We start from the raw sequence: 123,598 nt of genomic DNA, 5'->3' as shown, positions 1-123,598 counted from the left end.
TTTTTAGCATATTGCTCAGTTACAGCAGGATAAACGTTAACTGAATGGTCACGTGGATCCAAAACTCGGAAAATGTAACACATAAATGGAATATATAATTTACGCTGGTATGCAGATCCATAAAAGAGGGAGAAAAAATAAGAAAATCAGTAAACATGAAAAAAATAAGCAATAGAATACAGAATTTCATGTTGTGTTATTGCATTCCAGTTAGATTTTTTTCTTTTTACGGTGCCGTGGTGTATTAGGCATGGTCGCCTTCAAATAGCCTATGTGTAGATGTGGTGACCTTGAAGATGCTGCTCGTTCCCATCAACAGGCACATAGCCCGAATATAGTGTGTACTGTGCTGTTGAGCCTCCCCTGGACACACAGCTGGTAAGTGTCAAACAATACAGTACTTATGACATTTGAAAGTTGCACGAGTTTTTTCTTTTTTTAATGAAGTTTTATAGTCCACACAAAGCATAAAAGTTATCAACATATAAAGGAACCAACGTGACAGTTTCAAAATAAATTGCAGCTTCTTCTGCCTCAATCTACCCACCAAGACCAATGTCATGTTTTTGCAGTTTTAAAGAGCGTGATCCGAATCTGCGCCTAAGGAGCAGGGGCTCTTCCTTTGGTTACGCTACATTCCATCAGCACGTTTCGTGAAAATCTGCTTAGTAGCCAGCCAGGCAAACACACAAATATCAACTAAAATCACTATTACAAAATCTCTGCGCCATGATTATTTTGAATATATCTATGTTATGTATAATCTTTTTTGTTGTTGTTCAAATTGAATGCAACCAGAAAATATTCATATTTATGAAGGAGTTAAACATTCCTTCATATGAAATTGATCCAGCACATGTATAATGTCAGTAAAATTACTTTTTGTGTCACTCTTTGACATTTTGTACTGGATGTTCGTTGATATTACTCCGCCACCGCTAAGAAAATAGTGCGAGCATGAACGAGCTGCCAAATAAAACACGACAGAAGCAACTTTTCGCCACGAAATTTAATATGGATTACCAGTGCACACCAGTAACCACTCCGGTAAGTTGATTATTTTGAAAACGGACGTTTATTGTGCTTTTACGGACCTTTGTAGACATGCGCATGACTTGCCGTTCTGAAGCAGGTTGAGAAGAATCAAAATTAGGCAAATACCGGAGACAGCAGTAAATATCAAAAAAGCGGTGAGGGGGGTTCTAAAACATTGCAGACGACTCAGAAAAGAGGCTTAATGTTAAATACCGGAGTTCTCCTTTAAGGCCAAAATACTAACATCAGAAACTGAGAATTACCTCTGCATTTCAGACTTTCTTTCTAGGTTTTTGTTCTACATGCGTGTTTTCTTTTATTTTCATGTTTCACCACTAAAATTTTCATTTAACCAATTTTAAAACCAGATATTTGAATGTTAATATATCCCCAGTATCCTCGAGTCCCCTTACATTTGTAAATATGTTAATTTTATTGGGGGTTTGAGCCACACTGTGTGTGATGATTCATGTGCAGAAATTCTCTGCATGGTCACCTTGAATCACACAAACAGGATCTTGTGGGATTGATTTGGAAGCCAATCTTGGACCAATGGGCATCGTGCACAATCTGGAAATATGAAGCCTTTAATGTACTCACACTAAGTTAATTTACACGGCATGTGAAATAAATATGTTACACTGTGTTCATCCAACAATCAGACTTTAAAATACATGTAACACTAAGTGTGTTTGTCCAACCAGAATCACATGAAATCCAGCTTCTCAAAACCAGACTAATGCAGCTGGACATCTAATCCAGACTTTTTATAAGTGTAGCATTATCATCAACAAAATCGCCCTCCAAGTAACATGAATATGTGTATGCAGTGAATTTGGGTGTACTTACATGTACGATGATCTCTCACAGAGAAAGTTCAAACTTTTCAGTGAAAACTTTGCAAGAATAAATTGATCTGCACTGACGTGGAGCTACACATACATTCTGTTGTATATGTTCAACATAGTTTTTGCAGGAAAAAACACAGTTGAAATACTTAGTCTGACAAATACGCCTTTGTCCTTATTAAAAATGATAGACTAAAAGGTGTTTTATGAGTTGCTGTAATTAGTGTCTGTGAATTGGAGGCTCCGGGATTCCATATTTCCTGTGTGCTGCCTACTTGACAAAAACTTTTTGTTAGGTCACAAATCAGGCTTTTCGGCCCCTTAAATTCCAATTACCTGTGAATTCAGACAAGTTTACACTTTGATCATTGAATGTGAAGACAGGTTACTAGTGTCAAAATATATGCATTTAAAATTCAGGTAGGCTAAGGAAGCTCCGACAGTTTGCAAAGGAGGACAAAAAACTACTTTCACATTTGATTGTAACAGATTAGAGGTCAATTCTGCAGCTGTAGTCAACTTTAACTAAACAATGACCAAGAATGTGACACTTAAAGACTTGCCACATATATCACATCAAACGTGATGCAGCAAGAGGTGAGTTTGTTGTGAGTGTGTCCTTCTTTCCCAGTGACTTCTTCGCCACGTTCTTCGCCTTCGCTACTTAGATAAGCCTGACTTTGCAAAAGTAGAAAGGTTAATTGAACTACTTGCCATCAGACGTAAGTGTTGGGGCATTGTATTCATAATTGTGTGATGCGTAGCAATTTTTCAAAGACCAAAGACAGCATTGCCCGCAGATAGCCTAAAGTGGGGGCGGGCTGAGTCAACCTGCCACTCCCCGCTCAGGCCTTCACGGGAGCGCGCTTCTACTCCAGTGCGCCGTCACAGTTTTACTACCAACAGTCCATGGGAGGAAGTCACTGAGATTGGGAAACGTACAACTCCATACGGTGCCGGGAAAAAAAAAGGGGAAAAAAAGAACTTAAACTGGGGAGGAGAGGAAATCAAAACACAGCTTTTCCTCGCAGGGAACAATAAAAAACAACCAAGTTTGGAATATGGACTAAAGGCGCTGGGCTCGATCAGATGGAGGCGGCGAGAAGTTTGGTGTTTGTCGGGGCCGTTCTGCTCGGAGTGACGGACGCTTTGGGCAGAGAAGGTGGGTAACTTTATCTCGTCGTAAATGCCCCCCCCCCCCCTCCCCTTTTTTTTTTTTGTCAAAACAGAGTCCTCACACGTCCGAATTATGGCAGCAGTCTGGCGGTCTTTATTTCGTTTAGACTCGAGGTTCTTTCTGGGCAGGACGACATTCCTCCGTGACTCCTCAGCCGAGTCCCCTCGGTCTCTGCAAAGGGCTCGTGGGATTTACGAAGCGCTGATGAGGAGCAAAAAAAAAAATCACACCTGTCACACAGTGGGCTCGCACGAGACTTTCTGCTTAGACTAAAAACTCCTACCCAGAAACACGAAGCGCCTTAAGTTGCAAAGAACAAGCCCCGCTGATAGATTGTAGCAACTGTGTGACAGGTAAGGGATATAAACACAACCGCGCAGGCGAACTTGTTTTTTTTTTGTTTATTTTTTTCTGTTTTCGCAAACAAAGACAAACCAACAACAACAACAAAACAGGCAGTGCATTGTGTGCCAAGGATCATGACGATGTCAATTATTCACTTCTGACTCTAAAGGGACATTGTCTGATAGAGGGCCACTTGTCACACTCGGAGCTTGAGTGCCTGCCAGTAAAACAAGAGCTAACTGAAAGCACAGCTTTGCAAAAATACAAGTCACGTTGGTCCAGCAACGTTTACTACACATTTGTTAGATTTGCAGCTAAAGAAAGTTGCATTGCATTTTGCCTTTTTGATTGGACTCGAAACATCATCGCTTTTGCCGCGAGGACATTTTATAGATCAGCCATTCAGGATATAATGCGCGAAAAACATAGTTTGGTGCAACGTTAGTTCATATCAATGTTAGTGTACGGGCCGGGGGACACGATCTATTTTTAAATGGAATCAGAAACATCAATAAGCCTGGTGAGATGCCTTTTAAAAGCTTTTGCATGGACGCAAGCTTAAGGCACAAACACTAACACCAATAACTGAGAATTATCTCTGCAGTTCAGACTTTATTGACTTGTATTGGTCGATTTTTTTTTTTATTGACGTGCAGGGTTAAAAATTAAAAGCCTACTGGAAAAGGTATCCTGTCATAGCTTTTACAAATGAGTCATGATGTTGAGCAACACTGTGTTGTTGCTTTGGATTCAATATTTCAAAGGGAATCGTTTGTTAAAGTCCCATCTCTTCACTGCCAAAGCACCTCATGAAAGCAGATACATCTTGGTTTTACAAGCTGCTCCAACCTCCACCACTATTACTACACACACAAACAAAGCCGATAGTCACAGGTGAAGTCATTTTTCAAATACAACGGCATTGTTGGTGGGAACAGGTTGGTGCACTTCGGCCTACAGTGTTGATCTCTGGAGCATCAGATCAGCGCGAGTGCTCTGACTGGTTCCCAGAGTTAAGCAATGCATCATGCTCAAGTGGGTGAATCTCAATGGTTCTACTCTCAGTTAAGTATTGTCATGTCACACACACACACACACACACACACACACACACACACATGCCGTAGCCTCCCGTGTGTGTGCTGATGTCTTTAGAGTTCATGTTCCTGTCACACTCCAGTGCACCCACTGAACTGAACTCTGTAAGAGCTGATTAATTCCCACTGAATCGGCCTCCGTTGCTGGTTAACTCAGCCAGCCGTGACTCACCAGTCTAGACTGCGTGTTAGCGATCTAACTCACTCTGAGCTCAGGAAGGGACCACCAGCGGACCTCATTACCATCCTCAGAGGGGAACTTTCAGCAGTCTCGTCTTTACTTTCCTTTAGTGTGAGCTGCACACCTTTAACTGGCATGTACAGTGTGCTGGAACACATCTCCATTAGAAGGAAATCACAGTACGGAAATGATAATAATTAACCCTTCAAAAATTGTAAACGATCAACTATTTACTGATTAAAATGAGTGTGGCGGTGGTCTTAATCATCCTCGAAAGAGATCGACTCTTCTTATGATCCTTGCTTTAGTAGATGAGCTTGTTTACATCCTTGAGTAACAGACAGTAATTCCTAAATTGAGATTAAATGATCATTTCAGTGTCACCCTGGTTTCCTTTGGCTTTAAAGGGCTGACGAAGTGATGACAGCGCATGCCTTTCTTTTCCATTGTTGCATGCCATCTTTTCAACACCTCTCCTCGTAGTCTGCCACCGATGGCCTTAATGTTAACATTAAAAAGTCATTAAAGTTAAGTAAAGTCCTTTTTTTGTATTAGGGTGCCACTCACAAACCACCTATTTTGAAACTTGAACTTGCTGTTTTGTCTGCTCAGCTGTCTAAAACCAAAGATTATTATCACTCAAGAAGTCACAGGAAATGTTAACACTTGAGAAGCTGGAAACAGGAGTATTGACAGTTCTTGCTTTAGAAGAGTGAGAGTCACTCCCAAAAGATATTCAAACCCTTCTGAACTTAAAGGCCATCACAAGCTTATTTAGCCTAACCACTCTGTACTGTACTGTTGTAAGTCTCTTTGGATAGAATTGTCTGCCAAGTCACTGTCAATGTATTAAACATGTAGAGGTTGTGTGTCTGTGCCACGGACTTCAGCCGGCAGGGCTGAGAGAGATGAGGGATGGTCGCACTTACAATAATATGACATTGTACTAGTAGTTGGTAACTTAATGTTAAACCTTTTATAGCTTGCAGCTAAGCTGCTGCAGTTTCTCTCACGAGACACTTAACTTTTTTGGGTTGTCTTCACAAATTCATAAAAAATTGCCCGACTTGAGCCTGTGTCCAGATACGTAGCTTTTTCAATAGTTTGCTTGGGAAGTTTAAGCCTGTAAGTCCACCTATCTGTGTTCACGTGCCACCGTCCTGTTCTCAGTGATGGGGACTTTTAGAACAAAGTTGTGACACTTGGAAAAATAAATCTCCTTGTATGATTATAACTAACTGTATGTCTTCGCATTGTCATGCACTGATTTGAGTCCATTTGTCCCTTAATAAGGACTCAGACCCTGCAAAAACACCACTGAGTTGTTCTGAGTGATTGCCTTTAGCCAGTGAAACATTTTGATTCAGATGGAAGTGGTTTCTTCCTGGATGCCACGATGCCCACATCTATAGTGTTCAAAGGCAAAATGATTCGATTGGATGAAAACAATGTGTTTTATACACTTATTAGCCATAGCATTGTGACAGCTGAGAGGTAAAGTGAGTAAGACAAGTAATCTTATTATATTGCAATGTTCTGCTGGGAGAACCTGCATCCTGACATTCACACGGATGTTACTTAGACACTTACCATATACCACGTCATATCCCCATATGGGGCAACAGCATTTCCCCACTGTATAACCCTTTCCCAGGCAGAACAGGAATGGATCCTGCAAAAACTACTCAAGGAAGGGCTGAGCGAACTTGACGGAGAGCCTGCGGTGTTCACCCGCTTCCCAAACTCCCTCGTTACCAATCTGATGTGATGCGATGGCATCTATTGGAAGCAAGCCCAATCCACAGAAATCCCACCCGACTACCCACAGCGCCCAAAGGATCTATTTCTAATGTCCTAAATCCAGACACTCCAGGACGTCCTCAAATGTACTTTGTCTGCATCCTGACTGGTTGGAGCTCTTTTGGCTGCATGAGGAGGACCAAGGCTATATTAGACAGGTGGCTGAATGGTGTATGCTGTGGCCTTCCCACTCATCACTTCCTAACTCGAAGGAACAGCAATGGAAAATTTTGGACTAACGTGTTTGACAGCTATGTCCTTCCCTAGTTTAGAGTTCCACAGACGTTGGCAATCAATACCAAGGTGCGCTGAGGCTACACTAAAACATTTTCTGTTGGGTTTTCCTTGAATCTCCCAGTCATGTAACATATCCTGGAAAGGTTTCTTTCGGTTACCTGAATCGTGACACGACTCTGGCTAACACAGTCGACGACGACAGTCAGATGTCTCCAAGAGAAAATGTTTAACGTTTAGGTTTGAAAGAAGACATTATTTTTCTCCTATTGTAGTCTTTTATTTGCTGTATTCTCAGTTTACAGTGATTCCCCTTTTTTTTTTTTTTTTTTTTTTTAATAAAACAACAAAATCCACCCGTGGCTCCACCTGCAGATCCATCAGACTGCGGATACTAGCAGGGTTTTTCTCATGATGTGGTGTTATATGTCTGAGTATGTTGTTGTGATTGCAGTTTGTGCAAGACAGCCTGAATGAGTGAGGAGTTCATATCAGTGTTTCTCTACAAAGTAAGGTACAGATCCTGTTCTGCTTGTCTGTTGAGCAATACCTGTTTTTTCTTCCTTGGCTGCAGAGTGAAGAGGAAAGAAAGAATGTATTCAGAGAGGTTGGGAGAAATGTATGCAGGACACGTTGCAGTGATCCGACTGCAGCAGAATCAGGACTTCCATGTTAAACTGAGAGCTGTTAAACTGACAGAGAAAGTTCGGTTGGATCAGGTTTTTTTTTTTTCCTTTGTTGTTGTTTTTTTTGTGTTGAGCTTTGAAGGTATGTCATCCATTAGAGCAGACTGGAGGTCGGAAGATCTGCTTGATTGTTCTGGTGTGTTGCACAGCAGGCTCTTCCACCATACCGACTCCTGCAGAAGCATCGTGTCTGTGTGACACGTCTGTGTTTACCGCGCACACGCTTGTAAACACAGACGTGCACTCCCTGCGCGCACTGGAACTCTTCCACACACAGGTGTGGCTTCAAGTCTTTGGTTCTCAAGCAGCTCAACACAGCTAGTACAAAGTCGTCCTACAGGCGCCACGTTCATTCTTGAATTCATATCAGTCGCTTTAACAAAAAAATTGTATTTTGCAAAAAAAAAAAAAAATCTAGAATTGTAGACAAGAATGTTTGTTTCCATTATAGCTACACTATATTTTACTCACTGGATCAACATTGACAGAATTTTAAACTTTTCTTTGTAATTTAATGTTTAAACACTGTGACTTTCTTAGTTGTGATGATTTCCTCCTTTGCTTTATTTAAATCTCTGTATATTAACTCTCAATTGTCATCTTTTCATAACAGTTTGAGTATAGGATTGCAATTCAGAACAAAATTCAAATTATATTGCCCTTTACAAAGTTCCAATAGAAGTTGTTCATGCAATAGCAGACAGTAAAACTGCTTCAAACAGCCACAAAAAGTCGATGTGAAAGGCTGAATGGTGAGTGGCACGAATTTGTTTCCACACACAAGATAACAGAACACATGAAACAAATTTTCGCCAGAGGAATCAGTAGTGTTAATTTAAGCTCAGCTAACTATAACACCCCCTCCTCACTTAACGCCTTTAATTAGAACCAAATATTGAATTATATGCGGTTGGATTCCTCAGCGCATTTGCCATTAAAGTTGCTGAGACTGATTGGGTGTGCTTTGCTTTGACGGTCTTGTGGCTTCAGCAGTCACAGTGAGTGTCCAGGTGTGCAAAGCTGACAAGGTGTGCAGCCACAGTTCTGTCAGCTATCACTTTTTTCCCCCCTACACATTTGTTTTCATCACTTATTGCTTAAAACGAGGAGTGCAGCCCAGTCAATCTCAGGACAGACGTGTGTCAGACCCTACAACCAATTGATGCCTCACTTCCAATGAGCAAAGTTCAGTTGCGGACAATTTCAACTGGGACCCGGGCCGGCTATGTCCTTTGCAAAGAGAATATATGAGAATATCGTGTTCATCTGACGAACGCCAGAATTTTAAAACGCATGTGAACTTCATATGAAATCGAGCTTCTCAAAACTGTATTCTGCGTGTATAAGCTCAACTATCATCAAATTGGCCTTGTAAAAACAATAAAGCTTAAGTGTATATTAATACAACCAAGTGCCCAATAAATCTGTTTATTTTCACAGATTTTTCTTTCTTTTGTGAGACGGCTAAACACGACAGTTAAACGTGCATTCGCTTGAAGCATTCTGCATCTAAAACAAATCCCCATTCAAGTAACCTAAAGAGAGCACCTTTGCAGTGAATTTAGCTATACTTACATGTACAATGATCTTTCTTAGAATAGGTTAGAAGCAGCAGAATGCCTCGAACGTTTTCTCACACAGTTCACAGCTTCATGGTATTGGAACAAACAAATTCTCAATTCCCCAAAGCTGGTAAGCAGAGAATAACCACAACAGATGTTGTGCATTTCACATGTGGGATAGAACAGTAATTTTACAAAGTAATTTGTAACAGTAATTTTTAAAAATGACCAATTCACACCTTGGCCAGTTGTTTAGGTGCTTAATGTAATAAGTCAACAGGAAATACTTCAGTTCTAACAATATAAAAGGGGGCATACCCTCACCTTCACTATAGTGAGGGCAGATTTACTTCAGTCAATGAATCATTAACGTCTTGTGCTTGTACTTAGGCAAGGAAAGTATTCCAGTAAAATGGCATAGATGAACTAGTCAAACTGTAGTTGGATTAAACAGTGCACGGAAACCTACTAAGTTCTCTCTGATTTATAAAAAAAAAAAGTTTGAATTTTAAAAGCTCAAAAAAAACAGAACAATCAAAGTATGAAGAACAAACTCTTGTTAGGCACATAAGCACTCGAACGGTGGAAGTGTCAAAAGCAAAGATGCTATCTGTGCAGAGGGCAGCATTAATACGTTTAACAGTGCGTGTGTGTGTGCATGAGGATGCCTCATAGATGATCTGTCTGACATAGCAATCATCTCATAAACTGGAAGGTCACAGGTCAGAGATGCATCTTTGAACAAGACACTGACCCACCGCCTAGTTTGTGCTCCCCTGGTAGCATGAATGCAAGTGTGTCATCTTTTAGATATGCAGGGACCCACATTTCAATGAGATGACACAATTCAGAGTTGGGCAACAGCTCACAGACTGAAATGAACCAAGGGGTTGACAGGGGAACGTTTTAAATTACTCTCATTTTAAGCACAACAGTAGCATGTAAAAATGGTAGATTAACATATGGGTAGTGAGGTGACAGTGGGCAGACAGAGCCGAGTGAGTGATAAAAGAGGGAGTATTTTAAGCTTCAGCGATAGAGGGGTGGGCTGCTCCTCACAAGGCCACGCATACACACAGGCGTTGCTGAGGGACTTTTGGAGAGCAAACAATGAGGGGATAAAAGGAGGGGAAGCTGAGAACGGGAGTAACGCACACTATTAGAAACGGAAATTCTGCTCTGTTGTGCTTTTTGTAACGGCACGTTTACCTAATCCCAGGAGCTGGAGGGGACTGCGTTGTCTGTATGTGTGTGGTAGTTTGGGCAACTTTCAAGGGATCCGCTTCTATTGGCGTTTTATTAAAAATGATAAAAAGCTGGAAAGTAAAAGCAGCGCTTTATTTCTTGGCAGGACATGTAAGCCTGTTTTCCATGACGACATCATTGAAAGAGGCAGTGAACAGTCATTTAATTTGTTATTTGACACAGGCTGCAACTACTGGGTGTGTATTTTTGGCAGCCGCACTGTTAATCATAGACCATTTCCTGCAGGAGCCCTCTGGCAGAGTTGAATGCAGGTCTTAAATATGCTTTAATACCCATTACTTTGCTTATTTGTAGTAGATTTGATATACTCTCAATATCCTGCTATCATAAGGGAGCTTTACATAATGGTAGATGCTCATATTTGGTAAGTACATCTGAAATCCACCCTCTTACTGCTTGTCAGGACTTCCTGTTCCTCCAGTGATGTCAGTCCATCCAGCCGTCTTCTTCAAAAGGACGGACAGAGATGGCACAGCAGTGTGGGGTGAGGGGCTCAATCAAGAAAAGTGGGTTGTCTTTTGAAGGGCTGTTGGAAGGAAGCCAGAGGAAGTCATTTATATCCTCCAAAGAGGAGGGACTGTCCACTGTGTGACTGCCTGCTAAGGCATGGGAGCTATGTGTCTGCAAAAGCCCTCGTGAATTGTAATGCTGTATGACCCTGAATGTAACGCTGTGTGTGACCTGCTGTGGGGAATCTGGGCTCTCTGCTGCCAGAGCAAAATATATATGCTAAGAGCCTCAGAGAGAGGCAGTGTATGTGGGTTGTATTTCAGAGTATCCATTCAAGGATGCACGCAAACGATGCAGAGCCCAAATCTGTACATTCATCATCGCGTGTGTTTGGACAAAGAGTTTTTCTGCCTGTGATGCCATTTAAAAGGGATAATTCAATGAACAGGATTTTTTTATTTGTAAATTTCTATATTTGTATCTTTTCGAGGTTCTATTCATACAGATTCTATTCTATTCACTCGTATATAGGTTTTCTATAGAGCCCATCTGTCCGTCAATTATTAGGCTACTGGTGAGATACACTTCTGTGTCACGATGTACATAAAACATTTATTAAAAATGCACTCAGATGAAGTTGGGGTGATTTATCTGTGTTGCAGTCTGCTTGGGTACAGACATGAAGCTGGCCCTGCCCTCCAGCCTGGAAAATCACTATGAGACCCTGAGGCTGCTGTACACCGGCTGCCAGGTTGTCCACGGCAACCTGGAAATTACACACCTCCATGGAAACCCTGACCTCTCCTTTTTACAGGTATAGTTTGACTGGAACTCTTTAAACATAAGAAGCATAATATTTATACGATTAAAAAATGGAAAAGAATGAAAAGCTTTTAGCTAATTAGCTTGGTTAGTTCCAGTATTTTAGCCACTCCTGTTTCTTAGACTTTTTTCCCCCTAATTCTTCATTTCTTCCTTTCCAGGGTATTGTTGAGGTGCAGGGTTATGTATTAGTTGCACATGTCTCAGTGAGCCTTGTGCCTTTGGACAACCTTCGGATCATAAGAGGTAGCCAGCTGTATAACTCCAACTATTCACTGGTTGTGTTGGATAACACTCGGGCCGATCAGGGGCTGAGGACCCTCAGGCTTCGTAGCCTCACAGGTTAGTTAGTAGATTAGGGGAATTTCCTGGGTTTGCAACTGTATGCGTGAGGTGTTTTTGCTCATCCACGTTCTCACTGTGAGCTACTAGAGCGACATGTTTATATTCACCGTAAGACTTATATGCGCAAGTTTTGTAGCTCCTTTCATTTACCATTTCTCCTGCAGAGATCCTGTTGGGTGGGGTGTATTTTTGGGGGAACCCCCAGCTGTGCTTCCCGGACCCCCAGAGCATCATTTGGAGAGACACCCTGGACGAGCAGAACATCCACTCCAGGCTGCACCGACTGCAGTCTCGGGCCCCTAAATGTGAGCAGCTAAATGAGTGATTGAAATACTGATCCTCCCAAAGGGTAGTACAGAAAAAGAAATGTCAGACAGATAGAGAAAGCACTGCACCATGTGTATTAAAAGATTACCGACATAGACATCTGGGAAACCCCTTAGGGAAACTTAGAAACATTTTTAGGTATATTTATACCACTGGCCAGTTTTAATTTGAATGAGTGGTGCACCACCTTTTAACCAGATATCCAGCTCTGTTAGATGAATCAAAGTTTTGTTTTGTCTCCCCCAAAAAGGTTTCTAAACTACCCCCATTGACTCAAATACATGTCAATCAAACCAGTCAAACCCCGAAACATACATCTCTTTCAGGCTCAATGTCTACTTGAGCCAGCAGATAACATCATTAGGACTTTTGGGAATATATTGAGTTGGTAATTCATGACTGAAGCTGACACTTTTTGAATGCGAGTCAGAGATGTTCTGCAGTCACTGAATTGTAACTCTTGCTGTTATTGCCTTTAACGGCACTTCCTCATTGGCTTCACTTGTCAGACTTGGTGGCTATGTCCACCTTTTGTACAGTCTATGGTCTGATCTTGCCTTTTTGACCATGATATTCTTTCTAAGCACACATGAGTGCCTAGAGGGAATTTCAAAATTGTCTTGATTTCTTATATTTGTGCATCTCACTACATAAAGTTGCTATACTTAACAGGTCTGATGATGTCTAGTGGTGCCTTATAGAACCACAGATCTACCAGATTAAAGTAGACCCTTCAGCTTTGTTTTTTTTACTGGTTAATAAACTGTGAGAATTCTATGCTCAGATCCGTCTTTCCATCATTGCATTGTTTTATTATGGTCCAGGTCCGAATTGTTCCTCCACATGTCAGAAAAGCTGTTGGGGAGAAACTGCACAGGACTGCCAGATATGTAAGTTTCAATCTTCTAATATGATATTAATGTGATTTGGTTTTACTGGATCTGTTAAAACGTCACTGAAACTGTTGTCTTTTGACATTTTTTTTTTTTTTAATTTTTTTTTAAGTGACCAGAATTAACTGTGCGTCTGGCTGTCAGCGATGTAAAGGTCTTCTTCCCAATGACTGCTGTCACAGGCAGTGTGCTGCCGGATGCACCGGACCCAAAGACTCAGACTGTCTGGTAAATGACCCACACACTGGTATCAACACTGTTTTTTCTTCATGTTGTCAGACAGACTTCTGTCGTTACTGTCTCCTCCTTCTTCCTCTCCAGGCATGTCGTCACTTCAACAACAGTGGTGTGTGTAAGGAGAACTGTCCTCCTCCCACCATCTATTGCCCTCTCACCTTTCAGACCAAACCCAACCCGGACAGAAAGTTTAACTTTGGAGCCACCTGCGTTAAGACGTGTCCTTGTAAGAACTTGGCTAAAAACATCCACTTACCTAAAAAGCTATAACAATATTTAGTCAGTGGACCATGTGCCGTGTTCAGATTAAGTTTCTTTCATTGCTGTGAATGCACAGAGATTTCAGTATTCATTTATTTGCTATTTACTGACTCTTGGATGCCCTTTGAACACTTTGTCCTTCTCTGTAGATAACTATCTGGCCATGGAGGTGGCTTGTACTTTGGTTTGCCCCCGAGCCAACCAGGAAGTTGTCATCACCCAACCTGACGGAACTGAGACGCAGAAATGTGAAAAGTGTGAAGGAGATTGTCCTAAAGGTGAGGCTTGTGCTACGTTGTTTACATACACTCTGTGGCAGCTCTATTGTGTGTAGCTGTACACCTGCTCATTAATGCTAATACTCAAACATTGCTCTGGCAGAAAGTCATCGCCAGTAAAGTGGCCAGACATGGCCAAGAGGCTTTATAGTTGTTTTTTTTTTTACCAAAAAAACAGAAAGGATGGCAGAAATGTATCTAAAAGATATGGAAATGGATCCAGCGATATCCATTTCTTTTTTTAGAAAACGGAGATGAGAACAAATGAACTGTTTCAAGCTGACAGGAACACAAATTAATGCTGACTTGGGTTAAGTACAGCAGTATAAGTTGATAGGATTGGCTCTACAGATTCTTTGTTGGCTTTGCAGTTTGATAAAATAACAGTTCGAGTCCATACGTCATGTTTTGGCTACACAGCTGGCTTTAATTACTCAGTATTTTACTTTTGCTTTAATTGATCTGTTTCTGTTTCTGTAAAGTAAAGTTTTTAATTGGCTGTCATACAGCGGCTCCAAGGTCTTCAACAGCTGGTGAAACCCGCATTTTTTTCTATGACCAATTAATAACCCTTATAACTGCAGCAGATTTGATGCTGCTTTTTACTCCATAGTTGGATGACAAAGTTGGCAAAGTTGAACTTCATTAATTCTTTGCTGTTGACTCCGACTGACTGTAAGTCAAGGACAAAATGGCTGTAGTGGTTCCTCATATTAGTTATGGTGCCGCCAGATTTTACTGACAGATGTGATCGCATGCATTTTGTTTATATCCTGCTTTACCTTAAGTTAAAGCAGTTTTTTTTTTAGTTTTGCTGCTGGTTTCCATTGAAAACAATGCTGACTGTATACCTTTATTTTTCCACTTACACTCAAAAATCACCAATTAACAATTGTGTACTATCATTTTGTTGAAGCTGAAAATGGATTATTATGTTCTGTCACTACACTGATTGCTGAATTATTTGCTTTCGCATCACAATGCATTTTGAATTGAGGCATTTTTGCACCTCTTGTTAGGTTAATAGCATGCATGCATGCATCCTGTTTTGTGTCAGTCACAAAGCACTCGACCTTTGAGTACTCTGTCACCTGTCAACTGATCTCAAATCCCACCGTTAAAGCATGTTGTCAATGTAATGATCAGGAAAGAACTTTGCAGAATCTGTATGATGCCCTCATGTCATTATGGACGAGAACATCTCCTTGCAGCTTGTTGAATCAATTTTTGTAAGACTTTAGCCAGTGCTGGGTGACAAAGAGAGTCCTAATTATAACCTCTGAGTAGCTCTGCAAAAGTCCAGACATGGATAAGCACTCTCAATATATACAGCTCAATAGTAATGTATCATTACTACTGTAATGTTGTAGTCTGCTTGAAAAAGTCTTCACATGAATGATTTGGTGTCAGAACACAGTTTTGGCTGCATGTACTGATGTTTTGATGCAAAGTGTGGTAGGTAAACCTGTTTCTGCTGTAGCTTGTTGTTGTTTTTATTGGCATTTGTCCCAGGAGTTAAGAATTAGTAAAAGTTAGAATTTATCATTTGTGAAAGAAAAAATAAATAAATAATCCTTTTTATGTTTTTTATATTATCTCGAGATTGCAGTTGGGTCTGAAGTTTACTTTGAGGAGTTAGATTCAGTAATATAGTGTAAAAGTTAAGTTTAGTGTCTAGATTTGATACAAAGTATGAATCTCAATTTTCCCTGTTTTCTCTGTTTTCCATAGTTTGTTATGGTCTGGGTATGGACAACCTCGGTGCCATGGACAACCATGGTGTCACAATGGTAACGTCCTCTAATGTGGAGCAGTTCAACAAGTGTAAGAAAATCTTTGGAAGTCTCGCTTTCCGCCCTCAGAGCTTTGCAAGGTAGGAGACACACAGGTCAAACACAGAACCCACATCTACTTATGACATTTTTCAAATTAAAATAATGTAGCTTTAGATTTAAAGATGATGCTTATGTTTGTGAACTGTGGGCTCTTGTTCTGACTTGCTGCAGAAAGCTGTCATTATTTTGGTGAGCACTGCTCTCTCCTCAAGTCAGCTGAAAATCCAAATCAAAAACACAACATCTCAACATCACAACAGCTCTGGAAAAGCCAGTGCAGACTATATAACAGCCTTTATTGGTGCTAGCACAGGACACACCTCTACTGAACAGATCATCATTGTTCTGTTAACTAAATTTTAACAATCATCATAAATAAAGAGTATTAAATGTTATAAATTAGAAATGATTAAAGAAAGTAGTTTACTCATTTTAAACTTAGCAATCACTTCGGGAAGCACAAGGAGCAGCTTGATGCAAGGACTTCAATTTGTCACAGAGCCACATCCCTCCCATTTCAAATATTTGAGTTTGCAGCAACACTTGTGCGCGTTTCTTTGTGCAAGTAGAGCAAAAAGCTGACACCCAAGCCAAACCCTGTTTATGGACATATTTATGCTTTAAACCCAGACAATTTAGGCCTTTTTTTAAATCTGTCCGATGTTCTTGCCATAATGAAGATGGCGTTAAAGTAAAATGTAACTGAAATGATATAAGAAAATGTTTATACATACTGGGTCTGAGTGCAGAAACAATATAGAGTTTGTTACTGTCGGTTTATGTTGTCTGTGGAGTTTTAATATGAAATCAGTGGAGCTACCTACATGACGTCCATTGAAACAGGTGGGCAAAATGTTGATAAACCATCTCCTAAAGCTTGTGCTAACTAGTCTTTATGAAAGTATATGATTCCCCCAGTATTGCGAAGTGGATCAAAATAAATTTGGGCTAAACTACATCCCCTGAGAGTTTATCAGTGAGTGCGTGGTAACAACAATGGTGTATGGGGTACATGTCCCATGCAATTGACTGTGTTTTGTTTCCAGACACAGCCTTCTCAGACAGGCTTGCAAATATTATTGGGCGTTGAGCTAGAATATATTTGTGCAGTAATTCACCACAGTGCAAAGTAGCTATCATCGTGACACAAGATTATACCAAAACAGTGTGTAATTTCATGGGTTGATGAGGAATTGTTTTCCTCATCAACCCATGATGGAAGCTGTTCTTACAACATCTGAAATATCAAAAGGACTCTTGGTGCCTGTTGTCATTGTTCAGGGACCCTGCGACCAACACGTCTGGCCTGACTTTTGAGCAGCTGAGCGCCTTCAACAAACTGGAGGAGATTACAGGTATTGATATGTTTGTTAAAGCTTCTGTGAGCTTTTATCAAAAAGGAGAAGCTACTAAATAGATGATACAAACTTTTAATGTAACACCATACAGAAATCTCAGTATCCTTGTCTGAATTTCATTTTTTTTTTTTATTTTACTGAAAGGTTATTTGTACATTGATGCCTGGCCAGCGGAGTGGACTAACCTTCTGGTGTTTGAGAACCTGAAGGTGATCAGAGGCAGGATGCTTTACATGTAAGTCTTTCAAACTGCCTGCATGTACAGAGTGCACACAAACCCTCCAGTCTTCTATCATCATTTTCAGCAACACAAGTCAAGTGTAGTCAGACTTGCAAGTCAAATTTATTTGTATAGCACATTTCATGTACAAAACAATTCTAAGTGCTTTACATAAAATAAAAGCATTGCAGCGGGAAGTGGTAGAAGCATTAAAAATACATGAAAGAACATAAAGAGAAACAAATTAAATAATTAAAATGAATTAAAATGATTAAAAACAAGCAACAGTCTAGATAAGTTAAAACATATTGTGCAGATATCATGCAGATAAATGTTTTTAACCTGGATTTAAAAATGTCTACATTTGGTGAAAGTTTAATCTCCACTGGCAGTTTGTTCCACTTGTTTGCAGCATGACAGCTAAATGCTGCTTCTCCATGTTTAGTCTGGACTCTGGACTGGACCAGCTGACTTAGGATGCTCTACACACACTGCACCATTCTGCGGTGGTTTTGTCCTGTGCTGTGATTTTCACCATCGACTTCACTAATAAAACTATAAAAAAAAACTCTGCAAACTAGCTGAAAAAAAATCCCATTAAATCTAGAAAAGGGCAAATGTGTAAATAACTGCTCAGAGATGGAGAACATGTTAAATAGCTGTTGAAAAGCACCAAAAACATACTCCAAATATGGGGTCATTTTCTTTCTCTGTTGTGCGTCACTGCATGCCACAGTGTTGATGTCCATCCACTTACACTGTGTCTTTGTTAGTACTCTTTTTTTTTTTCTTTCTTTTTTCTTTCGTCTGTTGCAGCACTCTGCTCACTTTCACGGTAATAAATGCTAATTATTATTAAGCGCTGCTGCTCAGACGGGGAGCACATGCCAGCCAGAGTCTGCCTGATTAGTGCAGCATGCTCAAACTAGGTCAAATTTGACACTTTTTCAACAAAGTGCAGCATAACAGATTATCATAGCAGTCTCTGTTTTTTGTTGTAATCAAGGTCTCTCATTTACAGTCTCGCTTTCATTCATGCTTCTTTGTGTTTCTTTTTAGAGCCTCATGTGTCGCTTGATATTTTCTTGATCATCGCTATAACAAAAAAACAAACAAACAAATATTCTCCTTTTTTTTTTTTTTTTTTAGGGGTGTGTTTTCACTTGCCATTCAAAATCTACACATCCAGTCTCTTGGGTTGCGGTCTCTACGCAGTGTCAGCGGAGGCTTGGTCTTGTTATACAACAATTCACAGTTGTGCTACACTAATTCACTGCCGTGGGGGAGTCTCCTTCATCCCACCCAAGGGCCCCACCGCATTGTAAGCAGGAATCAAGACCCCCAAGTCTGTGGTAGGTTAACACAAGCATCATGCAAACAGGGGACAGTCTTTAGTCTTGCACTTGTCAGTTGGAGGCTGACTATTAGCTAAAGATACAAATTCAGGTTGATTTATTATATTGAAATCCAACTGTGCTGAAAAACTGATTTATCAAATGCATTTTGAGCAAGAATCGTGGATGCTGTTTGATTTAGAATACTTCTTTTTTTTATGATGTACTGTCTGCAGGGCTCACTTGTGCTTTTGATATTTCTTTATAAGATTGACTCAAACCAAAACTGATGTGTAAAATTATGCAGTAATTCACTCACCTGTAACATGGTGATCTAGTTTGAAGAGGAGAAAATATCAAAATGTTCAGTGTGCATCATGCTCTGCTGTCTCCGTATGTTTTTTTCAGAGAGGGAGGAGCGTGTGTGTCACCCTCTGTGTGAGGGGGGATGTTGGGGTCCGGGCCCCAGCCAGTGTGCGTCCTGCACGTCTTTTCAGCGTGGCACTGAGTGTGTGGAACAGTGTGACGTCTATCAGGGGTAAGAGCGTTTGCGTGAGTACTAAATCAATAAAACACCAGCTGATAATCTTCTAAATCATACAGTACACTTTATGTGATAACCCCAAAAGATGAAGCAGGTGGACGAACAGTGCGTGAGGCTTACAGTAGATTGACTGCTGCTGTCAAATTGGTCACGGAAAGCAGTAAAATCTTCTAACTTTACGTGTGCCATTAAGCAATGGCAGAGCAGTGACACCATTTAATATAATGTGCATTTGTACAAGAGGCATCTTTACAGGATGACAAATCAATAGAGATCTGTTTGTCTTTTCACTCCGTGAATATACAAAAGGCCTGAACCAACACTGTTAATGTCAAGCTTGAACTCATAAGCACATTATTCTGTGCTAATTTTAGTTAATTTCTTGCTTGGTTGGGTGAGAGATATAATTAATTGTCGAATTTGTACCAAAACAAGAGTGTAAAAATGATCATTCTGGTTTTGTAGTGGGGTGATATTCTCATCTAACATTCCGCAAGCATAAACGTATTTTCTAAACAATCACCCAGTAACTAAAGGATATCATGGTGACATATCTTTACAATCCTCACTCATATTTCCTAGTGTGTTTTTCCCTCCCTGCGTTGTGTAGACTCAAAGTCCACCTGCATCAGGTTATTTGCAACTGGGGCCCCCTTTCTAAAAGCATTTGTCCTTGGGTCATTGTCAGGTGCTTCAGATAAAAGTATCCAACAAATAGTAGGCCGTGTTACCGGAGGACATGTTAAATGGGCTGTGTCCTTTTGTTGCAGGTCTGTACGAGAATACATAGATGGATCTTTGTGCGTTGCCTGTAATGCCGAGTGTCGACCAATTAATGGCTCTGCGTCCTGCCACAGCCCGGTAAGATATGTGGACGGATTGAGTATGAGCATCAGTAGTTGGTGAACTTAGTTTCAAGAAAATTCTCAGGAGAAATGCCTCCACCTATCAGTTGCATGTTAGAAGGGATAGCTGCACTTCATGTCAAAAGAGGCGAACTATCCCTTTAACACCAAATGACTTTACCCAGAATCATTGGCTAAATGTTAATCAAAGTATTTGAACTTCACGTGTACACTCACTGTAGGAAATCGTGATTGGCATTTTTGGCATTAACCAAAGTAGACAATAACACGCTGTTTGATTAAAAAAAAAAAAAGACCAAATTACCGAAAATAACGATGAATTTTCCAACCTGAAAAAAGGCATCTGCTGTTTTTTCTGCAATTGAAAGACAGAAAGGATGAGCCATGGATGTTCCTTTTGCTGAGGGGAATTTTGTGGGATGTGACATCAAGCCACCGAACAGAGCAATCTGAGAACATGTGTTTCAGTTGGCTGAATGTATCGGGCCTCCATCCTATTTAAACAGATTTCCATCTCATATCTCCCACGCCAGGTCAATCTCCACCGTTTATTTAATATGGAGCAAGTTTGAAATATTTAGACTCTAGGTCTGCTCAGTGGAGGCATTTCACTCAGCGCTAAATCAAATGTTTTGTTGCTCTTGGGTATGTCAGCTGTGTCCACAGACATTTTGGTCTGTGCCCAACTATTTTAGTTTCAGATTGATTTATATTTGCATTTGCCTGGTAATGGAAATATTTTTGTAATGCTAGACAAATGCCACCCCAAAAAGATAATATTTTCTGCCAGTTTAGTTTCAAGAACTATTAACCCCATTTTCAAAAAGATTGCATGCTGTGTGAAATGTAAATAAAGACGGAGTGCACTCATTTTCAAATCTCAAAAACCAAAATCTTTTTACAATAGAACATAGAAAACATATCAAATGTTGAAAAGGGAGACCTTTTACTATTGATGGCAACACTTCTGAAAAAAGTTGGAACAGGGTTTTGTTTACCACTGTGTAGCATCCCCTCTTCTTTTACCAGTGTAAACATCTGGGAACTTAGGACACGAGTTCCTGGACCTTTGGGAGAAGAATGTTGTCCTATTCTTGCCTGATATAGGATTCTAGCTGCTCAACAGTCCTGGGTCTTATTTGTCATATTTTGTATGTCATATTACACCAAATGTTTTCAGTTAGTCAAAGGTTTGGACTGCCAGCTGGCCAGTCGAGCAGCTAGACTCCTCTACTAAAAAGCCGTGTTGTCGTATGCAGTTTAACATTGTCTTGCTAAAATATGCAAAAAGTCCTGAAAAAGACATCATCCAAGCAGTATTTATGCTGCTCTAAAACCTTCGACGAACCTTCCAGCTTTGATGGTGCCTCTGCTCTTTGTTCAGCAGAAGCAAAGTCCATCATTTCCAAAATGGATTTCCAAATTGCTATTTGTCCGATCACAGAACAGTTTTCCACCCTGCCTCAGCCCGTTTTGAATGAGCTTTGGCCTGAAGAAGATGGCACTTTTTCCGGAGGATGTTCACATATGTGTTCTTATTTACATGAGAGAACTCTAACCTGCCTTTGTGGGGGGCACAGTGAGATGTGTTCACAGACAAGGATTTCTATAAATTTAGAAATCTATGGACTGTTCTATAACTTCAGTGCTGCTAATTGAGCTGTTTAATCTAATTAACCCAATTAGTTGCAGCATGTTCTTCCAGCTGCGTAGTTTTTAGTTTCACCTGCTTTTTCAGCCTTCCCCTGAACCTGTTCTGCCTTTTTTAGACATGTTGCAGCCATCAAATTCAAGATGAGCTAATATTTTCATTGAGATAGTTAAATGTTTCCCTCTCAACATTTTATGTTTTCTATATTCTCTTTTGAATACAATACTGGTTTAGACTTCAATTTACATTTTACACAGCCTCCCAACTTTTTTAGAATTGGGATTATAAATTTAACAATGTCCAATCGAAAAAGATGTTTTTTGAAAATATGGTTTTATTCAGACCAACACAATAATTCAGAGTTAATTTTCAGTGCATGTATGAGGTGTTCATATTTGCGCAGCCTAATGTCCCCACTCGACGGAGTTAATCTATCCAAACAACAATGCTGCATCTGAACTGCCTAAAACTTTATGTTTATTGTCCTGGCTTATCTTCCCTTTCTTGTTTACATCACATTGAAACATATTTGTTAAATTCCTGCCTAAAATAGTAAAATTCCTGTAAAATTATGCTACTGTATTTTGGACCAATCAAAACAGGCTGGCCCTTTTGGGGAAGCGGGAGAGGTTTTTCAAGAGACAGGAGCTAAAACTGAATCTTTATTCGTACAACGGATGTGGTACAGCAGCATGATAAGAAATGATGGTTTTGTAAACATTGTAAAATTTACACCTCATTTAGTAGATTGCCCCAAAATATAGTTATGAACTAAATAAAAACAACATGGGCACTTTTAAATGTTCTTTTGTATGTTTCCAGGGGGCCGAACATTGCACCGAGTGTCGAAACTTCCAGGATGGAGAGCTGTGTGTGGATCGCTGTCCTAGTGGTGTGAAGGAAGATCAGCAAACTGTGTGGAAGTATAGCAATGCTTCAGGACACTGCCTACCCTGCAACACTAACTGCACACTGTCGTGAGTGAACGCACGCATCCAAACTCACAAATACAAGCAAACTCTTCGCACTCATTACCAGTCATTCACACTGAGTGCCTCTGTATTTCAGCTGCACCGTGATGGATGACAGAGGCTGCCCCATTGATACCAGGACGGGGTGAGCAACTTCAGCTTTTCTGGAATTTGTATGCATTTTTCATTTTAAGGCTTACAGGTTGCACTAAACTGTTACTTTCTGTTTAGACCGGGTACAACCATAGCTGCCGCGGTGGGTGGAGTCGTACTCTTCTTCATCCTGCTGGCTCTGCTGGTCTTTTATCTGAGGAGGCAGAGCAAGCTGAAGAGGAAGGAGACAGTGAGGAGGTACCTGCAGGAGCAGGAGGTGAGCACTCGGAATGATGGAGCACATCACAGTTGGATGGCAGCCGTGTTGTTTCTGGGGTGTAGACTACGAAGAAGTAACCTGCCATCCTCTTCTTTCATGTGTGCAGCTGGTGGAGCCTTTAACGCCGAGCGGTGCATCTCCCAATCAAGCTCAGATGCGTATCCTGAAAGAGACTGAGTTAAAAAAACTCAGAGTGCTGGGTGCAGGGGCCTTCGGTACTGTTTTCAAGGTAAGTGAGAAAGATGCACGACTACAGTATTTGTTTGTATTTTGTTGTTTATACATATGACGGTGATTTTTGGTCACTGTTTCAGGGGGTGTGGGCTCCTGAAGGGGAAAATGTGAAAATACCAGTGGCCATTAAGGTGTTGCGGGAGAACACCTCACCAAAGGCCAATAAAGAAATCCTTGATGTGAGAACAAGCCAAATCCACAAACCTGCACATTTACAATATATTGAAATGCGTTCCACAATCACCTCAATGTCTTTCCTCGGTCTCCTCTCAGGAGGCCTATGTGATGGCGGGAGTCACCAGTCCCCATGTGTGCCGTCTCCTGGGGATTTGTCTGACCTCCACAGTGCAGCTGGTTACTCAGCTGATGCCATTCGGCTGCCTCCTCGACTACGTCAGGGAGAACAAGGACCGCATTGGTTCACAGTTCCTCCTCAACTGGTGTGTCCAGATTGCCAAGGTACCAAAACAAAATGCCATAATTATGTTGGATTTGACGCTCATATTAAGTTGAAGTGTGTTTTTGTCTTTCAGCAGTGTCCTAATATTGTTCTTATTTTGCCTTTCACATTTGATGTGGCACTAGTTTGTATACTTGTGGACACATGGATTTGTGGGTGATGGATGTATGTATGTGTTGGTGTAGGGGATGAGTTATCTGGAGGATATCCGGTTGGTCCATAGAGATCTGGCTGCCCGAAATGTTCTGGTGAAGAATCCGAACCATGTAAAGATCACAGACTTTGGTCTGGCCCGTCTGCTCGATATAGATGAGACAGAGTATCACGCTGATGGAGGGAAGGTAAGGTTGAGCTGTGGCTGCGGGAGCATATTCTCTAATTTCTCTTGTTTTTTTTCAAACTGGTGTTTTTGTATGTCTAGGTGCCAATAAAATGGATGGCTTTGGAGTCTATCCTGCACAGAAAGTTCACTCATCAGAGTGACGTCTGGAGCTATGGTCAGTGTCACTCAACACTTGCTATGTTGAATATTTTATCACAAACTAATCCTAAGAAAATGTTGTGAGAATTTAGTTTTGAATTTTGAGTCACAAATTTCAATTGTACCGTAGATTCATGCCAGTTAACTCGAAGTGTAAGTAGTAATATATACATTTTTCCAGGTGTTTTGACAGTAAGTGTAACTTTCCTCTCAGGGGTGACAGTTTGGGAGCTGATGACATTTGGCTCCAAGCCGTACGACACCATTCCAGCAAGGGAAATCCCAGATGTTTTAGAGGGAGGAGAGCGGCTTCCTCAGCCGCCCATCTGCACCATTGACGTCTACATGATCATGGTCAAATGTCAGTACGGCAGCAATAATTTAGTTTTAAGTCATCAGTTTCCTAGTCTGATAATAATAAATGTTCTGGATATTTTTCTCTCTCGGACTGTTCAGATTGTTTGGTTGATAATTTAAAGCACAAGTTGGTTTTTTTTAAATATTTTTTGGGGCTTTTTATGCCTTTAACGAATAGGACAGTTAGAGAGAGACAGGAAGCAGGGGGCAGAGAGAGGGGGAAGACATGCAGCAAAGGGCCATCCGGTGCGGGAGTCGAACCGGGGCCCGCTGCAGCGAGGACTATACCCTCTTTACATGGGGCGGCTGCTTAACCCACTACGCCACCGACCACCCCTAAAGCACAAGTTTTGTTAAGAAAAATCTGCTTGAAGTATTCCTCCTCCCTCCTTATTTAGGACATGATATGAGTTTGCACCATTTGCATTTTTATTTTTATTTGCATGGCAGGTTGGATGATCGACCCAGACAGCAGGCCGAAGTTCAAAGATCTGGTCCATGACTTAAGTGCCATGGCCAGAGATCCTTCTCGCTATTTAGTCATTAAGGTACATGTGATTCATGCTGCAGATGTTTTTCTTTTGTGCGATTCTGCTTGGAAATTGTTTTCATTAGCATCGTATAGGCTTAACAATTGATATGCATTTTTACTGTGTTTCTTAATCCGTGTTTTTGTTTTACTGTCCTGCAGAACGATGAGCAGATGAGCATGAGCAGCCCAGTGGACAGCCGGTTTTACCGGATGCTTCTGGAAGAGGGGGACAATATGGGGGAAATGATGGATGCTGAGGAGTATCTGGTTCCCCAGCCAAACCTCTTCCCCAGGCCTAAAGGAGACGAGTCACAGGCCAACGGGCCATCCAGGCACCAGTCATACAGGGTCAGTGCATGAGGAAATAGTTTTTGTCGTTGTTGTTAAACTCTGTCCCCTCTTAATTTTATGTATTCTGACTTGGAAGAGCCTCTGCTTTTATACATGAATGCTGAACAGTGTCCACAGAATCAGGTCTGGACAATGTCTGCAGTTTGTCTCTGTGAGACGCATTGTCATGACTGGAAATAATGGAATGGACATGGGGGGGAAAAGAATGTGCCTACAGTCGAGTGTTTTGTTTACATGTCATTAAGGATGTTGAGATGAGGCAACAGCACTGTCTGTAATGATGAATGTTTTTGTATCGATATTTATACTGCATGTATTTGGACATATCTGATGAAGAAATGAAGAAGCTGAAAGCAAGAAAAAAATGCAAAGAAAAACATCAACACTCCTGTTTATGCTGTGATAAAATGGCTTCTGATAGCTTCTTTTTTATGTTGTATAGAACAGTTTATTTGTAGCACGTCTTAATTGGTCAAACCTGGCATTATTTTAACATTTGCAGATGGTAGTTTTACATGTTATTTAATGTCTGATTGAGCTTAAGAAACTGTAATTCATAAAGAAATCCTTAAAGGAGAATTCCGGCATTTTTGCATCTGTTGGAGACCAAGGAAAGTTGGCCAAAGGGAAAAAAGCGAGACATTGTATTGCCCGCTGCGGAAATTTGTCCGATTGCGCTGATTTCCATGAAAGCGGGCTCTATCGGGCAAGCTTTTAACCTTTCCTGAGGCTCTTAACGTGTATCAAAATACTTTTTACCGAATTGGCCGTGGTGTTAGTAGCAATACAATTCAACCCAGGGGCTAACCATACCTTTAGCTAGCACAGACATTATACATTTTGAGATTTCAAAAACAGCGCACTTACCTTTCTCAGCTTCGGTGTTCCACAGGCGTGCGCGCAAATTAATCGATCGCCGAAGTCATACACTATAGTATTCCAAAGTACTGTCTTCCTCTGTGGTCAGTGCAATACAATGTCCACATCTGCGCCACCATGTCTCCCCAATGCGTGACCTAGCAGCAGCTCCCGTTTCTGGATCATCGTTTTGAGCCATCCTCGCTGCATCTTGTGCCAACAACTCTTCATCAGTGTATTCTGGTTCAAAAAGATAACCCCGACCATCAAACTCGCCAAACTCTTCCATTCCAACATCAGAATCTGACGAACTATCCATCTCGAAATTGCTTCCAATAAAATCCCGAGGGTTCTTATCTCCAGCAGCTGAATAATGGGTGAAGGTGCGCTCCTTCAAGCAGTCATGTGACACGTCATGACATCACGGCGGATATGGGTGTTGAAACGAGTCAGTTGTTCGATAGGAAACAATAACAAACATGGCCATGTGTAGTTCGGTTCCCGAGGGTCGTTTTTGGTGGACAAAAAGACAATTTTGGAATACTATAGTGTATGACTTCGGCGATCGATTAATTTGTGCGCACGCCTGTGGAACACGGAAGCAGAGAAAGGTAAGTGCGCTGTTTTTGAAATCTCAAAATGTATAATGTCTGTGCTAGCTAATGATATGGTTAGCCCCTGGGTTGAATTGTATTGCTGCTGACACCACGGCCAATTTGGTAAAAAGTATTTTGATACACGTTAAGAGCCTCAGGAAAGGTTAAAAGCTTGCCCGATAGAGCCCGCTTTCATGGAAATCAGCGCAATCGGACAACTTTGCGCAGCGGGCATGAAAATGTCTCGGGTTTTTCCCTTTGGCAAACTTTCCTTGGTCTCCAACAGATGGGATATGTTTGTAAAAATGCCGGAATTCTCCTTTAAGTGATGTATCTCATCAAAGTGGGCTTGTGTTTCACATTTGATCTGCACAAAGCTCTCTCACTATTGACATATCGGTTTCTGCTTAAGCAGAAAGTGAATACTGTGCAACATTGTTGTTCATTTTGTCATTGAGTTGAAGGAAGCTGTAAAAGTCACTTGGTTTTAATCTGAAAAAGCCATCATTTTCATCTTTGATTGCTGTTAAATGTTTCTTCTTTTTTTGCTATTTCATTCCAGCAGAGCAGAAATCAGAGCTTAGATTTCGAGCCCTCAGTCGGCGGTGGGCCACGGAGCATGTACTCCTCTCTGAGTACGCTTGGCCGCAGCCAGTGCCCCACCCTACCATTAGGAGCCAGCGCCGCTAACGGCCTGTGGTCTCAGAACCCAACGCTGGCTCGCACCCCCTCAGCAGGAGGGCAGTCGGACTCAGTCTTCCTGGATGCACCTCCAGACGGCCACTCGTTGCCCCCGGCCAGCCCTGGACGCTACTGCAAAGATCCCACCTACCCTAATGGGAGCCAAGATGAACTGGAGGCCGACGGGCTCAATGGCTTTCCATATCACCTTAATCACTCACTGCCCAGGCGGAGTCATGGATACAATCATAATCATGCTCTGCCAGGTGAGTGGTTGAATATTTTTTATTTTTTATTTTCCCCAGTTGGAAACTAAAGAAGTGTATTGATAGAAAGCGTCTGCAAACATTTGAATACTGTCCTCCTTTCTTTCCTTTGTCCACCCTCTCAGAGTATGTCAACCAGGAGATCCAGGATCTCCGCCCAATTATCCCTGAGCGGCCCACTACGCTTCCTCGTAAAGGCTCTAGAGTAGACAGACGCCTCCCCAACGGCCTGAGCTCTGGTCACAGTGTGGAAAACCCAGGTTATCTGGTCCCGGTTAGCGCCACCTCTCCTGCCTTTGACAATCCGTACTACCTAGACATTGTTGCCAAAGTCAAAGTTGCGCCGGGGACCTTGGAGGTGGATGGCCGTCCAGCACTGGAGAGCGACGGAGGAGGTACCAGGCATGTGAACGGGTTTGTGACTCCCACTGCAGAAAATCCAGAGTATCTTGGACTAGCTGACACCTGGAGCGGACATACCTGAGGAGAGAAACTGGGAGGTGAAAGGACGTCACAGTTTGTGTTCTGCTGAGGGAAGAAAGAGAAAGGGAAGATGAATATTTGTGACAGAAATCAGTCGGGTGTTTGTTTGAAACTGCATGGGCACCCAATTTGTGCACATTGATGTCAAACAGAAGCACCAGAGTTCAGTTACTCGGAGGCTGTACATCAAAAGTCACCACTGACTCAGCACAGTGTAGCATTAATATGATGTCTGTGGCATCACATGTATTCCTGTCACTCCCTCAACAATCTTTGACTTTTTAGTGCCAAAAACAAGTTTACTCAGCCTCTGTAAATAACTTGATAAGCAAAGTTCCCACTTGTGAAAAAACCATGATGGTACGATAAGTGTGTAATTATCACAGAAATATTTGACTGGATTAATGAATGCTGATTTTTTTTTTTTATTTATTTTTTTTTTCTGTTTTTCTAATGGTCATCTTCTTTGAGTTTGTTCAGTTTCTGTGGTCGTTCCCACCACGTGAAGCAGTTGTATTCCCCTCATCTCCTAGAGAGAAAAAACACAAACACAGTTTGACTAAGTGAACCATAATTTGCATTGAAGATGATGCTTAGTATTCTGGTCACTTTCTCCTGGACCTGATGGGGGTCTCCAACACTCTCAAAGCTGTTTTGTTTCAGACAGAGAAGACCCTGCAACCCATCTGGCCTATAGACATGCTCCCTGAAAGAAAGGCATCCTGTATGGAGAAGACATCGGCATTGTGCCGCACTGATGTATGTGGCTCTTAGTGGCGGAGGCTGCAGCTACTTTCTGGTACAAGAAATCAGTTGTGAGGTACTAGAAGACTTTTTAAGCTCTAAGATGTAACTGTTGAGATATAGTGAATATGGAAATTAAGGCAAATCCTTAAGTTTTATAAAAACAGTAGGGAGACAAAGTTGCATCAGAATCATGCAAAAATTTACTACATATTGGGATACTGATCATGCCTCCCATGCTTGTGTCGTCACAGCTATTTGTTTGGGTTTGGTGGCTTTTCAAGAGTTTTCCAACTCCAATAAAATATCCTCCACAAAGAATTTTCTTGTATATTTACAAGTGTTGCCCCTTCTGAAGCCAAAAAGCAGCAGTCTGCAGTCAAGCTGCAGCTGGATGTGATTCAGACGAGACAAAAACATGGCTTTGGCCTATTTGGATAATCAATGCATGGCTCAAATTCCACTCTGAGAATTTACTGGCATCCCAGTTAATAATCAACAGAATTTTTTTGAAGGCGCCCCCCCCCCATGTTAAGTCCCTTTGGGCTGGGGGAGGTCGCAACCCATTCAATGGAGCCATTGTGTTTCTCCCATGTCCGTGTTGTTCGCGCTCTCCGAACTCACACGTCCCCGCCGACGTCAGTTTGAGGTTTGAGAAGAAAACTGTCGACAGAAGTCTGAGGCTCGGCGACAGAAGTCTGAGGCTCGGCAACAGAGTGCTTCTCACCGAGAATCGTTATCTCCAAGAGGATCCTGCGTACTAAACGAACAGCAGCTCATCGTCCCGCTGAAGACGACGACTACTGAGATTCAACATTTTGCATTTTTGAACTTCTCTGTCTGAATTGTCCACACCGAGGTGGGAGGGGAGGCATTCTGAGGGAGAGCTAAGATGTTAGTTGAATGTGTTCAACCACTCAGTTAATGTCAGTTCTACTCTGTGATTACTTTGATGTTTTTATACGGGTTTTGAAAAGTTTTCGTTCCAGAATAAGATCTCAGTTCTTATCTCAATCTTTTTCTTTTTTTTTTTTCATAACGTGAAGAATTCGTTTTAATTCCCTCAGTTGTCCCATACTGACACCATTTTCAAATTGTGGGATTTGAAATCCATGAGAAAATATTTATTTCCATGTTTATTCACAGCCCGGCCCCCTCCAAAAAAAATTTAAAAGGTCACCAACGTGATCTCAATCTTTGAGATGTGCTGGAGAAAAATGTCTTCCATCATCGACACAAGATCCCGGCCAAAATGAAAGGCAACTGTGGATGGAAAATAAATGTTGGGAGATTGGATAAAAGCTTATCAAAACGATGCCACTACAAACGCATGCTGTAATCAAATCTGAAGGTTGTTCAACAAAATATCAGTGTGTGATTTTCTTTTTTTTTTTTTTTTGCCAGGCAGTGTATTATTATGTATATAAAGTGTGGTGTTTGAAATGAAACCTTTCACGGATATTGTTTCCGTCAGCTGAAGACCTCATGTCCACAAAGACAAGCTATTCGTTAAAAAAACCTAATTCAGATTGACCAAAAATGTTTTTTTTTTGCATAGATCACATTGTGTTTTGAATGTTGTGTAACTCTTAATCAGAACTTCTTATACACTTCTCCACATCTGCCTGCAGCACCACCGTCTTCTTCAGGTCTCCTAACTTAACTTTTTTTAAAAATCTGCCGTCAGGTGCCAGGGACGTATTTGGGATATTTTTGGCCATTCAACAACAACAAAAAAAAAAAAACGGAGAAAAACACTTGAACATAATATGTGTTGGATATACTTTTAAAATTATTTTAATTTTTTTATTATGTTTTATTTCAGACTATGACGATGTTCAAGCACAGCTAACAGATATCTGTGCATTGTGAAATCACAATATAAACTTGATATGCAATCAAAAATCATGCACTGGTGTGTTTACACTGTTGTTTGATTTTTATGAATTGTGAAATCTGCACAACAGTGATTTACAATTATCTGTTCTCTCTTTAGATTGCTCGTGTTCACTGACAACATCGCTTTTAGATAAAAAGCTTGTTAGTTCTACTGGAACCAGTTGAGAGCCTAAATGTTGACAAAGCAAATGAATGTTTGATCCAGCAGATGAAACATGAACCAAGTCGAAAACGAGCCCTGTGACTCTTTTATAAATGTGTTTAAACATCTACAAAAGTGTGGATAAGTCTCAAAACGAAGCTAAAGCACGAAAACCGTGCATGTTGTCACCTGTAAGTTAACCAGAGAGGAAGGAAGAAGCAGCTAATAGGTGTGTAACATTAAATATATGTAATTTACATTTTGAAGAAATTGTATCTTTTGTATTTTTAATGTGAATATTTTGTTGTTGTTTGCCTTTCACAGCTTTTATAATTGTGACGGGGTATGAATAACAGTTTATTGGGAGTTTGTACATGTATCCTTCCCTTTTTGGTCAGTAAGTCCCATTGTGTAAATGTATGGAATATATATCTGTACAAATAAAAAGAATCAATGTGGTAGCTAGTTTCATTGAATACAATTTCCTTATGTCCTATAAGTTGCACTGACATGTTATAGCCAACAGAGATGGCAATAATTTATTTGGCACAACAATCTTGACTCTATTTTGTTGCATGTACTTTGACTGAAATCAATATTGGTGTTAACACACAGGATTAGCCCCCCGACATGTGGAAACTCGGACAGGACCAGCTGCTGGTTACCTTTCACAGCAAACTGCCCCCCAGTGACGGTGAGTGGAACTGCAGCTCCGGTGTTTACTCTGCAAGTATAAAAGATCCATGTAATCATTTAGTCTTTTAAAGATTTTAACTTTAGCTCTTGATTAATGTCTCCTCCTCATAAGAGAAGTACTTTTACCCCTCACTGTTCCTTTTGCTGTCCCCTGCTGTAAACGTGTTTTTAGGGGCTCTGAAAGGGGGATCCTGCTCTAAAGTCATGCCGTGACAGATCGTGTGAATATAAAGCTGCTCTCACAAATTTTTATTATGAATTATCTTTATCCTGATGGGAGTGCTTTCTTTGAGGATGACAATTTTCCTGTTCACAGAGCATGAGATGCCACCCACTGATTACCAGATCTTATGCCAGTCGAGCAGCCATGAGAGACTTTGGACCAACGAGTAAGTCAGCGACCTCCACCATCAACTTCAAAACACAGACTTGGGGAATTATTTTAGAGGAGAGATGTTCCGTCCATTTATCAGATTTACAGAATGAGCCGTTCCAGTGAAAGGTGGTGGCCCTGCAGCTTTTTTGCACATTTCATTTTGAATTTGCCTTTAAAATTGTCACCTATTTGTTTTGTTTATTTATTTTTTGGGGCGATTCTAAAAGAACCCAGCCACAAAATCTTTGAACTATGCAAATACAATGCGAGATGTTCTGATATGATGCAGTTGTTGTGCGTGAGCATGCCTGTTATGATGTTACTGTACAGCAAATTTGCAAATTCAGATGAGCTTTGAAGGGCATGCAATGCTACCCAGGTGGTCTTTTCTACTAACCTAATCCAGAATGTTTAGAATGAATGTGATGGGTAAGTTACGCTTACTTTACTTATGAGTCTATCTTTTTTATTTTCTTTCACATATCAGTGCAATATCCACTAAGAGACTCTTCATCCACTGGCAGCACCTGGTTTGTGGCTGCTTAAAGATTATCGTGTTATTGTGGAAAAGTCTACACTGACTTCAATCATAAAACTTATGATTAGCAATATCTGTCTTCTCGTATATGACAAGCATTTAGGAACGCTTTGGATGAGAGAATAGGACCCTGTTATTTGACTATCTGTCACAGAGCTTTCTTTGTCCAGCCATCCGTCAATTAAGGGATCATTTGTTTTTTGTTTTGCATCTTCACATCAGCATCTGAATATGCAGGTTATTGTAAAAAATAGCAACTGATGGCACTTAGCTGGCTGCAAACATTGCTTCCTTGCACACACCAGAACTGAACTGGAACGTGGAAGGAGTCTCAGTAGAAAATCGGTCGGATTTCAGGATGCAGAATTCACAACAACTGGCATTCAAAATGTCTTTGTTGTTTATAACTGCTTTACTAAAAGCTATAAGAGCATGATTCATTTTGGCTACGCATATTCATACACAAATTCGTATCATGTCAGTTAAAAAATAAAGAAAATAGTTGCCCAACTAAGGAAACCATAAATCGCATCAAATTTGATATGATTCAGTCGACCATCCTGAGCATGCACAAGACGGCAAAAGACTGAAAAAAAAACAACGCTTAAAGAAAAAAACTAAAGGCAACCATTCAGCAGCACCGTATAAAAAGGAGCATAAGAGTTTCTCGGAGGGAAAACTTTAAAGGGATTAAGTCTTTGAAAGACTGTGTGGACCACCCGCTTTACACCCGCTTAATCCAAGTCAGGGTCGTGGTACACCCTGGACAGGTTGACAAATATCTCAACAATTCCCAATCAGTTAATCAATTAAATTCAGTGTAGTTGATTGAAATAGCTTCGTCTCACAACAAAAGGCTATTCTACAGAGAAAGTAAACAAGTTGAATACAAATCTAATCAATTAGAGTCCTATTCAGTCCAGTTCCGTCAAAATTGATGTCACTGCATTCATACTGTATGATAAATTCCTCAGTGCGATCCAGTTCTTCATCACCTCCAGCAGATGATTCAGAGTATCTGCTGAATTCACAAAAGAAAAGGCTGAAAGACAATACTGAGAGGTTTCAGGCCCTCAGGCAGCACTGAATGGATACACATGGATAAATACATGTATATATAAATCAAAGTCCAACAAACAGGCCTCAAAAAACACATTGCTGGTCTTCAGTGAGGTTTCTTCAGACTGACAGATGAAAAACATCATATTTTTCCATTGCATTGCATTCCATCTCATTTGTTTAACAACCATGTTTGGTACCACAGTATGTAAATGATGTTTGCTTCTACCGGCACACCTGTGGGAATGCAGCTGTCATGAAAGATGATCAGTTTGCCGTCATCATTTATGTTTGTAACACGATCGTTGTGCATGCGGGGCTTATATTTCTTTTTCTAACACCTGTTTATTGGACTTTTTTAATCCAACCTTTAAATAAACTGCTCAGTCTGAAGCTTGGATTCTGATATCACGCCAACTCTGATAAAGAAGCCCAGCGTTTTCGAGAGTGTGAGGCAGAGCATTTTGCTCTGATGTGTATTTTCTGTGTTCGAAAGCCAGTGAAATTTTAGATGTACTAAAACAACTGTCCATTGGTGTTATTGTCCGCGTACGGCTACAATTTCACGTTATCGATCCTTAAAATTTCACCGTTAAGTCTGTAAACGTCAGGATGAATTTTGAGACTGACTGTTTTAGTTGTGTTACATCTTCCAGCCATATTTGATACATACTCTGACAGCTTTGTACGAAATTAAGTCTTACTTCAGTCACAGAACATTTGACAATGTCTTCATAAATTTGCAATGTTACACGGGACTTTAATCAAGAACCTGTTTTTGGTCTGTTCCTGTTTTCAGTATTTCTTTCCATTTTTCTGAAGACGATGCACAAATCTATTTACCCATCGGCCCTTTTTGCTTACATTAGATCACGGTGGTCTTGTAACTCAAGTAATGGCGTTTGGACCCAAAGCACACAGAGACTCTGAAAGAGAGGCATCCCTGAGACTTGAAATCTTGGTGTGATATTAGGTTTAAACTTATTGATAATAAGGAGTATCGCTATATGAAATCAAGCTTTAGTTGCAAATCATCCATAATATTGAAACTCCTCATTTATCAAGCAGCCTCAGAAATCCATTAGCTACCTCCACCTTGTGCAAAATACCACAGCCAGGGTTCTAACCTGAACTTGAGACTACATAAGGTCTCTTCTAACTTTGTTGCAGTGCTTGTTACTGCACAGCATAGCCACCCTGGTGATTTGAGTCAGAGGGTGTTTGTTGTAGAGGTTGCAAAACTCAGACAAGAAAGCTCACAGTCTCTGAAGCTTTACACACACAAAAAAAAAAGTATTTCTGTCAAATGACCGGTAATCAGAACTTTTTTCCACTGTTCCGGTTGGTTATTGATTGTTCTTTTTTTTTATTATTATTCCTCTGCAAAGTATTGTAAATTTGAATTTGGAACAGCTCCTCGTAGGAATGATCATTCCTACTTTGAATATCAACATTCAAACTAAAGCCTACCGGCAGGCTGTTGATAATATAAGTTTTAGTATACAAAAAACTTCAATTGTCTTAGCCTGGTTTGCACAGATTTTACATTTTTAATTTTTTTTTTTTAAGGCAAAACAAAAACATTGATCATGTAACAGAAGATCAGCATAACATTGAACATGTCGGAATCACAGTCATAAACACACCCAGTGAAATTACACAGGAATTCAGGTCATCTTCACTCTCTACGATATCAGTGCTGGGAATTCTGAGAGTTAAATTAAGACTTGCGGCATCCAAGCCTGAAATGAGGCAGTTTTCCAGTATTATATAGGTAGAGCACAGGCATAATAGCAGAGCCTAGATTGGAAGTAATAGTAATTGGAAGAGCAATAGTACACAGAAACATTTCAAAACTGCTGCTCAGAGGTCTCCCGACAGCAAAGAGAACAACTGGAGGGAGGTAGGAGAAGACCGTCGTGGCCAGGCTGCAGACGAGGATCTGAATGGCTCTTTGCTTCTGGGGGTGGATGCTATTTCTGCCAGGGTCTGACTTTACAAGTGCATGGAAAATAAAACTATCACAGACGCCAATGATCCCAATAGCAATCATAAATGTAATGACAGGAAAGAAGCTGAAGTATAACCTGTAGAAAAGAAAGAATACAATCCCATTGGCAACTGTGAGAGTCCAAACAACGCCAGCGAGCACAACCCTGGGAGCCAGACTTTTCTTCTTCAGGTAAGTGATCGGATGAACCACCGCCAGGTAACAGTCGAGACAGTTGCAAGCCATCATGAAGGGTCTTCCACATGTGTTCAAAGCATAAACAGCGTTCCAAAGTGCTTCAAATGTCCAATTTTTCCATATGAAATGGTTTAATATTCCAAGTGGAAGGAAGGCCAAAAAGACAGCATCCATGATGGAGAGGTTCAGGATGAAAAAATCATTCGGTTTGAGGGGAGTTCCTCTTTTGTGTGCCTGAAAAATGTCCCACAGGATGGCACTCGAGGCGGGAAAACCGACAACACAGCACAGCATTGTAAAGAAAGCCCAGGTATATCGGCCTTCCTCGTGGCCATTGCACATATCAAAATCAAATTCTTCCCAGATGAATCCTGAGGTAAAGTTGTTGTCCGGCCGCTTATGACGAAGATGCAGTTCAAGCAACATTGTTCTGCAGGGCAGTGGATCAAAAACCTGGGAGACACACAGGTACTAATGCTTCAGACCACGAAAGATAAACGTGCTCCAACACCAACATTGCAAATTAAAGTAACACCTTTTTTCAGTAATGCATAATAAATTGGCGTTGCTAAATTGTTTGGTTGATTAAAACAAAACCTGGACACATACTGTACCTTTTTTATGAGCTTTTGTTGGGGTGTTTGTGCTCAGGTCCAACTTGACATAAATGTCAACCACCTATGGAAACGGCTGTAAATGCATGTGTCCACGCATCCATCAAAGTCATGATAGAGGTGGTTTTGCAAATCATATTGTTCATGAAAAAGACCGGACTCACAAAGCACAGGGGAAGAGCACAGTAAATATCTAAAGGAGTGTTTTATGTTTGTTTCATGCTTACAGACACAACAGCCTGTGTAACCAGAACACAGAGAAATGATATTCAAAACTGCGAGTCACAAGTCATGTTTGGATTGATGTTGAAGGCTAAATGAGAGTTTGTTTCGTCTTGTTTCGAGTCTGCTCAGTCTTTATTCCCCCTGCCAACATTTGCTAAAGAGCACCGATACAAAACAGAGCTGATCCACTTACATCTCTGTGTCATTCTGAACATTTTTCTTTGTGTGTGTGCTGCATCCACTCATTTTGCATCTATTTGTGGTCATGCCATGGGTTTTGGATGATTAACATCTTATTGTGGCAGGTTTGTGTCTAACTTTGTCTGTTTGTGTCTGTTATTAATTCAACATCTAATTTGTTTTGTTTTGCAGTTCAGTGAAGTTGCTTTATACCCCACAAGAGTCCTTTTGCGTTACTTCACCCTAATTTGAAGTAAATTTTCCATTTCTTTGTAGCCATTGTTTTGTGTGGCCATTTTTTTATAGTTGTTTTTTGTCTTACATTAGTCATTTCTTGAAGTAATTTTAAATCTTTGTCAACTATATTAGCATTTTGGTTACTTTGCAGCTCTCCGTTGCGTTTCTGTATCTCTATTAGAGATTTTTGTCTTTTTTTTTTCCAACTTATTGGTTGTTTTGCATCTACTTTCTTTCACATTTGGAATAGTTTTGAGAAGTATTTGATTATTTTACATGTTGTTGTAGCCATACGTCTTTTAGTGTCACTTGATGACTTTTTGGTAGTCTTGCCTCTCTGTCTCATTTTCATCTCTTTGGGCCCCTGTACCTGTGCCTGCCTTTCAAAGATTAAAAGTAATTCTTTTATCAATGATCTGGGGATGATAAACACATTTCTACACATTTCCACCAGACACTCTGTACTCAGTCTTCCAATAACTTGCCGTGGGTGGGTCTGCCTGCATCTACACCGTGTTTCTTGTCAATCTATCCAGGAGTTGTTACATCTCACTAAAAGCACAAAACATCATAATGCAGGTGGCAAAAAGGTCAAATGAAATGTATTTATTTGGTTCCACACATATGAGCGGGAAGTCGTTTTAATAAATCAATTTAGTAGCATGACTGAAAAGTGAAAGTAGCACAATCTGCAATGGCTGCCAAGTGAGAGCAAATGGCAAAACTCGAGTTCTCCCAAAAATCTCTCATAAAATCTAAAGCTCACAGAAATTCTAATATATTTAAAAATGATGCAAATATCAGAATTTGCTGTGGAGGGTCATTCATAAAAGTGGACAGAGAAATGTTGTGTTAGTTGGCTGTTGGTGGAAGAAAAACACAAATGGGCAGTCACTGCTGTCAAATAATTCAACAAGCACTGCTGACGTCCTGTTGAGGTCAGTTTTAAATGAGCTGTCACCTTTACAAGAGCAAAAACAACAGGCTCAGTGTTTATAACATGAGACAGTGTGTACAGGCCTGTAAATAAATGATTTGTTGTTTATTTTTTCTAGTATTTTTCTAATAATCTTATGGTTGAGTTTATATTTTTCTTTTTCCCCTCTTCTTTGATTGCTTTTAATTTTTATTCTATTTTTTTTCTTTAAATTGCTTGTTTTTAATGCTGCTTTATACTGTTCTTTTAAATGCCTTATCTTTATGTAAAGCACATTGAGTTGCCTGTGGTATGAAATGCGCTATATAAATAAAGATGCCTTGCCTTGCCTAATAAAATTTGAATGTCTCATTTGACTGAAAACCTGTGTATTGAATTCAAGCAATGATTCAACCCTCCGTCGACACAGAAGCAGCTCTTTGCTGAGCTTTATATACGGCCTCTCAGGTGTGGTCTCTCCTTCTGCGATGCTGCCTTCAGAAACTTCCAGGAAACTTGACATTAGACACGTCTTCCACGGACTGCACATGGAGTCGAGAGTATAAACATAGATTTGAAGACAAAATAACTTACTAATAACTAACTACTAAATGAATGTGGCTCATAAATATATAGTAAGAAATTACAGACAGGGAGAAAATGTATTTAATTGATCAATTATTTATAACTAGTCCACCACTATATTTAAATTTAGCTATTAAATCATTTTATTAGTCAGCTATTATTAAATCAGCTATTAGTCATTTTAATTCTCTGCTGATATTCTTGATTAGGATAAATATCAAATTCTTGATGTTTTTGAAGGCAAGATGTTATTTTTGTCCTCTGGTCGCTGCCATTGCTGCCATATTTTGAACATCGTCCAGCAGCCGTGCGCTTTTAATTAGAAACATTTCACATTTTCTTGAACTGAAATGTGGCTTTACAGGCTTCGTGAATAGATAGGAGCTAATAGAACACAGCACTTCGATAAAGTGCCTTCGATCTGAACCATTGTAGATATACACTAATGGGGGAAACAAGTTCAAGTTCAATTCAGTTTTATTTATAGCGACAAGTCGCAACATATGTAAACTCTTATGACACCAAAGGAGCGTATCCTGACCTGGTGGCCACCAGTGGAGACTACCTTAGGATCTGGAGGGTGAGACAACCACTTAGTTCAGTCTGACACACATGACAGAATCAATATAATCTCACATCTGTAAAATGTATTGCTGTTTACTGTATGTGTTATTGTTTCATCTGTCCTCATCAACTGAAAGACTTATCTTGATAAGATCTTGTATTTAGGGGTTCACAATACTCCCAAATAAAATGAGCTCATTTCCTTTTTACGCTTTGATTTAAATTTCTTTCGATGACCATTTTTTAAAATAGTTTTTAGCCAATTTAGCTCCCTTCTTCATTCTTTATCACATCCTTTACACTTGAGAAGACTATGGTGCATGGGGTCTGTTGTAGCTCATCAAAGTGCTCCAGTATTGACACTAGTATGCATTTCTGTTGGCAGGTGAGTGACACAGAGACCTGTCTGGAGTGCCTGCTCAACAGCAACATAACGCAGATTTCTGAGCACCGCTAACATCTTTCGACTGGAACGAAGTGGACCCAAACTTGCAAGGTAAAATCTCGGAAAAGGCAACGTTACAGATTTGGTTAATCTAACTGAGGAACCTCTCTGTAAATCGTTGTTTGAAAGTATAAAAAGGGCGTGAATGTGTTTTCTGTTCAGGTGCTTCCAGTATAGACACCACCTGCACGATCTGGGGGCTGGAGACAGGGCAGGTGCTGGGCAGGGTCAGCTTAGTGTCTGGTCATGTCAAGACTCACCTCATTGCTCACGACAAAGAGGTAAATGTCCTGAATCCCTGTGCTTAATAAAAGTGGTACTTATATACTGTACTACTTGAATAGCATTCCCCCGTTCTTCACTGCTTCCAGGTGATGATGACATCTCCTTCAGTGGAGCGGGTGGAGGCAGAGATATGTTTGCTTCAGTAGGAGCTGATGGCTCAGTCCGGATGTTTGACTTTCGTCACCTGGAACGCATCACTATTATCTATGAAGACCTGCTGCACCACCCACTGCTCCGCCTCTGCTTGAACAAGCAAAACCCCAACTACCTGGCCACCATGGCAGTGGACAGCCTGGAGGTTCGTGTTGCACCATGTGTGGAGTCCTTTCTTAGGTTACCCTGCAAGATAGTTGAGTGTTCATGAACTAATAGTATACTGAGGGTTTTAAGTGACACCACATGCTTACAAATATAGTTTTCCCTAAAATATAAGCTGGTTGTGTAAATATGAACAGTTGAGATCAACTTTTTTACTCATCGCATACAGACAGATCCTTTAAGTTTTCATTGCTATAGGATTTTATTTTTTTTAATTAAATAATAGTACTTACTTTTAATGTAAAAGTGAAAACAAATTTGGCAATAATGTTGGATTGTAAAACAGCGCTTTTAATTTGCAGCACGTTCTGTCAATATTCTGTTTTATCCATAAAAGAAATCCCTTTCTGTGTGAGGCTTTTTTCAGACCATGAAGATATAGGATCTCGATTAAGAAAAATGCCACTCAGTGTTGTAGAATAATCACATATTGATAGTGCAGGCGAAGAGGAGGAAAAAACTGGCTTTTTGTGTAGCTTCCTCAGGATGTACTCCACATTCTATGGTATTTAAAATATGGAGGGCCACACTTAACCTCGTGATACAAATTTCTCTGGAGCAGAAACCGCAAGGACCAAACAAAAACAAATACCAAACCACATTGCTGCCCAAAATACTGACGACTTCTAGTCCCAGGAACTTTTTTAAAGGCTTGAAATGTTCTTTCAGACCATTTGGTCGTATGCGAATCCGCAGCAGTCCTTAAAACCTTGAAGACAGTGCAGTATGCTGCAGTCCAATTGTACAGTACTTCACGACTGCTCCTCTCCAGGCCTGTAGATGGCAGTAACGCATTGAAATTTAAGTTTTAGATGGTCATTTTTGACTCAAGCAAAATGACTGTTGAGGAGATTGACCTTTAGTTGACTTAAATCCCTGCATGTAGGCCTACGAGGATCAGACATTTTCAGCAGTTTGTGATGTTTCAGAACACACTATCCCACATGTAGGAACTTTTTTTTCTATCTCCATTCTGAGTAACAAAAGTTGCTATCAAATGCTGCAAAAAACTGAAATAATATTGACTGTTTTAATTTGTTTTTTTTCTCCTTTCTTTCTTTTTTTGTTTTGTTAATGGACAAAGAACCTAATTGGTTACAATTTGCATTATTACCAGCCCTTAACAGTGCATTATATTTTGTTATGAAGTGAACTGATTGCAATTATGGATTGAGGTGTTTAAACCATTTTTTAACTTATATTTAGTTTAACCTAAAAAATGTGATGGAGTTTGTTAGTATGAATGGACCATTATTCAGATTTCTGCGCCAGTGATTTTATTCATGGCCACATTTATTCAATAAATAAACCGTCCTTCACAGTTAACACAGTTGTACAGAATCTACAGTACAGATTTACAGGTTGAAACAGTGCATTCTTCCTTGAATCAAAACAAACTGAGAAAACCGCCTGAAATATGTCATTTAGTTTTACGTCTCAAATGTTAAGAGCTCTAGATGGGATGTTGGGGTTGGGGCTGTAGAAATAAGACATGGAAAAGAACAAGAGTTGCATTAGATGGAGCCAGAACAAAACAAATGAAAGTGGTTCAGTGATGCAACACAGATTAAATGTTGGTTAATGATTAACAAATATGGTAAAGAAAGGCCTGAGAAATGTGCAGTTAGTGAAAAGAAATTATTTTGTTTCGCATCTGAAAGAACTGACAAAAGTGACTGCACATCTTCTCTTAACCAAGTCAGTTGAATCTGTTTGTGAGCTGTTTTTGTTTGTGATTTTCTAAGAGGTAGATTTTATACGGTAGACTTTATGTGTTGACATTTGAACCCTTTTCTCCTTTATATTTTCTTTCATTTTGCATAGCAGTTGCTGCCTTTAGCTTTATATTTACTAAAATACAAATCTTCCAAAATGTGGAACTACTGCTTTATTTTCAAGTAACATTATTAGTCAGTAATAGTGTCACATCGTCATTATTAGTCATTCTCATTGGTCCAAGTCTCTGTGTAACAGCAACGTTCAGTAGTCAGTAGATCAGAGCCACAACCTCAGGTTAAAGATGGATTAAAGCTCACATGATAGGGATGGAGTGGGGCTTGAACGTCGATAAGATGGTATGGAGTAAGATCATGTAAAACAGGATAAAAGAAGAAGTCATTTTTGAGTCCTGTGCAAATTAATGAGCATTTGTCCATTTAAAAATATGATAGTTGTTCTGCGTCAGTCCTTTATACAAAGAAGATGAACTGTTTTCAAATGTTACTCTTGAGGTAAAATCTTCAGATGTACTGTACAAAACTGAGACTATGTAAACTTGTCTCAAATGGAATCATTCTTGGCTACCACCATCTGATTTGGACAACAGTTGCTGCCCAGATGTATACTGATATCTGTTTGTTTGCAGTCAGAATTGATGGACTTTACAAAGATCTTTTGAAGACCCTATAAGTAGCTTAGTAGTAGTTTTGATCCCTCTGGCTGTCAGGTGACAGGCAGCACTGGGTCTGAGAAGTGTTTCTGGATCTTGGCCCGTCCTGAGGTGGCATCCAGGTTCACTGGCAGTGAGGGGTAGCGAAGGTTCTCACGCAGCCTGGAGTTAGCTGTGAGGGAAGATTGGACTGACTGCTGGGGCAGCTGCAGATTTAACCCTTTATGGGTGTCGGTTTCAGGGGTGACGGTCATGAACGTTGTGTCGTCAGATGCTGCAGTCATATGGATGCCGCTGGATATAGACTCCTGGGACTTCTTGGGGTCAGTCTGGTCCGAGTTCTGAAGTAAACAAAAAATAAAGAAATTCATGAAAGTTTAGACTTGCTTTGGATGTTAAGTTTAAGCTTTTCCCGGGTGTCTTGGTATGATTCCATACCTGTGAGGGTGCTCGGCCATCCATCTGTGGGGGCGAAATGGGAAACATGCTGTGCAACACTGGAGTCCCAGTCCCATACAAGCCAGATGACTCAGTTGGAATGTTAGTGGATGATACAGTGCTGTAAGCTGGAGGTACAGGAGCAATCTGCCTCTGGAGAAGCTGCAGAATAACGTTGATGTCGGCTGTCATGCGTGACTCCAGCCTAAGAGGGTTAGAAACAAAGAGAGAACAGAGGACTACTAGTCTTAAGCCTCCCTGCCCCTGCTGCATCCAATCATTGCATCCTTATGCCTGAACGTTTAGCACACCAAATGGATCACTTTTCTGATGATTCATCTCTGCCATACTTATACTGATAAGCATCCTGCCCAGTCATGCTTTTTAGCTGGTCTGGTTTAATTTCAGGTGACACTCACAGAAAGCAACAGAAGACTACTAGTTTATAAATACAGTGTGTTTATTGGGGGAAATAAAGGATCTACAGCAGTTAAAAAAGAGTCCTAGGCACTGCTATGATTTGTGGCTTAAAATAAGCTGAGATTTAAAAGTGAACAATTCACCTATTGAGTTGTGAATGCAAAACTTCAAGTCGAGACTCGAGCTCACTGGGTCGTTCCTCTGTGAATGGTGGGGGGTGGTTTGACTTGTGCACAGAGGAAGATTGCCAGACATGATTGGAAAGCTCTTGTGACCGTCGGCCTGGCCAGTATTGATACATCTCTGGCACATTCAGAGAGGAGGCTGAGAAAAACAAAGACAAATCAATTAAAAATATTCAACCTTTTTTGCTTGAATAACAATGGCGGTGTTGCCAAAATAGAGTTACTCTCTCCTGAAGACAACCCTGAGCAACCGGAAAACACTTTGTTTTTAGTACAGCCTTTTCCTCCTTTACGTCATGACATCATCATAAAAAGATTTGCATAATGCAAGCACAGTGACTCATTTTCAACTCATAAATTAAACTTTCAAGGTAAAAGGTGGCAAGTTGTGCTTCAGAAATGTACAGTATGAGAAATGTACGAAATGTATGTTTTTAGAAAGTAAAATACAAACAATTATTCAAATCCACCCCCAAAATACAGAAAGCATTTGAATTTATTTATTTATTTTTTTAAATGAAAATTTCACAGGGTAAACATCAACATGAAAGGTCAAACATACCATCATTAAAAAAATGAAAGAATTTGTTCGCCTTTCCAGGACAAACTTCAGACAGGATAAATCCCCACCTACCTTGATGGCCTCGATCCAACGCCGCATCCCTGTCCACTGAGGTTCCAGTCTGGGGCAGCAGTTGCGCAGCAGATGGAGAGTAGTCCCGCATGGCATCTTCTGAAGGATTAAGCTCTGCTCTGGCGTTTTGAGCAAGAGGCTTTGCCATGTGCTCGCTGGACTGAGAACACGAGGATCCACAGCTCCAGTGGTCCTCCGTGCCGGCCTGAGGTGATGAGTGATGGCAGGATCGAAGAGGATATGAGTCTTCGTGATCGATTCCATCTGTTCACAGGAAAGCATATCGGTCACTCAATTACAGTAGATTTTTTGCCTTTTCATCCCATTCAACTAATAGCCCAGTTCTGATAGAGTCGAATGGAAATACCAACAAAAAAACATAAGAAAAAAGCTTCTGAGCTTACATAACCAGTCAGTGACAGCGATTTAGTACTACATATCTCACCTGGCCTTATTCTACAGTCGAGGGAATGGTTTCTGTGTTTTGGTTTGGGGCGACATTCCCAGTCATCCCCTGAATCATCAGTTGTTATAAGTGGCACTTGATCAGCCTGGTTTACCACAAAAAAAAAGTGATTTATGATTTTTCCCAAATCAATTCATCACATATCTCAAATGATTCTATTTTTACCCATAAGTGTCTTTTTTAACATCAACATTGCTATCTCTTACCAACTGCCAACGCACATCTCGCAGGTCAAAAGTGATCTCCAGGTTCCTCCAGAAGTTGTCAGCAAAGCTTGGGTAGATATCTAGAACCTCAAGCAAGTCGTCCCGAGGGATACGGTGAAGGTCACAATAAGTGATGGTGCGAACGTCTGCATTTGACCTCCCTGGTTCGTCATACAGGTAGATAAGCTCGCCAAAGATGTCATTCTTTTCTAAAAGAGAATGTGTATGTTTTATTTAAATACAGAGTTTTTTGAAGAATGTTTTTAGGACTTCTTTGACACACCACAGTCAAAGCACCTACAGTAGGGTTAAATAGCTTTACCCAAAATGGCTACCACCACATTATCCCTCATGACCTGGATGGAACCACGTGAGATGAAGAAGAGAGAGTCCAGGATGTCTCCGTAGTTGATCAGAATGTCTGCTGGAGGGGCGTGGACTGTCCTGATCCTCACTGCTAAGGCACGCAGACATGCTTGACTGCCTCCACGAAAAGCTTCGCAGTTCTCTAGGAGAGAACGATTGAGGTGCAAACAGATGTCTGCCTGCAAAGACTCTGGAAATCCCTTTAACACCTGAGTATGGGAATACAAAAGCTTAAACACGTCAGTGATTAGATTTCAAACAAATACAGAACAACCGGGGTAAACACGGTCACCTCTTGTTTGCTTACAGCATTCATGTTTATGCCATTTGTGTAAGACCAGGCATGCTGAAAGTACTCCTCCAGCCTTAGGCGCAGACCACCCGGAATTTGGTGGAAGCGGATAAATTCTTTGACCCGCAGCATTTGGGTGTGGTAGCGGGTTGTACCAGAATAAAGCCGCTGGATGATTGCAGCCACATTCCCAAATATGCTTGCATACATTAGAGCTAGGAGAAAGGAAAAAAAAGACACAGATGATTGTGTCATTCAAGCTGTAACATTTGCCAAAAAAGAAGATTATGTCAAGTCTAAATGCTTTTTCTGTATTTTTTATGGGGGAGCACCATTATAGATTTTTACTTTGCGTTACTTCTGCATCATTGTTTTGCTTCATCACTACACAGACCATGTGGCTAAATGGATCGTGTTATGTAGACCCAGTCCATGTAACTAGCTATTTTTAGCTTCAGACCAGTGCCATTTTGTTTGCATTATCTTCCAGAAAAAAAGTATCAAATAGAAAAGAAAAGAGGTTCAATTATAATTTCAATGTGAAGATTGGGTTCTACCATCTGTAAATTGTTTGTTTAACCTCTTACTTGGCTGGGTGAGAACCAGATTATAAAGGTTGTCATGCCTCCCTAATAATTATCTTACAGTCCTCAATAGTGTTATATAACTCACATCCAATGACCATGACGCAGATGGAAAAGATCTTCTCCGAGTTGGTGTTTGGAGAGACATTACCAAACCCCACACTCGTCAAACTGCTCAAAGTGAAGTAGAGAGCCGTGACGTATTTGTCTTTGACTGATGGACCAGAGGAGGAGTCGCTCTCATTGTATGACTTTCCCAGTTGTTCAGCCAGGTTGTCCAGCCAGCCCGTCTCCGTATACGGCCTCTCCACAAAGCCAATGGCGTACCAAATGCAGGCAAGCCAATGGGCAATGAGTACAAAGGTGCACATGAGCAAGAAGAGGACGGCAGCTCCATATTCAGAATATTGATCCAGCTTTCTCGCCACACGGACCAATCTCAACAGCCGAGCTGTTTTCAGTAGACTTGTTAGGGTTGCCATCTTCGGTTACCATAAACAACGGGGAAGACGATGTTAGTTAGGTTTAGGCATTTAGTATTCATTAACTTTAAAAAAAATGCAGGAAAGCATTGGAGACAATACCAAAATAATTCACAAACCAATACAATATGAGCATGGGCATTCTAAGAAGCATCCTACAGTAAAATAATCAAAGAACCAAATTTTTTTTTACCTCATCAGAGCCAGATCTGAAAATGAGAAGGTCAAAGGGGATCGCTGCAAGCAGATCAATAGGGAACCAGCCTTTGATATAATGCTTGGCTATCTGGCTCGGCTGTGTGATCACCTCGTCGTTTTGGTCAACGTACGTTGTGCGAAGGTTGATGATAATGTCCACAATGAACAGGACATCCACCATGAGGTCCGCTACATTCAGAGGGTTACATGTGTAGCCACAGCTCCTCTGTCGTAAATCCCCATGCTCATCCAAGAGGAAGGCAGCTGAGTAAGGAGTAAATACAGCTGTGTAGAGGACCAGGATGAGGATAATCCAGTCCCAAAATGCCTTGAAGGGGCTGTAGTGAAGCATGATCCACCATGTCGTGTCAGGCACTTGGAGTTTGTATTCAGGTAGTACATCAGACTCCAAAGAAAGCACCTTAAAAAATGTTTTAAAAAGGTATTTTAGATGAGTTATTCCACATTGAAATATGAAACATTTGCAATGTCAAAATCGAGTTAACGTCCTGCCACAGTCATAGTTTTTGTCTTTGACTCCAATTCAAATTAATATTAGGTGCCCTGAAAAATGTCACTGACTGTGCTCATAGATCTATCAGTTGTATAGGTCTAAGATTAGTTAGTTATCATCAGATGGAATGGAGTTGTAAGGTCAGTTGCAAGCACTTCCCTTGCATTTGTTTCCCATCCACCACACAGCATCCCGTGATGCAGAGCGGGGAGCCCCAGGGCTGCAGCAGCAACAACTGTAGTTTTGAAGTGAACTGTCCCTATATGTATCTTTGTTTTTCTCCCCCATGAGGAAAACATCCAGCCACCAAATCACATACTGATTTTTCCATTAGGGGGTTAATTAACAGCAGTCTTCCATCATGGCAACATTCACTGGGCTTCTCTTCCTTTGATAGCAATCAGAACACCCTAACTGTGTGCACTAATGACTGGCTGAACCTAGACAGCAGGAAAAGCGATAATAGGTCACCAAGAGTCACCGGAAATCTGGTGATGAATGAGCGAGTTCATTAATTCACAGACGCAACTTTGTGGCTGTCACACAGCCAGAGACTGAGCACACGTGATTGTCTGTCTCTTTACCTGGGTGACCTTCTCTGTGACGTTCTGAGGTCGGTCCATCCCCTTGGAGGGGCTGCGCAGCTCCATTCTCGGTGTTTGAAGCGAACAGCATTCAGGGCTCCTGATGGCTGCTTCCCCACCCTTCATAAGGTCTGAGTCAGACATTAAGTTCTGCTGGACTGAAGATGATAAAAAAAACACAGTTTTTAATCAAATTTAGGCTACAGGCATCCTACATTAGCTTAGTTTTTTTTTTTTTTTGGAGGGGGTTCTTTAATGTTGTGCTTTCCACTTATTTTTAAAATGACATTCGACTATTAATATTTATACAATATTTAAAAAATTTACAAGCCACATTATCACCCCCTTATGTAGTTATCATTGAATACTTGATTTAAATAGTAGATTTCCACACTTTTGTGTATATTTTCAGAAACACTAAAAACTAATCCCTCAAGTAATGGAGCGGGTCAATATTTGACTCAGAAAGTGTTACTACGTAAGAACAGCATCGGTTATTCTGTAGAAATATCCCTTACTAGTTGTTAACATTTTCAGAAATATCTAAAAATAGATTTGTAAAAACAACATACCTGATTTGAAAGCAAAGAGCCAAATTGTTGTTGTTCTTGACCCCTAAGCCATTACTCAAATATCCACCCTTTGAGAGCTTGTTAGGCCAGTGTTGTCTTGATGTTTTATATTTAGACAAAAACGAATGCTCTTCTTTGTCAGCGCTATGTGGCTGCAGATGTCAATGTTGAACCCTCCACAGTGGCAAAGTGCAGAGGACTGCCCTGCAGCGCGCCAACATTGGAACCCAATCAATGCCATGCTATAGCTGAGAGGAAGCAACAGAAAAATCAATGTCGGGCATTGATAACAAAGCAAGCTGGTTCAGAGCCGCTACACTGGGCTTCCCTGTTGGCATCGAATCATCTTTTCAGTGCTCTTGGAGCTACTTTGGTGTGATAGGTTACATTTAATCATCCGTTACACGTGCACAAAAAACTTCAAACAAACTCAGCCGAGTGAAGCTACACTACCCTCTCAATATGTTTCCTACATGCTGTTTATGTAGGATCTTATTGACTGCATAGTTGGCACTACAGCAATATGAAGGGGTAATGACCCGTGGTGACATCAGCTCAAAGCGCCCTTCCACTGTAACCTTCATCATTCGAGCTCTTCTTTATTTAAAAATAGATTTAATGTTTACAGCTTCAGCACTTTTAGTGAGGAGGAATAATATTTTACAGATTAACAAGAGTATTACACAAGCTGATTCTATAGAGGTAACATGTTTGCTCGTAAATCAAACACATCACTTGTTACGCATGGCTCATGTGCAGCTTTTGGCAGTGAAGGACAGCTTTTATCTTCCTTTGCGGTCAGCAAAAAAAACCTGTTCACTCTAATCTTTAGTCTAATTTGAGTGCTTTAAGACAAAAACATGACGCATTGCAAAATGGACTAACAGTATGAAATGGTACTCACCTCTGGTTTCCAAAGTGGGCGCAGTCAAAGTGTTATGAAGGTTGTGCAGATGGGTGAAAGTGGAACGAAATGCGTGCTGTTTGGATGTTGTCACTTGTGTGTCCATCTCAGGAACACAGCCTGATTTGTCCCTGATTTGTGTGTTCATAAAATGCTGTCAGAAAGCTAAGAACATATGGGACTTGTGAAAAAAAAAAAGGGTAAAATACTGCATTTGCTATTTGAAGCAAGAGTTGCTAGAATTTGAGCATGCTCAATTTTCCTGTTTATTGTCAAGTGCCCTAAAGGGGTGAATCAGTGGCAAAAATTATTTCGGGAAATTATTTCAATGAGCTCAGTTTTTTCTGAACGTCTCATGTTCGACTTAAAACATCAGTGCACAATCAAGACAATCAAGAATTTTTGGCGTTTGTTTGTGTGGAAGCTACTCTGTGGACCAGTAACATAGAATGATGATCGATGATCAATTGTTCTGCCTCCGGTGCCGCTAAACTGAAAATAGATTTTACAGTGAAATGTGATGTATTGTTCAGTACTTTAAATAAAATGAAAAAAAAATTCTGGCACATTTTTAGATTTCAGATTATGACACAGAAGAATTGATGTTAGAAGAAAAAAAAAAGATAAACATGCTTCATTCACAGATTTTTATTCAGAGTATTTCATATGTCTGGATGGACTGATGGATTGTGTTTGTTTATCCATGAACACTTCTTCCCTCCTCAGCGTGTAGAATTTCACTCAATGTTTTCAATTAAAAAAGCTCATCTTATGAAAACCAGGATACAGGATTCAGCAACAGAGAGATGCAGATTTTATTTCACTCTGCTTCAGTTTGAGGAAGCCAGGTTCTACAAACATACTGAAAAGAACCAGTCGGTGGAAAATCCTGCAGGAAAGTGGTTGCATTGTGTCCCACGAAGGTTTCCGAAGGCTGCCGAAAAAAAACAACTTGAAAATCAGAACAGAACAGTGACCACAATTTTGTTTTTCTTCCATGTTTTCCCCCATGCAAAACAACAAAACTGTCTAAAGATAACGTCTGTTCTCTGGTGACATACAGTAGTATTCGCGTCCAATGATGTATAAGGTCTCAAATGGCAAATCTTTTGTCTGTGAAACCAGATACTCCCGAGTGTCCAACGAGTGTCCAATAAAACTGCACTCAGCTGTCAGCCTGGATGTTGTCCCACACTCGCACTACATCTGGACAGTCAGTGAGGTTTTCTATTAGAGTCGAAGCAGATTCCATCTGGTCCTGGTCCAGAGACGTATGGTTGCGGGGAACAAACTCCAACCCAGCAGATGTAATCTGGATTCCCAGCCCCTGCAGAGAGGTCCGCACCTTATTCAGGTCAGTCATGTCACAAATGAACTGAGGAGAGACAAACAGATGATGCTATTAGTTAAACTGTGGTTGTTTGTATTCAGTTGTGAGGATTTAAAACTTTATTCATCTGTGAAACTTATCTTTATCTTTTATATTGTACAGTAATATTACAAACTTGCTCTGCAATTTGCAGAGGCAGTTTTTTTTGCAGAAAGCCTCACATCTGCCCATCTCTGCTTCTCTTAGGTGCTCTTTTTTTTATGGCCAATGACGTTACTGACATGTTGCTGTCAAGAGGAGTTAAAATTTTTCATGATATAGTAAAAGGTCTCAATTTCAACATGATATTTTTCTTATCTTCTATTGTGAAGAAAATATTGGTTTATTGGCAAATATTTTTTTGTTTCCATTTCAATTTCTCACAGCATCCCGCCTTTTCTGGAATTGGATTGCCTCTAGATATAATCACGTGCATAAATTCTTCTGCAAATTCCTCCCAGTTTTGGCTCTGAAGCATTGGAGGCACAAATAGGGAAACTTGGTGTGAAGCATCAGGGAGCTGTCTCTAGTCAGTGTGCCAAATTTCATCACTTTCTATCAAACAATTTTGTAGGGGCTGCCAAATAATTTAAGATACGTTATCTCTGTGAGTTGAGTTCTCCCTGCGGTTGCAGTCTGACCTTCAGCAGGGGCTTCTCCTCCTCGTCCTCAGCCTCTTGGACATCTTCAGCTCCCGCCTCGATGGCCAGCTCCAGAGCTCTCTCTGCGGTGATGTTCTGACCCAGTGCCACCACCACGCCTCTCCGGTTGAAGTTGTGACGGGCTCCGTCTGACAGCATCCCTCTGAAAATAGGTGGAAAAATGCAATTTTGTTTGACTTTTGGGGGTTTTTTTTAAGTCAGAGATCCACAGGTTAATATTTCCTCCAATTCATAAAAACACTGAACAATAATAATAATAATAATAATTGAGCAGATGGTGTGTAAATAACCCAGTATTTGGGCAATTTAACTATCAAGCCAGCTGTATAAACCAATAAAGTACAACGTTTTTCTGCTGTATTTACTATTCTCTGTATGTGTGGGGACATCTAGTGGTTACTGCCTTTTGCTCCCACCCACACTGTCCTGTATAAATGATCTGTGTACAGTGGTCCTGCTTGTCCCTAAACCTCAATTATCCTTTAAGTATCACTCCATCTCATCTGATCCACCCCAAACTCTGTTATCTTGTATTAATGAATAACTAAATGGTTTGGCTGCATTGTTAGGATTCAGACTGGTTATATACAGTATGTGAACAGCCGGTTGTTCTTTTACTTAATTGTGGCTGAAATGGGTGACTTCTCTTCACTGTCGAGGATTCAAGCGATCAAAAAATTGTAGTGAAAACTGCTTGAAAACCACTGTATAAGAGTGAGTGTCCTCACCCGTTCTTGGCGAGCATGCGTTTGATTTCCTGGTGGGCGCGGGAGTTGTTGTCCGTCAGGACCTCGACGAGCAGCAGACATCCACCGGGCCCCCGAGCTTCAAACATGTGCTGGGACGCCGGTTTAGCCTTCTCCTGTATCACATTGTTGGTGACAAACTTGTTATATGCAAATTTAGGAAAATGTTTTAATTACACTTTTCTCTACATCTAGACAATATTCATTTGTTTGGCAATGTGCCCTCTAACTTAAAGGGCTTTATTTGATGACTTGTTCAATCTTCTAATCAGTGGCGTCAATTCAGCCAAAGCTAAGGTATGGCAAGGTCACTATAGTCACATGACTACAGTATCAATCAATAAATATACATGCCCAGCAAATAATCACCACAAAAGTCTGCTATGCAGCTTATCTGTGTGCAAATGCAGTCTCACTCACACCCCAGTTACAGTTGAGGCTCCTCCAAAATGACGACATGCAAAGCAATTGACTGCATCTTCTTGCACAGAATATTCAACCCAGTCATATTCCTGATAAACACTGACATTAAAGTGTCTTCCATTTCTGGGAGATACCACATTTCAAAAGGGGATACAAGTGTTGGGGAAGCTGATACTTAAGATAAATTGATTGTGTTGTTCAGAATTTCATTTGTAGTTCATTTATATGTATTATATAATAGAATAATCAGTACAAATTGACACAGAGTAATTCCATAAATTTAAAAAAAGAAAAAAAAAGAAAAACAAGCCAAAGTGTGGCAGCTGCCATACCTTGCCATACCCAATTGACGCCCATGCTTCTAATCTACTAGTCAAACTCAGCTTTATTGTAAGTTCTGTAATACATACTCAGATATTCGGAATTGAAATTTTGTGACTCGCGGTCTCCCTAACAACACAGTAAAAATAAAAATATAACAGTAAACACTGAATAAAAACAGTCTTATTATAAGAAAATATTAAAAGACCTATAAGGAGAAAAAGTATAAAATATAAAATATATGCTATTACTACATCAGTGGCCAGTTCACAGTACCAATGTAGGTGAAGTCATCTTGGAACAAGAACTCCTGAGTACTGGCAGTTCAACAATATTTTAACTTCAAAATAAATCTTAACAGATGCTGTTGGGGCAGAACTTAAGGCACAAGATATTTTTCTTTTCATTTGGTATGATGTCAGCACATTAATACAAAGTAGGATTGCACTTTGTAACACACTGATGATGTCATGTTGTAAGAAGAAAATGGTTGAACATTTCAAGAGACTTTAGGAAATGATGAGTATTTTTTTTTTTCCAATTGGTTTCTTACTCATTTATGTGCGACATTGAGTTGTCAACCTACCGCACCCTTGATCGCTGCATCTACGGATGCTTTCGGCATGTTCTTGTTCCTGCATTGCTCCAGTATGTGGGCTAAGTTTAAATTCAGGTCTGGGTTTGATCCACCCTCTGCAGATGACAATCGCACATGAAGTCAGTCTGAGTTAAGGCGGCACCTCATTAACACTTCATCAAAGCACTGCACACTTACCCTTCACAGCTATTCTGATCATCATACCGAACTTCATAAACATCTTCCCTCTCGCCTCATCTTTAGGTCCCTTGATGTTTTTCACCTTGGACCACTTGTTATGGCCGGCGTATAAGGCAGAGCACACCTGCAGCGTCCTGACGCGACACGTCCTCCACACCGGGAACAACGCACATGAAGCGGGTGAAGGGACGGGCTGTACCGGGGCCGGAAGCCTGCCCGAGACCACGGCCAGGGTTGCGGGCCGCAGGGTCCGAAAAGCCCTGATCAGCCCCGCCATGCCCTTCACACACACATACAACCACAGCTAATGAGCAGCGTTACTGCTGCACATGCGGAGCCCAGAACACGTTAAACAGCCACGCTGCGTCTGCAGGCCGGACCTTTAACTACACCTAACACTAATTGTCAGAGCAATACAAGAATAAAAAGACGCAAATTAAAGTTTTCTAACTTACAAGCTTGACAAGTCAGTAGAGCACGCAGAGGCTGCTGCCCTTGTTGTGAAACCGGTACTTCCGGGTTACGATGACGCGAGAGTTTGCCCTATCAAAATGAAAGCCGCATATGGAACAATATCACGAGACTTCTCATTTTATTGAAGCCCCGTCGTTTGATTTAGGCTGTACCAGCAATAACAACTGTAAATAATGATTTTTTTTTGTATTATTGATATTATTGGCGTAAATCCTACATCAGTGATTAACCCTGAAGGTGCTTTGCAGACACAACAAAAGTTCCTTACACCATGCAATTAGAAACTCAGAAGACAAGCATGACAGAAATACAAAAAAAACTATAAGACCTTTTTTTAAAAAAAAAAAAAAAAAAAAAAAGGGACACCAGGGTAATTTATAGTAAGTGGCTTACATGAACACAAGAAGTGCTAAGATTTACAAGGCAACACTGTAATTCAAGATGAAAAACTTTTCAAAATGGACTGTTCAGCTTGACTGGATGGGCTATTTTCACAAGATCCATAATTGTTGTACAAAGTTTTGGGAGACAAGAAGCCTACCTGACAGTTTGTATGACTATGAATGAGATGACTGCCACCGATTTGGTGTTATTGCTTAAATGTTAAGAGGGGGTCACTTCGGAATCAAAGATTCCTTCCATATTTGTCCCCAAACGGGCACATTGCAAACATTGGGAAATCTAGTGTGCATTTATTTAACATGTTTTATGTTTGAATATAATCTCCTACATTATCTTAACTATTCCAGTTAAGCATTGAGAAGTTACTGGATATTATGTTTAAGGAGTAAGTACATATGTGTGTGTGGTTCATATGAAACGTGACCTTGTAGTGACATGTATATGGAGCTTTTTAGTGAAAAGACATTCACAGAGGATCCTCACTCCCATGTTTAAAAAAACATCAAATCTTTGTAAAAAAAAATAAAATCTATTAAATCTTATTCATTCATTAAATCTATTTTTGGTTCTTTATAGCCCTGTATTTCATCAGTAACATTAAGCAACATTTGTTATGATAATGATGTTATAAGAATAGATGTTATCCAGATAGAAAATAAAATAAAAAACCTTAAATTAAAAAAATCTCAAAGTCATCAATGAATGGGTGAATCATAAGTGTGACTTGCACGTGTTTCTGTTGATCAAAATGTTCACACAGTGCAAACAAGCTTCTCGTCCAGTGTGCCTTTCCTCCTGTGCAAGTTTCGTTTTCACTTGTTTTTTACTTTTATTAAGAATATTTCATATCTGTACATTTGTTTAAATATCCGTTCGTTTCCCCCGTTTGTATAGTACGATAGATTTCTTCTCTGAGATGTTCTAGTGTGGGAACTGGAGGAGAAATATTGGTTTCCTGCCAAGGAAGAAGACTTAAATCATGTTGCTTCTATTTATGAAGGCTGGACAGAATAGGGTCCTGACCCTGTCTGCACGTTGATCCAAAAAACAGAAAGTAACTGTGTGTGCTGATTCTGAATAATGTGTGTTCGCAGGCTCATTATAAGGATGACTCCCAGTTAAAGTGGAACCTCCAAAGATTAGCATTAGCATTGGCAGGGACTTCTCTGTGAGGGTGATAAGGAGCAGTGCTTAGAGTTTTTGTTTTTAAACACAAAGGTTTACTCTAATTGGGTTTTGTCCTTTTTAAGATCTGCATTCTTACACCTGCAGGTTCCACCTCATTGTGTAACATGTACATGCACTGCTATCGAGGGCCATGCCTCTGTTCTTCCTATGCAAATTTTGTGTAAAGGATTTATTTAAGGTCTGAAAGTATAGTTTAAACTTTGTATTACAGTGCCTGTGCTCATTGACAATCATAATATTGTGAAAGTAATCTTATGTATAAGTAAGTGTCACATTGAGTGACATGAAATGCACCATTACATTATCACCCTGCTGTGGGGTTAGGAAATACCGAGGTAAAGCAGATAAGTGGAAAAAGATTAAAACAGAAACACAAACAGGATGGCAAACAAAGACTTGTAACCATAGCAGTGGAGCACACAGAGTTAAAGACACGGCAGGCACAGCCAATCAAGGCCCACCCGTTTCAAGCTAGTTGTCCAAAGAGCTGTAAAAAGAGGAGGTTTCATCCTCACTGCTCCTCTGTCCACTCTGCTCTCTGACGGCCACATGTTCCCTCAGACCTGATCAGGAATGTCAGCTGAGCTTCAAGGAGAAAACTGGAAAAATCTGGAATTCTTAAAAAGGTTTTTCTGGATGTCAAGAAAAGTCCATTTTTGTTGACTGATTCAAAAAGATATTAAAAGAAAAGAAATCAAATTGAATCCACTGATGGGACACAAGAGAAGAACAAACCTCAACCAGTTACGTCTACACCACCTGAAGAGGAGAAAATGATCTGAGAGTGTGTGGAAAGGTGTGTGTGGACCAAAGACTGAGGTTAAAAAGTCGTCATGTTGTCACCAAAAGGAACTAGTGCTTTCGCTCTTTTCCACTATTTGATAACAGTTACTGCACTGGTAAGTCTACTATAGTTCTTCTTTTAATTTCATCAGAACGCTTTGCACGAATAGGAAAAAAAAAGTTTATTTCTGCTTTGCTTTAATCTTTTAAAATCACACAATAGACTAAATGTATGTTTAATTACTGAATATTTTAGACAATAACATGCAAAAATAAATGCCTCTTCAGAGCAGTAAATGTTTATTTGGAGAAATAATCCTCCCGCAGTTGTGCTCATGGGTTGGTGGGAGTAAAATTATCTGTGTACATTTCTCAAAAGGGTGGTTTTTATGTTCTAAATTTAAACTTTTCACACAGCAGCATCACATCTTACACTTTATTATTACACTGAGTCAGAAATAACAGTCTGACTGCTGCACTTTGGGCCATAGCTAGAAAATTTCAAGCATCTGTGATCCACTTTGATGGTTTGAAGTTTTGACTAAGATTTATCTCCTTCGGGAAATGTGCCAGCCATTCACCAGCAAGATGGAGTGGTGTCATTTTCCTCTGCTCTTTCAAGTAAATTAGATAATAGGAGTTTTTTTTTAGGCAGTCTTACTGAGAAATAAAGGCTTTTTTTCTCTTATTCATCATGATCAACTGAAGGAAAATTATCAACTCTCTCTTGTTGCTTTCTTATATTTTTACACATATGTTATATGTATCAGATGGTCTGTGTATTCGTCTGTTATCTAATACTGAAATCACGCATGTGAGGAAGGGCCACCTTTAGCAGCTAAGACTGCATGCAACTATTTTTGATAACTTTGGTGGAATTGTCAACTGCTGTCACACTGGAGAGTTCAGAGGTACGAAGTGCTCTGTTCGGGTCTTACCTCGTAATTTCCCTGCGGTTAAGGTATTGAACGGGCCAGCTGGACACAGATCTTAATACAACCAGCATAAATCAACAGGCTTAGAATAATACCAAAGAGACACTGTGGCGACAAAGAAATGCAAAATTGACAATCAACCTTGAAAAAGGCCAGGATGAGTTACATATGATCGTCATGTTTCTCTACAAAACCATTAGGAGATGCAAAATTGCCGGAGTGAGACTGGACGGCTGCAGAGAGATGCTAAAAAAACAATTAGATATAAAACAATCGTACAGAGATGCACAAGAACGCGTTTGAGATGGCCAAACTGAGGCACAGGTTCACCAAAGTTTTATGCAAGACCATAAGAGATGAAATGACAAAAATGAGACTCCCAACACTCATAACAAGATGCTAACGATCTGCAAAAAAACACAGAATAAAAAGGGGATTAAAAAAAATGAGAAGTCATGACACCACAAAAGTTAGGTAACAACACGACCACAAGAAATAGTGAAAATATCAAAACAGAGCAAAAAGTAACTATAGTGATGCAAAACTATGCTAAATGTACATAGTCAGGGTCAAAACCATCACTTATCTGCATGATTTATAGAACTTTATTGCCTCTCTGTCAGTCTGTTTTTTTTTTATACCTTTAGTCTGACAAATGGGGGCACATTGTACACATCTGTGCCTGGAACTTGTTGCTTTATAATCTGTCCATGGGTTCAGGTCCAGACTTTGAAGGCTACTCAGAAATTCTAATCGTATTTCTTTTGAGGCATTCAGAGGTAGGTTTAGTCGTACGTTTGCATGTCCTGCTGTGTAATCCAGTTGCACTTAAACTCACAGACTGACGACCTGACACAACCTGAGGATTTTCTGTAAAAGAACCATGTAACAAGAACCCAGTCCTCCATATCGTTCAGCTCTCAAGTCATCAATCTCACACTTTCTCCCGAGAGGTTTAAGGGTCATCCAACTCCTTAATGCTTTCCAAGGTTCCCAGTGATTTAGATGCTTCATGTTGCTCAGATATTGCAGTCATGAACAATGACCTTCAATGAGGTGACAAACGCATCAGTTTGATATTTTCTTTTGAACCTTTGGGACTTCCTCAGTAAGCTGTTGCCACGTTCTTTGAGGAATTTTTCATGGTTCTCCACTACTGGAAATGCTCACTTTTCTTCCTTATTTGTAGATAATGTCTCAGTTTTTTTGGACTCCCAGAACAGCAGACATGTAGTACAAGCCCAGAATGATCTCTTTCAATGGTTTTCTTCCTCATTTGTATGTATTCATTTATTTATTGCATAGCCTGCTACTCTTAAGATTTTCGAGCCAAATTCCTGTCTCTGAAAATGGTCAATTGAGGAGAACACTTGATTGAACAGGGCTGATGGAAATCAGACTTGAGCTTGTCTAGTTGAGCTGCAATCAGTTTCCCATGCTGTTGACACACTAATGATGACGGACAGTCATTCGCGCCCAGTTTGCTTCAGAACACAATTACAAACAGTTTACAAAACAGTTATAGTTACACTAGAGTTCTGTTTTTACTTATCTTAGTTTGAAATCTGATGCATCTTTGCTTGAGATTCTCACAAAAATAGAGGAAATCAGGAGATGGGTTAAACACTTTTCCATTGGATTGTCGATCCGTCATGGAGTTTCTTTCAAAATGTGTAAATGTAAGAACGAGGTCAAGCAAACGTGGGAATGTAATGAACTGCTGGAAACCAGTGTACTCCTTTGGCAAACAAATTCACAGATTTACCAGAAAACTCTTAAATCTAAATAGGACTATTGATTTGACTATAGGAGCAGCTGCAGTTAAACTAAAAACCCAAACAGAAGCCCTTAATCTCCTCCATCAGAAATCACTTGCTGTCTGCTTTACCTCACAACTCTCTGTCATCAGCCCCAACCTTTTCAGCCTTTCACTTACTGAAGCATGGGCCCCCAGCCGCTAACACTGACCACTATCACCCCTGGGCCCCATCTCTACATCTCTTAATCTTCTCCGGGTCGATCCCGAGTCTCGATCTCTGACAGACTTACAATCTCCAAATCAGTCAGCCTGAAAATGACTTCGCATGAGGATGAGGCCCGAGAGATCAGTTGTTCTCACAGCACAAAGGCGAGTGGATGTCAAGACTAATTGTTTTACCAAAATGCAATATCTGTCAGCAGAAAGCCTTCTTGGTACAAAGAAACGTAAATGGTTTCCCTGCTATGATGTTTATCGTTTTTGAGGACTGTGTTTTGCTCAATATGATTGCACACAAGAATTACACACACATACATACTGTAAATATCATCAGCAAAGCGACGGTGTATCGCCTCTGCTAGTTTACAACAGTAAGAGATTTGAACTGCTCAACACTGAGCTCTTATTATTAGTTATCATTAGTTATTAGTATTAGAGCAAGTTATTTACTTGTTCTGACAGTCCCTCCTAAAACAAATCACTGAAGGAAATGATCGCTGCTCAGCATTCTGAGTGTTTATTGGAAACTCTGTTCTCCCGTTGGCAGTTTATTTTTGATGGCCTATGCCAAGAGTGTTACTTATCACATATGAAATTACGTAAAATGCTCCAGATGGGGTTTAATCTGTTTAACAAGAATTTTGTTTGGCTTGAGTGGAAGGCAGCTGTGAGAGGCAGAACTCAGATCCTTCATTTGAGCAGAAGTCTGGTGAAAACACAACAAATGCATCAAGATTTCTAACGGCTCAAAAGTAAGGTTATATCATACTATTAACTTAATGGTCAATATTAGACTGGAAAAGGTTGTATAACAATACAAGGAGCTTGATAAGCAACACAGTCATGCCAAACAGTTACAAAATATTTTTCTTTAAATCTTGCAAAATGATCTCTATCATCGCTCGTTCTGTTATGATGGGTAACCAGGAACACAGGGTGGCTTGTGTGGATTAGCTTTCAACAGCGTAGCCATGGTGCTGAGGACAAGGTTTGCATGTGGACAGCACAGTTCCCCCACCGCTGGGCAAAAAGGGGTTAGCGGAGGATCACCACATACCTCACCCTCGCACAACTATTTCACAACACCTGGAGGAAGCACATGAGATCCTTAGGAGTGTTTGCGGTTGACAGATCATTCTACTTAGGAAGACACTTCTGACAGACTTTAAATAGCAAACTTTTTCTATCTAATCATTAACATTACAAAATCAGAGTTTAGCAGCTGCGCCCACAAGCTAAGGCTGAGACCTGAATGCAGATACATCAGTCCTATTCAAATGTTGGGTTTCATCTCAGTGGGAAAAAAAAGTGTTATTCACTGATACCTGCACTGCATACTTGTCTAAATGTTTATCCATCTTTTTTGTGTTTTACAGATAGACTCTGATGATGTCATCACACGTGACGAGCAAATCTATGTTCTGATTGGAGCTCATGCAAGGTGTGAAAGGAGCATCCAGGCACAAATGGCCTTCATCAGAGGTTTGTGTGCTGCTTTTGATCATTTCAGAATCTTCCCGCCCTGTATTGGGAGTATCCGGGGTTCAGTGAGTGCATGTCCAAATGTATAACCGTGAAAAAAATATTTATGACCTCAGTTATTCATTTGAAATCAGATATAACTCTCATCTAATATCCTGCTAACCAGTAACTGTGATTACGCCATTGAATTCACAATAGCAGCTCATTTTTAATTTGGGCAGTGACGTAGAGGCTGTGTTAGGTACGTTGATTCATTGGTGCATTAGGACAAAGATCTCATAAGAAGATGCAGTCAGATGTCAGAAGAGAAGCACGAGAATATTCACAGGCAGAGTGGAACAGTGGTTGTTTAAATCTTCTCCGAAATGTCATAGCAGAAACACAGTCGTCTCATATCATATGAAACCTTCAAAGAAACACAACACTTGTAATAAACTTCCTTTATTCTTATTTCACCGTTGATTAAAACTATTTGAGTTGCTTTACTTATGTAGGCTCCAGAGGTGGAAATGAATACACTCTATGGTGTTCTACTTAATTTTGTCCATTTTTTTTTCCAAAACTTTGAATCAACGAAAGAGCTAAATATAATAAATTCATTCACCTGACGGCTACTTGCTGCACTTTAGATTTAAGATTTTTTTCCCAATATGCAGTATGACGAGCCTGTTATTCATTATACATTATTACATGTGAAGTTAACCAGACAGAGGGCCACACAATAACAATGAATCCATATAAAGCAAAGGCATACGTTACATATAAAAAGATGGGACCATTTTAACACACCCTTTGGATTGAATCCTGCCTCAGCTTTATTTTAGATCTGGCAATAGCAAAAGGAACCTTACTTAACGGTCTATTTTACAAAACAAACACAATGCTGCCTTGAAGATGACTTCAAACCAGAGATTTAGACCATAAACTGATCAGTAAAACATTTTCTGAGGTAAAAAGTTAAGTGAGATGTAGCGTCATTTTCCGATAAACTTTTATACATTCAGATTTGTGTGGCTGTCAGCTGGCCGTTGGACATTATGTCCAGCTGAGAGCTGGCTTCTAAGGCACTTCAGGCTTGGATTCATTTTTCCTACTGGAGGCCACATCCATCTTTTGTATCCAGGCTGTGCGTAAGAGAAGGACAACACCCCAACAACAGTGAACATGGAGCACATTCAAGTCCTGCAGCTGTTGATTTTTATTTGCAAACGAGGTCATGTGTCAACCCTAAAAAAAAAAAAAATAGATGTGCTGTCGCAGAAAAGCTACAGCTACCCATTGTTAGAATTAAAGTCGTACAGTGGGTAGCTGCAGCTTAGGAATTAGAGTGGACATCCCATCCTCTCCGGTTCACATTTTGAAGTGTTCTTCATTGACACTGGTGCACTTGTCGATGTGAGAGTCACTTGTAAGATCATTTGAACAAAAGCACCACAAAAAATGATACACGCTTTCTGTGCTACAAGCTCCACTTCAACGAGCTTTCAAAAAGTACTGTTGCCTGAGCAAGAGGATAATGTAATTCCCCATGATTTCAAATTTAGGACGTGTACTCCCAGAGGCTGAACTCATTGAGATAATAACGACTTTGCATGCTGCTTATATATTTGTGTTTTAGAGGAAATGAAAGGTGTCTATAAACATAAAGAGGACATTTAGCCGCTTATTTTTTACCATAGTAATCACTTGAATACAAGACTTTTACTGTTGATGGGGTATTTCTACACATACTGTGCAGCCATAATAGGGGAAATAAGAAATTCATGAATAAATAGTAAAAAAAGAAGAAAAAAAGAACAATTCAATCTGATTTAAATGTCCCTACTTTGTTTTCTTTTGTTTTTCCCCTTTGTCCTGTTTCTGTTTCCCATTATTTTTGAAGAAGGTGACTGTGTCCCAGAGTGGGATGGGATCATCTGCTGGCCACGGAGCAGACCACGTCAGCTGGTCTCGGTTCCATGTCCAGAGTACATTTATGACTTCAACCACAGAGGTATTCAACTTTCAGAGACACTAACATGAAGAGATGATACATAAGCTTCATCCTCACATGTGGTTTGAATGTAGTCTCTGCAGTAATTTTATTTAAAGAAGATAAAACAAATCAGCATTTTCAAATTTGAATCGCTGAGTTCAGAGCTTGAAATGTTTGTCTGTTTTTTTTTTAGACTGCTCTATTGTATTACAGTTTGTTTAATCTATGCTGTATTGCCTGTGACTACATCTCACACGCCTGTGACAGGACAAGCCTACCGCCAGTGTGATGTGTCAGGGAACTGGGAACTAGTGCCCAGTAACAACCGCACTTGGGCAAACTACACTGAATGCACCAGATACCTGACCTCCAACCACAGAAGCCTAGAGGATGTATGTACTTGACCATTTGTCTGGATGTGTCTATGAACAGTTTGTGATTTGGTGATTGGTTAAATGTGTCTGTTGGTGGCATTAAAGAGAGAAAAGCTTTAGGCTGCAGTTTGTAGAGGGAGGGATTTTTTCTCAGACAGAGCTAGAAATACGTATTTGGTTAAGATCCTGCTCATCGACACCCGCACAGATGCACACTGTTAAAGTATGTTTTGTTTCAGAAGGTGTTTCAGCGACTCCATCTTATGTACACTGTTGGCTACTCCATTTCTCTAGCGTCTCTGTTGGTGGCGGTCTCCATCCTCTGCTATTTCAAGTAAGAAAACAGAAAACCTCCTTCTAACTCCAATCCAAATCTTCAAAGTGATTCAAGTTATTGAAAGTGTTTCTGCCTCTGAAATTACTTTATTGATAATGCATTCATGACTCACTGAAAGAGATTCAAATGAATGAATTCAATAATCTAGCCGGCATCGCTGAATCAGATGTCATTCAGACTTCTTTCTCTCTGTCACACAAACATTTTGCAGGCGTCTCCACTGTACGCGCAATTACATCCACATTCACCTCTTCACCTCCTTCATTTGTCGAGCTGTTAGCATATTTGTGAAGGACGCTGTGCTCTACTCCATATCTGATGACAATAAAGCTGAGCCTGAGCTCACAACAGAGAAGCCTCCAATGGTAAACAATGACTCTCTTTTTACGTTTCATACCATGTTTAATTAGTTGTTCATAATCTTTGCGTCAGGACAGTGTACATCGTGATAATCAGCACAGTAACTGTGGTCCATGTACAGTGCATGTGTGGTCATTTTCTTTGACATTGTGACATTCATTTGAGAATCTTAGATTTCCAAAACGTGAAAAAGTGAAATGTTTTTTAAAGAAATGGTTCAACAAATTGGCAAATATTTTTTTTGCCTTGTTGCTAATGGTTAAGATGATAAGACTGGTATTAATATGGCTCCAAATATTGAGCAGCAGCAGTGTTGCATTAGGTCAGCTTAGCATAAAGTATTAAAACTTGAGATAACCGTCCTCAAAAAGGAATGTTACTTTTAAGCAACCAAATCCAAATCAAACATGAGATGACTGCAGAAGTGGCTGCCTGATAGCTAATCCCATACCTGTAAAGAAGCATGATAATTTTGCATTATAATTCTATGTTGTGTGGAAATTGTTGAGGTTTAACTTTGGACAGAGTCAGACTAACTGTCCTCCCCTTTTGACTTGATTATGCTTTGTGAAGCTTGTTATAATTGATTTTCAGGCATGACATTTTCTAAATTTCAGCAGTGTGAGTGTGTATGAATGTGTGTATGAAAATGGAATATTAATACTTGTATCCCAAACCTGACCCAAGTGTTCAAATAAACCCTACACCCATATGCTGATTCCTTCCTTTGGCTGTTGTTTTGTCTCATCAGGCTGGTTGTAAAGCTGCTGTAACCCTCTTCCTGTACTTCCTGGCAACCAATCATTACTGGATTCTGGTGGAGGGATTGTACCTCCATAGCCTCATCTTCATGGCTTTCCTCTCTGACAAGAACTACCTATGGGCTCTCACCATCATGGGCTGGGGTAAGTGGCCCTGCAGCAGGTTGCACTGTGGTCACAGCGCTAACAGTGAACTAACAATCAGCTATTTTGTCTTTCTGCTCATCATAGGTGTTCCAGCTGTGTTTGTGTCCATCTGGGTCAGTGCACGAGCTTCACTGGCAGACACTCAGTGAGTCATGAGATGCCTTTGTATATTTGGTTATTCATATTTGTCTCACCGTTGTTCACTTCGGCTGTTTCATAACTGCTTTCAGATGTTGGGACATCAGTGCCGGAAACCTGAAATGGATCTATCAAGTTCCCATTCTGGCAGCCATTGTGGTGAGGTTTAGGAATTTCACTTCAGTTAGCATGAAAGAGTTTCTGGTAATTAAGAAAAGTTGGATTCGTATTTCTTCTCCTGCAGGTTAATTTCCTCCTCTTCATTAACATAATCCGTGTACTTGCCTCTAAACTGTGGGAAACCAACACTGGTAAACTGGACCCCCGACAACAGTACAGGTAACTCTTCGTGTAACCCTCTAAGTTAAACCCAAAATAAAATGTTTTTCTCTTGTATGGACTCTGCCAACAAAACACATCAGCTGACTGAAAGCTGCCACGCATTTGAGACTCCCCTCACAAAAACGACCCCATGGGTCACTTGTTCATGCAGTCCACATTGCCCTATAACTACACTAGAAGATAATGTGGCCTCGAGTAGTGGTTAGAGCAACTACATGTGAAATGTCCAAATGTTGTCCATCAAGGTAATAGTGGCATAGTAGAAAGAATGTATTTCAGTCCGGGATGTTTTTGACCTGAATCATGTCTCGTTATCAACTCATCCCAATCATGAAGTAACATAAGTGTTGTGGTGCCATTGAGTGGTAATGCAAAATTACCTCAAATTGTGGCCGAGGGCATTATTTACCTCAGCGGTTTAGGATGTCAGGCCTCTTTCACAGGTTATCTTTTATTTCAGAATCTCAGTGTTTTTAGTATAGCTGGTAAAATTTTGTTCTAAACTGACTTATGGGCTTGCTGATGTATCAATAAGGAACAACAGCTACATGAATGTACTTTTTGTTGTGCTCTGCAGGAAGCTGCTTAAGTCCACGTTAGTTCTCATGCCCTTGTTTGGAGTTCACTACATTGTGTTCATGGCTCTTCCCTACACTGAGGTTACTGGGCTGCTGTGGCAGGTGCAGATGCATTACGAGATGTTCTTCAACTCTTCTCAGGTCAGAACCTAGTTATGAAAACTAACTTTACCGGTAATTTTATGATACAGTGGTTAACTGGAGTCAATATATTGCTGCTAATATTGCACAGATCATCAATGTTGACTCCTGTTAACAAAAGTTTTAATTTTCAGGGTTTTTTCGTGGCGTTCATCTACTGTTTCTGCAACGGGGAGGTAATAAAGCTAAATTGTAGTTCTGTAGAGTAAATTCAAATTCACACTCATTTCACTTTGTTAAAAATGACAAACGCAACTGTTTGTTCTCAGGTGCAGGCAGAGGTAAAGAAGGCGTGGCTAAGACGCAGCCTGGTTTTGGACATCAAACAGAAAGCCAGGATGACCAGCAGTGGCGGAGGCAGCTGTTACTACGGTGGGATGATGTCACACGCCACCACCCACAGCGTCTGCTTGTCTGCCACCAATCCCAGAGCTCTCTCCTTCACAGGAGGGTCGGTGGGCTCAGGTGGAGCTGCCTCTGCCGCTTGTAGCTGTGGGTCAGCAGTCAGGGTGCCACGCTACACTTTCCCAACTTCCCTCCACCCTCACAGCGGCCTGTGTGTATACGCTGTTGGTGACACAGAGACCTCAAGCCCCCAACAAGACCTTGCTGTGTGGAAACCAGGGAGGGCTGAGTCAGGAGTTTTTGCCAGACATACCAGCGCCGACAAAGGAAAGGTTGACTGGAAAAGTCATGGAGCAGAAGATCCAGACAGCTCGTTATCTCTGAAGGAGCTAGAGACCATCTTGTAATTATTGCTACTGGATAAGAACTGCTGAGCAAGACCCTGTGATTTATGGTTCACTGAGTTTTCTGTAGATGGGATCAAATTTTAGATACTTGAACAGTGAGGGGATACAAACATATTTTCCATTCTTTATTTATTGGTTTCTATTATAATCTGGGCTCTCAAGTTACTGAAACAATTTTTGCTCTTTGTGAGTCTATTTATTTTCTGCTAGCCTATATAAAAGCTAAGGGAATTTAGGGAATGGACACGTGTAATCACTGACACTTTTTTCTGTGTGATCCTTCTCCTTGCTTTCATCTTCCCAATGTTTGATTTTCAAAGCCACACTGGCTGACCCCCAGTTCAAACTGCACTTCCGACGACATTCCCTTTTCCAAAAGCAGACCTCTGCATATTATTTACAATGGACGGAGCAAAACTCCAGGAGTTACTTTAACAATCCATCGGTCACAATTTCATGCCTTTCAGGAGTCAGATGAGTCTAGACAGCATGTCTAGACAAATCTCCACCTTTGTTGTTGTCCATGTGGTCTAAACGGTCCTATTTATCAGTGTGACAGAGGCCTGAAGGCTCAGGCACACATATTTTACCCTTAACTCCTTCCTTCGTGTAACCTCTGCCCTCAGCGCCCTCACAACACTGTCCAGTATTTCGCACACTCTCCTCAGGCCGCGGCCTGAAGCAACAGGCATCTGAGCTGTTTCTGAGACCTCGAGCATGAGTGACAAACCAGCAACACAAGCCACTAGTATTCACAAGACAAACGGACACAAATTTGTACTTGTAAATATTTTACAACTGTTTTGGTGTTCAGAAATAGAAAGGACTGCTCAGTGTCTATGTTATATGTAAAGTGTAAAAATAATTATGGCAATTGAATGATGTTTTTGAGTTTATGTTGTGAGATTTCAAATAAACAGAACTGAACTAAATCCAATATTTCTACTAATTTCAGTACAACAGTACTGTAAATGTATCGCCAGAGTTGCTGAAGGAACAGGAGGGAGTTGCATTATGGGAGATAATGGAGGATGGGTTGGCCATCTGTTTGAAAAAATAAAAACACTGCATGTTTAGTTGTCCTTTCTGGTTGGTGCACCTTGAGAAATTAAGACAACAGAGGTAAGATCAAGAACATTTCTGCCCCCGTGAATAGTTACGCTCGTACATTGCTGACCTACTCTTTCAGAAGCATTTTTTTCCCCATTTCCAGCAGTCTTAATGTATCATTTTTGTTTTTCAAAATTGTCAAATAAAAACTGGGAGAAGCACATTTTGGTAATCAACCCAATGGATTTTAACCAAGTCAGTCACAGACTTTACTGTCCCAACAATCAGCAGCCATGGTGTCCTCTCATCAGCTGCCTGGCATTTTGAAAATGTGAATAATTGATGCCCTGAAGGCAAAGGAGGCCTGAAAGTAGATGGCAAATACTTTTTGAATGTAACAAAAACATAAATGTCTGGTAACATAAATGTGGAGATCTGGAAGACCAAGAAAACTCTCAGTGAGAACTTCTGATAGATCTGTTCAAATCAAACCCCCTGATCTTACAGACCTTGAGGAGGAGTTAGCAGACTCTGGAGTGGCAGTGCACTCAGGAATTTGAAGCGTTCAAACAAAGACAGCAGCAGAAAAATATGCCTGAGTGATTGCTCCTTCACCAGGACAATAAAAAACACGCAATTCCCACCCAATCCACACCCATCAACATGAAGAGGCACCCCGCTGTCAGCTCATTAGAGAGGAAAGGGTTGGGGGCCGAAGGGTATCCATGAGTATTGTCAGACACTGAGCAGCATAGACGAGCATTTCCTCTCGTAGCGGGAGACAAAAGAAAGAGGGAGGGAGAAGGATGCTGGGAAGAGGAAATGAGCCAGAATTATGATTGAGATGGGGATGGTGATATTATCATTATTGTGCTGCAAACATATTCTCAGACAAACGGCCAACAATGACAATGTCTAAAACAACAAAAAGGTGTTGTATTTCTATAGTTGAGCTGTCTTTTATTTATATCCTTATCTCTGTGAATATATTACATGCTATGGCTTTATACATTCTTTAAAAAGCTGCCTTTTTTTTTTAAACCTGCAACATGCGACAAATAGATTGGTTCAAAAACACACTTTTCCCTTTGATTTTCTTTTCGCTTTAGAAATTCAACCAGCATCTTATAGCATTTCAGATGTTTTAAGTCACTTTGTTTCAGCTCGTTGTTACGGCTATATGATGTTTAGTGCTAAAAAAAATGACTTCATCTTTTATGGATGCACGGGATTGCAATAAAGTTAAGATGCATGTTTATAGAATGCTTTTTTGTGATTTTATGTATCTTTTCACATTGTGTACGGTTATTATGACACCCTACCCTCTACTTTTACCCTAAACCTAATGACGTTGTATGTTGGTTGAACTGTATAAAATAACACGACAAAATATTAAAACGTGTATGGTTAACAAGCAGAAAGTGCCTGAAGGGATACACACATTGCCATTAGGTTCAACACGTTGACATTTCAATTGGATTGAAATATCAAAGATGTTTTAAGTATCCATCCATTAATTTTCTATACCCACCTTATCCAGTTCAGGGTTGCAGGGGGGCTGGAGTCTATCCCAGCTTGTTTTCAGTATATCTGTAAAAAATATACCCCTTATTCTGACATGTATCAATTTTTTTTTTTTTTTAAACACAGCCACGTTTCAAAATGAAAATGATTTAATGATTTAAAACAGCATATGGCTGCAGACATGAACTGAAGACAAGCCCAGGAGCCCAACAGGTAAGAAGCTGCTGGTTTATCCAAGAAACAGGAAATATATTCCAGAGAGAATCCCAAAGCAAGAAAAATGGATGTAGATTTAAACAAAAACAACCGTACATGGCAAATGAATAACCCCAAAGAGACACAAAGCGATCAAAATCAGACCAAAATGACAAACTGGATGAAAAAAGAAAAAAAGTGGTGTCAAATGACCACAGAAAGACACAATGTGGCTACAATAACACCACAAATATGCATAATGAAAAACACGACACACAAATTTAACTCAAGACATCAAATGACACGAACAAAGATGTTTCGGTCCTCGTTATAGGAACATTTACACCTCTTTAACCAAGGGGTCAATTCTTTTCTGTGTCAGACTATAGAGGTTTATCAGTTTATCTATCAGTCGAATTCATAATATTAAAGTTCTCAAAGGAACAACACAGACAAGCCCTTCTGGGAAACAGAAACTGCCGTATGGCAGTTTATGTCACTGATGGTGCTGAGGTGACTCGTCATGTCCGTCCGCACGATGTGAGACGATCCCTGCCAGCGACGTCACGAGTAAGTCAAACAGTAGGTGGAGAGAGGCAGAGAGAGCGGAAGGGGACAGATGCCTTTCGCCCCTGTGAATGTAGGCGTGATAATAAAAACAGATCCACGCACAGCATGTGCTACTGCATCTGATGCATCAGACTGCCTCCTCAGCTGTCTGCCTGCGGCTCTGATGCGGCCTCGCAGCATCCTCTCTGGCATCCAGAAGTGACGGAGGAGGACCGGTGGCCGACAGGGAGGGGTCCTTTCATTCCAGGGCTGCCTCCTGCTGGATGGAGCCCGACTATGTGCAGGCAGCGATGGCCATGGGAGACGTCTCGAAAAAAGCGTCAGCTCGGAACGTGGCGGTGGAGAGAAAAAACCTAATCACCGTCTGCAGGTCAGTTTATTGTCAAAGAGGCTGTGTGGGTTTTCTTTTATTTCTATTTGCCAGTGGCGAAAGGCTGGGCTACATGCACGCGGTTAGATCCGAATGTTTTAAAGAGCTACAAGCTGCATTTATTCTTGATGATCATGTGGTTATATTTCGTCTTTTTAATAACAAAAACCCTCATCCCGGTGTCTTCATACTATTTACCGGCAAACGAAACAGCCTACAGAAGGAACATTTTGAGATCCACTTACGTCATTCATGAGTCTGTTTTATGAACTCCCTGCGCCTATGTGAAGCCTGTTTTACAACCCTGCGGTATAGATATTTATTGGACACATCAAATTGGACATAACTCACACCAAAAAAAAAGCCTCTGACTGTGTGAGTTTATGACATCTTTGTCAGTGCAGTTTATTTTCTCTTCGCTGATGGCGTAGTTGCTATGACGACAACCTTCCTGGAGCAAGGACTAGCTGGCACCCCAGGGACTGAGGGCAGGGAAGCAGTATGAGGCCTGTACACAAAGCGCTGATTCGACTCTAAAATTTTTTAATGTACCTAACTCGAGATTAATGATGTTCAAACGTGAGCTATAAACCAGACATCAATTTAAACACATACTGCATACGATGTAGAGTAAATTTCGATTGGAAGAAAATAAAAACAGAAGAAGATTAAGAAGAATAAAAAGTACAAGCATTCTCCTGGATGAAATCTGAACATAAACAAATACATTCATTGTCTAAACCTGACCAGACAGCAGCTGAAATCCAAGAGTCTAAAGCGAAGGACAAACAGGAGACATATTTTGTTTTTATTATGAGAAAACCTGATAAACTTTGCAAAGCTTTTTCCCTTTAAAGATAACACACCTTCAGAATCTAGTTTAAAACCATCTGTATGGCTGCTCTGTCTAGTCTCTGTCAACATGTTGCCATTAGTAACAGCCATCAAAGTTGGTAAATCATTTTTCTTATTGATGGCCATGTCCACAAACTTGACATGCTGACTCCAGTAAAATGCGAATGACATACTTTATGTAAATATGACTGAAAAGTACTACATGGACAAATATACATATATTTGGACAATGAACTTCTGCAACACACTTTTGCTGAGCCTTTGACAGGTGTATCTAGGTCATGTCACAACCTTGCTGTATGTAATACTGTGAAAACACATCGATTGTGCTCATTTTTAAGAATAGTCAGCCAATTATTGTCCAGCCAAAGAGGCTGAATGAGACATTGTTTCCTTTGGAACAATGGGGAGTGAAATCACTTGACTAACTGTCTTGTGTTAGCATTGTCTTATAGATGTGCACACCCCATTTGAGCTCACAGAGTGTGGGCTGTAAAGTGGTAAATTTGGTGAGTCTGCAAAAAATAACCAATGGCCTGTCTGTCTAAATTAATCTCATTCTGTTCTGTTGGATGCTTTTTTTCCCTTCTTCAACAGACGTAGCATTTAGCAGGTGTTCTTGCCACAAATAGACCCTCTGAATTATTTAGTTTTCAGGAAAAGATTTAGGAGTGGTCATTTCTGGAGAAAGATAACCTTGCTTGAGATAAATTTAGTTTGCCACAGAGAAGGTTTAAAAGTTCATTTAAGACTTGTTATACAGATTTATTGTTAGACTAGAGAATCCATATTAGTCACATTTTCAGGTAATTATGAATTATTTGTCCATGCAAACCATTAAGGGGATATCAGTCAATTTATTCATCGCTTTAGCCCTGACTGATAGCAGTTATAATTGCACTTAATTGATCCAGATAGTAAAGTCTGAAGAGATATAGTCAGCTGAGGACGCTTTGACTTCACAACAAGGAAATTCATGATTTTAAGCGATAGTCTGGATAAATGTTGACAGGATTTCTATATACTTAAATTGGCAAAAACATTTGCTCTCAGGTCAAAATTTGAATTTGCCCATTAATTCAGTTGTTTTATACCAAAAACTAAAAAGGTCAGTCTCAACTGTGGTTGTTAAGTTGTAGTTTTGTTTAGTGTCCATGAGCAAATGTTAATATACTCTGAATTGTTAGCATTCAGTATGTGCTTCCCTAGGTGCAGTCACACAGCAATTTGTGTAACAGTTACATGTCATTTGTTCATGTTTCATTAACCAAATATTGCTCATACAAACGCATAATCATCAAACCTTTTGTGACTTATTTGACCTGTTAAACCTAGATGATTAAAAGCAAGTAAATTTGATCAGGCTCAAGAATCCCAAACAGCAAACTGTTAAATGGCCCAAAAGTCCCAGTTTTGGCACATAGCATGCAATGCATGAAAAATTTAAAATGTTTCCATATGACATGCAAAATGCCCTTAAAAGTGCCTTGCTATGATGTAAAAACTGAGCTTTGTGTTGGACAGTGACCCAGAAACAAAATCACTTTTCAGTGAAAGCCAAGCCAAGACAAACCTGTTTTGTGTTGGTGAAAAGAACTAAAATTTTGTTTATGTCAATACAAATACTTGAAGAATATTATGTGGCTGTTTTATGAACTGCTGGTTGGTTTGGCGTGACCTAACTTTAACTACGGTCTTTGGGACGCTCACATTTTTCATTTACTCAAGTTTTACTGTCAAATCTGTTTAGTACATTTTTTCTTACTAGAGAATTAATAGAATAAAGAAGCAACTGCTTAAATCCTTCAGTAGAAGTCTCTGACTAGTTACTATGATCTGGTTAATCAGCCACAATTTAAATATTTTCCATAACCAAGAGTGACATTAAGATACAATTCATAAGGAGTTCACAGGAGATTTGCAAAATCCAACAGTATGCTCAAATTAATAAGTGTTGTATTAGTTTTTATAATGAGACTTTGGAAGACAAACTTAAAAATACAGTTCGAAAATATGTTCGAGATCATAATTTTGCAAGTTTAAAATCAAGACAATTAGAAAAATGATAACTATCATTATATAAAGTAAAGCTGCCTGACTGCTGTCTGAATCCACTAACTATATGTGAAAATGTTCTTCAAAGACTGCACAACCTCGCATCACAGGAAGGCTCCCTAACGGCTGTGAATGCATCACATCGGACTACTGTCTTAAAAGCTATCCAGTAAATTGAGTTGTTGGAGCTTCCTGAAAGCTCTACCATCATACTCTATTGCAGTAAATGGATGACATCAGGCTGAGGCATAGAAATGAGAGTCTTCTGGAAATGGAAGATACATTATGATCGTCACGCTCACAAACAGTCACATGGGAAGACCACACGAATATACACAGTGAAATTGTTTCATCGAATTGATGACACTCGCAAAACATTTTCAGTGTTTGTCTGACACGGTTGGGTCCGCACGTGGACTTTGTGCTTTGTTATTATCAAGTACAGATTCAAACCTGTTTGTTTATAGTTTTATCTTTGACTTTTTCTGCAAACAGTATGGGGAAAAGAAAAAGAAAGCAAAACAAAAAAGACATAATCCAATAATCGTCTCGCTGTCTAATCTGTTCTCATGATGACTTTATTCCTGGCATCCAAGCTCTGTGTTTAAATCTTTGCTTTTGTATCTTTCTCTGCCACGTGTAGGTTTTCAGTCAAGACGCTGTTAGAGAAATACACAGCTGAGCCCATTGATGATTCATCTGAAGAGTTCATCAATTTTGCGGCCATCCTCGAGCACATCCTCAGTCACCGTTTTAAAGGTAAATGAGCTGAAGAGAGTGTTCGGGGTTAGAAGTGTTAAGGCTTTACTGCATGTTGATGAAAGAAATTTAGATAAAGTACATGATATTGATGAACAATAATGTTTGATGTAATGGGAAAAAAAGTTCAACAAAAAGTGTTGATTACTCCAAAAGCACTATCTGTTCCTGTCTCTTTTTTGGAAAGTAATCCTGTCTGTAGCTGCACCAGTTGGTCCAAATCTCTACCGTTCACTGGAATTGATACATTTTACATATTACATTCTCTTACAAGGCTCTGGTAGCTGGTTTGATGGTCAGAGGAGTTATTGGGACTATGTTCGCCTGGCCTGTGCTAAAGTCCCCAACAGCTGCATCAGTAGCATCGAGAGTATGGAAAACATCAGCACCTCACGTGCAAAGGCAAGTGCCACCTACAGTTATTAAAGCATATTATTTAGGTTTCAAATTTCAGCCGCAAATAACCTGCAGTGTCCAAAATGTTGCCTAAAGTAATGCTGTACTTGGAGAGCATAAGCAATATTTGCTGCCCCATCAAGCTAGACAAAATACCCCCTAACACCAACAATTGTCTTGTTTTTGTGTCTTTCTCACACCATAATAATAACATTGCTCAAGGGTCATCTTTGTAACTGACCTATCACGTTGCTGTGATGTTAAGGCTTTGTGGACAAGGAAAAAAAATGGTACTACAAATCATGTATTTGTGTATTAAGTACCTTAAGGCGTCTTCTTTTTTCTGTTTATTATGTAATATTTGAACTTTTTACAATATCAGGGCCGAGCCTGGATGAGAGTAGCCTTGATGGAGAAGCGGTTGTCAGAGTACATCGCGACTGCTCTGAGGGACAGCAGGACAACCAGGTCAGAAAACTGATCGTACCTCCCCAGACACTAATGTTACACAGCCCCTACATGAAACGTCCTACTGCCTAACTGTTCTTGTCTTTGGGCCTCAGGAGGTTCTATGCAGAGGGAGCCATCATGTTAAGAGAAGAGGCTACGGTGCTAACAGGGATGCTCTTAGGTTTAGGAGCCATAGATTTTAGGTAGGGAGCCTTAACCTTTGTACAGTAACACTGGACCTCATACAGAGCATTTTAGATGTGTAGTTTTTGTTCTTATTTCTGAATGGTTTCCCTTCCTATAGTTTCTGTCTGAAAGGGGAGGCTCTGGATGGAAAGTCTGCAGCAGTGATTGACTATACTCCTTACTTGAAATTCACGCAAAGGTACGTTTATTGACACTAAAAGTAAAATGCCTAAATGATTGTTTGAATAGCCATACTGCATTCTGAGGACCCAGTGAACAGTTTGGGTTTCATTTTCATCATTGCATTTATGAAGCAGAGGGTCAATAAGATACTGGAAGTGGCTACTTTTGTTGCAGCTATGATTACCTGAGTGATGATGATGATCGCCACAGCGTTGACAGCAGCACGAGTGATGACAGCATTCCCGAACACCCCTACATCCCTCTGGTCACGGACGAGGAGAGCTGGAGCACGAAGTGCCGCAAGATGGAGCAGAGGTTCAAAATCGTCAATGCTCAGAAGGTGTTCAGACATGATTTTTGTGTTTTCAAACTCACGTAAATAATATTGAAAGGAATAGTTCCCCCTTTTTTAAAGTTGATTATAAATCACGTTGGGACGCCTTGATTGCTCCAATGGTGAAAATAGTGTGCTTTTATGTTGTCAGGGTTACCTGGAGGAGCTTGTGCGCCTGCGTGAGTCCCAGCTGAAGAACACGGAGATAGAAAACAAGAGGCTAAAGGCCCGGCTGGAGGAGCTACAGAGCCAGAGCCAAGAGGAGAAAAGGGAACTGGAGGCTGTCATCCTGGAGCTTCAGGAGCAGCTGTGAGGGCATTACACATACCATGGTGTTCAGGTTTCAACTAGAGGAACAACAGCAGATTATTGTCCTCATACAGACTGATAATCAGTTTTTCAACCTACTGCTCAGCTTGACTAATGAGTGCTATTTAGTTTACAGTAGTAAACACACTTGTTTTCTTTAATTCAGTTAAGTCTGTTTGTTGTGTGGCTGTTATTAATGACACAAAAAACTTTTGCCTTATATTCTACCCACATGTGCGTCAGGACGAGCTTGATTCCCTGTGACTCACACCACCTGGCTAAAAACCTCACGATCCCCCTGGTCAACCAGTGGCCAGCCCTCGAGCCATACAACAACCAAGAGGACATTAAGCTGTTCCGCAGGTTTGACTGTCTGTCTCCTGGTTAAATTCAGCTTGCAGACAACATAATCAATTTAACTCTTGTCTTATGGTAGAGATCAGTTTTGTCTCTTTACTGCGGTTTGAAAACATGAATTTTGTACACGAAAAAAACACGAGATACATATAGAAAATAATAGAAGTGAGTACACCCCTGGTCAATATCCCATTAATATAAAAAAAGATTTAACTAATTAATCTTGTTCTCAGCTGAACAAAGAATGCTAATATTAATCATGTTTTTACTTTGTTATTTAGCTGTTTAATCTTGGAGTGCTGAGAATTTGACAATATGCATTGGGCTTCACACTCTCTGAACTATCACAGAAGCTTCCCTGTCTTTTTTCAAAGCTAGTTTATGCAAATTGTGCACTGCACATGGCTTCATTTAAAAAGGATGGCCACTTAATTTCTATTGAATAGTTCCAAGACTCTTTTTATATCGCCAAACTACTGCTGCAACTCTGTTTCCACTGATTCTTAGTTGGTCACTGATATCCCTGTGTCCTTTTAAATCTTTGAGAATTTCCGCAATCAAGTTTTCTGTTCCTTTGTTGATTGTTTTCTGTGAGTATCATTAATGTAAACAAACCCGTGGGCCCAAAATCTAAAAGGCTTTAGTGTTTTTATTCACGTGGTAATCCTAGTTGGAAATCAAATGTGTGCTCAGCTCTGTTTCAATCATTATTCTAGTGCTTGTGATCACCGGTTTGTCACTTCTTTGTAGTCTTTATACTTTTTTTCTTTTCTTTTTATGTTCCTTTTTCAATATAGTATTTGAAAACTGGTCAATCTGTATTAGTTGTTGATAAGAAGAAATTATTTACTCATCAACATGGAACTAAGTCAGTATCAACACATCACATATTTGGGGCCAAGATATGGGAGGTAATTCTAAATAATAATCTAAATAATAACTCTAAATAACTATTAGACAGCTACATTTTGACTCTGGGCAATTAAAACTACAGCTGCTGCTGTGTTGGGTGGATTGTTTTTTCATTTCCAAGTGGAATGAAGTTGTCCTGTCTTGAAATGATATCAATTACAAAACGGAGACCATAAATTTTGAATTTATTTTTATGATGAATAAACATATGAATAAATTTAGTACTAAAGAGTTCACTTTAGACGTTCTACTTCTACTTTACCACTTCAGTAACAAATAAAATTTCTATTTGCAGGGGAAATTTCAATAACCAAGTAAAGCTGAAAACATAGTGTAATTGGTATGTTTTTCCCATTTTGTTTGTCATTCATTGCTTCTATTCAATGAAGGATTTCACTTTTGAATTACAAATGACAAAACATATACATTACTGGCAAACACTGAGAACTAAGAACAGAAATATTGGGGATATTTTCATAGTTTTAATTTGACAGTCAACTTTTGATTTAATGCATGCCATCCTTTTACCAGTTTTTCCTTTTTTTAACAGTTGATAAACATTTTTCAGGCCTGTCTGGGAGCTTTGCTGTTGTATGTTGTCCTCACTCATCCTCTTGTTGACCTGTAGGCGGAGTTTCCCGAGCACAGAGCTTCTTTCTGTGGAGGTCAGCTTGGATTCTGACTCCCAGAAGACTGAGGGGAAACAGAATGGAGGAGCGTGGTGCACAGGTGAACCTTACTGTTCATTTTCAAAACAAAATAGGGAACAATCACCCAGAAAATAATAATTGTCCTTTGTTCTTCTGTTTAAACTCAACCAGGAAAGGACTACACCCCCTCCATGATGGGCTTGTGTGGATCTTTGGCTTCCCTGCCAAGCTGCAAATCTCTCTCCAGTCTCAAGTCCAGCGACTGCCTGGTCAACATCAGCACAGAAAACAGCCCTGCCCTCTCTCCCAGCTAGGGGGAGCTAAAGAAACACTGCCTACAGACAAGTCACCAGAAAACAAAATGACTGCACTTGATAGATGGACACATGCTCTCTTTTGTGGCCCTTTTGTCAGTCCCTTTACTTTACCTTTATGCTCTGAGCCTGGCACTCCTTCGACTTACATCTTTGTGAAGAGCAACCTCCCTTTCTGGGAGTGTCCCAACAAAGATGCACGAATAGCTGCTGTACTGCCTCATGGCTTCCTTCAGTCTTTCTCCTGGAATGCAAACAGCTGGTTTTGGCTTGACATGTCTCACTGTGTGTCACGATGCTCCATTTTGTGCAGTAACGGTCTTATACTGGTCACTGTAGGGTTACTCTGTATGTCCTTGTCCATTTTGTCTGTGTCTTATCAGTCTGTAAGTGTATCTTATTCTGCCTGTCGCATAAGACAGGCAGAATGGAGGAGCTGTTACAACTTTTTAGGAAACAAAGGCAAAGTTTTACCATGATATAGTACACTATTATGAGATGATGAGGAGAGATGAGACTTGTTTGTACTTAAGTCGAGGGACTATGATGAAGATTATTTCAAACTTAACAGCAGCAGCTTCATGATATTAGGATGGATGACAGTTTAGGCCTTATTCAATCATACTGTAGGTTAGAAACTGATTTTAGGATGGGACACAGAGAACCTGTCAGACTGCTGAGGTCTGCAGAGTCACTGCAATGTGAGAATAAAGACAGACATAATACTTGTTGCAAACAAATGCAAAATGCATTGCGACTATGCAGAATGAATGCTTTCTTTGTGTATTTCCTCAAACCTGGCTTGATAGAATAGTTTGAGCAGGAGAGAATAATGAATGTGCAAAATATGCGAGTGTGTGTCCTCGTATTTTATTTTACCGTGTTCATTTGCTTTTAATATTCTCTCATAATTTCATGACATCTTGTCTGATCATGTAAATTGCAATCTAATGCGATCAAGCGTTGTTGAGAGCTGGAAAATTGTGTCTAAAACTGCAATAAAACTGCCTTTTTTTGGAACATTAAAATTTAATATGTGTTGAATGTATGTGCTGTGCCATTCGTCAGGCTCGCACTAGAGGACTGGCAGCGTCATAGTTGTCAGTGTGTGAATCATTTAAATGTCTCTAAAATCATTGGGTAGATAGCAGTGAAATTTTGTACTGACATTCATGAATACTGAAGACTTTATCTTTTGATTTTTGTTCTGGAACCACCAGCAGGTCAAGGTCTTTATTGTTGAGTGAAGTAACTTAATGACTATGCTTATTGTGCTGAAAAGTAACTCCTCAACACTGTTGCATAAATTGCATTGAAATTTGGTGCATATAGCCATCACATGGAGTCCCCTGACATTTTGTGGCCCCCTAGAGGCATCACGATGAGGTGGTTTTCATAGAAAAAACATTCAAATATCATTGTATCATGCTAACTTTGAATAGACCAGAAATGCTTAGACATGTATATTTGTATACCGTTAACGAGCAGCCACCACATTCATCTAAAAATTGTCACCACTGAGAATATTCACATTTTCACGTACTGTAGCACTAAGAAAACCCCCGGATTTGCTCTTTTCCCCTTGTGCCTCGGTCACTCTTTGTGTTCATGTCTACCCTTTGTGACCTAACTTTGTGAAACATGACATCGTCTCTCTTCAAATGAGTTTGAAATAGCTCACGTGAGGTCAAAGGTTAGACCCATTTATTCATTAGCACAGGGCTGCACAAACAGAAGCTGAATGTCCTTTGGTAAATGTTAGAAATGCATTATGTGGAAGATACATTCCAGATTGACATACAGTCCAATTAACTCCTTGGCTGTAAATAGATGGATGCCCGGAAGACTTGTGCTAAGTTGTTTTCGGTTATCTGGCTTTGTCTTTTGTGAATGTGACATCAATTGTTGGCTGCAGTTGCACTAGACAGATGAACATGCAGCTGAACACATGGTTTAGAACTTCATTCCTCTGTGATAAAACATTTTCACACCCTTTTTGCTGGGTCAGACATACATAGAAGTGTGTTATCTAAGTGTGCGGTAAGGTCCTGTGTAAGGAGGAGACATTTTGAGACTGTGCGGTTTGGTGAGGGGACTCTTTGAACTGGTCTGGGATCGGCTCTGAAAGTGTTATCTTGTTATCTTTGCACCCTTCTCCTGTCCCGCCACTGGCACTCCCTTTTACACACAGTCAAGACATTTATCTCCCACAATGCACACTGTCTCACAAATGCATATGCACCACCCAAAGCTGCTGTACACCCAAGATGGTGCACACACACACCCAGTTGGGAGTCATGATGAAAAAACGAACAAATGAGTAAAGGTGATGAACACAGTCATGCAAGGTGGTTTTGTTGGTTGTTTCCCCTATGACAGATGACATGTTTAATGCACAGGTAACAACTCTGTAAGCTTGCTACAGTGTTATCTCCTATTGTTAGCCATCCTGTTAGTCCTCTACAGATTTCTCTTCTGCATTTAACAACACACCCGATAATCATAGTTTGTACACTGAAAGAGCAGTTTCAACTGCTGCTGGCACACCACAGAAGAGTGCGCTTTCATCCCTTCTATATATTTTGTACACAGACAGTTATTGTAGTAGATAATCTGGGCATCATTCAATTTGGTTTACAAGTGATTTAGTCAACCTATGGGGGCAGGATGAGGTTGAACTTGGTCCCTGTACCTGACCAGACTGACTGAAAAGGCAGACAAAGTCTGCACAGTAGAACTGCAAACAGAGCCCTGACTCCTGTCTTCTAGTTTGTGGAGGTGTCCAAATATCAAAATGTTCTATCATTGTAAATCAAATGTTTATGCGATTTCTATCTGTTTCATACAGTGTGAAAGTCTTGTAGACACCTCTTGGCACCTGTTTTGGTTGTCCACAGCAAAGTTTACAGTAATTTGGTCATATAGTAAAATGCAAGAATGTACACCTCACCAAGAACTTGTCTAAGTACGATTTGAGTATCTCCATTTCATACAATTCAATTTTCAAGGTAAAATTTAAACTTTTTATTTCTTTTCCAGCTTTCTTGCGATTTTTAGTCGGAAAGATACTTTGAAATATCCACCAGTCATGCAAAATTCAGTTATCAGTACTGTATGTTGTAAATTACAAGAATAAACAAGATACCCAGCATCTTACAAAGCAGCTGAATCATAAAAATGTCACACAATGCAACTATGTAGTAAATTATATAGATGTAATGCAAATGGTTTTGAAGCAGGTTATAAGGACTTTCATATTTGAGACCTTTGAGCATGTTTTGATCGAAATACTTTTCACTTTAAAACTTTAAAAACTTTAAATGTAGTGATTTTTCCACGTTTGTCTTTAAATATTGATAGCTTCTACAGCAAAACGGCGTGGCCCTTTAAATACATGGCAGAGCACACTTCAAAACAATCGCAGCATTAATATACATGTAACAGCAGTTTAGGTTTTCCCAGTTTCGTGGATACAGTTACAACCGTCAACTTAGACATGATACAACATAAAATGTGGTTGCTCCACTCGAAATGAACGTCGAAAAATCAGTTAATGCGAGATATGAATTGGGGGCGGTGACAGAAAATGAAGTTGTCCGGAGTTTGACGGATTGATGGTGGAATGTCCAATAGGATTTAAGTTGTAGATTGTGTCAACCAATCAAAAGTGAGCTTGAGAGTTGGGTCCACCCCTTGCATAATTAAATCCACTCCAGCGTGGTGGTGGAAGTGTTTGGAGTTTGCCATTAAACAAGAACTCGGAGAGCAAAGACCTACGTCCACTTGGCAACTTTCAAGGCCATCAAAACACGCTCCAGCCCGAGAAATCATAATGAAATACACTTCAGAATTTGCTCGGAAGACGCAGGAGTTGACGTTGAAGTGACTTTTTGAAACTGGAGCTGCTTCCTCGTTCGATAACGAGGTGAAATATCTCAACATCCTCACAAAGAAACTTTGCTTGCTAGGCTGCTAACTCGCACACAAGCCAGAGAAAAAGTATCACCGACGAGGACGTGACCATAATAAAACGCTTCATATGTCGAGCTAAGCGTTGCACTTCCAAGTAAAGTTTCTCCATTTGCTCGGAAGTTTTCTGTGTGTGATTACAGACTAAAATTTGTAACGGTTTCGAGTAGTCATCATCACAAGTGGAGGAAGAGTTGCAGCTGGTAATTTAGCCAGCCACCACCAGCGCCCCCACATCTCCACCAGACAGGACAGCTACAGCTAATTTCAGGTAGTTAGGAGCTAAGTGGTCCCAGATTTGTTACTGTAAACATGTCTGGCCGAAGTGGAGTTGGACAAACAAGATCTGCTGCTTTGGGTCCGCAGCCCCTCAAGGCGACCGTTCCCTTTAAGCTGGCCAGCAAACCCCGACCAAACCGGAGAGATGGGAAGTCAGGTATGAATTTAACACCTGTCACACCATATGGATTATGTTAATGTCCACCTTTTACCAGCAGATTAACAACGTATTGGTTTCAAATTGAATGTAAAACCAAAGTGAGGATGGGGGTGGGGGGCTGTTGGTGTCAAAAAGGACTTAGTTGCAGCATCTGTAACTGCAGCACAACTTCCCAAGCAAGTTGTCAGCTAACTGCCAATCAGCTATGCGTTCACTGTCAAAAGTGTTGTGTTAAATCAGTGATATAAAATGTATTTAATGCTCGTGCTGTTCCAGGAACTGGATTTTACAGCAGTTGCATAGAGCTGATGTATTTAAAGTAAAAACAATATTTAAAGATATGGTCATGTCAAGAGAGAAGAAGTCATTACTGTTTAATTGACGGATCCCTTTTCAATTGACCTAATACTTTTTTTTTTAAAAGTTGTCCACTTTTCTGCGGGCACTTTTTAAATGTATTCCTCACAATAGATTTCTGTGAATTATGTTGGCCTGCTGATCCTGATATTATGTTTATGTTTTTCAATGGTAATATGAAGTAACTTAAAGCTCAGTGTATCTTTCATTTAGCCATTGCAGGCAGATGTGACATATTCAGGTAAAACAAAGCCCACTGTAACACCAATGTTATCCCGCTAGTTTTCTATGTTCTTGGAGAATAGATGTTTACATGACAAAAGTCCTCATGAAATCCTACCGCATCAGTGTTTTAACCGGTTTCCTTGTGTGAAATAAAAATGTCATCTCTTGCGCTCAAAGCTGGAAAGGCCAAATCCCACCAGTTGAGCTCGGGCATGAGGCGGACCATGTCCCTTGACGCCATCATCGGGCCTTACCTTCAGGGACATTGGCCGAAAGAACCGGAGAGCCAGAGCAGTTTGTCTCGCAAGGACAAATCCACCCAGGTCAGCCCTCTTTTAAGTAATGTGGAAATAATAACGCTGGGAAGTTTGAATCTGAGCTGCTCTGCCTGAAGAATGAGTGGAATGCAGTACTTGATCACTATTATCCTCATTCAGAGTTTGTTTTAGAAATCATGGTTGCCTTCAGTGTCAGAGTATTTGTGGGGCAGATAGTCAGGATATATTAGTCTGCAGGTCTTGCACAGAAAGAAGTTGCAAGTAAGATGGAGTGTATGAGGGAGGGAGTGTCCGGTGTGTGTGCACAACTATTACAGAGTGTGAACCACAGCCAAAAGAACAGTCCCTGAAGTCAGCTGACGAGGTCGTTTTGGTTGCACCCATCCTCTCTGCTCAGTGTGCAGGCCTTCGCCACTGCTCTTCGGTTGCCCACATCCTCCAACCTCTTTGTTTTTCAGTTTCTCCTGCTCTTTTAACTTTTTCGACAAGTGTGAAGAGAGTCTGTGGGTGTTGATGGTATGATGTGGCTGCAAGTCAGCCTTTTAGCATGAAAAGCTCATCTATGCAGAGAAGCAAGCTACTGGTGATGCAAATGTCAGGTCTTTTATGTAATGAGACTTAAACACAACAGTCCTGAGATGTGATATCTTGCTATTCGCATGCAGACTTCAAAGCACTGGTTCTTTTTCTCATGCAGACCCCGGACTCATGGGCAGATAAATCTCAGGAGGGCAGGAGGGGTAGTGGCAGCCACAAACGTTCAGCATCATGGGGCAGCGCTGAGCATCTGCGAGAGGTCAGTTTCCACTTTTGTTGCTCAATGCGTGTTCATAACAGATTTTCCAAACTCGGACTTTCTCTGTTTTATCATAGTTGGCAAGGTCATAAAAAACAGCCTGACTTTTTTTTTTTTTTTTCTAACATCATTGAGCAACAGGAGGCAGATGATCTCATCTGCGAGGATAACTTCCCTTTTTTTTCCATTGATTCTTCGCCTCTCATCACATTTTATCTGAATCATCCCGTTGTCGCTTCTCAAAAGTGGTCGTAAAGCTGTTCTTATGTTGGATCTGTGATATGCGCTGACTGACAGTAACGTGTGTTCGTTGCAGTTTGCTAAACTAAAACAACAACTCCAGCAGTGCAACAAGCCTGCCGTCTCTGGGGGACATGACAGAGATCGTCAGTGTAGCTACCCTCACGGGAGCTGTAGCCTTGGAGCTACTCAGGTACCCCGTCATCATCACACAAACACACTGACTTCACACAGGCCATATGAATGGACATGATCTTCTTATCTGTGAAAGCTGTCTGTTTCCAGATGGTTCATCACTGATCATAAGTGAATAAAGAAGACGTGCAGCTCTGTGCAGGAAGTGAATCAAATAAAACACTAAAGCAACAGGAAGATCACTACATCACATGCGCTTCTGCTTCTCAGGAAGAAATGCATAGTTCTGCTTTTCAGCACAGCTGGTGCTCGTGTTGTTTCACAGTGCTACTCTTCACTGGGTTGTAGTGGTTTCTGACCAAAGTGGCTACAAATCAATAAATGCCTATTTTAGTCATTTATGATGCGCAGAGAGTTTTAAAACTTGTTTTTACAAAAAAAAAGGAAGTCTGGAGGATTTATTTCTTATATTAATACTAACAATGGACTGTATTTATGTAGCGCTTTTCATATGAAGGAAGTTGTCCTGAAGCACTTCAGAAAAAGATGAAAGATGTTTTAGAAAGTGTCTTTGCATTTCAAGAGGTGCTTAACCCAACTTGGTGTTGGCTTGTTTGTGTCTTCAGACTCAGCCGATTCCCATCCCCCTCACTCCCCTGTCTACACTGGTCCCTCGACTGCGGTGCAGCGTGGAGAGCCTCAACCAGGAGCTGGAAGGCATGTTCATCAGCCAGCTGCCACTTCCGCAGCACACGGTGAGCGTCATCTACTGCCTCCACAGTGTGCACATGTGAAGAAGTTTCTGCTGTTGTCTCCTGCAAAGTCCTGAATAATTTCAGCGTCATTAAAAACGCAATGTAAACCGTTTTGTTTCCGATCTCGACAGCTTCTCGAGGTTCCAGACGGTCACAGAGCTCCAGTCCCTTTGCACAGCCTCGGCAGTGGATCTCAGAATGACAGCGCTACCACGCCACTGTCCTCATCTTCTTCTTCCTCCTCCTCACCCTGCTCCTCCCCCAACTACATCTGCACCTCCCAGCCCAACTCTGTAGATGCTTCTGTCGACCCTCACCGAGGTTTGTTTGACTTTTTTGACCACATAAGCGCAGACCATTTGCCATCTTATTTAGTCCTTTGCTGTGTTTAGACACAAACATTGCATTCCATCTCACAGGTGTAGCAAGGGATCCTTATTTGTTTAGAAAATATTCCCCTGACTGGCTTTTCTGTGGCACAGTACACCTATTAACCATGAAGTTTTCGACATGCTGCAGGAAATGAGCCAAACTATTTCTAAGTGGTGTGCTCATATTTCCTCAGATCTTGTTTTAATCCCATTTACTTCATACATTCAGAACTTTTGTCAGTATCCACTTTCATTTTCATGTTTTGTCATTACAGATTTAGTTTCCTCTAAGTCTGAACAAAACATTCAATACAAAATGTCTTTGTGTGATGCGACAACTTTACATGGATATTTGGCCCAAGAATGACAGAGAAGCTGTTTTTTCTCTGTAGATGTAATCATGTTTTTTAGTTTGTCATTTTCTGAAAACCAATTGTTGATAACTCATCCCACCTATTTCACGTCCAATGACAGACTTTGTCCCTCTGCCCCCACTGTTAACTCTGCCAGAGAGCGCTCAGGACCTACGAGCTAGCAAGCAATTATGGGCTGACACCAGGGCTGTCGAATAAAGTGGGAGGGAAAATTAGCAGCTGTCTGCTCTTCTCAGTTTTTCTTCTTTTTTTTAAAATTTTTTTTTATTGCATTAGACCACCAAAAACCAGACTTTGGAAATGTATGTAAATATGTTAGACTGACTGAAATAATATGAAATCGAAGCTTTAAAAGCTGGAGTAACACGATGATTGGAGATCGACTCACTCCAGCACGGATATCCCCAACTAGATTTAAATAGCACTCCATGCAGGCTCCAATGTTCCATCTTTTTATAATAATGGTGACGTGTAAGTGTGAAATAATGCCAACAGAAAAAAGTTAGGAGTGTTTGCAGTTGTTGAACATTTTCTCACACGGTCCACAGTGAAAGACGCATTTCTGTCAAAACTTCTATTCCTTTCACATACAGGTATACTGGGACAAGAGCGTTAACCCAATTTCATGGTCAGGTCGAGCTGTAACCGTAGTAACCGCAATCATTTACCCCCTCTGAGCCCAGTTCGTGAATCGTTTAGGCTTTTGCGAGTAGACAGAAATTGAGACGTATTGATAAAGGTTCCACGCAGGTTATGAAAGCTAGTTAACCGCCTGTTTCAGTGTCAGAAAAGTTGGAACGAATGAATATGATCAGAAGTCTGTCACAAGTGCATGTAGGTCTACTAAAATGACCTACCACAATGCACTTGTGTCTAGTATTTGTGTGCCCTCCTGTGGTCATAATGGGTATACACATTAAAAGCACATTTTCGACAGCTTTAGTTGTCGTTCTTTTCTGTTGTGAAGGCATGGTCGGTCTTTAGTCCAAATTCTTAGCTGCAAAGGAAATGGTGAGTCACCACAGTGGGCCAGTATGCAGAATGGCAAGATTTGAACTATAGTTTTCAACATATGAAAGAATTATTAAGATATCAAAATGTCTGCGGTGGTAAAAGGCACATTTGATTTGTTCTTTTGTTATTTAGCTAAATGCTTGTAGAATCTGTTTTACATCTGAACCGCAGCCCAGAGATTTTTCTAGATGTGTTCCAGAGGGTGTACATGTGAGAATGCAAATGTTTGCAGTTTGTCCTGATGGGACATCCACCACCTGCGACTCGGGCGTTGCTTCGGAGTGTTTCTTTTTGTGAATATCCTGCTGCGAAGTGAACGGCGAGCAGCAGCTGTGTAGTAAATTCTGACCTAATTCCCAGGTGTTATGGAATTCATTTTCTTCTCCTCTGGTTTCTTTCTTCATAGATGGTATAGAGATGTGCCTCTTGTCTCCGCTGTCCTCCCAGAATGAGGCTGACCTCTCTCTGCCTCTGCTGATCTCGTCCTCTCCGGGACCCAACAAAAGTTGCTGCTTCCAGAGAGAGCCTCCGGAGGGCTGCGAAAAGGTCCGAGTCTGGGAGGAAATCAGGTGTGTTTTTGTTTTTCATCTGAACGCGACCCGGCCGACTTCTCTCTCACATGGCAGTTATAGATGGGATGGAGTTGGATTTAATACCACTATGGAGAAATATTGTAGCTAAATAACTGGTTCACATTACACTTGTTTGCAGGTTGATAATTTTATTTTGAAGTGCTATTTCTTTTAGTTTCTTACATCATGACCATTTCCCCCCCTAAACTATCACTTCAGCATGAAAAGCCAGTAACACACACCAAGTCTTTGTTTACTGGTTCCAGTGTATATTTATGTTGAAGTCTTTGTAGAAATGCAATATAATATTGATTATTATCGGTTACGTTTTCAGTATTATGGGATTGTGTGTGTGGGGGGGGGGGGGGGGGAATAGATAAATTTGAGTTTTCATTTCCTTAGAATTGTCACGTCCTCACCCTTCATCAAACAACGGCTCTAGAAGGAGTCTGGTTGTGTTGTTTGTAAATTGCAATCTTTTGTGCTGGATGTCATTAAACCCACAGTGGACCTTTCTTTTTTTTAAAGTGTTTTAACAATATCTGATTTTTAGTGCTTATAGCGAGGTGAGTGGATAAGTCACGCACTTGGTTTCTGTTCCTTAAATGCCGGGCACGCATGAATGCTCATGAGTTTGCAGGCTTGGAGATGTGGCAGGCTTTGATCGTGGCTGATATGCTTCAATTAGCAGAAACTACATCATTGGGTGAATAAAGATGGGACATTGTAAGGCAGCTGTTCATTCTCTCGACCAGGTGTGACTTCCCAGCTGCTATGCTTATGTTGGGCAACTGGCTAATGCCGGAACTGCCAATGAGGAATTTTATGCAGCGACTCCTTTCAGTGTGAAATTAGGGCTCTTTCACTTAGTTTTTTTTTTTATATATATATGACATAATGCACTTAAGGAAAAGGAATAAGCTGAAAACCTGTTATAAACAACTAAGGTAAATACTGATACTTGTGGGTTTCAAGTTTTTTGTTTGGCAGTGTGATCCTGAAGTTTGTGTTCAATCTGTATCTCATTTCCACCACTTATACTTTTGAGTACGAGTTTGGCCTCACAGCCACATCTCCTTTCATTCTTTAGCGCTCCACGCCAACCCAAGCCAGCCCTCGTCTCCTCCTGCCCAGACCCCAACAAGGTGAACTTCACCCCCCATGGGGGCTCAGCCTTTTGCCCCGTCAGCCTCCTTAAGCCTCTGCTCCCCTCCATGGACCTGTTGTTCCGCAGCCTCGCCGTCTCCCCTGCAGGGAGTTGTTCGAGCCAGGGAACGAGCCAGGCAGCGTCCTCTGGTAACCGTGCTTCTCCCTCAGATCCTCCGGCAACCGCCACCGTCATGGGAGAGGGCTCTGGAGAGGGCCTCGCTTTCTGATCTCCGCTGCAGATCTCCTTTGTGGAAATGAGGTGGCAAATATTCAACTGGCTGAGGACAGATGTGTTGAGATTGTGTTTTAGGAAAGGCTCATTCCTTTCTTTTAAAGGTATAAAATAACCAGTTAAATTATAATCTTTGGTGGGGTGAAAGAAAAAGGGTATGAATATTGTACACAATCCAAAGGAAGTGCTTTATAAGCTATAGTTTTGGGTTTCATGGAATTTTGACATCTCTAAATTTGGTTCCATCATTTTATTATCCAAAGATATGTTGTTGGCCAAAAAACCCCCCCCAAAAAAACAAAACATGGAGCTTTGACACGTTGTTTTGTTTGATGACTGACTGCTCACTTACTGCACAGATTTGTTTTCTTCAAAGAAGCCATGAGCTGCATTTTATGTGTCCGTCTCTGTCCAGCGTGTCAGGAGTCTGGCTGCAGTGAGAAAACCCCCTTCTTGGATGAGCTTGCTTGTTTTTAAGTATTCAAAGATATTTATGTGCAGCTCGACCTTGCACGCGTCGTTAGTGCATGACAAATCAGTTGGGTACTTTATATTTGCTTGATTTAAAAGGAAAGACAATGAAATCACATTTTGATTATTGTGAACTGATGGGAAGTTTCCATTTGTTCGGAGCTAGGTAGTATCGATACCTTCAGACTTCGGCTCATGCGTTCCCGCTTTAAAGTTTTACGTGTTTTTGTTATTTTATGTACTTGCAAAAGAAAATAAGAAAAAAAAAAACTAATTTGTGTATGTGTTAGTGGATAAAGACCTATAATGTTTCTAGATGTGTGCTTGACGGTATGTTTATAGTTTGAGGTTTCACAGCCTAGTTGACTACCTAACCAGTTTTAGTGGTATAGATGTGTCATCCTTGATGTTTTGCTGAAGATGTTCTTTTAGTTCTGCCAAGCTGACAAGTCGATGATCAAATAGTTTTTATTTCTGGTAGATATGTTTGCACAAATTGAACTGCTACTTTTGAGTCGCAATTCTTATTTTTATATTCACTTTTTGTACTTTGTTGTAAATTTTCAGAGTAGTAAAGTGTATTTTCTACATCTTTGTTTTTTGTTTTTTTTCAGTTACCTGCAGCATAAGCTAAAAACCCCTGTTCCTTTTAGTTTTGTTCTGTCAGTCTGTTCGAGGCAGGTGTTACGTGAGATATTGTTTTGGGTAGACTTTTATGCACTTCCAGGGAGAGGCTTTCTTTAGGAGAGGCGTTTCTTCCACACGTTGTTCCCGGGTTTATTGTCTGACAGGTTCGTTTGTATGTGTGCATGTGGATGGAAAGTTGACTGATCTTTTCACTAATTTCTAGTTTTAGTGTTCTGGTGAAATGCAGATGGATTGAAACATTCTTTTCTTTTTTATTCCAAATAATACTCAATGCTTCCTGAGTCTTTTTGGATGCTGGGGGATGTACTGTTGTCTCAGGTTCTGTCCACATAAACATATGATGATAAACTTTTGTCTGTGTCATGATTGAATCATTCTAAAGTCACGTCTCCTAACACTGCAGTGGTGCCATACCTGTGGCCCCATTTGGGAAATGGGTATGATGATAATACATTTTTCCTACCATTCACAATAAATGAGTACTGACGCGCTTCCATCACTGCCACATCACTCAGATGTTCATCCAACAAACTTTTGGCCGTTTAAGAAGCCACATATGAAATTTTGGATCTTTCGATCATCTATCTCCAAAAGCAACTTCACCAGTTTCATAATCAAAGAGGGAGAAAAAAAATCTCATGAAGAAATTTGTCACGATTGGTTGTTCAGTGTATCCGAACTTCTTTCCTTCCTGCAGATGACTGCACGTCATCCTGGACTCAAGAGGGACCTGTGGTTGGCATTTTCACTATTTTCTGGCATTTTCTACAAAATGATTAATTGATCAACGCAAAAGAGTGTATATTACGATCCAACCGTATCCTTGGAACAGCGAGGTGGTGACCTTTCTATCAAATCTATTTATGACCCTCTTTATTAAATTCTCAGATTCATTTAAAAAAAAAAAAAAACATTTTTTATTGGATTGGGTTGTCACTCATTGTCACGATGGTGAAAAATGACCAGATTGTACAGGTAAAATGAGCTATTTTGCTTCTATCGTGGTAAGTTACGCTTTCCCACCCCCATACCCAAATAAATCAAAATAGATTTTGTCTTTGAAAGGTGATTAATTAGAGATGCACTCTTGTTTTCAAAGGGTCCTTTGACAAAAGCGTGGTGGGGAAAAAAAAATTGGGGATAAATTAAATATTTCCATAAGAACAACACTGTTTATGACTATAATAGCTTGGTTTAAACCTTCAAGAGAATTGTTGTAGAGAGTCTTTCTTATCTCTTGGGTAATAATCTAGTCAGTGGTTGGAAAATGGCAAGATGCCTGGAAAAGGTCTTATCCACAGTTCAAAATAAACGTGAAGGGGTCCTCATGTTTTTTTTCTAATGTCCGGCTCATTTCTTGTGTACGTGTGTGTTGGAAATAAGAAATGGAGACGGGAGACTTTAAGAGCTGAATACATTAAATAGACTAACCGCGTTGGGGTTCAGATACACAGCTGTTGTCGTTGCATTGTGGGATTGGTTTACAGTGAAGGAGGTGGTGTACAGCTCCGCGCGCGTCAGGCCTGCGAGAAACCGAAGAGAAATCCACCCAGCTGCAGCGGCGCGCGTGCTGTCCACAGAAATTCGCTTTAACGGACTCTTGTCGGAGGAACGTCCGCCATGTCGTCCATACTGGGAGTCGTCTCCAAGCAGCTCAAGAGCCACCCAGCTGTAAGTGTCACCCACCGCATTAACGTGATTTTCGGTGTTATTTGACAAACAGCCCAGTGACATTGAAGCGTGCCTTTGAGGAGCGCTGTGGACTCGTGCCGTTAGGCAGAATGCGCGCGTCCGAGTCTCAAAAGCTCCCCAATTGTCCGATGTGCGATAATCTGCCAAATCTTAAAAAAAAAAAGGTTTTATTCAACCGCGCTTTTTAAATTTTTTTTTTTTAGGACGGGTGAATGTAAACGTTTGGTCTGTTTGGCCGCACAGGCCTCATGAATAAAATGTGTAGATGTAACAGCAAGACATTTTAAATTCCTCAACACATGTTGTGCCAGATTTCGGATGAAACGGATTATAAAAAGCTTTTGAACACACCTAAATCCACATTGTGTATATTCAGCTATTCTATTATCCGCCAATTTGAAAAAACTTGTGTGTTTGCTCTGCCGCCCGCTTTATGGCAGGATTATTTTTGGGTGCGTAAAAATTTGAGTCACCTGCTCGAGTGGTGTGTGATAGCCTACATCCAGTGACCAGAAATTGTAATAAGACTTGCTATAATGGTGTACCAAGAAAAACACATACGGAAGAGGATGGTCGCAGCCATGTGTATAGGTCGCGGGAGCACGTACAGGGTTGTTTGGTCTCCATACTGGCCTGACTGAAGTCTATTTTTCCAAGGACGACGGGGTGAAACTGTTTGCTTTATGGCAGCGTCCATATTAACAGACCAGTGATGTGCTTATGTCCCCTGCTGTTCAGTCACTGAAAATGAGGTAGTGTTCATTATGTCACTATAACTCGGTGTAATAACAAGACATTAGGCTATACATTTCAGCACGGAGACCTGTTTTAGGCTGTTACTGTTCCTCCTGAGAATGTCTTGCTTATCTCACAGTCAGCCTTTAGAATTTTTTTTCATGATTTTCAAGTGATCTCTGCTTTTTAGTTAACAGCTCGGTCATTTTAACATGAGATTATATGGATAATACAAGGGGAGGTGATACACAGCACAAGAAATCTCCACACTTTGTTGTCCTTGTGTATTAATACAACTTCTGTCCGTTGCCCACTAGCTGATCCCCCTCTTCATTTTCATTGGTGGTGGGGCAGCAATGAGCATGTTGTACTTGGGAAGATTGGCTCTGAAAAACCCCGACGTCTCGTAAGTATCACCTGAGACAGTAGCTGTTATTTTTCTTTGGCCCTCGACTGACTTTTTGTCTGTCAGTGGTTTTTAAAAGTCGGGTGGTTTTACAGTATTTAGTGTTGGGCAAAGAACCAGAATGTCTTCAGCTATTTCTTGTTTTACTGAGAGTTTTCCTCTTTCTCTGTCTTCAGATGGGACCGTAAAAATAACCCCGAGCCCTGGAACAAGCTAGAGCCCACCCAACGGTACAAAGTAAGAGCCCTCTGCACACTTTGCATAGTAACATGCTAGTTTATTGCTTCTCTGATTCCTTTACGTGTTAGGTTAAACCGCAAGCCTCAATCTGCTATCTTACGTCAAAGTCCATAATGCCTATCATACTGATTGTGTGTACTTGTCTCTTTGTTTCTGTGCACTTCCAGCTCTTCGCAGTGAACATGGACTACTCCAAACTGAAGAAGGAGGGGCCAGATTTCTAAGTGTGTCTGTCTCATCTGTGTGAGGAGCCTTGGCTCTTTTTGCCAAATACAGAGAGGCAATGAAACTAAATGAAGGATCTGAATCTGACCGTTTATTACCAGTGTGAAAGAGGAAGGGGGATCGTTCATTCACAGATGACTTGTAGTAAAACAGGCTACCACCTGTTTTGCTGATTGTTGAATGTATTTTATTTTTCTTTAATGTGGTGTAAATTATTAAAACCATTACAATCACGTGGCTCATTTTCATCATTACTTTTCGCACAGGTTGGGTTGAAAGACCATCTGACATCTGTTATCAAGTTCAATAATCCCAAATGCATGTTAGTATGTTCATGGAGCTGCACTAACAAAGTTGTTAATAAGTATATTCTAGTGTTTTGGGCTATTGTAAATTTAAGTTGCTCTTGAGGTTTTATTACAGTGTAAACAGTGAAATGATTAAGATCAGATTTATTGTCATGCATACATACAAAATTTGTCCTCCACCTTTAACCCATACAGGTTGGCCCCTGTTGACACACTCAGGCAGTGTCACATACTCATAGAGACAGATGCCATACACTGGAGTGGTGGGCAGCCATTCACAGCGCCTGGGGAGCAATGCCTTGCTCAAGGGCACCTCAGCCATGACTAGAAGGTTGACTGACACCACTCCAGCTGTCAGTTTCCCCAATCTTTTTGAGTGGTGAGAGTAGGAATCCAACCAGCAACCTTCCAGTTATTGGACGACCGACTCTAACCACTGATCCACGACCATCTTTGATTTGACCAGCAGTAACTTAAAAGCACAGCGTCATGTACTTATCTAATCTTTAGTGCATTTGTGTCGCTGTTTTGACTCTTACATTAGCATCAGCATGAGCACCCTTTGGTCGACTGTCTCTGACGTCTAAGATACAGTTGACAAGCTATTTGTTTCACAGAAGTGTATTTCAGTGCTCTTATGCCAAAGTGCAGGGGTGTCACAGTTTATTTTTTTGTTATTTAAGAAGTCAATCGAGTAAGTCGGATGAAGTCCACCGGCAGGTAGAAAACCACAGTCAGAAGGATATTAATAACACAGCTACGGAGGTGGAGGAGGAGGTTTTAAGAATGGATGCAGCTCATACTGAGGTGAGTGGGCCAGTTATAGAGAGAAATATGGAGCAGAAAGCTAGAGTTAAGTGTCCTAGGGCAAATAGCAACAAAGAATGGGAGGCAGTCAATAAAGATTTGTCGATACTATTAGATAGGTTAGGAGGAAATGCAAGCGATAGGCTAGAGAAGATGAGAGATATAATTTACTCCTATGGTGTAGAAAGATTTGGGGTGCAAGATAGAAATAGAGTTGAAAGAATACATTTAGTTAAGTCTAGATGGCAAAGAGTACCCTGCCTCTCGCCCGATGACTGCTGGGATTGGCTCCAGCCCCCCCGCGACCCGACCGACGGCAAAGAGAGATGGAGAAATTGGTTAGGGAAAGAAGAAATTTAAGAAAGCAGTGGAAAAGAGCTACAGAAGAAGAGAGGGAGGGAATTAATGTTTTGCAGGAAAAATTGAGAAGCAGGCCAGCAATACTCAGAAGGGCTGAATATCTTAGGAAAAAGAGAAAGAAGAAAGAATATGTAAGGACTGCGTTTTACAGGGACCCGTTCAAGTTTGTTAAATATTGTTTAACCAGGAAAAGGGAGGGCAGCTTAAGGCAACAAAGTCAGAGGTGGAAGAATATTTAAGAAATACATATTCAGATCTTGAACAGCGTAGAGTAGTAGGCCTTCCACCGGACATGCCACCATTAGGAGAGATGGCTCATAAGATGGATGTTAGACCACCGTGGTGGAAAGAGGTTGAGGAGGTTATCAGGCGTTCAAAGGCTTCATCGGCCCCAGGGCCAAATGGAGTCTACTGGGTTTATAAAAGTGCACCTGATATCCTAAAGTTTTTGTGGAGGCAATTCAGAATACTTTGGGAGAAACAGGTTATTCCTAGTGCGTGGCGTAGGGCAGGTCAGGAGGCGTTCTTATTCCAAAGGAGAAAGAGTCCTCGGACCTGAGTTAGTTCTGGATGACCTCTCTCCTAAATGTAGAAGGGAAGATTTTCTTTAGTTTAGTTGCACAGAGATTAGCTAGTTATTTAGAAAAGAGTAGCTTAATAGATACTACTGTGCAGTAGGCAGGAATACCAGGTTTTGCAGGGTGTTTAGAGTACACTAGCATGATTTGGCTTCAGATTCAGACAGCCAAGAGTGAGAAAAAAGACTTGCATGTTATATTTCTGGATCTAGCAAATGCCTTTGGTTCAGTGCCACACAGCCTTATTTGGAAAGTATTGAGTTTGAGTATTTTAGAGTGCCTGTAGTAGTTGTTAACTTAGTAAAAGCATATTTTCAGGATATTAGACTGTGCCTAAGTACGGTAGGTTTCACAACAGGCTGGCAGAGGCTAGAAATAGGCATTAGGGCAGGGTGTACGATTTCTCCATTAGCATTTACAATGGCAATGGAGATCATTATTAGAGCTTCCAAGTGGGTTGTAGGTGGAGAGAGACATCAGGATGGCATGCGCCTTACACCAATTAGGGCCTACATGGATGATATGATGTTGGTGACTACAACAGTGCCATGTATAAAGAGGATACTTGAGAGACTTAATAAAAATCCTAAGTGGGCTGGTATGAAAATCAAACCTACTAAGTCTAGAAGTATCTCAAAAGGTAGAGGGAAAATAAGTGATGGAAAGTTTGTAATGGATGAAGAAAACATTCCAATAATTAGGGAAAAGGCAGTAAAGAGTTTAGGCAGGTGGTACCTGGCAGACATGAATGATAGAGAGCAGGCAGTGCAATTTTGGAAAGATGTTGCTGAGGGACTGGATAGAATAGATAAATCAGGGCTTCCAGGAAAGTTGAAGCTGTGGTGTCTGCAGTTTGGATTGTTTCCTAGTTTGATGTGGCCACTGTCTATGTATGAGATTCCATTATCTGTTGCAAAAAAAATGGAAAGATTAGTTAGTTTTACATTAGGAAGTGGCTAGGTGTTCCTAGATGCTTAAGTACTGTGGCACTGTATGGGAAATGCATACTCCAGCTCCCAGTATCTAGTCTAGTAGAGGAGTTTAAATGTACTAAAGTTAGGACAGAGCTCCTGTTAGCTGGGAGTAAAGATGTGGTAGTTAGTAAGGTGGTTCCAAACCCAACCAAGGGGAGGAAGTGGAATCCAAGAATGGCAGCTCAGGGGGCAGAAGCATTGTTTAGACATGCAGAGATTGTGGGTAATGTGCAAATAGGCCGGGGAGGCTTGGGGCTTGGCCCAGGCAAACCAGTGTGGAGTAGAGCAGGTCCCAAGGAGAAGAGAAAGCTTGTTTTTGAGCAGGTTTGTAGACAGGAGGAAATGTTATGGGGTACAAAGGCAGTGGCTCACGCTAAGCAGGGACGGTGGTTGAATTGGGAAGGTGTAGAGAAGAAAAAGATTAGTTGGAAAGATCTGTGGAGTATGGAGGAAAAGAGTATTACATTTTTGATAGGGGCAACAAATGATGTATTGCCAACTCCCCAAAACCTGAAACTCTGGGTAAATGGAGACCCGTTATGTTTGTTATGTTCAGGTACTGCAACTCTAAGGCATATTTTGTCAGGTTGTAAGGTTAGTCTGTCACAAGGCCGGTATACATGGCGACATGACCAAGTATTAAGAGGCTTAGCTGCAGGTATTGAAGATAAACGAAGGCAGGTAAACTTAGGAGGGTCCAAGGTGAAGAGAGTGGCAATTCAGTTTGTTCAAGAGGGGGAGGAAGTTAAAAAGACAATAAGGAGGAAAGGCAGCTTGGAGGATGCTTGTGATTGGGAGATTCAGGTAGATTTAGGAAATAAGCTTGTTGTTCCCCTGGAAATAGCCTCTACAAATCTAAGGCCTGATATAGTCTTGTGGTCTAGGAGTAGAATGAGAGTCTATTTCATAGAGCTGATTGTTCCTCGGGAGGAATTAGTAGCAGAAGCATATGAAAGGAAAAAGCTTAGGTATGTGGAGTTGGGGGCAGAAGCGGAGCAACGAGGATGGAAAGATAGAATATGTCCAGTGGAAGTAGGATGTAGAGGATTTGTTCCAAAGTCTGTTGTCTCATTATTGAGGGAGCTGGGTGTAAGTCGACAGAGTGTGAGGAAAATAGTGAAGGAAGTGTCAGATGAGGCAGTAAAGTCCAGTCAGTGGATTTGGATTAGAAGAAGCAATAGTAGCTGGGGGCCCAGCAGGAGGAGCATTAGGGTAAACAGACTCTTGGAAGAAGCAAATAAGAAATTCAGGATAATTAAGTGGAGGGTGTGGCCCATGTGAGCCTTTTGAAACCAGGTGGCCATATTAGGTGAGTTGGCTTTGTTTTTGCTGGCATCGTTAGTGATTGTAGGACTGTTTAGGTGAGTTTGTCTGCTGAATCTGCTAGTGTGTCTTGTCATGCCTCCACCTCTGGCACCCTCTATACTTTCATTACCCCCTAACCGAACCAGGGTTTGAATCCCATTCCTACTCTTCCCATTACCCATTACCTCTTCTATTTCTACCAACTACCCGAACCAGGGTTTGTATCCCCAACCCGCTTTGACTGGTGTGCAGTTGGTGAGAGACTGGGGTAGCTTGTGGTTATGTAAAGAAAAGATGGTTGTTGTGTTGTGAGGAGCAGTGATGGCTGGCATTAGGGGAGTGACTCTGGGACGCCAGTGGTTATTATCTAGCCTCCTGGAGGTGTCGTGGGCCCAACTAGACGAAACATTGATGAAAGGAGGTTCCCACCTGATGACTCCAATGACATGTTGCTCAGCACTGCTCACTGATCTATATAGGGATTACTATAGGGAATTATTCAAATGGGGTCTGGTCCATTTTTTTTCTTTAGCACAAGTTTCTGGTGTTTATCTTAAATGACCATAATTTTATTAAGGTGTCCCACTTAGTTAAAATAAAATCTCTCTTATTGGATAACTCTGGCTCAAATAGGAGCAATACAAACTCACAGCATATTGAAACATAACAGACATAGATAAAACACCAAATCTACAGCGGTTAAAACAAAGTGGCCCCTGATAATAATAAAAAAGGATTCTTCATTATAACCTTTAACCTCATCATTGCATATAAATATTTAAATGTAGCTCTTATTTTTTGTATTAATCGATAGAATAATAGGATTTGTCAAATTACTCCAAATGTCCATCTGAATTTTTTTTGTACAAGTGCTGTTGTCTGACATCCCTTCAAATCATAAAGAATGAGAAGATAACATGAGAATCTATTAATTTAGCTGATACGAGCAGTTACAGTATTATCAACAATGCAAGTGGTTCAAAGTAGTGAGTGTTATATTTCAAGAAATAGTCCAAATATCATCAAAGATAAGACATCTAAAAGCTCATCTTTTAGATGTGTTTCTTGTTAATCATCCAGGTATGAAGTATTTTCAGGGATCTACAACGTCAGCATCTACCCCGACTTGTACTTAAATAAGGCTGATCACTTGAGTTGGTGGCGGCGGCACCGTTGGTAGCTCCTTGACAGGGTGCAAAAAGAAAACAGACGAAGAAGAATCCGTCTTCTCGCGATGCTTCACTCAAAAATAACGCGGGACAGTGAAACGAACGAAAACGTTGAATTAGTCAACAGTCGGCGCTTAGTACAGGGTTTTTTATTTTAAATTAACGCTATAATTAAGCTCACTCTTTTTGGTTAATGCTTGTTTGTTGATCACTGGGTTATTGGATACATTTGGCTATCCACACAGTCTGACAGTTAACGTACGTTAAGTGTTTGCTTGCAAACGTTTGTTAGCTTATTTCAGCTGTCCAGCTGGTTTGCCTTCGCTCGGTGTCTGAATGGATCCCACGGAGGACCTGTCTGCTCGGGTCCTGCTAAAACATATTCTCTCCACAGAACCACCCAGGACTCCCGTCACTCGCAGGTACTTTTTTTTCTTTTTTTTTTTAATTCTAAAAAAATTGACTTGCCACGAGCAATTATTGATATTTCGAGCAAAAATGACAATACCGAGAACCATCTGGTTTAGTAAATATTTAGCCATTTGCTGATGTCTGAACCGCAACTGACACTGAGGGTAGGTCAATGTAAAGCCATGAAAAATGTTGATTGCCGGAGCGTTACGCATGAGTCTTAATGACTTTGTGCCTGGTATGAATCTAATTATAAGCTGTCTTGACTTTAGCAACACTCAGGGACCGAGTACCAGCGGAGTCCGGCGCAGTAACAGACAGAGCAAGAAAGATGGGGATGCTCAAACCCCACAGAACATCCTACGGCGCAGCCTGAAACATAAGATTCGTGAGGTGAACAAGAAGAGCAGGGTATATGTTGAGCGTTGTCTTGTTTTTGAACCTTACTAAAATTGACCTATTTTTCTCCTTCCCAGAGCATTACCAGAAAATCACTTCCTGCCACTAAACGGAGGACTGCCTCAGTTGTCCTCAGAAGAACAAACACGCCTGCTACAGCATCAATGCTTTTTAATGATGGAGACACTCCCAGGCACTTACTCATGAACATCCTGCAGACAGGTATATGCATTTATTTGCGCATTTGTTTGTTGTTTCAGCTTGTTCTTGTAGCCATAACTTTAGTCCTGTCTCTCAGAGCCCGTGAAATCTCCCGTGGTTCATGGGAAAGGGCTGTCTGACGAGCCAGAACTGCCATCAGCCGACAATACTGTTACCAGGACACGTTCGAGGTGAGTTTCGTTTTTTTTTTTTTTTTTTTTTTTTTGGTCACAGGTTGGTCCTGATATTTAGGAAGTCCAAGCAACAGTATCTTAAGTGATTGCAGTAAAATTTGTTGAGAGGCATACACTTTTTCTTCAAATCTGCTTCTTTATTAGCTGTTTGTAGACATCAGGTTAACTTATGTGGTGTAAGATGAGTATATATTTTCTTTACTTTCAGTATTGAGTTGTCTGGACTGGATTTGCCAGATATAACTATTGGAAACGCTGCAAGCACAGCAAGAGGGTTGAGCAGAAAGAGACCACGCCGGAGCCTCAATGTAACAGCTTTTGAAAAACGACTGAAACATGGAGACGGTGAGGTTTAAGTCGCAACTGATTTGCTCAAATTGATCAAACTAATTGCATTAAACCCTTTCAAATCTATGTTAATGTAAAGTCCTACAGTTACAGTAGCATAGGAACGTTCTGTGTGTTTTATGGAGCCTTGCGTATTCTTACAGATGCTGAAGAGGACATTGAAAATTCGACCAGTGACCTATCATCATTTTCTTTGTCAAGGTGAACTTTCTGAAAAAATCTGTAATGTCACGTTTTATTTAATTGTTTTCATGAAAAAGAATTGATCAGGTACTGAAGCGGTGATCTGATTCACAGGTCAGTGACAAATGGATGAATGCATACTTAAAACATATTATATGTCCAATCTGATTTTCAGTTCCACCTCCTTGAGTCTAAAAACACCCTTTGTTGATGTTCGGACTGAGAAAAGAGGCCTGCAGAGGAGAGTTTCTAATCGTCGAAAAATCACAGAAGAAGAGTTTGGTGCCGCTGTGATTAAACGGCAGATGGGAGGTGATCTTTCTTTGTTTATTTATTTATTTTTGTCAATTCTTTTTTTCTATTAGCCAACTGAAATGTAATGAAAATAATGAATGACAAATGTAGTGAAGGTCTCTTTTGACTTTTTTTTTTAACCTCCAATTGGTGAATTCTGGTGAATTCTTACCTATTACATGTATTTAAATGTACATTGTGAATAGGCAGACATAGCTGTTAGTTTGTTTTTTTGCATTGGAGGAGCGAATGGTGCAGTTGGTGTCACTGCTAATTACTATTTGTTATGTTCTTATGTTTTCCTCCCTGTCACCCAGGTGTGAGCAGCTCTGGGCTGGTGGAGCGAGATCTCTGTGAGACTACGCACTCTGAGGGTTTCACGTTGGGTCTAAGCAAACTCAGTGAGCCTGACATTACGACTGATATTGTGAACTCGAGCACTACTCTCTTCGATCAGCCCGATGCCATGACCTCCAACTTTTCCATTGTTGCAACTCAGGACAAACCCACTGTCATGGCATCTCAGCTTCAGAGAGAGATGCAAGAGATGGAGCTGGAGGAAGAAGTGGAGCAGCACAAGCTGGGAACAGACAAGTCAGTGCAGTTGTTTCCAAGTGAAGAAGAGGCTGTGGCTGAATTTCAGAAAGATGAATGCGTTTCAGAGGCTCAGTTGAGGGAAGATGCAGTTGAAGCTGGACTTCAGAGTGAAGACGTTCACGATCAACAAGAAGATCCTAGAGTCATGTCAAAATCTGAGGAAGAGGAGGATGCAGCCGATTCTCAGACTGGTGACACAGATGTTGGAGTCATGTCTGAAGAAGAGGCTCAGACTGAAGAGGAAGGTGCAGCCAGTTCCAACCCTGAAGAGGATGTTGAGACATGTTGTGTGTTTGGACAAGAGGAGGTAGCACTAGATTCTCAAACTGAGGAAGAGGAGGAAGGTTCTGCTGAATCTCAGAGTCAAGAGAGTGCTCCTTATTTCCAGTCTGAAGGCGATGAGGCAGGTTCTCAATCTGAGGAAGAGGATGTCTCACCAGACTCTCAAACTGAAGAAGAGGAGAAAAGTGCTGCCGAGGAGGGTGCTAAACCTGTCGAGATATGTCAGTCTGAGGAAGAGGAGGTTGCTCTGAGCTCTCAAGCCGAAGAAGAAGAGGACGAGGAAGAAGTTGCAGCAAATTCCCAGTCTGAAGATGACGTTGAAGCAGGGTCCCAGTCTGAGGAAGATGAGGCTGCAGCAGAGTGTCAGACTGAAAGTGAGACTGGGAAAACGGAGGAGGAAGAGGCATCGGAACCTCTGGAACGTGACTCAGAGCACATCAGTCGAAGAGTTCATCGCTCTGCAGGTGCATTCATTCTTCCTGTCACAGAGGCAGGGGAGGGTTTGACCGAGGCCACAGCGACAGGTACACTCAAATATTTATGTCGCCCATTACAGGCCTGCCACGTATATTATTATTCTTTATTATTTAGTCAGTTTAAAAAAAAAACTTTATTTAAGATGGATTAAGATTTCTGTAATTATTTAAAGTCTTTGCAGAAAAGACTACTTTTTAAAAAATTCTTTGGAGAAATAATTCTAATAAACTATTCTAAACCTCTACTTTTAACATAACACACTTAAACTGAATGATAGCAACGGCTCAGTCAGGTTTACTTCAGTTATACATAAAGCTTGTTTTAGCAAACCAACAAACCAAAATTCGGACCCCTTTTAGTGATATGAGTAGAAACAGACATCAGATCCTCAAATCTGAGAGGAAGAAACTGTAAATAGTTTACATTGTGACCTGGGAAGGACTACTTATTAACTACTGGGACACTAAGAAACAAAAGAGGTTTATATGGAGAAAAATGAAAACATCCGGAATTTACTCCTTGATTTGCATATTCGTGATGGTATTGAGATTTAGGATTTCACAAGCTGTCCATTTGATAATACATTTTATTCGTGTTGTTTGTAGCTTGGTCGGATGCAAAGTCCACAGCGAACATTACTCTTGATTTAAACTCCAGCCTGGAAATGAGAGGCCAGGAGAGCAGTCAGCCTCGCGCTGGGATGCCTGACTGGGCTGAACAGAAAGATGCCTCCTGCTCAGAGAACGACCCAGAGGCTGAAAGGGAGAACTCGTTTCATCTTCTTGAGGTGAGGCATGATGTTGAAGTCAGCGGGCAACGGGGCGATGCTTCACCCGAAGGAGCTCCTGCTCAGGATGCAGATGAAGAAGAATATGAGGATGATGATGACGGTGATGAAGAAGGCGAAGGTCAGTCTCTTTAAGCACTGTGTGCATTTTTTTGCTCTTAAATAAAATCATAATAAGCATGAAACTTGATTTTTATTATTCATTCTGGCTATTTCAGAGTTCCCCTGCAAGACGCCAGCATTTGTCAAAGAGAAAAGGAACTTTTTTCATCCCGATCCTGCTGCGTTGCCCTCTGCTTTTGAAAACATTCAAGCCAGGCAAGCTACGTTTCTTGCTACACTGAAATCTGTTTCCTTCTTGTAGAAAGAAACCAGTCGAATACAACAAAGTCTGTTTATTTAAACGACGACGCCACTGATTTCTAGTGTCGGGTGTCATACAGAGTTTTGAAAAAAAGTAAATTTGTGTTTGTCTTATCTCCAGTGAAGTATTTTTACAGACTGTCTCTTAATGTCTGTAGTTCTTCCAGTGGTACAACAGAAGCGCAACCTGCGGCCAAACCCAAGCAGGTGAGACGGAGAAAGACGGGGCCAGCTAGGAAGAAAACAATCCTTCCTAAGGCCTACCTTATGAGTGTCTTCAGGCACTTTGCCAAAACAAAGGTCTCTGCTGATGTTTACCCTGTTCTAAATGAGATGTGAGTAACTCTTTAAACTGCATTTGAACAAATAAACGAGGAACTTGACTCCAAACTGAAAAGCAATGTCTTTCCAATCTATTTGGTTTAATTTTAGAACCTGTTTCACATTTGATCAGCTGCAACATCTGTTTGCTCTAAAATCTGATACTGTATATAATACTGTCACTGCCGGGATAATCAATGCATCTTCTCATCGTAATAGAATGGATAAATTCTTTGACCGGCTGGTTGAGGACTTGGAGACGTATGCCTCCCATGCAAAGAGAAAAACCATCGAGGTTGAAGACGCTAAGCTTCTGTTGAAAAGGTGCGTTTACTCTGTGTGCACGATTGAGAAACAGATGTTTTTGTTGTTTAATGAGCACCTCCCCAAAAATTCTGTCATATGCGTTTGTGGAAAACATTGTAAAGATTGGATCGCTGAATTGACACAAAATGCTCAAATATTCCAAATATTATCTTCACATGGCTCTTTTTCACTCACACAGCTCTCTCTTCATACTTGACTTTCATCTCCATCTTGCCATTTTGTGTAGGTTGAAGTGCTTGAGCTCGGCCAATCTGCATCAAGAATCATATTAACTGCAAGCTGAAGAAGCATTATTAGCAACATTGACACGTTGGTACTTTGCTGGTGGTACATTGGGTTTTTAGAGATGCTTAAACCTAACTCACCTCTGAGCTGAAAAGCAATACAAAGCTAAATGTAAAAAGCAAAGTCTGATAATTCTCTGTAGGGAGTCCTTTGGCATTACACTAAGTCATTTGACCTTTCGTTGGTTTAAAACATCAATTAGCTTTAATGAAACCTATCGCCCAATGTAAAGTTATAAAACTACATGAGCTGCAATCACATAAGAATTCCCTTATTGCCGTCAGTCACGAAGCAGCACACAATGTTCTGTGGTCTTTAGAGAGAAATGCTAAAGCAGAAAAGATAAAAAAAAAAAACAACTTTGTGTAGTCCGACGTAAATGACAGGTTTCTATGAATTTTGATTTACCTGCTTGCCTAAAATTTAATTGGTGTGTGTCTGCATTTTACAGGCAGGGATACGTGAATGACAAGGTGCCAGTGGAGGTGCTAATTGAAAAATATCTTCGAATGGAGCAGAGAAAGCTCTTAATCCCCATTGCGACCAGCGGAAATGTTGTTGTCCCTAACAGACGGAGGTGAATCTTTAAGAAATGACGGCATTACACTGCATGTGACATTTGTGGCCATGTCGTTACTAATCTGAGTCTGTACCTGTGTAAATATTGTCAACAAATTGATTACAAAGAATTCCTTTCTGTGTCTCATGTATAGCTTTTGTCTTTTTTTTTTTTTTTTTTAATCTGTGTTCTACTGTATAAAGAAAGGATGTGTGTTTGTGCATATTAAAAACATTGGACTGTGGCAAGTTATGCTTTGTTTCTTATCAACTTTCTTTTTAATATGTATTCAGTATGAAACTAAACATCTAAAACCAATAAAAGTTTAAAATAAAGTCCTGTGTTGTCATATGATTGTGTATGATTAGTAATATTTCCCTTGTGAATGTCCTAACTCCTATTGATAAATGCATTTGAACATATATTTACTGTTGTTACTCTGTGGTCATAGGAAAAAGCCTTCAAATTGTATAAATGCAACGGTAAATTTCTACATGTATATCCCAAAACTAAATGGATCTGGATGTATTGTTACGACTATTAGACATTTTTTTGTCTAGTGTTTTTCCTGCATCCAGCAGATGGAGCAAATCCCACACAGCTAAATCAGTCGACTAGCTCATGCTGTGAGGACATGTGCGTCTGTATTTGAGATAAGCAGTTAAGCTTTTGAAATAAAAAAATTAAAAGGTACTCCTGTATACCTGTGAATGATGAACGACAGAAATGTTGAAGATGTATGGTGTACACTTCCACTGACAAACTGGCAAGGTCGGAACAAAAACAAAACTCACCAGTGGATAGGCTAAGATTTGTAATGTATACATGGGCTGTGATATCACCCCGAGACAGAAGGGGTCGCTGCTCACAGAGCAGGACTATCGGGAACTGCCAGTTGTAGAACTACTAGCTAACAACAACAGAAAATCCCGGACAACTAGCGTTATAATTTAACCCAACATACAGGTGAGTCTGTCGATAAACAAACCAGAAAGCCGTAATAGAAGGACTAACGACTTCAGATTACACAATGAAGGTGGTTGTGTTATATTTTTAATGGCACATTTTTTGGCAATTTCCCCGACCTTTTTGTTTGGCTTACGTTAGCCGCTACAGGAATGAGGCTAACCAGTCACCGAGCTCGATTAAGTTAGCATCCGTGCTGTCGATAGATTATGTGGATTACAGACAGGATTTATGTACTCACACAATTATCAGAGGCTTGTATCTCTGTATATATTTTCGTTTTATGAGCACGGTGTCATTTTTACAGGCATTAAAAGTGGAGTACCAATTAAAATAAGATACAAGTGTCAGTTCTCTGTATTGTTAGCAGGTCAACTACCTGCTACTGTCACTGCCTACATTAACTACAAGCAAAGGGCTTCTGCCAGTTCCCAGCATCATGTCATTAAAAGACGAATTGTTCAACAGAAACATGCTGAAATGAAAGGTACTTTTACATGTGATTATTAATATATATCAGGAGCAAGATGCTTTATAGATCTTGGGCCTTCAAACAGTTTTATTATGACTATTTACCTAATGCATAGTGTGTATTTATTGTAGTGGGGTTATCCTTAGAAGTGCTCATATTATCATGGTGTGTTTTCCTAAGTTGTGTTTAACCAAGCTGCTCAGAAACCGTCTGGTTGACAAGTTTTTAGTTATGATTTTTGGCTATGATGGTGAGTCAAAGTTCTGTGTGGATCTTCATATTGTTGCGTGAGTCAACTCAACTGGGAATACACTGAAAACCACAGCAAAGATTTTGCTGTTTATTTCACTCCTTATCCTTAACCGTGTGTGTGTTTCTCCTAAATAAGGGATACAGATGATGAAAATCTGTCCAGCCAATATTTTTGTCAGAAATAATTTAGATTTTTTTAATTGTTATGGCCTTCAGCCAAGCTTTCCTAAACTATATTATATGATATTTATCTGAGAAATGGTGTTCCTTGGAGTGCGACACTTGCACGTCTTGCAGTTCTAGCAGTTATTTCAGTTGTTGCCCATTTTTCCAAGTGAAAAACTTGCTACGCAGCAGAGTTGAAATAGCCTTTTAATTAAAGATTTTCCTGAGTCCATCTTTTTGCCCACAACACATTGAACACTTTAGCTGAGCTCACCTTTACAGTGATGACCCACATGAAAAATCCACTTTGAGCGTGCGATTGCCTCATTTAGGAAAAGAGATGCAACTTGGAAGGTGTGAAATGCATCTCATCCAACTTTCCCACCATGGAAAAGTAGTTTAATCCTAAGTAAATAAAAAAAATTTACCTGTTTAGTCAGGGTTATGTTGTGTGGTTATCTGTTTCTCCCTCTTTGTTTATTTATCAAAACATGTATGCTACCTGCTTTGTGAAAGGTTCAGCCAGGACTTCCTGAGCGCTTTGCTATATGTAAAGCTTAAGTATATTTTGGAAGGCATTTTAGCATTTTTATATTTTTTATATATTATATTATATATGTATATATTTTATATTCATCTGAGAGAACAAAGCCCTTCGCAATTGATTCTGTTGCTTCCCGACAATGATCTGAATCTGTTCCATGACCCATGTTGTTTAGCTTCTTATAGGCTGTTCGGGTTGCTGATGTTGTGGCTGTCGGTGGCTTCTAACTCCCTCTTTGCTGAGTCTCTCTTTCTATGGATGGACTGCAGCAAACCCTTGCTCTTTGTACAGTATTTTAGGAGAAATAATGTGAGCTTGAGGCTTGGGGGGGGGCCTGAATACAACTTAAACCGAGATAATGAGGGACATTAGAACATGCATATGAGCAAGACACGACACAAGAATAAAAACAGATTGGATGTTACTGCTTGAGAGTAACAGTTGATTAGCTCGTGTTCTGTGTGCATGTGTTTGCATGTAGTTCGGTAAAGTTGCCGATGTGCAGGTTTAAAATCAGGAGAAGAATACGATCATTTCTACCTCTGCTCTGTGTAGGTTGATAGTCAGAGAGGACTGAAGCTGTGGTTGAGTCCTGTACTAAGTTTAATAAAACGCGTACATACACTAGACATCTACTTAGTGCTCTGTTCCACTCATTCACTCTTCCTTCGTGAAATATTTAGTAGGTCTTAAAAGTTTGCAGCCTCTCAAAAGGTTCTCTGTGAGTTTGCTATACATGGTGCTGAAATGTGTACAGTGTGAATTATATTGCACATGTATTCATTTCACACATTCACACTGTTTTACAGTATTACAAATGGTAATAGTGTCGGCTCAGTGTTACTCAGATCCCTCCAAACCCTACTTATGAAGACTAGAATACTTGCAATTACATTTTTCCCCGGGAGTTATTGACCTTGGAGGTCAACACAGCATGTGTAACTATTGGTAATAGCATGAGCAAGGTGAGTGAGCATATTACATATGCAGTGAGGTCCCTCCTCCATTTAACCTCCCATGCCTGGTGAAGTGAGCAGGGTTTTTAGTTAGGAAGTACTGAAAGGAGGTGAAGCTTTTTTCTCCCGTCAAATCTCCTTCACTGTAATTGTGGGTCTGCACAAAGTCGAGGGTGAGAGCGAGGCAAGCTGATCGCTGGAGCAAAATCAATAGCTCATACCTTACTGAGATTGAGTTTTTAGGAAAGGAGGAGCACCATGTCCAAGGGCAGAATATGAAATCGCTTCCACAGAGGCTGAACACGTGCTCTGCGATCGATTCCCAGCCCCTGTACCAATTATAATTTTAAGGTTTGTCTGTAGCTGACTGCAGTCCTCAAAGACCAGCGCTTTGGAAACAGACGTTGTGTTCACTGACACTTTGACAAGGGTTGCAATTTTTCCCCATTCCTCTTGGAAATTGCTGTCTGAAATGCCTCTATACCTTCAGTCTTTAATTTAGAGCAGAGATTGATTTCTTCTTTTTTTTGTGTGTGGGGTATGAAATGTCAGGGAAAAGGCAGTCGGGCCATGGATGCAACTGTATGTATCATAATTCCAAAGCTATACTTTTTTTATTTCTTATTTTAGACATGTTATATTTATTGACCTTATTATCCAAAATCTATGTTAATCTAATCTTGTCTGTAGGATTTCTCTCCTCTTGCTCTCTTATAAGTTTTGTGATAAACTTACATGTTAGTTGATAAAATTATTGGAATATAGCCTAGGCTGTTTGTTCTAGTAGTTACTGTGTATTTAGTGTGTATTAATATTTCTTCAAAGTTAAGCCTAGTTTGTCTCCGTGACTTTTGGTTGAAAATTAAAATTATGATTACGGGGTTAATAGATTGTTTTCATGTCCTGTACCAGCTTCCAGACTTGAAATGGATTTTTTTTTGGCACCTGCTGTTTGATAGACTTTGATTGCAACCTTTACAATTTAAAAAAAAAAGAGCAAACAAACTTGTATCAGTTATGCTCAAATCATTGGACTTCAATCACTTGTGTACAGTGGCCATATTTTAACAGATTGCCTGGTGAAAGTTTGCATATGAATTCATCACGTAGCTTTTAACCTCTAGAAATGATACAGTATTTTGTGTTTTTGGAAACTGAAGCATGGTAGGACAACTTAATGAAACCCCTTCTTTAACTCCATCCAGTTAAGGAAGAAAAGGGACGATCAGCAGACATTAGATGTTGTGTGTACAGAACAGCAAAGTAGTGGATTTAAGGCATACACGATCAATATATGATTGAATTATAGAACGTGTTATATGAAGAATAGGCAAATCGGGTTTAGTCATCGTCCTGCAGGTTTCATCACTGCAGCTGCTTTGTTTACTGTGCAGCCAAGCAAAGTAACCTTTTTAAAACATGGAAGCACGTATGACTGTAGCCACGATCTGATTTCATGCTGGTGTGAGGAGTTTTTCAAGCAACAGCATCACTCTCATGCCTGTTCACTTGCTTCCTCCTCTTCTCGGTAAGATGAAATAACCTAACACGAGATGATGGTTGGGCCAGTTTTATGTCACAAATTCTAAGGTCATTTTCTAATTTGGTCTGTGAAAGTTTCTGTGAAATACAGAGGACGTGGAATAGTCCTCCTTCAGGTGTTTTGTGTAAACTCAGGCTGCATGGACCTTTATCATGAAGTAATTGTCTGGTACGTGTGCTCTTAATGTTGCAAATCTGTTCATCTGCTGTTATGTCCGTCATCTCCCATGTTTTAAAAATCTGATCAAATTATAAGATCTCATACTATTGTGGCTACTCATCTTTATCCATTACTTGTTTTAGAAAACGTAGAATATTGGCGCATTTTTTTTTTTTTTTTTTTTTTTTTTTGATACGGACAAAGGACAGATAGCCAAACACAGGTCCCTGTATTTCTAAATACTGTATTTCTCAGAATAATGATGCGTTTGTTACAGCTTCTTTACACTCAAAGCTGCTGTTGTGCATTTTCAATCACTAGTGGCAGCAATGAGCAATGTCAGAATAACTCTTGACTTAATACAGCTCTGCTGTGGTGTGACCTTACAGGAATATGGATGCTGAGTTTTCCTGAGAATCTTCTTGAAAGCCTGTTTGATTAGACTGAAGCCAGTCTGAATGCAGTGTTTCACAGTAAGATCAAAACATTCTTTTTCAAGCACTGAGGCTGATTTCTGTTCAGTGGTTTCCCCATTAACCAGCAACCTGAAACCTTTGCATTATGGCTTTTTTTAAGAGGAACTTTGGAACTTTTACTGGAAGTTTCCATGACGTCACTTTTCTTCTTCTTTCAGCTCAGTTTATTCATGTAACACCATTCACAACAAATGTCTTCTCGAGGCACAAGTTCAATTAGACGGATTCAACAGATCAGTTAGATACAGCGCTGATGGGAGTCCTTTTAATGCAGAGTGAGCCCTAATCTCAGTCATCTGTCTACAGCTGTTCTACTTTTGATTTTTCTTCTTCTCCCTCTTTATGTTTTTCCTTTGTCTCCATCTAACCTCTTTTTGGTGGCAATTTATCTCGGAGCACACACACAGACCGTGCTCCATTTTTCATTTGTTTTTCCACTTGGCTTCTCTATCTCTTCTCCTTTAATTTTCTTTCACGGTACTTTCTTCCCTTATCTTATTTTCTCTCGGTCTCATCGGTCGATACCGTTGAAGAAATCAAGAAAACTTGTTGGATCATTAGTCATTGTTTTTTTTTTCTCTTTTTTTTTTTTTTAAATTAAAGGAAATGTTCAAAGGAAATTAAAGGAAATCAGCTGCACGGGAACTGTGCTGCTGATGGGAACTGTTTGGAATAGATTCAGTAATTTAATTGGATTTGTTGATAACCGCAGTTATTATTCCACCGAGGCTATCTCAGAGGGTTTTCATCCTCCACTGTCGCTCACTTTGATTGTGAGTAATAGCACCCCCTTAGTTCATGAAGATATTTCTTGAATCCACCAAGGTGTTTAGCTGGATAAAGATGTAGGGACTGTTGCCGCATATAAGATATCAAATCAAATAAGTGTTCCAGTTGTATACAAATACCACACAGTATCTGCTACTAAACCCCCCCCATGAAATGTAATTCATTTGTTTGAAGGATGTTAAGACAGCATTGATCTTCCTCCTTAGACCACTGGACATATGTTCAAATGCTGTAAAACTTTCTATCTTTTCAGACTGAGTAATTCATATGGCTTCACCGCCAATGTATCTTGTCCTTTATAAAGTTAATCTTCCAGCCGTCTCTCAGTTGCAGCCTAGATTGAATTTGTAGAAAGAAGACATAAAAACATTAAAGGCTCTGTGTGTGAGAGGAATGAGGGATAAGGCAGAGATGAGTTGAGAGTTCAAAGACTGGGGAGAGGAAAAAGTAAATACTGATACTGAATTGGGAGAAAATTGTCACAGATTCACTGTGAGACATAAAAATAAAAGAGTACCGTTACATCAAAGTGGCAGGTTGTAATTGTATCAAGATAGTTGAATAACATTTTTATTCATGCTGCAAATATGTGGTTACGGTATGTATTTGATATTTATTGTACTATAAACCAAATGTACTCTGGGTACATGTGTAGTTTTGTCATTTTCTTTGGAAGTTGCATCATCATATCCGCCGAGGATGAAATATGGTTGTTAAAGGGGAACTCCGGGGCATTTGAAGCGCATTTCCATTGCTAGAGGTTGTCAAATACTGATAGTAGGACACAGACAGGTGCAAATCTGCGCTCCCTGTGTGGAGATCGCGCTGTTCGCGCAGCCTGTCATGCGAGGCTAATACGTGGTGGCTAGGGGCAAGCGCTAACCCTTCCACGTAAAACAACAACTTGCACACTGCAGAAACGTCACAGCACTTTATAAACCATCCGACAATAAAGTCACAAGCCTTACCATCAAAACCATATGCATGGTTCTCACATTACTGGCATGGGGACGTTACAAAACAACTTTATAAACAGCATGTAACTCACCGGCTGGTTGTAGGCTCGCGCATGTGAAAGCCCAAAAGAGTCAATGGACGATAATCACATATACAAAACAATTATCTTCTCTAGAAAAACTGCGTTCAAGTATTTAAAACATTACAACAATATTACTGGGCATGTATTGTTGTCTGTATGATAGAAGAGTGTGTTAAAGGCTAAACAGGATTTTTTTTAAAGAACTTTTTGGGTTTTTAATTCTTGTCCTGTGTGCTTCAAGGGGGGCAAACTGCTTCCATCTGGTGTGTACTGATGCAGATGGACGTGAAGACTGAACATTGACGAGTGGAAGCGACACATTCCTTCTCCTCCTCCTCACCCTCTTGCCCCCCCAACACCTTCTGTCACGCTGGCAATGTCAAGAGTCCCGAGTCCCCCTCCCCCTGCGGAAATGTCCAGCGGGCCTGTGGCCGAGAGCTGGTGCTACACACAGGTAAAAGAAAAATAGGAATTACATTTTACAACTTTATGTGAATCACGCCAGGCTTTGCTGAGGGTTATTTTTTCTCTTTTCCAGATCAAAGTGGTGAAGTTCTCCTACATGTGGACCATCAACAACTTCAGTTTCTGTCGTGAGGAGATGGGTGAGGTCATCAAGAGTTCCACCTTCTCTTCGGGGGCAAACGACAAACTAAAATGGTGGGTTCCCAATAGCTTTGCTTTGTTTTCACAGGAAATGGACTGTTGAAAACATTAAGAAAAGCCCCACCCTGTTTGATACACATTTAGCTGTTTGGTTTGACTTTGGTTAAAATGACTTACTGGAAAAACAGTTTATGATGGTGAGTTGTACAAGTAAGCCATAATGGAACAACACAACATAATAGTCTGTTAAGGAGTGACTTAAACCATTAGGAGTTGATTAATATTTTATGACCTCCGCCTCATTTTATGACAGATGTTGACTGTTTAAAATTTTTCTTTTCAATCAGGTGTTTGCGAGTGAATCCAAAAGGCCTGGATGAGGAAAGCAAAGACTACCTGTCCCTCTACCTGCTGCTGGTCAGCTGTCCAAAGGCAGAGGTGCGCGCAAAGTTCAAGTTTTCCATTCTCAACGCAAAGGGAGAGGAGACCAAAGCCATGGGTGAGCAGGAAATATGAAAGTATACAGAATCAGTCTTCGTCCTGTTCTGAGGAGAGGTTTGTGCTTCTTCTTGTACGTACCCCTTTGTGACTTGCGTGTTTGCTGTCTGTCTGCAGAAAGTCAGAGGGCGTATCGCTTCGTTCAGGGGAAAGACTGGGGCTTTAAAAAGTTCATCCGGAGAGATTTTCTCCTCGATGAGGCCAATGGTCTCCTTCCCGATGACAAACTCACGCTCTTCTGTGAGGTACAGTGCCGAGCCCTAACCTTAGATTGCTCGATTTCTTTATGTTTTGACAGTTTGGGTTTATTAATTGTCAGGGATTTTTCTGCCCCTCAGGTGAGTGTGGTGCAGGACTCCGTCAACATATCTGGTCAGAACACAATGAACATGGTGAAGGTGCCCGACTGTCGGCTAGCAGACGAGCTAGGAGGCCTGTGGGAGAACTCCCGCTTCACAGACTGCTCCTTGTGTGTGGCTGGCCAAGAGTTTCAGGCCCACAAAGCCATCCTGGCAGGTACAGACATGATTAGGATTCACCTTTCATCTTGTTTCTCCTGTTTGAAATGCTTACCTACGTGAGCAATAAATAGTGATAATTTTTCTCCTGACGAACACGTTTCCTTTCCTCCCCAGCGCGCTCCCCTGTATTCAGTGCCATGTTTGAGCACGAGATGGAGGAGAGCAAAAAGGTGAGACCAAGGTCCCAATCCCCACACCCCTTTTTTTTATTTTTTCTCTCCAAAAATAAATTTGTTTTGCTCCTCGATAGCTGAGATGCACAGGTTTTCCCCGCTTTGTTGAAGGGTTAAAGCGAGTGAAGGATCGTGTGTTGTTAAATGGCTGCAACACCAAGGTGTTCGGTGAAACTGAATGATAGTGCAGCCAAAATGCAATTGTCCTGCTGTACTTGAGGGGGGGGGGGTCAGGATTCATCCCTCACTGACAAAGCTTCACAAGCAGAGAATTGCTTCTGTTTTTTCCCCATTCTCGCACATGTGTAAGAAATGAGATTGCGGGAGTAGTCGCTCAGATGTGTGTGTGAGAGAGAGATTTTTCATTTTGTCGCTTCATTAAATTTTATGAGAAACTTCTTGTGGATGTTGGTTTATAATTACCAGACTCCAGTTGAGCTGAGACCCGGGCAAATATTTTTTTTTAAGCTGTTGATTTCCTGTAAGGTTGCATTGAGTAGAGTTTTTTTTTTTTTCTTTTTTCTTTTAACCTTCTGTGTCGTTTATTCTCATTTGAAATCAAAAATACAGCAGAAGTGAAGCGGCTTCACATGAATAGAATGAATAATGTTCAGAAGATGTAAATAAAACCATTTTCCTCTCTGCCTGAACTAAAAGAACTGACAGCAGCAGACGTAGTGAAATGTTCTTTCCCCAGGAAATGTGATACTGAAATATTTTAGCCATTTTAAGTGGTTTATTCATATTTGATTCATGGATATCAGTATTAATATTTTTATGGAATCGAGCAAAGACTCTAAAGATGGAGGACGCTGTGCAATCGTGAAGCACTTCATCCAACCTTCGTTTCTTTTTTGATCTGCCAGAACCGTGTGGAGATCAACGACGTGGAGCCTGAGGTTTTCAAAGAGATGATGTGCTTCATTTACACAGACAAGGCTCCCAACCTGGACAAGATGGCTGACGACCTGCTTGCAGCCGCTGATAAGGTGATTCAACAGCACAGTCATACCACTGCTTTGTGGAGGTGTTGGGCTGGTGCTGTACAGCTGATAAACAGATGGAGGTTCGTTCATTTCAATGAAGGAAATTCAATGACACATACTTCAGCACTCCGCCGCAGTTATTGGCCCGTGCACAACTGTGTCCTTATCAGTCGAGCTGTGTTGGGGACGGAGAAATGCTTGTGTGCCTCGTAAGGACGAATAGTTCCTGTTGGTAAATCAGAATCCAAAGTTTTTCCCATCATAGGAAGACTCTGGGGTTTCATGGTATAAGTACACAAAACCTCCTAAACCTCGTCTCATCAATTAATCTGGATTTCATGACACTGATTTCCCACTTATCTCACTCCCCCATGACACCAAATATAAGACTGAATTTGAGAAACTGTCTCTCTGAGTTAGAAGCCCAATATTTACCAAACAGTTGATTTATAGCCTGATGCCCTGGATGCATTTGTATTGGTTAGAGGTGTAACCCTACAGACAGGTAAGGACAGGCAGACTTTTCACTTGAAAACTTCAGTAATATTCGGAAGTATTGCAAACAAATACTGGTGAAGTAAAAAATAAATAAAATTATGCAAATCGTCTTGTGCCGTCTCTTTTTTTTCTTTCAGTACGCTTTGGAGAGACTTAAGGTCATGTGCGAGGATGCCCTGTGTACCAGTCTGTCTGTGGAGAACGCTGCCGAGATCCTCATCCTTGCCGATCTGCACAGTGCCGACCAGCTCAAAACACAGGCAGTCGACTTCATCAACTAGTAAGTTCGCACACAGAAAGGGGCTCTTTGTCACTTATAATTGGGTTTCCAGCACCTTTTTGCAGACTCGCAGGTCCCCCATGTTCACTGTACATTTAGTCTCAGTTGTTATGTCAGTTTGTTTCATCTCTTTCTTTTGCATCCCGGCATCATTACCGACGGTACCAGGACTCAATCTCTCCATCAGGCCTCATCTTTTGGTGGCTCTGTCACAGTTAATAATTTAATTTCACATGTGTCCCTGTGGAGTGGTGTGTCTGATATCATTAAACCCTCTCAAGTCTTTCTGAGGGATCAGGGCATTCCGACTTCTCACTTGGTCTGTTGTCGCCTCCCCTGTTGCCTCAGATGGATGTGTGATAATTACTCTGAACACGTGTCTGTCCAGACTGCCAGCCCACATGTATTTTTCGTGATGTGGTTGATATGTCCAAAAAATACATTTTTGGTTTTCTTTCCTTCACGTTCGTTCTTATGAGCACATCAAAACTAATTTCAACTCATGATAAAACATTCCTCAAAAATAGTTAAAGCTGCTATGTGTCTTTCCTCTGACTGCAGCTGGCTGTGGCCAGAAGTTTACATACGATCATAAATATGGGCTTACCCAACTTTAAACGACGCACTGTAAATGGACACTAATATTGTGTATTGTGTTCTCGGGCCAATTAAGTGACCAATAAAACAATCATTTCTTTTGTTTATCTGTCTCTCCTCACATTTTGTCCTCCAGCCACGCTGCAGAGGTGATGGAGACAGCCGGCTGGAAGTCCATGGTTGTGTCTCATCCGCACCTGGTGGCCGAAGCTTACCGTTCCCTGGCCTCTGCTCAGTGCCCTTTCCTCGGACCCCCACGCAAGCGCCTCAAACAGTCCTAACAGCCTCGCAGCAAGGCATTTACACACAGTCAAAGTCACATACACATGCGCACACAACCCCCCCCCACACACACACACACACACACACACACACACATCTATCCCCTGCTCCTAAACACACAGGGACAACTTTTCCCATAGCTGTTACCTTCTACACTACCTAGAGCCTCCCCTGAAGCTCCGCCTCTGCCCCATCCAGAACCTGCTGTATTTAGTCTCTTCTAAAGATGGAGGGAGGAAGAGGAGGAGATGGAAGCGAGGGATACGTGGGCTTGTGAAGTGGATGTTTGTTGTTTACAAAAAAAAACAAAAAAACCCCACACCGACCCTCCCCCTTTCTCCCTGGCTCTGGCTTAGTGAGGTCTGACGTTGTGCTCTTTTCTGTGTATCCTTGGACATTCTGCTAGTTCCTACTTTGGAGGAAGAACTGGACACGCTAACCTAGTAAGAGCCAAGTGTCTGGAAATCTGGATCTTTGAAGTACTGTGGCAGATAAAGTTTTTAAGTGTCCGTTTTATCACAAAGCTTCATGGTGTTTGGAATATATCGATCAGAATGGCACCCAAACTTTAGGACACATGGGCCTGTGTGTGACTAAAGAAGAAGATGAAGTGGGCCTCTAGTTACAAACTAGAAGCCCCCCCCCAAAAAAAAAAGACAACCAAGGGCTAGTCAAAGTCAGAAATGGGACAAAATCATCAACATAAATTTCCCAGAGACAGTTGGGAAAACATTGCACTAAAGTCACAGGTCGACCCCTTGCCAACCCTTACCAGCAGTAATGTAGAAATACTGTAGGCAAGCACACAATGAAGCAAGCTTCATGGACTAAAGACCCAGCTGGACCACCACCAACAAGTACCCTTTAAGATGATTTATCAGCAAGTGACAAAAACAACACACATACTCCTATATAGAACTCTCCCAGCTTCATCTGCATCCATTTTTATTTTCTGAATGGATGGGAAAAAGCAGCTTAAAGAGGATACAGAAAATAGCAACGCACAACTGGATGTCATTCTTGGGGAAAAAAGTGTATGTGTTGTGTTTGGATCTGTGTTTGTAGACCTCGAGAGGAAAAACGTATCCATGGTGACGGCAAACAATCCCACCAGGACACAACAAAGGGAGGAAAAAATGCCAAGCAATGGTTACAAATAACATTAGGGTTCAATCAGGCATGTTGATGTTCTGTTGTCAAAGAGTTTCTTTTATTTCCATCAGAACTGTTCTATTTTTTTCATAGGATTTGTACAGACACTCGTGTTTATGAAGCTGTCAAACAAAAGCATTTTCAGAGGTGGAAACTGAAATACGTGGAGCGTTTTTTTTTCTTTGCAGGCCGGAAGACTGAAGGGAAATGACAATGAAATGAACACGTTTTAATGTTCAGAATAGAGAAAATGTGAAAAAAAAAAAGAAAAAGGAAAACACAATCCACGCAAACATGCATTTAAAGTTATCATTTCAACCTGGTGGATAAATGGTAATTGATAGAAGGAACCTTTATTGTTTCTTTCCTGTAGATATTTCTGATTTTGAGAAGTGACACTTAGTTGTTGCCATTTTTTGTTCCCAGAAAAATAAACCACAACTATTTTGTATTGAATGCAGTTGAAACTTTGTCTGAGTATTTTTATATGAATCAAGTGGGAAACTGTCTCACCCACAGTAGGATTGTTCGCGTGTCCGTTCCGTCATACAGACGCCGTCCTGCGAGACCTTAGTTCATATTTGTGTCGTCGTCACTTGTGATATTCTCGTCCTCTGCGTCCTCTCCCCTGCGGTAGAAGAGGAGGACTGTGAGTGCATTAATAATAATAATAATAATAATAATAATAATAATTTTATTTATAAAGCACATTTTCATACATAGAATGCAGCTCAAAGTGCTCTAACAATAAAAGAATTAAAAAAAACAAATTAAAAGCAACAAAGAATAGAGCACAGTGACACAAGAAATAAGGTTTAAAAAAAAAAAAAAAAAAAAAAAAAAAAGGTAATGAAAATTAAAATCTAACTTATTAAAATAAATATTTAAAAACCAATACAGAGATTAAACAAATTTCACACAAATTGACTAAAAAACAGCGGGGAACAGAAAAAAAGAGTGTTGATAGACAAATGACGGCAGCTAAGGGAATGCAAGTGTAAAAAGATGTGTTTTGAGCTGTTTCTTAAAAGTGTCCACAGAGGGGGCTGTTCTAATATGCAAGGGGAGGGAATTCCATTTTTTGGGTGCGTAAAACTCAAATGCGGCTTCACCAATCTTTTTTGGTGGGGGAGGTGGAATTTTCAGGAGTTTGGAGTCAGCTGACCTGAGGGAACGGGTAGGGGTGTAAAAGGACAGTATGTCAGAGATGTATGGAGGGGCGAGACCGTTTAGGGCCTTGAACACTGTTAAAAGAACTTTAAAATCGATTCTGTAAGGTATAGGCAGCCAATGTAAGGCTGCCAGGACAGGGGTAATATGCTCTCTCTTCCTGGTCCTTGTAAGCAATCGTGCCGCACTATTCTGTAAGAGTTGTAGCTTATCAAGTATTTTTTTTGGGAGACCAGTGAAGAGTGCATTACAGTAATCGATTCTGCTGGTCACAAAGGCGTGCAAAAGTTTTTCAGCATCTTGAATGGAGACATATACACGCACCTTGGCAATGTTTCTAAGATGGAAATAGGCAGATCTGATAATGTTGTTAATATGGGGACGGAAGCTCAGGTCGGGGTCAAAGATCACGCCAAGGCTGGTAACAGTGTCTTTAGTGTGCACTTTTAAGTCACCAAGGCAATGGTGAAGTGCTTGGCGTTTATCCGGGGGGCCGATCAGTAAAACTTCTGTTTTTTCCTCGTTTAGCTTTAAGAGGTTACTGTTCATCCACTTGGTGATGGCGCAGAGGCAGGTGGATATAGCAGAGATGGTGGTGGAATGGTTTGGCTCGATGGCGATATATAATTGGGTGTCGTCCGCATAACTGTGGAAATCAATGTTGTGCTCCCTGATGACACTGCCCAGGGGTAGCATGTATAGGGAGAAGAGGAGAGGGCCTAGGCAGCTTCCCTGAGCAACACCAAAGGGCACATCGTATTTGCTGGACACATGATCTCCGATGCTGACTAAAAAAGTTCTGTCTGTGATGTACGATTTGAACCAGTTTAAGGCATGGCCGGACAGTCCCACCCATGATTCAAGGCGGTGTAAAAGTAGACTATGGTCTAATGTGTCGAATGCGGCACTAAGGTCCAGGAGAATCAGGGCTGACACCTTGTTTGCAGCAGTGTTGCGTCTGAGGTCACTGGTTATTTTGGTCAGAGCTGTTTCAGTGCTGTGGTTTGCTCTGAACCCAGATTGGAATTTTTCCAGAATGTCATTTTCGGAAAGGAATGCGTTTAATTGTTTATAAACTGCTTTTTCTAGGATTTTGCTGAGGAAGGGAAGGTTGGAGATGGGTCTGTAATTGTTGAGGATGCTTTGGTCCAGGTTTGCTTTTTTCAAGAGTGGTTTGACTATAGCTGTTTTGAACGAGTTGGGAAAAATGCCAGTGAGAATGGAGCTGTTAATAATATCAAGTATGTATGGTGAGAGACAGCTAAAAATGTTTTTCAGGAAAAAAGTGGGAATAGGGTCGAGGCTGCAGGTTGACCCTGCATTAGTCCTGAAGATTATATTCCCTTTGATTCAAGTTAAGTGAATTATCTGGGGATCCTTTCAAATGTATAAATTTTCTAACTTTTCCAGATCTTTCCCAAAGAGCTAGAAACGTTGTGTTTTTCAGAGCGACAAATTGGTTTTAAATGACCTTTTCCTTTTCACGCTACGTAGCCCTTCACTGCATCGCGGAGCAAAATGTCCTTTTCACTGGGGGATGTTTTACCGGCAGACTTGACGAACCACTGGAATCTGATTGTCTGCACTTTTAACTTAAAGCAGCACTTATACAGTTTTGTCACTCATTCATGCATTAAAGTCTGTGCAGAAAGGGTGCTCACTCAGCTTCAGGAGTTTGGTGTTTTGCCTGAGGACACTTCGACAATTTGTGGGACCACTGGATCTGCTCCCACGGTTACATTTTTACAAACGACCCCATGAAAAAATAGATTGATTGAAACAAGCTCCACCAGCTACTGGATTCTTTAGAATGAATTAGTCCTCTAACAAAGGACATACAGTGGCCATCTCTTCACATAACAGTTTGTGTGTTTTTACACAAGCGACTCTCCTTTTTTCTTTTTTTCCCTCAATCCTAAGACACTCACTTGTGCTACTGCGGGCCAACAAATATGAGGTTGAGCTCGATAAGATTTCCTGATCTGCTCTGAGACAGCCGATAAGACAACGCCGCTGTTTTCAGTTTAGTTTGTAAATGTTTAAGCCAGTCTTCAGGTGACATAATCTAATTAGTCTGCATCTGTTCTCTCAGCAGAAAAACGGCAACAAAGCTACAGCTGACAGCAGGCTAAAAACACTTAAATCTGTGCCACTTGATCACGTTACCGCCAAGCTTTGCACCTCCCATCGTCGCTGGTTCTGGAAAGTATCCATGTTTCAACAGGAGCGGCTCAGGAGGTTTGAACTGCAGTTACATGTTAGCTGTGTGTGTATGTGCATCATGTTTTAGGCTCACACGAGAGATCTGACATGCCTGTTTAGTGGTTGAGGGATTGCTTGTGTCAATAGGTCATTAACACACCAAAAAAAAGGTTGTGTAAAGAAAGCACAATATTCTCAACCAGGAGAGGAAGTCCTTATTTTTTGTAATTGTAATATTCTAAAAATTAATCCTACACACGATCTTTTCACCATATTTAACCACTGTGACAACAGTGCACACGCAGTTGATTTGTTTTGTCCTCGTCCCAAACTGCAGCTGGTGTAGAGTGTGAAGAAGGAGAGGATATGCTGAAAATGCTAAATAACACTGGGCAAGTTCACGGCATTTTGTTCTTCAATGTTACAGGTGGTTGAAAGTGTGCAGAAATTTGTTTTACCAGACGGCTTTTTTGTTCAATGAAATGTGAAAATGTTGCAACTTTCTCATTTGCCCTGCAGCCATTAAACTTAGCAGACAGGTCCTGCAGAAGGTGAACGTGAGAAGGCAAAAGTCCATATCTTTCAGACTGTGTGGAGTTTATCCTGCCAGCTCCCTTGAACAAAGGTTGGAGGTAATTGTCTGGTAAATTTACACCGAGTGTGTGTGTGGGGATGTTCGCTGCTTCGTACTCCTCTCAGCTTGTCTGTTCATTGTCTTCCAGTCTGTTGTCAAAACCATGTCAATAATGTGGTCCTTGGAGAAGCTTGAAGGATATTAGAAAACAAAGGAGAATAAATCATTTCAGTCTGTCAGTGATGGAGTGGGGGAGTGTGTGCTTGTGTGTTCCCTCTTTGTTCCCCCTTATTTTTTTTCTTATTTATTTATTTTACATTTTGCAGCTTTACACATACAGTTCCCATGCGTTTAGCGCCATCAGATCCAATTCATCACATAGAGAAATCTCATTTTAAAACCTGCTTATGAAACAGATCTGTTAAATTGCCAGTGGGTCCAGGGGGTTTAATTATTTGTGTGGTCACCGTGTGCTGCCTCAGATCAGCAGCTGCCCAAGGAGCACTCCAGAAATCATCAAAGCATCACTTGCTGGATTTTATTGTAAGGGTTTTTGCTCGTTTATAGAGCAGAATACACTGCAGAGGGTCAGGGGATACACAGGATTTGATCAGCAATACCCTGATTATCTATACTTTGACTTTAGTGTTACTAACAAGACATTAATGATATACTGTATTAGCCCAATTTGGACTTATAATCGTCTAGTTTCAGCAAAAAAGTGAGAGTGGAATTTTTGTACAGGAGTAACTGGAGTAATTGTGATTCAAATAAATTTGCAAACATTCAGGTGGTGGTAGTTGACTATTTCAGGAATATCGTTAAGAAAAAAAAAAAGCTAAAAATGGGAAGGCTGTAATGAGTACGGTACTTCTTGCAGCTTTGTAAAATATCTTAAAGCCAGACAGGTAACTAATTGGCAGATCAGTGATAATTAGCCACATGATTTTAAGCTACACCCCTACGGTGAATAGAATGTAACATTTGCTCTACAAACATATACTTAACACTGTTGGGTAAAACATTTTCATGGAAATCATCCCTCAGTCTGGCTTGAAGCTGTTCACGCTGGATTCCTCTTTGTGGATTTACAGACACATCTCCCTTAAGTGTCATGAGCTTGACCTGTGTTTAACCTGGAGGCAGGTAGTCCGAACTCTGGGAGCTATATTCTGGACAGATTTTCTGAACCAGCCTGTAGTCTGTGCTGTAGAAAGACACGTAGACACAGATGACCTGGAATGGCTTGGAGCACATCCAGGTGACGTGGCTCTGGGTGTGCTCTTGATCACATTTCTTCGATGGGTCATAGTTGCACAGCATCACCTTTTTGCTGCTCTCAGTTTTCTCATAGTCCACCCTGCAGTTGAACGTCTTTGAGTTCTTGGGAT

At 40.6% G+C, this 123,598-nt stretch overlaps 10 protein-coding genes across 13 annotated transcripts in view; 7 read left to right on the top strand and 3 right to left on the bottom strand.

The window, feature by feature from the left end:
• The first annotated feature begins 2,745 nt into the window (after positions 1 to 2,745).
• erbb2 (erb-b2 receptor tyrosine kinase 2) lies at positions 2,746 to 31,545 on the top strand. 2 transcript variants are annotated; one of them, XM_075458033.1, is made up of 27 exons: positions 2,746 to 3,045; positions 11,344 to 11,495; positions 11,665 to 11,845; positions 12,013 to 12,153; positions 13,000 to 13,065; positions 13,181 to 13,296; positions 13,390 to 13,531; positions 13,716 to 13,844; positions 15,576 to 15,717; positions 16,961 to 17,034; positions 17,182 to 17,272; positions 18,407 to 18,609; positions 19,000 to 19,129; positions 19,906 to 19,996; positions 22,475 to 22,629; positions 22,721 to 22,768; positions 22,855 to 22,993; positions 23,103 to 23,225; positions 23,311 to 23,409; positions 23,504 to 23,689; positions 23,876 to 24,031; positions 24,112 to 24,187; positions 24,386 to 24,532; positions 24,979 to 25,076; positions 25,220 to 25,408; positions 27,428 to 27,812; positions 27,938 to 31,545. In XM_075458033.1, exons 1-27 carry the CDS (start codon positions 2,973 to 2,975, stop codon positions 28,294 to 28,296), a joined length of 3,891 nt encoding a protein of 1,296 aa, XP_075314148.1. In that variant the 5' UTR covers positions 2,746 to 2,972; the 3' UTR covers positions 28,297 to 31,545. The 2 variants fall into 2 exon arrangements, with proteins under 2 accessions (XP_075314148.1, XP_075314149.1); XM_075458034.1 differs by having other exon boundaries at positions 2,747 to 3,045; positions 27,431 to 27,812.
• An 11,058-nt stretch (positions 31,546 to 42,603) lies between these two features.
• Positions 42,604 to 48,130, bottom strand: kcnh6b (potassium voltage-gated channel, subfamily H (eag-related), member 6b). The gene is made up of 11 exons (XM_075458242.1): positions 48,065 to 48,130; positions 46,964 to 47,387; positions 46,375 to 46,776; positions 45,718 to 45,917; positions 45,362 to 45,619; positions 45,045 to 45,248; positions 44,818 to 44,923; positions 44,373 to 44,636; positions 43,697 to 43,877; positions 43,134 to 43,338; positions 42,604 to 43,036 (listed from the first exon to the last, which is right to left on the bottom strand). Exons 1-11 carry the CDS (start codon positions 48,128 to 48,130, stop codon positions 42,749 to 42,751), a joined length of 2,598 nt encoding a protein of 865 aa, XP_075314357.1. The 3' UTR covers positions 42,604 to 42,748.
• Positions 48,131 to 50,173: 2,043 nt separating this feature from the next.
• On the bottom strand, positions 50,174 to 54,360 carry taco1 (translational activator of mitochondrially encoded cytochrome c oxidase I). 2 transcript variants are annotated; one of them, XM_075457016.1, is made up of 6 exons: positions 54,295 to 54,360; positions 53,837 to 54,119; positions 53,648 to 53,754; positions 52,300 to 52,433; positions 51,551 to 51,713; positions 50,174 to 50,915 (listed from the first exon to the last, which is right to left on the bottom strand). In XM_075457016.1, the coding sequence occupies exons 2-6, from the start codon at positions 54,114 to 54,116 to the stop codon at positions 50,706 to 50,708; spliced, it is 894 nt and encodes a 297-aa protein (XP_075313131.1). In that variant the 5' UTR covers positions 54,117 to 54,119; positions 54,295 to 54,360; the 3' UTR covers positions 50,174 to 50,705. The 2 variants fall into 2 exon arrangements, with proteins under 2 accessions (XP_075313131.1, XP_075313129.1); XM_075457014.1 differs by having other exon boundaries at positions 53,837 to 54,354.
• Positions 54,361 to 56,453: 2,093 nt separating this feature from the next.
• pth3r (parathyroid hormone 3 receptor) lies at positions 56,454 to 67,856 on the top strand. 2 transcript variants are annotated; one of them, XM_075457197.1, is made up of 13 exons: positions 56,454 to 56,802; positions 60,976 to 61,081; positions 62,964 to 63,074; positions 63,324 to 63,448; positions 63,673 to 63,764; positions 63,979 to 64,132; positions 64,879 to 65,032; positions 65,120 to 65,180; positions 65,266 to 65,332; positions 65,418 to 65,512; positions 66,093 to 66,234; positions 66,369 to 66,410; positions 66,504 to 67,856. In XM_075457197.1, exons 1-13 carry the CDS (start codon positions 56,737 to 56,739, stop codon positions 66,984 to 66,986), a joined length of 1,698 nt encoding a protein of 565 aa, XP_075313312.1. In that variant the 5' UTR covers positions 56,454 to 56,736; the 3' UTR covers positions 66,987 to 67,856. The 2 variants fall into 2 exon arrangements, with proteins under 2 accessions (XP_075313312.1, XP_075313311.1); XM_075457196.1 differs by having other exon boundaries at positions 63,670 to 63,764.
• Positions 67,857 to 70,306: 2,450 nt separating this feature from the next.
• rundc3ab (RUN domain containing 3Ab) lies at positions 70,307 to 79,488 on the top strand. The gene is made up of 11 exons (XM_075457069.1): positions 70,307 to 70,695; positions 74,249 to 74,364; positions 74,639 to 74,766; positions 75,143 to 75,228; positions 75,324 to 75,413; positions 75,515 to 75,595; positions 75,754 to 75,919; positions 76,065 to 76,222; positions 76,466 to 76,585; positions 78,120 to 78,220; positions 78,313 to 79,488. Exons 1-11 carry the CDS (start codon positions 70,589 to 70,591, stop codon positions 78,453 to 78,455), a joined length of 1,296 nt encoding a protein of 431 aa, XP_075313184.1. The 5' UTR covers positions 70,307 to 70,588; the 3' UTR covers positions 78,456 to 79,488.
• Positions 79,489 to 82,202: 2,714 nt separating this feature from the next.
• Positions 82,203 to 90,815, top strand: LOC142374288 (protein FAM117A-like). Its single transcript, XM_075457893.1, has 8 exons — positions 82,203 to 82,860; positions 83,623 to 83,768; positions 84,421 to 84,519; positions 84,836 to 84,952; positions 85,521 to 85,649; positions 85,781 to 85,970; positions 87,815 to 87,977; positions 89,071 to 90,815. Exons 1-8 carry the CDS (start codon positions 82,737 to 82,739, stop codon positions 89,354 to 89,356), a joined length of 1,254 nt encoding a protein of 417 aa, XP_075314008.1. The 5' UTR covers positions 82,203 to 82,736; the 3' UTR covers positions 89,357 to 90,815.
• Positions 90,816 to 91,855: 1,040 nt separating this feature from the next.
• Positions 91,856 to 94,011, top strand: ndufa4b (NDUFA4 mitochondrial complex associated b). Its single transcript, XM_075457377.1, has 4 exons — positions 91,856 to 92,151; positions 93,225 to 93,313; positions 93,490 to 93,550; positions 93,721 to 94,011. The coding sequence occupies exons 1-4, from the start codon at positions 92,101 to 92,103 to the stop codon at positions 93,775 to 93,777; spliced, it is 258 nt and encodes an 85-aa protein (XP_075313492.1). The 5' UTR covers positions 91,856 to 92,100; the 3' UTR covers positions 93,778 to 94,011.
• A 74-nt stretch (positions 94,012 to 94,085) lies between these two features.
• cenpt (centromere protein T) lies at positions 94,086 to 105,548 on the top strand. Its single transcript, XM_075457376.1, has 13 exons — positions 94,086 to 99,701; positions 99,963 to 100,083; positions 100,167 to 100,311; positions 100,388 to 100,481; positions 100,693 to 100,829; positions 100,976 to 101,033; positions 101,191 to 101,327; positions 101,627 to 102,712; positions 103,271 to 103,573; positions 103,671 to 103,770; positions 103,974 to 104,150; positions 104,356 to 104,460; positions 105,200 to 105,548. The coding sequence occupies exons 1-13, from the start codon at positions 99,616 to 99,618 to the stop codon at positions 105,327 to 105,329; spliced, it is 2,679 nt and encodes an 892-aa protein (XP_075313491.1). The 5' UTR covers positions 94,086 to 99,615; the 3' UTR covers positions 105,330 to 105,548.
• Positions 105,549 to 106,188: 640 nt separating this feature from the next.
• LOC142373967 (speckle-type POZ protein) lies at positions 106,189 to 118,721 on the top strand. Its single transcript, XM_075457452.1, has 10 exons — positions 106,189 to 106,273; positions 112,910 to 113,122; positions 113,207 to 113,328; positions 113,622 to 113,773; positions 113,890 to 114,017; positions 114,111 to 114,288; positions 114,408 to 114,463; positions 115,333 to 115,455; positions 116,088 to 116,230; positions 116,964 to 118,721. The coding sequence occupies exons 2-10, from the start codon at positions 113,045 to 113,047 to the stop codon at positions 117,106 to 117,108; spliced, it is 1,125 nt and encodes a 374-aa protein (XP_075313567.1). The 5' UTR covers positions 106,189 to 106,273; positions 112,910 to 113,044; the 3' UTR covers positions 117,109 to 118,721.
• Positions 118,722 to 123,143: 4,422 nt separating this feature from the next.
• Positions 123,144 to 123,598, bottom strand: part of LOC142374028 (neurexophilin-1-like) — a 1,445-nt gene continuing 990 nt past the window's right edge. The window contains exon 2 of the mRNA XM_075457524.1: positions 123,144 to 123,598. This exon is cut by the window's right edge and continues 442 nt beyond it. Within this exon, the coding sequence (XP_075313639.1) occupies positions 123,339 to 123,598 (260 nt within the window). The 3' untranslated portion in view covers positions 123,144 to 123,338.

Source organism: Odontesthes bonariensis, chromosome 23 (genome assembly GCF_027942865.1).
Source record: "Odontesthes bonariensis isolate fOdoBon6 chromosome 23, fOdoBon6.hap1, whole genome shotgun sequence".
Classification (NCBI taxonomy): Eukaryota; Metazoa; Chordata; class Actinopteri; order Atheriniformes; family Atherinopsidae; genus Odontesthes; species Odontesthes bonariensis.
The sequence above is the reverse complement of the archived record's forward strand: the minus strand, read 5'-3'. Positions and strand labels throughout refer to the sequence as shown.

Bases quoted from the DNA above. Each gene is read 5' to 3' on its own strand.
- erbb2 (XM_075458033.1), top strand. From the start codon at position 2,973: ATGGAGGCGGCGAGAAGTTTGGTGTTTGTCGGGGCCGTTCTGCTCGGA. The intron at 11,846-12,012 runs GTTAGTTAGTAG...TTTCTCCTGCAG, and splicing joins CAGGCTTCGTAGCCTCACAG to AGATCCTGTTGGGTGGGGTG. The intron at 24,533-24,978 runs GTCAGTACGGCA...TTTGCATGGCAG, and splicing joins CTACATGATCATGGTCAAAT to GTTGGATGATCGACCCAGAC.
- kcnh6b (XM_075458242.1), bottom strand. From the start codon at position 48,130: ATGGAGCTGCGCAGCCCCTCCAAGGGGATGGACCGACCTCAGAACGTC. The intron at 47,388-48,064 runs GTAAAGAGACAG...ACATTTTTTAAG, and splicing joins TCACAGAGAAGGTCACCCAG to GTGCTTTCTTTGGAGTCTGA. The intron at 45,249-45,361 runs GCTATTTAACCC...CTTTTAGAAAAG, and splicing joins TGGTAGCCATTTTGGGTAAA to AATGACATCTTTGGCGAGCT.
- taco1 (XM_075457016.1), bottom strand. From the start codon at position 54,116: ATGGCGGGGCTGATCAGGGCTTTTCGGACCCTGCGGCCCGCAACCCTG. The intron at 51,714-52,299 runs GTGAGGACACTC...ACCTATTTTCAG, and splicing joins CGCATGCTCGCCAAGAACGG to AGGGATGCTGTCAGACGGAG. The intron at 50,916-51,550 runs GTCAGACTGCAA...GTCTCTCCTCAG, and splicing joins AGGAGAAGCCCCTGCTGAAG to TTCATTTGTGACATGACTGA.
- pth3r (XM_075457196.1), top strand. From the start codon at position 56,737: ATGTTGTCACCAAAAGGAACTAGTGCTTTCGCTCTTTTCCACTATTTG. The intron at 63,765-63,978 runs GTAAGAAAACAG...AACATTTTGCAG, and splicing joins TCCATCCTCTGCTATTTCAA to GCGTCTCCACTGTACGCGCA. The intron at 65,333-65,417 runs GTGAGGTTTAGG...CTTCTCCTGCAG, and splicing joins CCATTCTGGCAGCCATTGTG to GTTAATTTCCTCCTCTTCAT.
- rundc3ab (XM_075457069.1), top strand. From the start codon at position 70,589: ATGGAGCCCGACTATGTGCAGGCAGCGATGGCCATGGGAGACGTCTCG. The intron at 74,767-75,142 runs GCAAGTGCCACC...TTACAATATCAG, and splicing joins TCAGCACCTCACGTGCAAAG to GGCCGAGCCTGGATGAGAGT. The intron at 75,596-75,753 runs GTACGTTTATTG...CTTTTGTTGCAG, and splicing joins TACTTGAAATTCACGCAAAG to CTATGATTACCTGAGTGATG.
- LOC142374288 (XM_075457893.1), top strand. From the start codon at position 82,737: ATGTCTGGCCGAAGTGGAGTTGGACAAACAAGATCTGCTGCTTTGGGT. The intron at 84,953-85,520 runs GTACCCCGTCAT...TTGTGTCTTCAG, and splicing joins GTAGCCTTGGAGCTACTCAG to ACTCAGCCGATTCCCATCCC. The intron at 85,650-85,780 runs GTGAGCGTCATC...CGATCTCGACAG, and splicing joins TGCCACTTCCGCAGCACACG to CTTCTCGAGGTTCCAGACGG.
- ndufa4b (XM_075457377.1), top strand. From the start codon at position 92,101: ATGTCGTCCATACTGGGAGTCGTCTCCAAGCAGCTCAAGAGCCACCCA. The intron at 92,152-93,224 runs GTAAGTGTCACC...GTTGCCCACTAG, and splicing joins AGCTCAAGAGCCACCCAGCT to CTGATCCCCCTCTTCATTTT. The intron at 93,551-93,720 runs GTAAGAGCCCTC...GTGCACTTCCAG, and splicing joins AGCCCACCCAACGGTACAAA to CTCTTCGCAGTGAACATGGA.
- cenpt (XM_075457376.1), top strand. From the start codon at position 99,616: ATGGATCCCACGGAGGACCTGTCTGCTCGGGTCCTGCTAAAACATATT. The intron at 100,312-100,387 runs GTATATGCATTT...CCTGTCTCTCAG, and splicing joins CATGAACATCCTGCAGACAG to AGCCCGTGAAATCTCCCGTG. The intron at 101,034-101,190 runs GTGAACTTTCTG...TCTGATTTTCAG, and splicing joins TCATCATTTTCTTTGTCAAG to TTCCACCTCCTTGAGTCTAA.
- LOC142373967 (XM_075457452.1), top strand. From the start codon at position 113,045: ATGTCAAGAGTCCCGAGTCCCCCTCCCCCTGCGGAAATGTCCAGCGGG. The intron at 113,123-113,206 runs GTAAAAGAAAAA...TCTCTTTTCCAG, and splicing joins AGAGCTGGTGCTACACACAG to ATCAAAGTGGTGAAGTTCTC. The intron at 114,464-115,332 runs GTGAGACCAAGG...TTGATCTGCCAG, and splicing joins AGATGGAGGAGAGCAAAAAG to AACCGTGTGGAGATCAACGA.